This window comes from Solanum dulcamara, chromosome 1, assembly GCF_947179165.1.
Source record: "Solanum dulcamara chromosome 1, daSolDulc1.2, whole genome shotgun sequence".
Lineage (NCBI taxonomy): Eukaryota > Viridiplantae > Streptophyta > Magnoliopsida > Solanales > Solanaceae > Solanum > Solanum dulcamara.
The window spans coordinates 11,563,143-11,707,321 of record NC_077237.1 but is presented as its reverse complement, the minus strand read 5'-3'; the positions used below and the strand labels follow the sequence as shown (position 1 = coordinate 11,707,321).

At 33.7% G+C, this 144,179-nt stretch overlaps 8 protein-coding genes and 1 long non-coding RNA gene across 21 annotated transcripts; 5 read left to right on the top strand and 4 right to left on the bottom strand.

Annotated features, from left to right (window-relative positions):
- Nucleotides 1-19,807: 19,807 nt before the first annotated feature.
- On the top strand, nt 19,808-20,917 carry LOC129891529 (uncharacterized). The gene has a single exon (XM_055966921.1). The coding sequence runs from the start codon at nt 19,808-19,810 to the stop codon at nt 20,915-20,917; it is 1,110 nt and encodes a 369-aa protein (XP_055822896.1).
- Nucleotides 20,918-32,046: 11,129 nt separating this feature from the next.
- LOC129902101 (F-box/kelch-repeat protein SKIP6-like) lies at nt 32,047-39,235 on the top strand. Of its 4 annotated transcripts, none has more exons than XR_008770048.1 (3): nt 32,047-33,252; nt 35,870-35,927; nt 38,346-39,235. XR_008770048.1 is itself a non-coding variant. In XM_055977147.1 (2 exons), the coding sequence occupies exon 1, from the start codon at nt 32,162-32,164 to the stop codon at nt 33,233-33,235; it is 1,074 nt and encodes a 357-aa protein (XP_055833122.1). In that variant the 5' UTR covers nt 32,047-32,161; the 3' UTR covers nt 33,236-33,252; nt 38,346-39,235. The 4 variants fall into 4 exon arrangements, 2 of the variants coding, with proteins under 2 accessions (XP_055833122.1, XP_055833135.1); XR_008770049.1 differs by having other exon boundaries at nt 35,787-35,927; XM_055977147.1 differs by lacking the exon at nt 35,870-35,927.
- A 415-nt stretch (nt 39,236-39,650) lies between these two features.
- LOC129902089 (shikimate kinase, chloroplastic) lies at nt 39,651-47,699 on the bottom strand. 2 transcript variants are annotated; one of them, XM_055977136.1, is made up of 11 exons: nt 47,614-47,699; nt 45,796-46,108; nt 43,095-43,153; nt 42,595-42,649; nt 42,351-42,423; nt 42,032-42,119; nt 40,879-40,961; nt 40,643-40,772; nt 40,454-40,532; nt 40,247-40,308; nt 39,651-39,992 (listed from the first exon to the last, which is right to left on the bottom strand). In XM_055977136.1, the coding sequence occupies exons 2-11, from the start codon at nt 46,010-46,012 to the stop codon at nt 39,936-39,938; spliced, it is 903 nt and encodes a 300-aa protein (XP_055833111.1). In that variant the 5' UTR covers nt 46,013-46,108; nt 47,614-47,699; the 3' UTR covers nt 39,651-39,935. The 2 variants fall into 2 exon arrangements, with proteins under 2 accessions (XP_055833111.1, XP_055833102.1); XM_055977127.1 differs by having other exon boundaries at nt 45,796-46,105.
- A 4,321-nt stretch (nt 47,700-52,020) lies between these two features.
- LOC129902079 (protein YELLOW LEAF 1, choloroplastic-like) lies at nt 52,021-57,369 on the bottom strand. Its single transcript, XM_055977116.1, has 5 exons — nt 57,216-57,369; nt 55,026-55,123; nt 53,894-54,054; nt 52,561-52,636; nt 52,021-52,346 (listed from the first exon to the last, which is right to left on the bottom strand). Exons 2-5 carry the CDS (start codon nt 55,072-55,074, stop codon nt 52,150-52,152), a joined length of 483 nt encoding a protein of 160 aa, XP_055833091.1. The 5' UTR covers nt 55,075-55,123; nt 57,216-57,369; the 3' UTR covers nt 52,021-52,149.
- Nucleotides 57,370-60,805: 3,436 nt separating this feature from the next.
- LOC129902071 (developmentally-regulated G-protein 3) lies at nt 60,806-73,862 on the top strand. Its single transcript, XM_055977105.1, has 10 exons — nt 60,806-60,966; nt 63,143-63,196; nt 64,949-65,122; nt 67,170-67,241; nt 69,045-69,104; nt 70,209-70,318; nt 70,408-70,707; nt 71,979-72,170; nt 73,391-73,442; nt 73,547-73,862. Exons 1-10 carry the CDS (start codon nt 60,925-60,927, stop codon nt 73,595-73,597), a joined length of 1,107 nt encoding a protein of 368 aa, XP_055833080.1. The 5' UTR covers nt 60,806-60,924; the 3' UTR covers nt 73,598-73,862.
- Nucleotides 73,863-75,760: 1,898 nt separating this feature from the next.
- LOC129902033 (uncharacterized) lies at nt 75,761-83,482 on the bottom strand. Of its 4 annotated transcripts, none has more exons than XM_055977067.1 (3): nt 81,505-81,557; nt 79,620-79,850; nt 75,761-75,938 (listed from the first exon to the last, which is right to left on the bottom strand). In XM_055977067.1, exons 1-3 carry the CDS (start codon nt 81,520-81,522, stop codon nt 75,891-75,893), a joined length of 297 nt encoding a protein of 98 aa, XP_055833042.1. In that variant the 5' UTR covers nt 81,523-81,557; the 3' UTR covers nt 75,761-75,890. The 4 variants fall into 4 exon arrangements, 3 of the variants coding, with proteins under 3 accessions (XP_055833042.1, XP_055833029.1, XP_055833036.1); XM_055977054.1 differs by lacking the exons at nt 75,761-75,938; nt 81,505-81,557 and adding exons at nt 76,210-77,355; nt 81,600-81,747; XM_055977061.1 differs by lacking the exons at nt 75,761-75,938; nt 81,505-81,557 and adding an exon at nt 76,210-77,350 and having other exon boundaries at nt 79,620-79,708.
- Nucleotides 83,483-83,509: 27 nt separating this feature from the next.
- LOC129902055 (uncharacterized) lies at nt 83,510-94,275 on the top strand. Of its 6 annotated transcripts, XR_008770041.1 has the most exons (4): nt 83,510-83,942; nt 84,083-84,302; nt 85,646-85,782; nt 93,587-94,275. It is a non-coding gene; the product is annotated as an uncharacterized LOC129902055 (long non-coding RNA). The 6 variants fall into 6 exon arrangements; XR_008770036.1 differs by having other exon boundaries at nt 83,510-84,302; nt 93,587-94,273; XR_008770040.1 differs by lacking the exon at nt 93,587-94,275 and adding an exon at nt 90,351-90,985 and having other exon boundaries at nt 83,510-84,302.
- A 4,793-nt stretch (nt 94,276-99,068) lies between these two features.
- Nucleotides 99,069-103,059, bottom strand: LOC129902019 (uncharacterized). Its single transcript, XM_055977043.1, has 3 exons — nt 102,895-103,059; nt 100,916-101,146; nt 99,069-99,237 (listed from the first exon to the last, which is right to left on the bottom strand). Exons 1-3 carry the CDS (start codon nt 102,910-102,912, stop codon nt 99,190-99,192), a joined length of 297 nt encoding a protein of 98 aa, XP_055833018.1. The 5' UTR covers nt 102,913-103,059; the 3' UTR covers nt 99,069-99,189.
- A 20,817-nt stretch (nt 103,060-123,876) lies between these two features.
- On the top strand, nt 123,877-129,135 carry LOC129902003 (ABC transporter F family member 5). Its single transcript, XM_055977041.1, has 9 exons — nt 123,877-124,926; nt 125,409-125,750; nt 126,230-126,370; nt 126,497-126,676; nt 126,792-126,947; nt 127,839-127,940; nt 128,047-128,175; nt 128,520-128,624; nt 128,785-129,135. Exons 1-9 carry the CDS (start codon nt 124,072-124,074, stop codon nt 128,878-128,880), a joined length of 2,106 nt encoding a protein of 701 aa, XP_055833016.1. The 5' UTR covers nt 123,877-124,071; the 3' UTR covers nt 128,881-129,135.
- Nucleotides 129,136-144,179: the final 15,044 nt, after the last annotated feature.

Below are 144,179 nucleotides of genomic sequence, written 5' to 3'. Positions count from 1 at the left end.
CATATAAAATGGAGGAAGGATGTACAAAATGACAATTCTTTTGCTGCATTAAGAGAAGAGGAAGAACGGCATGAAGAAACTGATAATACAAATAAGTTTATCGGAAGAACGAAAGAATGGGTGACAAAGAATTTTGGGAGACAAGAAGAGGGGCAACAAGTGATAATTGTAAAAGAACAATATGAAAGGGAGGCAAACTGAGACACAACCAGAAAACCAAAATAACAAAGAGATATTTGCAGAGGAACAAAAGGAAAGGGAAGTTGATGCAAAATAAAATAATGAAGAACAAGATGTCAAAGAGAGACAAAACAATGAAGAAGAGGAAAAGGCTGGAACCATGGTGATTTATGAACAAAGTAATAAGGAAGTAATGCCCTACCAATCCAGAAAGATAATCAGAAGGGACGTATTGAATCAACAGAGTTGAATAATGAAAAGGAAGATATGGCACAAACCATAGACAAGGTAGCTATAGAAGGGGATTTATCCCTTAAATAGATAAATAGGCTAAAAGGATCACATACCAAGCCAAAGAAGCATGGGGGAGGAGAACTCAATACGGCACAAGCTTCTTCAAGGTCTAAGAGAAAGATTATCAAAAATACTAAATATCAATGAGAGCTCTAATTTGGAATATTAGATCAGTAAAATCTCAAAAGGCGTTTACTATGCTTATTAATCTTCATAAAATAAACCAACTTTACTTTGTCGGTCTTTCAGAACCGTTTAAAGAGAAGCAAGAACTAGAGGTTTTCGAAAGGAAGCTAGGGATGAAACATGCAATGACAAATATGAATGGAAAAATTTGGGCATTCATTGATAAAGCACTGGAATACTCTATAGAAGGAGATGAAGAGCAGATGTTAACACCCAAACTTCAGAATCAAGGGTTGGGCACCGAAGTAGTGGTATCAATTGTATATGCTAAATGTATGCAAGGTGAAAGACAAAGGCTATGGAAATCCATGGAGGAGTTGACAGATAGTATCAATGCCCCTTGGCTGATAGGGGGAGATTTTAATGTAATAAGCAATGCAGAGGAGAAGTTAGGGGGTCTACCAGTTTTTGAAAAGGAAGTCAGGGACTTCAATCATTGTATATTTAATATGTATAATCTGGAGGATAAGGGATTTAAATGAGGTAAATACACTTGGTGGAATGGTAGAACAGATGCAGAGTGCATTTTTAAAAGGATAGATAGGGTGATGGGCAATGACAAATTACAAGATCTCTTCCCAGTACTGGAGGTGGAGCACTTAGTGAGAAACGAATGAAATCATACACCTCTTCTAATTATCCTCAAAACCACTGAGGAGATAATAGTGAGACCGTTTAAATTTCTTAATTTCTGGTTAAGAGAAAGTTCTTTTAAGAAGGTGGTAAAGCAACACTAGAAAGCAGATTTTGAAGGGGATCATTTTATCTTATTCCATCATAAAAAGATTAAAGAAAGCTTTGGCCAAATAGAGTAAAGATACTTTTGGGAATATATTTTAGGAGATAATCACTTTGGAGGAAGTCATAAAGTTTAGAAAACTCAATTTGAGATAGACCCATCAGAAGACAACAGGTAAAAGCTTCACAAAACTCTAGAAGAACTTAAAAATAACTTTCTAGGGAGGAGGAATTCTGTAAACAGAAAGCAGAGATGGAATGGTTCAAGAACGAGGAGAGAAATACAAATTCTTCCATACAACAGTCAAGGGGAGAAGGAACAGACTTAGAGTGAATACAATCCAAAATGATGATGGGGAATAGTTAGAGGATCAAGAAGATATTGCAAAGGAAGCTGAAAAGTTGTACATAAAGCAATTTACAAAACAAGCAGATAGGGATGAATTTGAAATGCTGAATGAACTACCAGTCGTGATTAGTGAGGAAGAAAAAGAGCAATTTGAAATGCTGAATGAACTATCAGTCGTGATTAGTGAAGAAGAAAAAGAGCAACTTTAGGGAATACCTTCAGTAGACGAAGTCAAAAAGGCAATCATGGAACTAAATAAGGATAGTGCAGGAGGGACAGATGGAATAACAGAAGCTTTCTATCAGCAAACATGGGACATCACTGAAGAGGATATTTACAGTATGGTTAGAGCTTTCTTTGGAAGGACAGAGCTGTCGAGGTTTATAACCCATACGAATTTAGTGCTCATTCTTAAGAAAGTTAATGTGAATACTTTCTCAGATCTTAGACCTATCTCTTTAAGTAATTTCGTGAATAAAATCTTTTTAAGAATTATTCATGAACTACTTAAGGCAGTGTTACTTAAGATTATTTCTCCGAAACAAGCAGGATTTGTGCAAGAAAGGAGTATAGCTGAGAATGTGCTATTAGTGCAAAAAATCATTGTTGAAATCAGAAAAAGAGGAAAGCCACCAAAAATAGTTATAAAACTCGATATGATGAAAGCTTATGACAGGGTAGAATTGATATTCATGACTAAGGTATTAAGAAGAATAGGTTTTGGGGAAAAGGTTATTGATATGGTGTTCAGACTAATCAATAAAAACTGGTACTTGATTTTACTAAATGGACAACCAAAGGGATTCTTTAAATCATCTAGAGGACTTAAACAGGGTGATCCTCTCTCACCTACCTTGTTTATATTGGCAACAGAAGTTATGTCTAGATTTCTAAATGTTCTTATGGAGAAGAAAGACTTTAAGAGGTTTGGAATGCCAAGAGGTAGTCTCAAAGTGAATCATTTAGCATTTGCAGATTATATGTTTATAATGTGCAAGGCAGAAGTGAGAACAATACAAATGATTACAGATACTTTGAAGAGATATGAAGATACTTCTGGGCAGAAAATAAACAAGGAGTAAAGTGCTATTTATATGCATCATTCTGTAGCAAGAGGAGAATCATTGATAGCTGAGGTAGCAACAGGAATCCTAAGAAAGGAATTCCCTTTCATTTACTTGGGATGCCCCATATTCTATAAAAGGAAGCAGAAAGCATATTATCAGCAGATTTTATAAAGAATTGGTTCTAAAATTCAGGCATGGAAAGAAAAATTACTATCCTATGGAGGAAGAGCTATTCTAATAAAACATGTGCTTCAAAGCACTCCTATTCATTGCCTGTCAGTCATGAATCCTCCCATGAATGTACTGAATCAAGCTCAAAAAATGATGGCACAATTTTTTTGGAGTAGCTGTGTTGGAAGGAGAGGAAGACATTGGACAAAGTGGAGCAATTTATGCTTGCCTAAGAAGGAAGGGGGACTAGGATTCAGACTAATGGAAGATGTATCAATGGCCCTATTTTGCAAACTATGGTGGACTTTTCGAACAAAGCCATCACTATGGAGTGAGTATATGAGGAATAAGCATTGTCGAAAGGAGCATGCAAATGAAGTGGTGTGGAGAATAGGAAATGAAGGATCACAAGTGTGGAAGAAAATGTTATAGGCCAGAGATCTTATTGAGCATCAAATCTTTTGGCTACTAAGAAAGGGATCAGCATCAGTGTGGCATGATAACTGGACGGAAATGAGAAACTTGTATACCATTACAGGAGAAGACTATGAATGGGAAGACAATTATAAAAGAGTTGATGAATTAGTAAAGAGGAAAAATGGGACATAGAAGTTTTGAATGATATACTACCACAGGAGCTAGTAGAGCATATCAATCATAATATTAAACCTCCTGGATAAATGATTGAGTCAGATAAGCAGTATGAATGATGGACAATAAATGAACCTTTTCTATGAAATCGGCTTAGTAGTATATAAGGCATAAAAAAGGAGAAAATAAAATTTATAAGTGTATCTGGACAAAAGGCATCCCTTTTAAAGTGACATTTATAATGTGGAGATTATGAAAATTCAAACTACCTGTAGATGACAGAGTGAGAAGATGGGGACTGGAAGGCCCATCTAGGTGCTGGTGTTGTGAAAAACCTACTCAGGAGACACTTGCTCATGTGTTCCTGAGATCGTTTTTAGCTAATAGGACTTGGTCCTATTTTTGTTCTTTTGCAGGTTTTATCATTGAAGGACTGCACTTAAGGGAAGTGATAATGCTATGGTGGGAGACAGATGTTAAAAAGGAATGAGACCATACTATAGAGTTATTCCTAGCTTTATAATATGGGAACTTTGGAGAAGGAGGAATAGAATGAAGAATGAGGGAAAGAAGACATCAATTCAGAGAGTCATTCATAATATTACCAAGAATATTTTTATGATGATACAAATGAGGAAGCCTAATATGAAATGTCCTAGTAATTGGTCAGATATGATTAAAGAATTGGAAGGTTACAGTCCCAAGATGAAGGTAACAAGAGTATTGTGGATTTTCCACCTGTAGGCTGGCTAAAATACAATACAGATGGGGCTTTGAGGGGAAATTCAGGTATAAGCTCTTATGCCCTTTTTTGAGGAATGAAAGGGGGGATTTATTGTATGCAGAGAGAGCTACTATTGAAAACACCACTAACACTATAGCAGAGACGAAGACGATTCTAGAAGCATGTAAACATAGCAGGCAGGAACAACACAATAATATAATCATTCAAACAGACTATATGTTATTTGTACAAGATTCTAGAATAAAAATTATCATGTCTCCGGATAATCACAGAGATGGTGAAAGAAATTAAAATATCCTTACAGGACAAACAACATACATTCCAACACATTCTTAGGGAAGGAAATTAACTAGTAGATTACTTGACAAATATTGCAATTGATAAAGGAGGGTACAACTATCAAGATTTCAGCATTTTGAAAATAGCAGGAAGAAAGATCATTAACAGTGATAAACTGAAATGTCTCTAATTGAAAGTAACTTTAGCAAAGGGATAGAAGGACAGGGAGATTCAAAGTGTTATGTATATTGTTTTTAGTTGTTTGTTTATTTCTTCAATGGTATTTTATACTCACTAATTCATCCATAAAATACCAAAATTTAACAAAAAAAAAATCAATAATATCAACAAAAACAAAACCACACTTGTATGATCTCCTCCTCCACCATTACCATCACCGCCATTACTTTCGCCGGCACGGCAGTTCTATTTTGAATGGAGTAAATTGGGATCCTATAAATTTCATTTCAAAAATCAAAATTGAACTGCACTTTTGTAGAGATGTTTGGACTTGGTAAAAATGGTGGAGAAAGATATTTCCTTTCCATATATGGCATCAAATTCGAACACTTTTGTTCCTCCACAACTGCACCCAATTTAATGCCAGAATTTTTGATGAATTAACTTGGGTTCTCCACAGAAAAAGCCATTGCTGCTAGCTCCAAGGTAACTTACTTGAAACCCAAAAACAACAAGCCTAATTTAGTTCTCAATTTCTTCAAACAAATCGGTTTAGACAACACCCAGATAAAAATCTTGGTCTCTGCGTCACCCACATTGTTGTTTGCTGATATCGGAAAAACCCTTGAACCCAAAGTTAAGTTTCTTCAAGAAATTGGCTTATCTGGGTCGGATTTAGTTAGGGTTATTTCAAACAGTGGGCCTTTTCTTAAAACAGGTCTTGATACTGGCATTCGACCTAGTCTTAAATATCTTAGGAACTTATTGGGTAATGATGAAAATGTAGCTAAAGCTCTTAAGAAATCTCCTGTATTGCTTCATAATCGTCTTGATAGAGTAATGGCACCTAACATATTATTTCTGCTAAATCGTGGATGGTCGAGTTTGGATATTAAAAAGCTTATTCTTAGGAATCCGAGAATTTTTATTCAAAAGCTCGAGTGGCTGGAGGATAAAGTGCTAAGAGTTGAAAAGGATTTTTGCATTCGTAGCGATTCCGGGATGTTTTTATATGGAGTGGAAATGCTTTCCTCGCTTAGTAAGTCGAGTTTAGAAATGAAACTTGGTATTTTCAGGAGTTTTGGTTGGTCTGATTCTGATATTATTACAATGGTGCAAAGGCTTTCTTTATGTTTGACTGCATCTGAGGTTAAGCTGAGAAATGTATTGAAGTTTTTCATGGGGGAGCTTGGGTGTGAATCTAGTTATGTAGCGTGTCATCCCACACTTATAATGTTCAGTTTGGAGAAGCGGGTGTTACCCAGGATTAAAATCTGGGAACTTCTGAAGGAGAAACAGGTGATGGAGAGAGTGCCATGTTTTTATACAGTTATCAAGTGTTCTGAGCGGGAATTTTTGGAAAAATATATCCTTCTCTTAAGGGAAGAGATGCCTGAGGTATATGAGTTTTACATCAAAAGTGGAAACTAAGATGTGAACAAGTTTAATCGTTCGATGCTCATCAGATCCTGGAATCATGCGATCTTAATTCACAGTTTTGATGTGAAGATGGACTAGGCTGTCTCCTAAATAATCACAGTAATTATCATATTCGTTTTGTGCCTGAACCATTAACGATGAGTGCTTAGTTTAATTATGTGTTGCATTAGTTACAGAGCTAGTTTTCCCCCACGAAGCAAGATTTTGGTGGCGTTTTCAGGCCAGTGCATATGTTGAGGCATTTGTGCGGAAGTTTCCAAAGTTTGATCAACAGTTGGTTAAGCAAGGGCAAGAGTTTGAAGATGTTGAGGAAAAAACAGAAGTTTCTTAGGAATAAAAACAGAAAACCATTTTCGTGTGGAAAGGTATCATGCTCTCTAACTTTCGCAATACACTTTTGCAGGGGCCATTTTCTTATTTGTACCAAGTTAAACAACATTTTATAAAATATTTTTCTACTAAAAGTTACTGCATTGGGAATATGCTTTTTCAATTAGAATTTTAATAGCAGAAGTACCATATATGTGTCATAGTATGTAGAGCTGTGTGCTTTATCATGATTTGATCCGATCTTTGAGGGAGAAAAATGAGAAGGAAAGAAGTCTGTCTGGAGGTTTTATAGATGCTAACCTCTTCCAAGCTTCTCTACTCTTCTTTTTACTTATTAGTTATGAACTTATGATATCAAGTCTTCCTATGTACAATAAAGGATCAACTTCCATTTACATTGTCCAAAATTGCTAACTTTTTTGGACTTCAATACCTTCTGCTATTATTCCCTTTACTTAGCAGATCACTTGATTCCCTTATGTGATAATGGGATGTCTGGATGACCTGGGAACTTGCATTATACTCCCTTCCAAATTGTTATACAGAATACTCCGATTATTTGGAATGCGATACAGAATTATCCAACCATTCAGAATGTGAAACGAGATCTATTATTCATTTATTCTTGGTACCTCTTTCTAGCTCATGTTGTGAAAAACGAGGAATAACAAAAAAATATTCAGTCCAAATAATGGGGATAAAAGGGCAGCCCGGTGCACTTAAGCTCCCGCTATGCGCAGGGTCCGGGGAAGGGCCCGACCACAAGGGTCTGTTGTACGCAGCCACTGTCATTTTATTTGTGAGAAGATTCAGAAAAAAATGATTTTCGCTGTTTACGTGAAGACTAAGAGAGAAATTAGCTGATTTGTTCATGCCAATATCATACTTAAGCCATTCCATATTTCAAAACTTGCTGACTCAAGCTGAAGAAGAGTTTGATTTTGATCATCCAATCATTGGGTGGTCTCACATTACCTTGCAAAGAGATGTGTTCATTGATCTTACTTCCCGCTTAAGGAAATTATTGAAATCTGATTCATGAACTGTTAATTGATGTTGAGTTGGCATGATGACATGGCTGCTGATGTGTTTTTTCTTTCCAGAAGATAGATGTTTTTTTGTTTTAGTTATCAGTTGAAAGTTTCCTAGTCTGTAGGCATGTAGCTGTTGGTAGAATTAGATCCTAGTTATTAGGAAGTTTCTGTTTTTGTATTACTGCATTATTTACTGCAGATGTGTTAGGATTTCCATTATTTAAATATCTCTTCTTTCAGCTTAATAAAATAACTCTGCATTTTCTTCCTTTTTGTCGTACATTTTTCTTTGTTAACACCAACATATTGTTATCATAGCTTTTCTTCTTAAGGGCCTTGTGGGTGACTTGTGAGTGTAGTCTGAGTGATCCATCAACAAAGTTCCTACCTGTTGCCTGAAAAGCCATCAGAACACATGGAAACAGAAAATTCTTCTGGTTCTTATGCTACTTCTCCACCAGTGTTTGATGGAGAGAACTACCAGGTATGGGCTATCAAGATGCAAACTCATAGGAGGCATGTGATCTCTGGGAGGCAGTAAAGGAGGATTACGAAGTTCCTGCTTTACCTGGCAATCCAACAATGGCTCAGATCAAGCTTCACAAGGAAAGGAAGACGAGAAAATTCAAGGCGAAATCTTGCTTATATGCTGCAATTTCACCCATAATTTTTTCCAGGATCATGGCGCCGGAATTGGCAAAAGAAATATGGGATTTTCTCAAAGAAGAATATCAAGGAGATGAGCGAATTAAAGGTATGAAAGTTCTGAATCTCATCAGAGAATTTGAAATACAAAGAATGAAAGATTCTGAAACTGTCAAAGAATACTCAGCTAGGCTTCTTAGCATAGTGAACAAGGTAAGAATGTTGGGCTATAAGCTTCTTGATAACAGAGTTGTTGAGCTCTTGTTACATTATCTGAGAAGTTTGAACCAACCATTGCTTCCTTAGAAAATACTAAGGATCTGTCAAAGATCACTTTGGCAGAACTACTTAATGCATTGCAGGCACAAGAGCAAAGAAGTTTAATGAGACAGGAAGGGTCGATAGAAGGGACACTACAGGCCAAGTTGCAAAACTATGCCGGAAGCAAATACAAGAAAACAAAAGGGAAGAAGAACTATGCTGAAAATAATCAAGTTTCTGCTGGTAATGGAAGTAGTCACAACTCAGGCAGTAACAGAGGTGACAAATTCCCTTCGTGTCAGTATTGTGGAAGGAAGAATCATCCTCACTTCAAATGTTGGAGAAAGCCGGATATGTCAAAAACCTGGGCATGCTGATATCATCTGCAAGGAGAAAGGACAGCAACCACAGGGAGACGCTCAAGTTGCAAATCAACAGGAGGAAGAACAACTTTTTGTTGCATCATGTTTTACATCTAGTATTTCAAGTGACAGCTGGCTTATTGATAGTGATTGTATGAACCACATGAGTAGTGATGAAAAGCTTTTCAAAAAGCTTGATGGAACAACAACATCAAGAGTCGAGATTGGAAATGGAGAATACCTCCCTACAAAAGGAAAGGGGACTGTAGCTATTGACAGTTATACAGTTACAAAACTTATTCTGAAGTTTTGTTTGTTCCTGAACTTGATCAGAATTTATTAAGTGTTGGACAACTTCTTGAAAATGGATTCAAACTATTTTTTGAAGATAAGTCGTGCCTGATCATTGATCCAAGTGGTCAGGAGCTATTTAGAATTAAAATCCAGGGTAAAAGCTTTTCTTTGAATCCAATAGAGGAAGAATAGATGGCTTTTCCAAGTCAGTCTACTATTGCAGAGACTTGGCACAAACGGTTGGGTCACTTCCACCACAGGGCTCACTTGTATGTGCAGAAAAAAGGGTTGGCAAAAGGTTTACCTCCACTTGAAGAGGAACTCCTAAGTTGCGAGGCATGTCAATTTGGTAAGCAAACAAGGCTGTCATTCAAAAAATCAACTTGAAGAGCAACTCAAAAATTACAACTGATTCATACAGATCTTGGAGGTCCCCAAAGAACTCCATCGTTGAAAGGAAGCATGTATTACATAATTTTTATTGATGATCTAACAAGGATGTGTTGGATATATTTCTTAAGATTCAAATCAGAGGTTACTGAAGTTTTTTTGAAATTTAAAGCCTTCGTAGAAAATCAAAGCGGCTGCAAAATATAAGTGCATAGATCAGATAATTGGACTGAGTACACTTCAGATCAGTTCAAAAACTATTGTGAATTTGCTTGAATAGAGCATCAACTTACTACTCCATATATTCCACAGCAAAATGGAGTAAGTGAAAGGAAGAATAGGACTATAATGGAGATGTCAAGATGTATGTTGCACGAGAAAGAGCTTCCCAAAAATTTTTGGGCAGAGACAACCAATATTGCTGTATTTTTGTTGAATAGGCTGCCTACAAAGGCAGTGAATGGTCAAACACCTTTTGAAGCTTGAAATGGCTACAAACCTTTACTGAAGAACCTCAAGATTTTGGTTGCTTATGTTTTTCTCACATACCTCAGCCGAAGAGGGATAAACTTGACAAGAAGGCAGAACCTGGAATTTTCATTGGATATAGCTTGCAGTCAAAAGCTTACAGAATTTTCCACAACCTCAAAGTGGAAAATTTTTGGTAAGCAGAGATGTGGAATTTATTGAACAAAAGCAATGGAATTGGGATGGAGAAAAACAAGAAAGGGAAGCTAATGAGTTGCATATTTTTGAGGAACGAGTTGATCATCTTCCAGTTCAAGGAACCAGATCACTTTCAGATGTCTATCAAAGATGCACTGTAGCCGTATTTGAACCTGTTGAATATGCAGAAGCTGAAAGAGACAAGAAATGGATAGTTGCAATGCAGGAGGAGCTAACCATGATCGAGAAAAATGACACATGGGAGCTGGTTGAAAGAACTCAAGACAGAAAGATTATTGGTGTTAAATGGGTTTACATAACTTAGCTAAATGCATATGGTTCGGTGAGCAAACACAAAGCTAGGCTTGTGGTGAAGAATTATGCTCAGATTTTTGTTGTAGATTTTTCTGAAACATTTGCACCTATCGCAAGACTTGACATAATCAGGCTTCTTCTGGCAATTGCAGCACAAAAGGGATGGAAAATCTACCAATTAGATGTTAAATCAACTTTTTTGAATGGTTTCTTACAAGAAGAAATCTATGTTGAGCAGCCTGAAGGGTTTGCTGTGGAAGGACAGGAAGACAAAGTCTACTTGCTGAAAAAGGCCCTCTATGGATTAAAGCAAGCTCCAAGGGCTTGGTACAGTAGAATCAATGATCATCTTTCTGACTTAAGTTTTCAAAAAAGCCCAAGTGAATCAACTCTTTACATAAAGCATATTAACTCTAACATTATTATGATTTCTCTGTATGTTGATGATCTTTTAGTAACAGGAAGTAATGTTATGCTCATAAAAGAGTTTTAAAAGGAGATGATGAAAGTCTTTGAAATGACGTATCTCGGATAGATGGCTTTCTTTCTTGGAATGGAGATTTAAAAAATCCAAGATCAAATATTCATTTGTTAGAAGTAGTATGCAAAAGAAATTCTGAGGAAATTTAGAATGGACGATTGCAAAAGTATGAGCACGCCTATGTGTCAAAAGAAGAAGCTAATGAAGGATGATGGTGATGAACAAGTACATGAAGGAGGCTATAGAAGCTTGATAGGATGTATGATGTATCTTACAGCAACAAGACCAAATATATTGTATGTTGTAAGTGTACTATCCCGATTTTTGAATTCTCCTAGTGAATATGAAAGCTGCAAAAAGAGTACTCAGATATGTCAAAGGCACAATTGACTATGGAGTCAAATTTAGCAAGTGCCAGAATTTCAAACTTCAAGGATTTTCTAACAGTGATTGGGGAGGTTCTGCTAAAGATATGAAAAGTACTTTAGGGTACTGTTTTATTTTTGGTGCTGGATGCTTTTCTTGGTGTTCGAAAAAATAAGAGATTGTTGCTCAATCAACTACAAAGGCAGAATTCATTGTTGTTACCGCTGCAGTCAATCAAGCTTTATGGTTAAAGAAAATCTTTTGTGATCTTGGCTTGGAGATGAAGGACAGCACTGAGATATTTGTGGACAACCAAGCTGCCATTGTTATTTCTCACAATCCAGTATTTCATAAAAAGACCAAGCATTTCAATGTGAAGCTATATTTTCTTAGAGAAGTGCAAAAAGATGGTCTAGTGAATCTGGTATATTGCAGGACCGAAGAGCAGCTGGCTGATATTTTTACAAAAGCTCTTCCGACAAGTAAATTTGAGTACTTGAGAAAGGAACTTGGAATTTGCAGCTCTTGATGTAAGGAGGAGTGTTGAAATATGCTTCATGAGCTGTTAATTGATGTTTAGTTGGCATGATGACATGACTGGTGATGTGTTTTTCTTTCCAGAAGATAGATGTTTTTCTGTTTTAGTTTTCAGTTGAAAGTTTCCTAGTCTTTAGGCATGTAGTTGTTGGTAGACTTAGTTCCTAGTTATTCGGAAGTTTCTATTTTTGAATTACTGCATTATTTACTGTAGATCTGTTAGGATTTCCATTATTTAAATATCTCTTCTTTCAACTTAATAAAATAACTCTCCTTTTTCTTTCTTTTTGTCGTACATTTTTCTCTGTTAACACCAACAGAAATCATGAGTAGTGTTATGTGACGCCTTATTGAAGTGCCTTAGAATGGCATGTTAGCCAAAGCAATCGAAATCAGTAGTTACTTTCTGTCAATGATGCTCAATATGCGAGGCTAGACTGTCAGTGCCAAGTCGGTTGTGTCAATAGGAATATAGGATCATGGTGCAAATTTTTTTGCCCATGAGATTGCTAGACAATTCTCTTATTGTTGTCGTTTGGTTGAGAACAAGCTATTCCGGGATAAGTTGTCCTGGGATATGTTATTCAACCATGTATATAGGATAACTTATTCCATCACCAAGGTATAAATGGTGGGATAACTAATTTCAAGACTGCCTAATACTTCCAACCAAACGCAGGATAAAATAGACCTGCATTTTATCTTTGAGATTATTATACCTTATACCTCACACCAAATTATTACTGTTGAACTAGTATTTAAGCACCTGCTTTCTTTAGCTGTACTAGTGTGGAGGAGACTAATGCATTAGAGAATGTCATTTATCGGATAAAGAATAAGTCGAACCAAAATGAAAAAATTAACAAGGTTTTTTGTATGTTCAACATTTGTCATGAATCAGAATCATCTAAAGATTCTGGAAGATCCGCAGATATACGCCATCCAACATTCACAACTAGCTTAGGCCATTTGTGATGCTAGTAACTTTAGTTGTTGTAGCCAACATTGGGCTATATAGACAAGTACATCAGAAATGAAGCCAAGTTAAAATAAAAATAGTAGACTTTAAAATGCAAATAGTTGAAAAGATTATCTCTAAAGATTGTTCTTTTTTCAATCTTTAAGTTCGGAAAGAAATGTCCAAATCGTCATTCTGAATACTTTTCTATTATTTCATTGGTTACTAAATATTCTCATTGCTAGTGGAGTTTAGATTTGAATCCATAGGATTACTAGAACACAGCTGAAAGAAATCAGATTCACCTCAATAATCACTGAATTAAACATTTTGTTGACAAGAAACAGGAATATTGATTAATAATAAGATGTTGATATTATGTACACTTGTTGAGTATCATGCATCAATTACAAAATTTGTCACAATTAGTTTAAAAAGCTAGCAACCGCTGACTTTCTTTGTTCTTGAAGGTATGAATCTGATGAGCATCGGTTGTAAGTGATTGCTACAAGCAAAATATTCTGAAGATCTGTGGTAACACCTCTGCTGATGAGTGATCGCAAGGTAATGTGATAGGACCATCACTTGGAAGTCCAAACTCTTCTTCAGACATGTGCAATTTGTCTGATAACCTCGTGTTGAAGATAATGGTGTTGTTCGATAAATTTATGATCTTAATACTTTGACACACAACACAGTAGGCAAAATTATGTGAAACTTCATGTGCTTATGCCTCTCAGATCTACACATTTGTATAAAACTTGAGGCTGATTTACTCTTCATTTCCATCTAAGTATATAGTGGACCATGGTCTTGTCGTTCTACGAAAATGCACTATTCAAAGTCTTGTTGATTCATTACAACTTACTAAACCACTTATTCTCGACAGTGTGTCCTGATATCATGACTTATTTATGTCCGAGTTATAAGCTAATTAAAATTAGCCATGTAAATGTATTTGTGGTCATTGTTGCATCTACAATCTTAATGATCAGTATGAAATTTAACTGCAGTGAAAGAAGGAATGCTTTATGATATCAAGTTTGTCACGATCTGAGACTATTCCCTAGCTAGTCGCGACACGGTGCTTAGAGACACAAGTGACTCCAAGCTAACCTCATGGCATGATACTAAAATAAATAAATCAACAACTGAAAAAGCAGAAGATACAAGAATAGTCTAATAAAATTCTAAAATCAAAATAGACAATATGTGAGCGACGCATAAGTGCATTCTCAACTGACTGTCTGAAAAGCCTCTACTAATATGAGTTGTTAGGACAAGCCCCTAGCGAACTCTAACGGTTTGAAACTGAAAGTAAAATACTGAAAATAAACATAAGGTTTGACCTCGGGGAGACGAGGACTCCTCAACACTGTTGCTAGCTGATTAGAGATAACACTAACAGCGCACTGGATATAGAGCGTCAAAATCGATATTATAACATAATATATGCAAAACGTATGTGGTCACTACTTTGAATGTACTAAGTATGAGGGGTATGCATAATAAGTATGATATTTAAATGTATTGAATCTATAAAACATATTGATGCAATGATCAAGTAAGTAACATGAAAGTTGAATAAACTGAACTAAAATATGTGAATACTTGATCATGCAATACTGAAAAGACTGACGGACTGTGGGAGATACTAAAATCGACATAAACTATGTGAGCTACTATATGGAGTTCAGTCTCCCACACCGAAAAGAGGGTGACCAATACTTGCCAAGGTAAAGGACCACAGCTGAGCTAAATGTGGATCCACTAAGCTAGTGTCTATCTAGGACTTAGGGATTCACGGAGCCCTTCATAGGTCGTGAAGAGCCATCGTGGTCCTACCTCTGCACAAGTGGATCAGGGATGAAGTCCACGAGAGGTACCACAGGACGTGGTGGGCACCACAAAGGACCTGAGCTGAGCTAATGTGGATCCACTAAGCTAGTGTCTATCTGAGACAAATCCTACAATGGCACATAGTTCTAGGACTTAGGGATTGCTATTAAAGATCCACGGATGCTGATCGAAATCCTTCATTTCTAAATTTGCTTGGTGCTAAGTATTACTCCCATGAAAACATGTAATGTAAGATACCGAAAGTTAGAAAGTCAAAAAAATAAAGACTCTAAGAAGAGTTCCCAGAAAAATGCAGTTTTTGGCACCAGGTGGCCTTCACAGAGCTCTCCACGGGTCGTGAAGTGGACCACGCACCGTGAAGATCCACCGTGGTCCAGCCTTTGCACAAGTGAATTAGGGGTGAAGTCCACGAGAGGCACCATGGGTCATGGTGGACACCCCCTTCAGACCCCAAGACAGCCTCCTCACCACTCCCCTCACCACGGGTCGTGGTGACCTTCACGGACCATGGTGGTTTCCGTGGAGTAACCCCTTCCAAACCCAATGTCCCAAAAGTCCAATTCCACCAACACAACCACCACTACGGGCCGTGGTGAGTTTCACGGACCGTGGTGGATCCTCCATCCAGGTGCAAATTCAGTTAAAGTTCAGGGATTTTTTAGTCTTTTCCTATGTTTTCATTAATGAATGTGGACGATTTTAGGGGTTTTTTCTAACCTATTAACTACCCTAAGCCCTCCTAACCCTCTCATTCTCACCCAAACACTCAAAATCAAAACCCTCTCTCTAAAAGTGTTCTCTCAAGAGTCTTCTTCTCCCTCAAGCAATCCAAAGGATTTCTTCAAGGACAAGGCTTCGATTCTCTGAAATTTAGGGCTCCTAAGATCAAAGGTATGTGAGAATTAATTCATGGGCCCTTTCGCCCACGGAATCCCAAGTTTTCTCTCAAAATCCTTTATGAATTGTTCTTCTAAATGCCCTAATTTCATGATTTTACATTGGGACATCTTACTCATGATATATCTTATGATTATTGATTAAATTATTCATAATTCCTATCACATTGCATGATTTCAAAATGAATTTTAATGATCCATGTTATATGCTAGTTTAAATATATTTCAATAAATCATGATCATGAATTTCAAGAGATTTCAATGAAAGTTTTATGAATGATATCCAAGGTTTATGAATGGCCCATAAAATACTATAAATAATGTTTCAATGATGCTTTAAGCAAGAGATTTTAGTGCGATAAGGAAAATTCTCTCACAATAATTTAAAGAGGTGAAAGGACAATTTTCACCAACTCATGAATTCTTATGAATCAAACATGTTAATGAGCTATTCTATAATTTTCTTGTGATGATGGATTGGTATCTATTATATCCTTTTTATTGATGTTAATGACTATGTTTTCATGAAGTTCCGTTGGGATAATGACTAAGCACCGAGAGAACTTTAAGGTGGGGTTCGGTCTGGTAGCCATTGTAGCTACACAAGAAAATCGTAGTAGCAACCTTTAGTCCCTAATTACGTTGTCCGCGTAGGTTTAAAGTTCCAATATGGCGTAACTATTGGACCCACATATAGCATAAGGTTAGAGAAAGTACCATCAAGAATTCTACCTTGGCAAAGTAGCCTTCCCATTCTCGATGTGGGGATCATCAGATTCCATGTTATACCTTGTATGGTCTTATTTGTCAGTTAAAGGTCGGTCTTATATGTCATTTAAAGGTTTTATTCCACATCAAAGTAAAAAAAAAGGTATAAAGTTCTCATGATGATATTTTGATGCATTGACCAATGATAATGATGTTTTTAAGGTTTTCATGGATTTACTCATGTTTTAAGATGTTGGTCCTGCATCTCATCATTCATATTGATTATGTCATATGTTTGTTGTTCATCCATATTCTCACATACTTAGTGCATTTCATGTAATAACGCATACTTTTGCTTACATTGTATCATAATGTAGGGTCACACATCTCCCACTCGTGGCTAGAGTTGAGCTTTACTTTTCCATCATTGGTGAGTCCTCATGCTTTGAGGACAAGACTATTATATTTTCATCATTTTATGGCTTTTCTTATGTTGTCATGGGTGAACTATAAGCTTGTCTTATGCCCCCATCTAGTTAGTAGAGGCATGTTGGATGTTGGTTGAGTCTATGTTGTCTTTTATTGGAGTTTGAGATTTATTCTCCTTTATCGACTTTACTTCCGCATCTATGTTGTTTCTTAATTGTTTTACTTATCTTATGTATGCTCATGTATGATATGCTAAGAGGCTTAATTGAGGTTCTCTGGGATTCCGATCGCTATGACACACCTTGGGTCTAGCTTGGATCGTGACATGTAATTAACTGGAGACAGTAATAACTTGATAATACCGAATCATATTGATAATCTGATAAAATACTGAGTATCTTATAAATCATGATAACTGATAATATACTGAATGATACTTTATCTAAAAGCATCAAAATCATGATAATTTGAAAATATGCTTCTGAAAGAACATAATTCTAAATCATGAAAATATTTGAATGTTATGGGTTCATGAAATTACCCTTGAAAACATGGAATTACAATTGAAATCATGCAATTGAAGGCTAATCATGTAGACAAAATGGATTTCATCTAGAACCCGTGAAATTCTAGAAATCCTAAGTTTGGAAAATTCATAAATTTGAAAATCTAAGGTTTCTTTGGGATTCAATGGGTGAAGGAATACCCATTGATGAAATCTCACATACCTAATACGAAAATCACTAGCTTGAATCTTGGAATGGAGACTTGAAGCTTGGAACTCTAACTTGTGCTTCAGAGGAGACTTGAGAGAAAACAAATCTATTTATTGAGAATTTATGATTCAATGAGAGGTTTAGGTGGATAAAAATCACTTAATCCGACTTAGAATAATTCAAAACGATGCAGTATAGGGATTAAAAAAATAAAAAAAGACCAAAACACCTTTGATTAAAATTGTCAAAAGGCAATTACGACCTACGGGAGTCATCTATGAACCGTAGATCCACCTACCCGTCGTAGATCCTGGTCCGTAGAAATCAAAGAAGATTTATGGGTTTCTGAAGTTTCAACCACGAACCCAATCTACAATCTGTAGTCCACTTTACGACCCATCATGTCTGTTCGTGAAAAAATCATACTGGAATACATTATCTCTAAGGTTTGATCTACAAGGCCCTTTCTATGGACCACGTGCAGATTATGACTCGTAGATATGCTTCATAGAACTCAGGGACATGTTTGAGTTCTGAAGTTTAAGGTCTTTAGTTTATGAGACTTTTCTACGATCCGTAAAACCATCTATGACCCGTGATTCCCAATGGCCCTATTCAAGTCAAATTCTCAAATTTCTGAAGTCGATCAACGAATCCTTCCTACGATCCTTAAAAGGTTTACGAGCCGTAGGCGGCTCATAATATTTCAGACCCAAATTTTTGATTTCTAAATTTCATATACGGATGGCTTATACAAGCCGTACTTCCATTAATGACTCGTAAAGACTCATTATACTTTTCAAAATTATTCAGGCTTTATTTTTTCTGAATTGATCAAAGTTTGCTTTGGACTAGGGATTTTTGGGTGTTACACCAATAAGCCAATAAATTAATTTTGCAATTGCTTTATCAATCGTGGTTCAATTTTGAACGACCCTAGAAATGTTAATGACACTTTTGGGGTATTACACCAATAAATCAATGTGCAATTTCGTGATTAACTTAGAGATTACGGTTCAATTTTGAACGGCTATAAAAAAAATTATGACACTAATTTTAAAGGAAAAAGGCATAAATTTCCTCCTAAAGTTGTATCGAAAAATCAGATACACAATTAAACTATCATGGCGATCTATTACACACCTAAACTACCTAAAAGTGAAAATATTAAACCCCCCCCCCAAAACTGACGTGGCAAAAAAAAAAAGTAGCGCGTCAGATTCTATAAAGTAAAAAAAAATTAAAAAACCAAAATCAGCCACCCCCACATCCTTTCTTCTTCACACCCACCTACTCTCTTCTTCTTCACACCCACCATTATTTACTCCTATTTTGAATCTTGATTTTTTTCTTTCAAAACCATTAAAGTAAAAAAAAATACAAAAAAATCACCCCACCCCACGTCCTTTCTTCTTCACACCCACCTACTATCTTCTTCTTTACGCCCACCTCTATTTACTCCCCATTTTGAATCTTAATTTTTTTTTCTTTCAAAACTCATTAAGAAGAAGAATTTTTCTCCCTATTTTGGTGGAGAAGACGATTGGAGTTTTGGGGGAGGGTCAGATGGATGGTTAATAATTAATTAGGAGTTAATTAGTATAAAATATAGTTAATAAAAGAAAAGTTAATTAATAAATAAAAGAAAAGAAAAAAATGTAAGAAAATCGGATGGATAGTTAATAATTAATTAGGAGTTAATTAGTTTATAAAATATAGTTAATTAATAAAGAAACGAAAAGAAAAAAATATAAAAAATTGGATGGATGGTTAATAATTGATGGGTAGTTAATAATTAATTAGGATTTAATTAGTATAAACATTGTTGATAAAAGAAAAGCTAATAAATAAGAAAAAAAAATAAAAAAATTGGATGGATAGTTAACAATTAATTATGAGTTAATTAGTATAAAATATAGTTAATAAAAAAAGTTAATTATTAAAGGAAAGAAAAAATATAAAAAATTATAATTTCTGAGGTGACAATGACGTGACGCCATGTGGCAGCGAGTGTAATACACCATATACTATTAGAGTGGTGTTATGCATTTAGGTGTGTAATAATTTACTTTTAAATAATTTAAATATGTAATAAGTCATCATAATTTAATTGTGTAACTGACTTTTCAGTATCTATTTTTCTAATTTTAAAAGACATCAAATTTTATTAATTCATACAAAGCACATATCTCCCTCTCCCCGTCCTTAACCCTCACCCCTTCCAACCACCATCATGACTTTCGCCGGCACGGCAGTTCATTTTCAAATGGAGTAAATTGGGATCCTATAAATTGCATTTCAAAAATCAAAAATCAAAATTGAACTGCACTTTTGTAGTGATGTTTGGACTTGGTAAAAATGGTGGGAAAAGGCATTTCCTTTCTCTGTATTGCATCAAACTGGAACTCTTTTGTTCCTCCACAGCTACACCCAATTTAATGCCGGGATTTCTGGTGAAGTCACTTGGCTTCTCCACAGAGAAAGCCATTTCTGCTAGCTCCAAAGTAACTTGCTTGAAATCCGGAAACAACAAGCCTAATTTAGTTCTCAATTTCTTCAAACAAATCGGTTTAGACAACAACCAGATAAAAATCTTGGTCTCTGCGTCACCCAGATTGTTGTTTGCTGATATCGGAAAAACCCTTGAACCCAAAGTTAAGTTTCTTCAAGAAATTGGCTTATCTGGGTCGGATTTAGTTAGGGTTATTTCAAAAAGTGGGCCTTTTCTTAGAACAGGTCTTGATACTGGCATTCGACCTAGTCTTGAATATCTTAGGAAGTTATTGGGTAATGATGAGAATGTAGCTAAAGCTCTTAAGAGATCTCCTGCATTGCTTCGTCATCGTCTTGATAGAGTAATGGCACCTAACATATTATTTCTGCTAAATCATGGATGTTCGAGTTTGGCTATTAAAAAGCTTATTCTTAGGAATCCGAGAATTTTTATTCAAAAGCTCGAGTGGCTGGAGGATAAAGTGCTAAGAGTTGAAAAGGATTTTTGCATTCGTAGCAATTCCGGGATGTTTTTATATGGAGTGGAAATGCTTTCCTCGCTTTCTAAGTCGAGTTTAGAAATGAAACTTGGAATTTTCAGGAGTTTTGGTTGGTCTGATTCTGATATTATTACAATGGTGCAAAGGCTTCCTTTATGTTTGACTGTATCTGAGGTTAAGCTGAGAAATGTATTGAAGTTTTTCATGGGGGAGCTTGGGTGTGGATCTAGTTACGTAGCGTGTCATCCCACACTTATAATGTTCAGTTTGGAGAAGCGGGTGTTACCCAGGATTAAAATCTGGGAACTTCTGAAGGAGAAACAGGTGATGGAGAGAGTGCCATGTTTTTATACAGTTATCAAGTGTTCTGAGCGGGAGTTTTTGGAAAAATATATCCTTCTCTTAAGGGAAGAGATGCCTGAGATATATGAGTTTTACATCAGAAGTGGAAAGTAAGATAGTAAGTTTATTGTTTTCTTTCATACAGGGATTTTTGATTTACGAATAGTATTCACTGAATGTTTTCCATGCTACCTGGCCAGACCATTGCTGTTAGTTTTAATTGTATTTTTGGTTGCTATTGTGCCAACATTTTACATTCATTGTTGAAACAGGTAATTGAGGACATTATCTTTCCGAAATCGTGTCTTCTTTTTTTGGTTTGACAACAGAAAATGGGATAATTCTTTTGATGTTTGGAACATCAATGATGTGATTGCTTGTCTGAATGAGGGCGCGTCTTGTTTATTACTGATAATGAGCTATAATTGCTCCTTAAGACACTAATACATGAACCGGAGGAGTTGAGCAAATACTTCAGGTTAGATTGTTATAATCTCTTACCTTAGTCTGTTTAAGATTGGATCTCGAGATAAATTATCTCCTTATCTAAAGGAGAAAAAGGGGGAGAAAAGCTTGGATGTCAAGATGATTAATATAGGACAGCCATGTCACTTTTTTCCCTGCATTTCACAATGTTTAAATACTCTCCTATTTGGTGCCTGTTTGTCATGGATTTGATGTAATAGGAGAGAGAACTGTGAGAGATATAGAACAAAAAAAATCATTGAATTGTGTCTCTACATTATTTCATTGATTAGACACTATATTAGACTCCTTTTCCAACTAGAACACTACAATACAATCCTTTTCTAAGTAGGATTCTATATACTATTTCTATCCCTATTCCTATTCTAAGTAGGATTGTATATATTATTCTTATTCCTATTCATATTCTAACACTCCCCTTCAAGCTGGTGCATACAAGTCATATGTACATAGCTTATTACAAATTACAAATGTAATTAATACGAGGACCGATGAGGGGCTTGGTGAGATATTTCCAAGTTGATCACTCGACTTCATAAAATTGACAGTCAATCTCAATGTGCTTAGTCTTCTCATGAAATATTGGATTTGTTGCATAATGTCGATAAAACACTGAGTGATAAATTCATGAATTATAGTGTTGAACTTCCCAAACCAAGCTTGAGAATACTGTTTCAGACCATAGAGTGACTTACGTAATCGACATACAAGGCTACTAAACTCCCTCTAAGCTACAAAATTATGTGGTTGCTCCATATAGACTTCTTTACAGTGCAACAGTCACCCGAAAAGTGCTCAAAATTTGATATAAAATATATGGATCGTTTTGGAATCCATAGATGAGTCGATATTAAACAAGAAAGTCATTGAAAAACTGGTCAGAACATGCTCATGCGTCGGAGTATTAGATTTGATGGCTGAAAGTGGTCACAATCTGAGAAATAAAATTATGTGGTAGGGTCAGAATGATGGCACAAGCCTACTGAGAAAGAAAATTATATGGGTAGGGTCGGAATGATGGCACGACCCTACACAAATAAGAAAATAGTTACCAAAAAGAACGATGCTACGCAAATTAGATATGAAAAAGTAGTCACTAAAAAGATGGCACGGTGCTACACAAATCGAATATGAGAAAGTAGTCACCGGAAAGATGGCACGGTGCTACACAAATAAGATGTTAGAAAGTAGTCACCGGAAGGATGGTACAGTGCTACACAAATTAGATATGAGAAAGTAGTCACCGAAAAAATGCACGATGCTACGCAAATCAAATATGAAAAAAGTAGTCACCGAAAAGATGGCACAGTGCTACACAAAACTGATGGATACGGGTTGACACAAAATAGTCTCAGAGAGTCATCGAAAATTGACACACGGTGACATGTTTGACTAAGTTTTCTTCCACTTAATGTTGGGTTCATGCATATATCATTGATCCTACTTTTGTTAACATAACCATTGGCCAGACAGGCAGCATATATGGGTTATAGCCACCCCCGACAGCGGAAGATCTTTGATTCTCTACCAGGATCGTAGAAGCTCTGATACCATGTGAGAAATATAGGAGAAAAATATTATTGAATTGTGTCTCTACATTATTACATTGAGATCCTATTTAGAGACACTATATTAGACTCCTTTTCCAACTAGGACACTACAATACAATCCTTTTCTAAGTAGGATTCTATATACTATTTCTATCCCTATTCCTATTCTAAGTAGGATTGTATATTCTAACAAGAACCACAATCACAGAAGGGCATAATGGATGCAAGACACCTTAAATTGGGTTAACCCCTAGTACCTGAGGGAGAGTGAGAGGAAAAAATGAGAGCAGTTACGTTTAGCTACAACAGTGTCAACAAGATGAGATTTACTTTCCTCCTCATTGTGACAGCACTTGTTTCCAAAACATCTTTCTTAACTTTCTGAGTTCACAATCTCTGATGAACCTGGAGAGCATCTACTATGTTGAGAAAACTGCACGTAATTTCTTTCACCTTTCTGTCTTTTTCTTGGTTAAATACCATCGCATAAACTGACACTGGATATGCACGGTACAGTTCAGTCATTAGTTAACCGTAGAAATGGCAAAGCACCATATCGATTGGAAGATTGTGTTTATCTACCTGATATAAAAAGCGAGTGCACTCCTTCTCTGTCACAGAAAGAGTTTATTGAACAACTTATTTCTTATGACAAAATAAAACGTTTCTATATTTATTCTATGAGGCCTCAGAGTAGAGCTTTCATTCACCTTCAGAAACAAAAAGTGATCAACTGATTTTAAAAATGTTTCCTTTTCATATATAATTCTGAAGCTGCTTAAAGTATTTCCATGAATCTATGATAAGATGGAAATTATTTCTCTAAATATTGGGTTAGTCACTTTATTAGCTCTTTGTTATTTTGGTTCAATCCCAACGCCCTATTATGATAGTTTGTTTGTTTTCTCCTTATAAGGTACAAGTACAAATACCAATAAGGAAAAAACATCGTAGTTACTGCAGAACTGCAACTCAATTGACTTAAGAATTGGATCTCCATCTCTTCTAATGTCATCACACATAAAACTCGTCATCTTTTAATCTGTTATAAGGTTAGCAATCATTCCTAAAATATAACAGTCATGGATTATATTATTTGTTATTTTGCCCCAGAAGTTTGTTTCTGTGTTTGCTTCTCCAATTATTACTTAAATAGCTATCTTGTGCTTATGTTAGATTATGCATGATTCATATCAGCCAAGTACCATCTCATAATTTTCCTTATTTCATTATAGGGAATTTTTTTTATCACTATATTCCCTCATGATGCAGTTGACCCTGTGTGTAGTAGGTTCTAAAGACTCCTCAGGACCTTCATTTTCTTGGGTAGCATCAGTATTGTATTCATTTCATTATTAGAAGACTTATTCTTTTCATATGCATAAAGATACCATTATGATGGTAACCATAATTTTCCATCGGCATTAGGCATTTCTCGGTTACTGGATAGTTCTGTTTTGTGGGGCTTGAGTCAAGATTACTCATAATGGATTGATTTGTTCACTTCCTGAAATCTTTGCTCAAGAGTTTTGAAGATGAGGTAAGGCCCATGGCAAAGGCATATTTGGTTGATTACAAATTTTCTTTCAACATGTGTTGATCATATTGGTGTGCTGGAACAACTGTATTTTGGTTGATTGATTTAAACGTGCTGAATTCGTGGCTATTAATACAATTTGGTAGAAACCTTAAAGGTTCGGAACTAGAATTCAAACTTGGAAAACAAATCACTCTCTTTCGTCTCTTGTCCCCCTATGGCGGAGGTGAATGCTTGTTAGTGTACAGGAAATACTGGTGGTATGGTCTTTGTACGTCGTAACACCAAGGATCGTACACATAGCTGAAGTTGAGGTGGGTTAAGAAATGAAAGTAACTGCTTAAAATAAATGTAGAAAATATGTGTGTGAAGTTTATTTTGTAAATGTTTTGAGAAACAGGTCACTGTGGGTTGAGATTTGGCCATGGTCGAGGTACTCCATAGCCTCCAAATCTCTTCCATGTTCTATACTGTCTGGCTTACTTCTCCCAATCAATTCTAGTGCACTGGCTTCAGTTCCGTGAGGGGCCACTCAAGCAAGGGGTGGATTCACGGTGTTGGGTGGGGGTTCCCCGAACCCAGTAACTTTTGCACGGATCCTGTATTTGTATTGAGAAATCCAGTAAATATATAAGATTTTCCGAGTTGGGAACTCATAAGCAAAGTGTATTGTTGATCTATTGGCAGAAAAGGTACTTGTTAAGCTCTACGGCCCTCTTGGTTGAGGTTAGAATCCCCTTGCTCACCATGTAGGCTTTTGTTGCCTCCTTTTATTTTGTAAATTTGATACTGGTAGAAACCTACAAACTAAAAATCCTGGACCCGCCTCTGCTTAGTCAAGGCAATCAATACAGAAGCAAGCATATACTTGTAGATTGGGCTAAATGTCTAATAGATAGGTAGGCTAAACTAATGTTGAGGTTCTGGAAAACGCTAAACTAAGCCGCGCCCTCTGTCTCACCACTCTTTTATTCCTTCCCAAGTGAAGTGATGATATTGTCTGTTTATCACTTTAGGAGTTGTGTTCTCAACAGTTTTGCAGGTTGGCTTTGAGTTCTTCGAGGGACAGACGGGGGCAATGAGGTCTTCTTTCCAAATAAATTCACTTGAATGAAGGCATAAGTGATCTCAGTGAACTTATTAGAGTGGCATCTTTTTTAATCTATGTAACTTGTTGAGTCCTAGTATTGTTGCACAAGATATATATATATATATATAATCTGTGATTAAAGCTTGTGACCTGGAGTGGGAGAATCGGTTTTGTAGGCTACATACAAATTATTTTTAATCGTATATGTTTTTTTACAAGAGTTTCATTTTTACGCATAAGAGATCTGCAGATCATTGTTTCTGTTTATTTTGTAAGTGGTCAATCGATCTTAATTCCGGAGCAGTTTTAGAACAGCCTCTGTTGCTGCACTAGTTTTCCTTGTGTGAAGGAGATTTAACAATTTAATGTAAACAACAAAGGAAATTCAATTGAACTCGCTACAGGTAGTTTTCCCCTTGTTTGTGTGGGGGATATTTGTTTCTTTGAGCTTGCTTTTAGTGCAGCGACAAAGGTGGTTCCAAAACTGCTACGGAATTAAAGATCAATTGATCACTTACAAAACGAATAGAAAAAAATGATATTATGTTGTTGATATTAATCTTTAAAATCCGAAAGAATTTTTGGCAACACACAAAGGACTACTCTATCATTTGTAGGATTACAAAGAAATTGAAAGAGAGCATGTTATTTTTGTTGGTACATAATGTTATGTTGTGATACTGATTTTTGAAACACGAAAGAAATTTTTAGCTCTATACGATGGACTATACTGTCATTTATAAAATTACAGAGGAAGTGAAAGAGAGTTTCGAAATGTTAAAAAATTGTTTAATTTTAGACATTCATCTATGAGCAATGAGATTGGAGAAACTTCTGAAGCTTGAAAAAATAAATTCAAAATAATGAAATAAGGCATGAATCATTTTGACATTGACACACAAGTAATAATTGTCATAACTTGTGCAGTCTTATATGAAATATTTACGAAATACAAATATGATAATATAGTTATAAATGTTATTAACGAATAAACAGCTCAAAGTAACAATGTTGATTCGTCTTTTTATTCATCTGATCAAGAAATACATGTTAAGTATTAAGAGACTGTATATATTATATGAGAGGTATATATTAAAGAAAAGTATATTTTATTTTATTTTTTATTGAACCAAAGTGTTATGAAATGAGATTAACTTAACAATTTATGTAAGAAAATAGAGTAAGAGAAAAGAGAGAACTGGAGAATATATTTTTGCTGCTTGTTGTTGTGTTTTCGTTTATGTAAATAAAGGCTAATTATAGCCTAAGAAATGAAGGGATAAGGGAGAGTATGTAATATTTTTCTCCTCAAGTGGTTTGTCCACTTATCTTCCAAATGGGTGGGTCCCACATGGAAGAGGACATCCATACATAATACTCTCCCTTGGATGTTCATTTATAATGTGTCTTCCTAAAAATTCTATAAGAAATAATATACATAGTTATTTTCAATATCCATAGATGTTGTGTCTACATATCTGATAATACACCTTGATTGCTGGCTCATTAAAAACCTTATCAGAAAAATCCAGTGGGACAAAACCTTGGTTAAGGAAAAAAGAGTGCAGCGCATATTTTACTCCCCCTGATGAAAGCTTCATTTGATATTTTGGAGACGGCGCATTCCAACTTTATATCTTAATTTCTCAAAAGTTGATGTTGGTAATGCCTTTGTGAATAAATCTGCAAGATTATCACTTGAACGAACTTGTTGTACATCAATTTCACCATTCTTCTGAAGATCGTGTGTGAAAAATAATTTTGGTGAAATATGTTTCGTTCTGTCTCCTTTTATGAAGTCACCTTTCAATTGAGCTATGCACGCGGTATTATCTTCGAATATAACTGTGGATACTTTAACATCATTTTCCAGACCACATCTTTCTTTGATGAACTGTATCATCGATCTCAACCACACACATTCTCTACTTGCTTCATGAATTGCTATTATTTCAGCATGATTTGAAGAAGTAGCAACTATAGACTGCTTTGTAGATCGCCATGATATAGCAGTTCCTCCGTGTGTAAACAGATAGCCTGTCTGAGATCGGGCTTTATGTGGGTCTGATAAATAACCTGCATCTGCATAACCAATAAGGTCTGCGTAACCTTTGTTAGTATAAAACAAACCTATATCAATAGTACCCTTCAGGTATCGCAAAATATGTTTGATACCATTCCAATGCCTTCGCGTTGGGGATGAACTATACCTTGCTAGCAAATTAACAGAAAATGTTATATCAGGTCTAGTTGCGTTAGCAAGATACATAAGTGCACCAATAGCACTGAGATATGGTACTTCAGGACCAAGAATTTCTTCATCCTCTTCTGGAGGTCGAAATTGATCTTTTTCCACTTTAAGTGATCGAACAACCATTGGAGTACTTAATGGATGTGCTTTGTCCATGTAAAATCTTTTTAAGATTTTCTAAGTGTAGGCAGATTGATGGACAAAAACTCCGTCTGCTAAATGTTCAATTTGTAGACCTAGACAAAGTTTTGTCTTTCCAAGATCTTTCATTTCAAATTCTTTCTTTAGATATTCAATTGTCTTTTGGACCTCTTCAGGGGTTCCAATGAAATTTATATCATCAACATAAACGGCGAGTATAACAAATTATGATTTCGTTTTCTTAATAAAAACACATGGACAAATGACATCATTTATATAACCTTCATTTATTAAGTACTCACTAAGGCAATTATACCACATACGCCCTGATTGTTTCAAACCATATAATGATCTTTGCAGTTTTATTGAGTACATCTCCCGAGACTTATTACATGCTTCAGGCAATTTTAATCCTTCTGAAATTTTCATGTAAATTTCATTATCAAGTGAACCATAAAGGTAAGCTGTAACCACATCCATTAGATGTATATTAAGATTTTTATGTACAGCTAAACTGATGAGATATCGAAATGTTATTCCATCCATAACAGGTGAATATGTTTCTTCATAGTTGACTCCGGGTCTTTGAGAGAATTCTTGTGCAACAAGGCGTGCCTTATATCTTACAATTTTATTTCTCTCATTTCGTTTTCTAATTAAAACCCATTTATAGCCAACTGGTTTTACACCTTCAGGGGTTTGGACTACAGGTCCAAAAATCTCACGTTTAGCAAGTGAGTCTAATTTTGATTGAATTGTCTTTTGTCATTCTGGCCAATCACATCTACGTCGAAATTCTTCGACGGATTTAGGCTCAAGACTTTCACTATCTTGCATGAGATTAAGTGCAACATTATATGCAAAAACATTATCAACCGTGATTTTAGATCGATCTAAATTTATCTCATCATCAAAAGAATTTATTGAAAGTTCTTCATTTACTTGAGTCTCGGGTTCACTGATTTCTTCAGGAATATCAGGATTACTCAAATCTTGACCTTCTTCAGGAGGTTCTATTGTAGTATCATCTTTATTATTTCTCACGCTTCTCTTTCTAGGATTTTTATCCTTTGAACCCAACGGTCTACCACGCTTCTGGCGTGTTTGGGATTCAGAAGCTATGATACTTGTAGATGGTCCTTTTGGGACATCAATCCGGATAGGTATATTCACTGCAGGGATATGTGACTTAGTTATCCGTTTCAAATCAGTAAATGCATCTGGCATTTGATTTGCTATTTTCAGCAAGTGGATGATCTTCTAGACCTCCTGTTCACATGTGCGGGTACATGGATCAAAATGTGATAGTGATGAAACTTTCCACGCAATTTCTTTTTCTTTTTCGGGTTCCTTTTTCTCTCCCCCTAATGGCGGGAAAATTGTTTCATCAAACCGACAATCTGGAAATCGAGTAGTGAATAAGTCTCCAGTCAACGGTTCAAGGTATCGAATTATGGAGGGTGAGTCAAACCCAACATATATGCCTAACTTTCGTTGAGGGCCCATTTTTGTACGTTGTGGTGGTGCTACAGGCACGTATACCGCACAACCAAAAATTCTTAAATGGGCTATATTTGGTTCATGACCAAATATTAATTGCGACGGAGAGTATTTATTATAATGTGTCAGTCTGAGACGTACAAGTGCTGCTGCATGTAAGATAGCATGACCCCAAACAGTAATTGGCAATTTTGTTTTCATTAGTAGAGGTCTTGCTATCAATTGTAGGCGCTTTATAAATGACTCTGCAAGGCCATTTTGAGTATGAACATGAGCAACACGATGTTCAATTTTTATCCCAATTGATAAGCAATAATCATTAAATGCTTGGGATGTAAATTCTCCAGCATTATCAAGGCGAATGGCCTTAATTGGATAATCTGGGAATTGCGCTCTCAATCTTATTATTTGTGATAATAACTTCGCAAACGCCAGGTTGCGAGATGATAACAGACACACATGAGACCATCTAGATGATGCATCTATTAGGACCATAAAATATCTAAACAACCCACTAGGTGGATGAATAGGGCCACATATATCCCCATGTATACGCTCTAAAAATCCAGGAGATTCGATGCCGACCTTCAGGGTCGATGGTCTCGCAATTCATTTGCATTGATAACAAGCAGCACATGAAAATTCATCATTTGTAAGAATCTTCTGGTTCTTTAACGGATGTCCAGTTGAATTTTCAAGAATTCGTTTCATCATTATTGATCCAGGATGACCTATTCGATCATGCCATAGCACAAATATATTTGGATCAATAAACTTCTGGTTTACGATCATATTTGCTTCAATTGCACTAATTTTTGCATAATATAGGCCAGATGACAGAGTTGGTAATTTTTCTAAAATATATTTCTGGCATGAGACACTCTTGGTTATACCAAGATATTCAATATTCATTTCATTTAATGTCTCAACATGATATTCATTTCTGCGGATATCTTTAAAACTTAACAAGTTTCTTGGAGATTTAGAAGAAAATAGTGCATCTTCTATAACAATTTTTGTCCCCTTAGGCAGAATTATAGTAGCTCTTTCGGAGCCTTCTATCATTTTTGAATTACCAGAAATTGTAGTAACATTAGCTTTTCTTCTAAGTAAATTGGAAAAATATTTCTGTTCTTTAAATATAGCATGGGTTGTTCCACTATCAATTACACAAATATCCTCGTGATTTATCATTGATCCAAACAAGATTTGAGGCATTTTCATATTTTCTTCAATAAGAAATAAAATACGTATTAACACGTGGTATATTACACAAATTTTTATTTATTTGCATTGATTAGAAAAATACAAACATCATATTTAATACAGATAAAAAAATTACATATTATTAGTCCTGTCAATATTCATATTTTCGTCTGGAAATTAAAAAAATCAGCTACATCCAGATGCATAGGCTCAATTTTATCTTCAGAGATAAAATTTGTCTCTCGATTATTTTCTGCCTTTTTTAATGATGTCTGATATAGCTGAACCAAACGTTTTGACGACCGGCAAATCCGCGATCAGTGCCCCACACCTCCACATCTATGACATATTGTTTCTGAATTATTCTTCGGTAAAGCTTCTGGCTTTCTATCCTGCCTTTTATATTGCTGGTTATTTCTCGGTGCCATCCGAGCATCATGATTAAAATTTCTTCTTTGACTACGACCACGACTGGGGCCATGGCCTCTTTCTCGTTGGTTAAAATTTGTCTGATTCACTTCAGGGAGTGGCAAAGAACCAACTGGCCGACTATCATGATTTTTCATTAATAGTTCATTATGTCTTTCAACAATAAGAAGGTGAGAAAGTAATTCAGAATATTTTTTTAAATTCATTTTCACAATATTGCTGCTGCAGGAGCATATTCGCGGGTGGAAATGTGGAGTATGTCTTTTCAAGTTTATCTTGCTTAGTGATCTCTTCTCCGCATAAATTTAACTGAGATATAATTCTAAATAAAGCAGAATTATATTCAGTTATATTTTTGAAATTCATTAATCTCAGATTTAGCCAATCATGACGAGCTTGTGAAAGCATGACCAACTTCAGGTGGTCATATCTTTCTTTTAAATTTTTCCACAATTTAAGGGGGTTTTTAATGTAAGATATTGTAATTTTAGCCCCTCGTCAAGATGGTGACGGAGAAATATCATGGTTTTAGCACGGTCTTGATTGGATGTCATATTGTCATCTTTAATGGTGTCTGTCAGACCCATTGATTCTAAATGAATTTCAACATCAAGTGCCCATGATGAGTAGCCTTTTTCAGAGATATCAAGAGCAGTAAATTCAATTTTGGAAATATTTGTCATTTTATAAAAATAAAATTAAATAAAACTCTTACCACTTTTGTTATCTTGAAAAATTAGCCGGAGCCTCGTGCTGATAACGTGTTATGAAATAAGATTAACTTAACAATTTATGTAAGAAAATAGAGTAAGAGAAAAGAGAGAACTGGAGAATATATTTTTGCTGCTTGTTGTTGTGTTTTCGTTTATATAAATAAAGGCTATTTATAGCTTAAGAAATAAAGGAATAAGGGGAAATATGTAATATTTTTCTCCTCAAATAGTTTGTCCACTTATCTTCCAAATGGGTGGGTCCACATGGAATAGGACATCCATACATAATACAAAGTTCAATGTATAAATATTTTATTATTTTTACAATAGGTTTGTGACTGCGTGCTTGTACATGTGTCAGGATTGAACAATCTCTCTTTCTCCTTCCTAAACAAAACCCTTTCCATATTGAGATTGACCTCCATTGAAGAATCCACAACTTCTCTTTCATAAAAATGGCGGAGCTTGGCACACAATCTCAGCTCATCCCGAACCTCCCAGATGACATAGCCTTACAGTGTCTAGCTAGAGTCCCACGTTCCCATTACCCCATTCTCTCCCTCGTTTCCAAATCTTGGCGTTGCACCGTAAACTCTACTGCACTCTATACCACCCGATCAATTCTCCGTACTACCGAAACTTTCCTCTACTTCAATATCCGGGTAAACTCCACTTTCCACTGGTACATTCTCTCCCACAACCCTATTTTCACAAACCCAGAGAAACCCAGAAAGCTTTTTCCCCTTTCTTCAATACCCACTAAGCCGATTGGACCGGCATTTGCAGTTTTGGGCTCAAAAATCTATGTGATTGGTGGGTCTATTGGTGAAATTCCTTCGAATAATGTATGGGTTTTTGATTGTAGGTTTAATTGTTGGGAAATGGGTCCAAGAATGAGAATTGGTAGAGAGTTTGCAGCAGCTGGTGTTGTGAATGGGAGGATTTATGTAATGGGTGGGTGTGTTGTTGATAATTGGGCGAGGTCGATGAATTGGGCTGAGGTTTTTGATCCGACGACGGGGTTGTGGACTGCGCTGCCGAGTCCGATTGAAGTTAGGGATAAATGGATGCATGCTAGTGCAGTTGTGGGTGATAAAATGTATGCAATGGCGGATAGGGGAGGTGTGGTGTATGATGTTGGGGGATGTGAATGGGGGAGTGTGTCGAAAAGGCTTGATTTGGGTTGGAGGGGACGAGCTGCGGTGGTGGGAGGGGTGTTGTATTGTTATGATTATTTGGGTAAGATTAGAGGATATGATGTGAAGGAAGATGTGTGGAAGGAATTGAAAGGGGTGGATAAGGGGTTGCATAAGTTTCTGTGCGGTGCCACGATGGTGAATTTTCATGACAGGTTGTGTGTTGTGTGGGAAGGCAAGGGGAGAGGAAAGGAGGTTGACATTTTGTGTGCGGAGATCCAAGTTTGGAAGGATGAAGATGGAGGGTTGAGTGGGAACATTTTGTGGTCGGATATGATTCTTGTTGTTCCTAATGGTGCCTCAATTGTGCATTGCTTGGCAGTTAGCTTGTGATGATTATTACAAACAAGGTGCGGTCATTCTCAAGCTTTTGTTAAGCATTTTTATTGAATTAGCATTCGATCAATGATAATCTGACTGTTTGCTGTTGTCATTTCATTTATTTTCTTTATCCTTTTCAGTATTTGGTGTTTTTAATAGTTACTCAGAAGCTAATGCTTCTGATATACAAGCTCGTATTTGAGTTGGGCCAGGTGGCGCGTAACACAGCACTGTAAATTCACAATGTTGTGAATAATTTGGGATTATTCTTTATCATGTAGCGCTTTCTGTACGTGTATTCTGTTTGAAAGTAGGATATATTAGATGGAATCTACAATTAACTTACTAATATGTAGTCTGTGGATTGTAGCTGTGTATAGTGTGTGGTAGATGTGCTTATGGTGTTCGTAGCTGCTAGTGATTGCTCTGTCTGTTTCGGTAGTTTCTAATTTTATGGACACTAGAGGAAGAAGTGTGTATTAAATCCCCAAGAGTAAGGAAGACGTACAGTGGTCTGGGAGCGTAACACTAAAATACTGTAGTCTTAGATTTGGGGGGATCCAACGTGTGTGAAAGAGGATCTTTATTACTTATCAAATAAAGTGTGTGAAAGAGGAATTACTGTCAATTGCAACAGTGAGCAAAATCACTTGTTTTTATATGCAATAAGATGGATAAATCAAGAACTGATATAGCTTAGCATGTTTTTCCCTGACACTTTCATGTGCTAAACATTGGCTTTCCTCTTTCATAAGTACCTTATTCCTCTGATTTTTTTTTGATAATTAGTTTTGTCAACAGATTTTCCATTAGAAGTTTGGCTTAAAGTGATGGTAGCATCAGTGGTTCTGGACAAGAGATAGATATGTTAGTTGTAAATTTGGCATTAATTTGAATCTTGTTAATCAAGCATGTATGGCAACTTCATTTTATAAGAAATTTTAATGACTTGGAGGTGGAAGCATTAGTGTTTTGCTCAAAATTTGCAGCGTGTGGTACTAGACGACAACGGGAGAGACTCTCAAATCTGTAAACTTTTCTGTCCGTAGTTGTTACAAAAAAAATTTGAAGCAAGTAGGAAGATGGGAGGAAAGAATGGCCATAGAAAATTTTTGTTACCTTCAAAATAAAAAAAGAATGACCATGAAAAATGATTTGGAAGGCAGTGGTTTGGAAAACTGTGGGAAAGTTTTTCAACATTTTTGGGAGAAACTTTTAAACTCTTGGTTTTTGAAAATGAAGATATGTTTGGATAAACAAATCTTGCAAAAATCTTTTGGATGGAGATGCTCGCTTGATATCACCCTTTTAAAGATATAGAACACAATTTTTTACCCCAATATTTTTAAGAACTATCGATTATTCTCAATATTTTCTATATTCATCTTAGAATTATTAAAATACACAACTATGGAGTAGGATAAACAAAAACTGCAATTATAATGATTTGAGAAAAGCAAAAAACCAATCAATTCTGTGATGGATACACATGGTTAGCTATAATATACACATGGTGATTATGGCTATGAAGGAACAAGAAAAATAAAGGAATGAATGCACATGGTGATTCAAGCTTAGAGAAACAAACTAGGAAACAATCACAACTTTGGAGAAACCAACCACTTTTCAGTTTGGACCTCCAAGCATATACCTCACTAGCTTAGAGAACTTGACGAAAACCTTATGGCAAACAGAAAATGATGCAGCAGTTCTTCATTAAAGTACTTTAAGTGACATAATAATGAATAGAAATAACCCACACCCTCTATTTCAATTTATATGACATAGTTTGACTTGGCACGGAGTTGAACGAATTCATGTTCATCAACCAAGTATCACAATGATACTAACTTAATCAACTAAGCGTCCAACAATTATGCATGATTCTCAAGGATATATATATATATTCCCATTGAAGTTGATTCTCGATTTTTTACTCCAATTTATTCATTATATGAGTTATGCAGTCTAGTCACTTCATTAGAAACTCCAATCGACATTGGTCCAACAAACCCGACATTATTCATCTTCTTCCTCAGTTTAACCATAGCTTAAAAATAAGTCACTTCAAGGCTTTGCTTCGAACTTCAAGTTTTGAATCTAACTATGGGTTGAGTATTTGGAAGGCGTGGTGAAGCAAGCAGTTGACAATTTCTTTCTTGAAAGTGAAATCAAAAAGACATGGGAAAACCCTGATATATTTGATCTTGTTAAGGATTATCTTGACAGTAGTAATTAAATTATAAATTTGTTCTTCACTTGACTAATGTCTTGAATGTGCATGTAATAGCCAATCTGTAATTCTTGTAACATTAACAGAGTTTGAGGATGATCGAACATGGCATCTCCGGCATCGTTGCCGCTTCCCCGACGCTCTGGATCCTTTAACTTTAAATTTCTCATTTTGCCCTAAATGTGATGATTTATAGTCTCACAAATATTTACGGTTTGTTTAAACCACAAGTTTCAAAAGTCCTTTTTTATGTGTGGTTCATTTTAATGTATTTTTCACAATCCTCATTTGTAGTTTATGCTTAATTTGTTAGTGTGTAAACTATTTTAGAAAATTCAGGGGCTTACGTCCCATTTGTGCTCACGCTTTTACAAAGGAATGCGATTCTTGGATATACTGTTGTTGATTTTCAGCTCAAAGAGAACATGATCCTAAATAGGAGAGCACGGAGGTCAAGAATTGGGGTGGAAGGTTAGTAGGTAGTTGAATGATTTCTCTCTTTTACGTGGGAGAGCGTGCTTCTAGTTTAGAACACCTTCTATCATTATCTTATTGGTCGATTTTATTATTATTTTTGTTTCTTTTACGTTGGTTGTCTTTATGCTGAACTGGAAGAGAAAGGTGGGGACAGAAAATTATTCAGGCTAGCCAGGGCCCGGGAGAGAAGGGCACGCGATGTGGATCAAGTGAAGTGCATTAAAGACGAAGACGGAAAAGTATTGGTAGAGGAGACCCTTATCAAACAAAGATGGCAGTCATACTTCCATAAACTTTTGAATGACAAAGGGGACAGAGAAATTATGTTGGGAGATTTGGAACATACAGGAAGGAGTCACGATTTTGGGGGTTGTAGGAGTATTACGGTCGATGAGGTTAAGGATACTGTTCGTAGGATGCGCTGGGGAAGAGCGACCGGACCTGACGAGATCCCTGGAGAATTTTGGAAGAGTGCGGGCTCGGTAGGTTTGGAATGGCTGACTAGGTTATTTAATGTCATCTTTACGACGGCAACGATGCCCGTAGAATGGAGATCGAGCATCATGATCCCGCTTTACAAAAATAAATGGGATAGCCAGAGCTGTGACAACTATAGAGGTATTAAGCTTCTAAGCCATACTATGAAAGTGTGGGAAAGAGTGGTAGAGATGAGAGTGAGGAGAGGCGTGTCTATTTCAGAGAACCAGTTCGGATTTATGCTGGGACGCTCAACTACAGAAGCCATCCACCTTATGAGGAGACTAATGGAGCAATATAGGGAGAGGAAGAGAGACTTGCATATGGTGTTCATCGACTTGGAAAAGGCTTACGATAAAGTCCCACGAGAGATACTATGGAGATGTTTGGAGGCTAAAGGTGTACCTGTAGCGTACATAAGGGTGATCAAGGACATGTACGAGGGTGCCAAAACTAGGGTAAGGACAGTAGGAGGGGACTCAGAACACTTTCCAGTTATGATGGGGTTGCATCAAGGATCAGCTCTTAGCCCGTTCCTATTTGCCTTGGTGATGGATGGATTGACGCGATAAATTCAAGGTGAGGTGCCATGGTGTATGCTTTTTGCGGACGACATAGTCCTCATCGATGAGACTCGTAGCGGAGTTAACGCTAAGCTGGAAGATTGGAGACGCACCTTGGAGTCTAAGGGGTTTAAGCTGAGTAGGACCAAGACAGAGTACCTAGAGTGCAAGTTCAGTGAGACACCTCAAGAGGTTGGCGCGGAAGTTAGGCTCGGGGACCAAGCCATTCAAAAGAGAAGTAGTTTTAAGTACCTTGGTTCTATCATGCAAGACAGCGGAGAGATCGACGAGGATGTCACACACCGTATTGGGGCAGGATGGATGAAATGGAGGCTCCCCTCCGGTGTGTTATGTGACAAGAAGGTGCCACCACAACTTAAGGGCAAGTTCTACAAAGTGGTCGTTAGACCAGCTATGTTGTACGGGGCGGAGTGTTGGCCAGTTAAGGTCTCCCACGTGCAAAAGATGAAGGTTGCCGAGATGAGAATGTTGAGATGGATGTGTGGGCATATCAGGAGTGACAAGATTAGAAATGAGGCTATTCGAGAAAAGGTAGGAGTGGCCTCGGTGGAAGACAAGATGCGGGAAACGCGACTGAGATGGTTTGGACATGTGAAGAGGAGAGTCCCAGATGCACCAGTGCGGAGATGTGAGAGGCTGGCCATGGATGGTTTCAGAAGAGGTAGGGCTAGGCCGAAGAAATATTGGGGAGAGGTGATCAGACAGGACATGGCGCATTTACGACTTACCGAGGACATGACCCTAGATAGGAGGGTGTGGAGGACACACATTAGGGTAGAAGGCTAGTACATAGTGGTTTTATTCTCCCTTATTCGTAGGCGTATTAACGCACTATGATTTCTTGTACTCTGATGTATGTTATTTATGGTATTTATGTTATTATCCAATAATAATATCTACTGTTTTTTTTGTGCTTTGATTATACTATTGTTTGGACCGTTTTCGTCATCTACTTATTTACTCTAATATTCTTCTCTGACCTTTTTCTATGCTTTTATTGAGCCGAGTGTCTTTCGGAAACAGCCGTCCTACATTGGTAGGAGTCAGGTCTGCGTACACTCTACCCTCCCCAGACCCCACGATGTGGGATTTCACTGGGTTGTTGTTGTTGTTGTTGTTGTTGTTGTCTTTATTATTTTTGTTGTCAACACTTTTCTTTTCATCATAGCTTTTTTACTCTTGTGTTTCTCAAACCTGTTTTGAAAAAACACTTTTTCTTGAGCCTGATGTTTATCTAAAACAGCCTCTCTACGCCATAAAGATAGGGGTAAGATTTGTGTACACCCCATAACTTTAAATTTCTCATTTTGCTGAATCTCTTTGAATCGAAGGCTGATAAGTTTCTATGCAGATTGAAGGTGCTGGTCATGCTTGTAATGAGCTTTCTTCTCAGATGCCCGCTTGTTTGGTTTGCATCATTATGCTGCGTTTTGTCTCTGAGAGTTCAATAGATGACTGCACAAGTTCAGATACCGGCATGTGGCCTCAAGTCTGAACCCTCAAGAATCAATATTCCCAAGATGTTGAATGTTTCATAGGCCATTTTCCAGATAAAGGTAAGTGCTTCTGGTTCAAGTTTGAACCAGATTGAGCAGTTGTAGATTGTGAGTTGTGTTTCAAACACATTTCTGGAAAACTGCTGCATAAATTCTTGGAATAAATTCTAGCATAACAAAGACAGTGAGCAGAAGTTTGTATATGTCGTTGAACTCTGTTAGAAAAGGATCAACAAACTTTTCGACAAGAACTGAACCCCATCGCTGCTTGAGTTTCAAACATTTCAACAACTCTCTGCAATTGGGCTGAGCTTATAAAACAAGCCTTGGTCGTCTACTTGTCAGGATTCCAACTAAGATTTTTGCAGATTCTAGTGCATTTCAAACCTACTATATATTTGTAACATCAACACTGTTGAATATTGTGGACTTCCAAGCTCCAATCATTTCTCTAACGTCGATGGATTCAGACATGTTCGCAATACTCAGTAATTATCAAACGACTACAAGTAGACCTCAATCGCAAGTTAATTGGGGATCAATCGGCTATATGATTCCTCACTTCACACATCATTTTGTTTATCCTTCCTCTATACAAAATAGTCTCGTGTTCAAAATGGGAAAATACTACTGGATCTGAATTGTACGAGTCTCCTGTATTATAAAAATGTCAAGGAACAAAACTGTAGAAAAAACATGTTTGCGTGGGATTAATGCAGACTTCAAGGTCTACTTTGGTAGTTCACTTTGGCATTGTAATTCCAATACGAGTTTTCCATTCTTTACTTGCATATTTTCTTGTGAGATGAATTAATTGCATAATTTCGTTCCCTACTTGGTTTATCATCCTAAACTAGGCATTAAACAACTATATCAGTTAGACTCTTCAAAAATATTGTTGGACGTGTGCTGGATCCTCAAAAAATGTATAGCTTTTATGATTTGGTATACCAACTTCCCCTTTCCCAATATTCTTACCATGTGGTTTTATTGCCGTCTAGAAATGAATTAGTTTCCATGTATTCTTATTTCATAAGATGAATAATATTAACATAGTAGGCATAAAATATCACTTCCTTTCCACTGCCATGGCTTGAACTAAAATGTAAAACAGCTGATCTGTGTGATCTAAATGAGAGCTTGAAACCTGATTTTCTATATATTGGAAATTTGGTGATTTATTTCTGTCACAAACTTTGAAACAACGAAATAATTAATGGGTTTGCATTCTTTAATTAGTATACAACAATTGGACGTTTAGGATACACTACAGTTCCAAAAATGGTTTTGATTATGTACAATTACATATCCAGTGCATAACAGAAAAACAAAACCTCTGAGTGTCTTGAACACCTAAAATCGTACCCTTGTCCCCTTGTCAAGAAAGCAAAGATCAAGTAGAGCACCAAACCACGCACCTCCACACGACTGGCAGCAAAAAAATCTTATAGCACAACTATGCTCTTTTGTGTCTTTAAGAAGTTCTCAATTTGTATAAGAACCTGCACACAATGGATGTAGCTCAGCCAGAAGTATATTGAATTTGGCCCAACACTTGAGGTCTATTGGCATTGTATATGAAGCAATGAGCACAGAGTATCACTGAAAGAGGGTCAAGAAATGCACAGATGCACGTGCACACGCAGATGGAATTCAAACGAGAGAATCCTTTCAGGATGTCAAGAAATATGTATGAGCAATAACACGCATGCATGCAAAGAAGTGCAGAAGCTGAGAGCCAAGAGAGGGTACGGACCTCTAAAGTAATTTCAGTAGGTGTAATATGGCAGACATCTTTTTCCCTTTTCACTGCAATATCTGTAAAAAAGAAACAACTATACATCAAACATACAGGCCACAAAAAGTAGCATTCTGAAGAAGAAAGTGTGATGCTTCGTTCAGAAAAATTAGTTCTCAAAAAGTAAATATTATGGTGGAGAAGAAAAGCACGAGAAATGCATACTTTCTAGTGAAACCCTGGCACTTGCATTGGCATAATTTTCACCTCTCTTCTCCATTAAAGTAGTTAACCGCTTCAAAGTCTAACCAAAGCCAAGAGGAATCAACAGGAAGAATGCAATATATCTGCTTTAGTGCAAGACATACAAACCAAAACAGGAAATTCCAACTGCCTATTGCAAGGAAAAACTACCTTATCATAAACGTCTCCTGATTCTTCATGTAAAAGGGGGCGAGATTTAGTTCCTTCAGCAGTAATTCTCTTGGCCAAAGCTTCTAAAGGAACATCTAACCAAACACTAATACCCTTGTGCATATGTCTCCTGAGAAGAGCAGTAATAGCAGCCAAATAAGCATATGTCATCAGAAAGCCACAGCACAGGATCAAGGAGATACAAAAACTTCATTACTGTAATCTGACTCAAGTACCAATTAATGGGACGAACAACTGCACCTCCACCCGTTGAAACAACAAGCCGATGCATCAAAGATAGCTTGTGCAATACCTCCGTCTAAACAAAACATATAGAATGAAAGACCATTTAATATCAGGAATGGAAGGGAAACAAACAATCAACTCAATGGTAAAAACAATAAAAATTGTTCACGACATGGAGTAACATTTGACATTTAGATATATTTGGCTATTATAAATAAAAATTACCCAAAAAAAGGCCATGAATGATATAATGAAGAGATGGAAGCGTTGGCTGAAGGAATGTAAGATGGAATATATTGAGAAATGGCAAAAATCAAAAAGTCCCCAACTTCATCTTTTAATTTCTCATATTCCAAGTTACAAGAGCTGTTAACATTCCAAATTCCTAGTTGGAATTTACAAAATTTATTGAAGTTATGTCCCCAACAAAATATAATTAATAGTAGTTTTTTTTTGTTATTATAAAATAATAAATACATCAGTATTTGAGCAAGGTTGTTCAGAGGTAATTTACAAAGAGTGTACCGTTATAACATATAAGGATGGATGTTGCTTTTATAAGTAAAAGAATGTTACAGAAGAAAAATATAACATAAAAAATATGTTATTCATCAGATAAAAAAAAGCTAACCACAAAAATCATGAGATGGAAAAAACTTGGTTTTGGTTAGCAATTTTCAATTTCATACTTCAAAACAGAAAGTATACAACAACATACGTTTGCTTTTATACAAAGCATCACAAAAAGTATGACACACTTATTTGGCCAGAAAGCTACTATGAGAGTTTACATGTTCAGTTCCACCTGACATGCCAAAGATGGAAACTCATTCATCACTTAGTTCAATCTGGTCAAAGTTTCAATTCCAATTCCCATATTCAAAACACGCCATACTTAAGTTTTAAGGTAGTGATTTCCAAAACTTCAATCTGTACTGAATGGGCATGTTGCTAGACTGAAAATAATGGCTATAAAAAACCTCCAACTTATTAACACAATTGTCGTACCTCGCTATGAAAAACCTCCAACTTATTAACACAATTGAAGTACCTTGTTCCATTAATCAAGCACTCAGCACAGTTGCTTCAATATGTGGCAGCAAGAACAAGATAAAGCAAAAGAAGAAATTTGCAGCTCCTAACCTCATTATCCCTGAAAAAGTTCTCTCCACGAAGCTCAAATATTTCAGCTACAGTAGTTCCACCAACAGCCTGCTCTATCAGCCTGTCACTGAAGGAAGTAAAAAAGAGAATGACTCACTCTTATGAGAAGAAACAACCACCGCAAACTGGAGTAGAGGGTGTCAAAGGATTGTTAATGACAAGATGGAAGCTAGGTACTCGAGCTTCACTAGTCATGTCATTACTTAGATAGCCCTAACAAACAGTTGAAATGACATTTCTCATGAAGCTACCATTTCCAGAGAACAGAATCCAAAAAATATGTGCTATTTAAGCTTACCAGTCAAAAAAGGAATATCCCAGTGTTTCTGCCAAAATCCGACCCACAGTTGTTTTTCCGGAGCCCATCATTCCTGTATTTAGGAAAAAGTGTCTTATCTAACAGGATACCAAAAGTGGATAAGCATTTACATAATAGGCTCGTAAATATAAACAAGATCTAACAGTATTAGCATGACCCATGATCTATTTAGAAGAAAATTCATACGTATCTATTTAAGCAGAAAAGTCGTAAGTGAACTGACCAACGAGGTATACACATCGTCCATCTAGATACTCTTCAACCTCTTCTGCTTTATTCTGGAATTAAAATGAAACTGAAGCTATCAGAAGCCAGTACAATACAGAAAGAGATATCTTACTTATCCTAGACAGTTTTCTTTGAAAACAGAAGGGAGGGAAAAGGAGGCAACTATATTTTTTTCCTTCGCTTCTTTCGTTAAAGTCAAAGGGAAAGATGATAGAGGAAAGTGAATTCAGTAACTTAATTGTTCTCATTCTTTATAGAAACTAAATGATAAGTTCTCTCCAACTGTCACGTAGTGTTCTCTGTAAATACGCTTTCCTTATTTTTCTTTCATTTCTTTTCGTTTTTGCAAGTTTCCAACCAAGGTAGGTCTCCTATTGACAGAGAGATTGAATAGAGAGGCAACATGAAAAATATATGAAAAGACAGGAGAGTCTGATACAATGTTAGATTAGCTGAGTGAAAAAGGTAAGGAGGCAAAAGGACATATTACTATACCTTCAATGTCTCAATTTCATCAATTGATGCAGATAAACATCCCGATTCCAGAACTGAAGCTATAAAACAAACATTACAGTTCAATAAGAAATCGATTAACATATTATGTTTTAGTGCTGAATTTTCTTATCCTGCTCCTATATTTTTGTGTGAATTTTCTTTCACTTGCCAGCTATTAGGTAGTTTTAGGTGCTTCCAGAAAACACCCATGCATGAAAGGTATAACAATGGACATATAAATAAACAGAATGTAACCCCCCCCCCCCCTCCAACCCCCTCCTCCTCCCCATCTCTATTCTCTTGGTAGTTAACATTTATCATGGAAGAAAACAAAACGTAAAATGTGCTGACTGCTTTGGTAGACAGGGAAGTACTGCAATTTGCTGAACAACTATATAGGAAAAACAGAACTAACCACAGGTTTAAGTATGTCATGGCAGGCATCTGGAAGTCTACTCACCTGCTCTTGGAGCCATATAATACAATTTAAGTTCAGAAACCCATCGAAAGTATGAGATTGAATTTCATGGCCCTTTTTAAAAATAATTGCAAGCATGCTTGAAGAGATAAAATCATCCTTGGTGAAATATTTGCTACCTGAGAGGACACTGGAACTTCACAGATATAAAATTATAGAAAAAATAACTCATACTTTATTGACCAGGGGAAAAACAAACAAAACCTAATTGTGAGATTAGCTCCTAATTAAGGCACTAACTAGGTCTGAAATTTATAGCTGACGAAACTTGAAAGGTAATATGAAGCTCCCAAAAATTGGAATCGATACTGGGAAACATGCTTGGCTTCTGATTCAAATATGTAAACCTCATGCAGTGTTCTGCTTTCAGGTGGATCAAATATCAAGTGAAATTGCTAAACATCCATTCTAGGTGCATCGATTTTGAAAAGAAGTATTTGCACTTTTGTCATTGTTTCATTGTGATGCCAGAAGGAATAAAGGGCACACCTCACATAGAGTATCATAAATAAACAGCAATACTAAGTTATTCAACATTCTCCCAAAGAATGTCCGCAGGTTGACGTCTAATTTAAAGTTGTAACCTTTGGGTTCATAAAAACTTGTTGACAAACTTTTATTGAGGACTACTGTGTTCTAATTTACTAACAATCTACCACCTCGTCATCTGACAACTGAAGTAGACTTAACTGGGTATTAATTTATTCCTCTGAGTTAAGCATTGGTAGAATTGGTGCAAAGCAACGTTGCTTTCACTCAGATGTCAGTAAAATTAAGGTCAAGGCGCTTAATAAGTTTTGGGAGAATTAAAAAACTTGATGTGCATCACGATTAATAATCCAAAAAGAGATGGAAACCACCAACAAATCAGAGTGTCAGGGAGGTGGCAGCACATGAAACCAAAGAAGAAAATGAACTGCAAAAAAAAAAAAAATTACAGCCGAAAAAGCCAAGCTTAGTTTCAACGCTCCGTCTGAAAGTACACGACTTGCCCTATGTGTGGAGAACAGAAGAAAGTGTTGCACCAATCAAGCTGGCTGCACCTTTTCAAGATGCATGCACTCCACAAATCCACTTAAGTCTGTTACGGTCAAAAGTTCTCTTCCAATTGTAGGAGAGTTTTCAAATAAAATCAGTTGATGCCTTTTGTTGTACTTGCATATAAGTAATCAACATGATCAGCAACTTGGAGCAAACACCAACATCTTTTTTATATCAATGGTTTTTAACACTAACAAGTATGTAATTTTAATTTGTCACCTTCTTGGCTTAAGGAGTTGCTGACAGATTTAAATTATTGATTAATCCAGGCAACTTTCCTAAAGTTCCTAAGGATGCAAAGTTCAATTAGGAATATTAGAAGGTACAGGGAATGAGAAGGAAAGACATGTTCATGATTACCCCTCCAAAATTCTAACCAGAGGCATTTTAATTTTAAACAAAAGAAGGGATGACAGATAAGTTCAACATTTTCCCACGTGAAGTCAGTTTTATGTTTCCCTCATTTTCTTTGGACTAAGAAATTACCAAAAGAAATAGGTTGACCATGCCATCTTCTCATGTATCTACATTTTTAGCATGAAAGGAAGAAAAGGTCAAACAAATCTACGAATGAGTTGCACATGGTTGCAGAAAGGGGAATATCATCAGTAACAAAGAGCTAGATGTTCAACCGTGTGGAATATAGCTGTTCAAGGGGAAGTCCTAGTTGTAATGAAAGGTTATTTTAGTTAGCAGATCAACCATCACCCTCATCCAAAGAATAAAACTAAAAATAAAAGAAACAAACAAAGGGAGATGGGAGCTTAGGATTTCACCAGAAATTTGGTACCGAGTAAACTAGTGTTCTCAAATATTTCAGCCACTATTCAAACACATAGGTACAACAAGGCATAGGCTCACCAACACATTATCCACAAAACTAAAAACTACTCAAAGCAACAATCAATTGCATGATTCAAGCATACTACACAGTACGCACAACTAAAACAACTACTACCACTACTACTATGCGTTAGTCCCAAGCTAGTTATGGTTGGTTATATGAACCCTCTACATCCATTTCACACCATTTGATCCCACTTCATTCAACTGTATATGTGTATGTGTGTGTTTATATACGCACATCTGAATATTTCAAGCATACAATGCACAAATACAATGTCTTGTACTGAATTAAATCATGAATATTTATGGACTATGGGACTGCAAACTAGTACATACCCTGAACATTTTGAGAAGAACATGAAACTTTCAACTGTACTTGTCTATCAGAACGTGCAGCTTTTCTAGGCTGTAAATGGCAGGATACGACTATCCGATGCATTGGTTTTTCATTCCACTTCTCAGAGAAACGCAACAAACCACTCTGTTTCTTTACTACCTTATCTGAATTTATCCATGAGGACAACTGAAGGCTCTGCGAAACTCTAGCCTCCATAGTCTCTACTCCACCAACAAACAAGAAAATGTATCTTTTAAAATCAGAAAGAGCTGAACAGTGCACTCTATATTGTCACCAAGATTCTGCTGCCTGCTAAATCCAGATATTGCAAAAACCCACAATTAATTACCTCAAAATCTACCCCCAAAATAGCAATATTAAAACTTTTAAAAGAAAAAAAAACAGTCAAGATTTTGTTCGCCCAATTTCTGATAGGCAAAGAAGAGTAAAAATAACAAACGAAAAAACGGAAAATATGAAAGTCTATTTTTTGTTATATTTTTTTAAAAATAAATAAATAAATAAATAAAAAATAAAAAATACTTGGTCCAAGGATTTTTCTATCACTATTCCACTATAGTTCCTCTTTACTTGTTTCTAGTTCTCTAATACTTCTATGCCCCATCTGGCCTCATTCAGCTGTTGTTCCTTTATGGCTATTCCCTTATTGGTGTAGGTGGCTTCATGTCTGCCACATTTGTTACTCATAATCTGAAACACTACATAGCATCAGATAGCAAAAGGTGGTTCTTCATTGTGGTTGCTATCTTTCTGTTTCACCACTTACTCTTGCTTTGGTACCGAGGGTTTACTTATTCAACAACACAGTACAGCTAAGAAACTATTGAAATGTGTTTAGGGTCAGTTTGAACATGCCATATTAATTACAGAGAAAGGACAATGTTCTTCATATCAACTTGACTGCAAGTGTGTTTGGTCATTGAAACGGAACTGTATTCATTCATTTTTGACGATATACAATACTCCCTCTGTCCCAATTTAAACAAGAAAATCTTTGAACGCAATTTATTTGAGTGCACTTTAAATTGTTAATTCTTGCAACTCATAGTACTTTTTATGTAGTGAGAGCCCGTTTGGATTGGCTTTAAGTTGGTCAAACCTTTTTAGCTTTTGGACATGTACGTGTTTGCCTAATGCTGACTTTAAGCCATAAAGTTCTCAAACTACTTTTTTTATTCTTTTAACCCTAAAATTCACATTATAAGCACTTTTATCCAAACACTCAACTTCTTATTTATAAAAATAACTTTCTGCACTTCAAAGTTCTAAAAGCACTTCATACATAAAAGCTATTTTTTTTAAGCCCATCCAAACGGGCTCTGAGTTATGTAAATTATTTTTCAAAAACCTTAACGATTGTATGCCCGAATGCATAGTCAAAATAAAGAAGTAATATAGTTTCACTTTCTTCCTTGTCTCTACTTTTTGGACAATTAAACAACTGAAACAGTTCAATAATCTAAATCAAACATATAGACCCAATGCATCAAAATTTGGGAAATTTCTTGATTTCTTCTACAACTCAAATATTGACTTCTTAAACAGAAAAAGCTTAATCCAAATAATAGAACTCACACTAATTACCCAAATTCAGCCTCTTTTAACAACCATTTAAGCCCAAAACAAGAACCAAAAAAATCGATTAAATTCTACATCTTAAAAGAAAAAGTAGTGGAATTAACAAAACCCCACACTATTTTCTTAAAAAATAATTTCTTCTACAACTCAAAACAGAGCACAGAAAAAAAATCACAAATAAATCAATCTGTGAATTGAAGGATTAAAAAATAACATACCTTATTGAGCAGAAGAACAATGAAATTTAGAACAACAAGATGGAAAAAATAAATTGGGAATTTTTTTGTGAGATTAGGTAGGTGAAGTGTTTGTTTTAAAATGAGTTATATATATATATATATATATATATATAAGGAGCCATGTGTTAGGTGAGGTGGATAATAATTTTGTGACAAAAAAAAAATATATATCACTAAAAAGGAACAAAATGTTAGATTTCACTAAAGACTCTTTATTAATCTTTGCATTATAAATTATTGGTAAGACTTTTATTTAAGTGGTTTAAAATATAAATAAGTAAACATACGAAGAAATTGAAGGAAGTTCAATGTTTAATATTTGCTATATTTACTTTAAAATAATTTGAAATATATATAAACAATATAATTCAGTTTCGTTTCAAAAAGCATGCTTACACTATATTTTTTCTTGGATTTTATTTTATGGATTATATTTATATTAGGTATGTTATTATACAAATTGGTATAGCATTTGCATAAAGTTAACAATGTCAACTTGGGCAGGTAAGTAAAGGTCAAATTCAAAATTAGTTTTTTTGAGTCAATTTTAGTTAACAAAACGAAAAAAAGTTAAGCTTTAAGCGAAACAATTTAGGGATATTATATACATATGCTCATCTGGTTTATTGTAACAAAAATAAAATAATCTCAATATAAAAATTTGCATAAATTATAAGTAGTACCATGTTTGGTTGGTCGCATTATAATATAATCTTTGGTTTTTCAACTACTTTTTATTTAATTATGTTGATAGTTTCAGAATTATGTAAATTATTAAAGATAAGTGTCAAAAACACATTTTAACTATCCTTTTTTTTAGTTTCATACCTAAACTATTAGAAGTATGAATTTCAAACTTAAACTATCACTTATTAGTTTGAGAAACACATCTCAGTAGTGTGTGTAATACACTATTTTTACTCTCCCTATTTCTTACAAAAATCTTGCCACATAGCATACCACGTGGATAAAATATTCCACCTCACAAAAATTAAATAAATTATTAATATTAATTAAAAGATAAAGACTAAAGCCCTTTTTAGAAAAATAAATTATTTTTAAAAAAAAAATTAAAATATTTTTCTCTCCCACTCCACCCCCTCCACTCTCCCACCACCCCCACCCCCGACAATCACCGTCCTTTTTAAAAAAATTCTTTTATAAAATATTTTTTAAAAAAATCATATTTTATCCCCTCTCCCACTCCCTCCTAAATTTTTTATTTATTTTTATTTTCTTAAAAAAAATAAAATTATACTCACCCCATCTAACCCTCCACTTTTAATTTTTTTTTACATTTTTCTCGTTTTGAGTTAGATATGTATATATATTTTTAGGAAAATATTTTTTTACTTGCGTAACAAATATAACAGAAATAAAGATTTTATTTTTAAAAAAAGTCTTTCGGCAAGTTAAAAGTATTTTTCTAAAATCATATGTATATATCTGACACAAAATAAGATGGAAGCCCGGGGTTAGGCGGGGGCAAGGTAGAATTTTTTAAAAAAAAATTAAAATAATATCTAAATTATTATTTGAGGAGGAGATAGAGTAAGAATTTTTTAAAAAACTTTTATAAAAGAAATTTAAAAATTAAAAATAAAACTAAAAAATGGGGGGGGGGAGAGGTTATGGTGAGAAAAAGTGGTGGAGCAGGATAAGAAAAATATTTTATATTTTATTTTATAATTATTTTTTGGGGGCATGGGGTGAGGGGTTAGTAATACTTTAATCTTTAATTTTAACTTCTAATAATTTATTTAATTTATGTCAAGATGGAATATTTTGTCCATGCAGAGTGTGATGTAACAAATTTTTTTAAATGAAAGAGAGAGTGTAGTACACCCACCATGATGAGATTGGAATAAAAGAGAGAGGTGCGTTTCTTAAACTAATAAGTGATAGTTTAGTTATAAAACTCACACTTCCAATAGTTTAGGTATGAAACTCAAAAAAAAAAAATAGTTTAGATGCGTTTTTGACACTTATCTCAAACTATTAATATACATTAGTACAAACTAACAATCGATTAAAAATAAATTACTATCACAATTAGTTTAATACATAAAGTGTTTTGTGTTCATGTAAAATACAGAGAAAGACCGCACCTCAAAATGTGATGTAGACAAAACTCCTAATATTTCTATTCACTTGAGAGTATATAGCTTGGCTTATAATAATCAAATCAATAGCAACTTGCTTTTCCTCCAATGTTTTATTAAATTTGCAGTCATTTTCCTTACCAACTTCACAATTCACATAATAATGGGTTGGTGATAATTTTGGGTGGTTGTTGAGTTTGCTTCTGACCTTCGTAGAAATTGAATAATGTCAAAAAAAAATAAAAATTGAATGATGTTCCAAAAATACAAAAAAGTTGAATGGTGTTGTTGACCATTCATACGTGTATTCTGAGGACTTTTATTCAAAGATGTTGAATTCAAACTCTTCGTGATTTGGATTTAATTGGGTTTCCAATGCCGATTCTGAACATCGGATAGAAAATCAAAAAAAAGTCATGTCATTTTTTCCACAGACTCTCATTCCATTTCGTTGACCACTAGAGGATGGATTTTTAACAAGGTACAAAATATATCATCAAATATTTAATATGATTCTATAAGATCTCGTTTCGTTCAAGTAACGGATTCTGGCCAACTAAAAGAATCTATTCATCAATCCAGAGATCATTTGGATTCCATTAATAATGAGGATTTGAAATATAACACATTGATTAATCAAAGAGAAATTTAACAACGAAAAGAAAGATTGATTCTTTGGGTTCTCCTTCCTTTCTTCAAATGAAACGAAAAGAGATAGACTCAGACTGATTTTCAAAATGCACTTCTAGATATTCCTTAATGTCCCAATAATTCACGAAACGTTAGAAGCAGATGATTAATCATACGTTTATGAATAAAATTAAAGAATTTCTTGAAAATTCTATAAGATTCGTTCGTTCTTTTTTCTCTGATAGATGGTCAAAACTTCACCTGGATTTGAATCATATTAAAAGGTCCACTAGAGATCAGAAATTTTGAAGAAAAAATGAGATCTTTCTTTTGTCCTTCCAATGCAAACACCCAATATATTTAAAAGAACAATTTTCTTCTTTCTAAAAAAATCCAACTTTCATATTATGCATGCAAAACTAGGATGGTTCAAAATCAAATCGAAATCGATAAATGAACCGAAAAAGAGTTATTGATTTATCGATGATGGATTATTGTTTTAGTAATTTCAATAATGATTTTAATTTTTTTATTATCGAGTTATCAGTTCTTAACGGTTTAATATTTTTTTAGCAGGTTAATCGATAACCCGATAGCAACTTAATAATTTGTCTTTATTATCATTCGGTATATAAAGTTCTTCACTTAGAATTTAATTTTCATACTTTTATTTTTTGTTATCTCAAACTCTTGGTTATTATATAATGTTTTTACATTTGCTTTTGAGTAAGACGTAATTTATCAACTCATGTATATTATTCATTTTGTTTTTCACCTTGTTTTTAAGTGATTTTCAATAAAAAAAAATTGTATCAAATCTTAACAGTTAAACTGATAATGATCAATATCCGATACGCTAATATCTTAATGGTTCTATAACGATTTAGCATGTCCATAAACCGATAACCAATAAGTCAAACAAATAAACTTCAAAACCGAACCGACCAATATACAACCCTATTCAAAACACACAACTTTTTTTGTCTTAAATATTTCTGAGATGTTACCTGATAACTGTGTAATTAGGAGCCCGTTTGGATAGGCTTAAAAAAATAACTTTTATGTATGAAGTGCTTTTAAAACTTTGAAGTGCAGAAAGTTATTTTTATAAATAAACAGTTGAGTGTTTGAATAAAAGTACTTATGTTGAAAATAAGTATTTGAATTTTAGGGTTAAAAGAACAAAAAGGATAGTTTGAAAATTTAGTTAAAGTATAAGGGATATAAAAGTAATTTTCATGGTCAAACAAAATGGCTTTAACTACTTAGAAAAAAAAGTTAGAAATCCTAACTTTTCATTTTTGACTGACTTTAAGAACTTTATGACTTAAAGTTAACATTAGGCCAACACGTCCAAAAGCTAAAAAGGGGCTTATAGGTTGGTTTGACCAACTTAAAACCCATCCAAACGGGCTCTAGATCACATTCCACAACGTTCTAATCCCTTCCCCACCCCCAAGAAAAAGGAACAAAAAGGAACCAGAAGTAGGACATTATACAACAAATTAAAGCTATGATAGCAACTTATCCAACCATCCAGGGTATAGGAAGAGTTGAAAAGAATGTCCATTTCTAAGAACATAGAAATGAGTTATAAGTAATGCTACATTCAAATACATAACCAATAGAAGGTTATCGCCCCCCGCCCCCCGCCCCCCGCCCCCCGCCCCCCACATGTTGCTCGAAGCCATGACTGGAGAACAATGAGGGAAGACCATTACGACTCCCGGACTTCCAAACTTCTTTAATTTCTATGTAGATATATATCTTATTCTGGTTTTCTTCATCTTCTGCGTTGGTCTCGGTAGGGTCCCTCATCCTCCTGGTCTTTCAAGAGGCCAAGGAAAGCAAGAAACCCGAAAAAGAAGAACCCACCTTTCCAATTGCCTCCACCACCCCCACCTCCACCTCCACCTCCATCATCATCACGAGGAGGAAACCCAGTCCCACCATCATCCAGGTCAGGAGATTTCTCCTTTCCTGCATTCAGCCCAGACATATCAGCATTCAAATGATACTTTTTTACACTGGATCTTTATAAAGTACAAAAATAGCTGTTGATAAATCATACTGAACATCATTAGTTAAGTACAGCTAAACTGATTCTATGATCTTTTTACAGCAGCAGGACGGAGTACAGAACATGAAAACAACTAAGTTTCTACCAGTTGTTACTAAGAGCATGAAAGATTACCTTGAACTGGTGCAACTGTAATGGTTGATGATTCCCGTGTAACCGTCTGTGTCTGTCCTTCAGCACATCTCGCATTCTGCATAGATGCAAGTACAAAGGGTCAAACAGAAATGACTAATAGTTTACTTGAATGATGAAGGAAACGGAAAACCAAATGCTGAATGCACGATTGCAAGTAGTAGTTGTTGTAGCAACAGCATCAAGAACAACAATATACATATTAGTAATCAGTCATTTTGCCTGTAACTTGAATTGTTAGAAAAAAGAACAAAAAGGGTTAAAAAGATTGGTATGTGCATAAAAAACATATGTGCAATACAAATTCGATCCAACCAAGCTCCCAATCAAGCAGAACTTGCCTATGGCGTGCAAACCTCTTTCACGGAGGGTTATTCTTAAAAATTGTATTTTCATCTCTGAGCCTCGAAAGAAAGAAAAATTGTTCTTTGTTTTCACTTCGATGAAAACAATTCAGATATTCGACGGAAAATACCATCTACGGGGATTGCATAACGCTTACTCCTAGTACTATTTAAGCGCAAAATTTATTGAAGATCAAGAGACATTTCAAATAAAAGAAGACCATGTTTATCTATTATCCTTTATCTAGAATTCTTTGTTCTTTAAATTTTTATAAAAAATGGATTTTTCTGAACCAATACATGATTGATAAATCCATGATTTTCTTTTAGTTCCTGTTTGGCATAACTTATTTTAAGCAGCTTATAGTTTAGATAAGCTAAGCCAAACAGACCCAATTATTTTTTGGGGCTTATTTTAAGCACAAAATGGTTTTAAGTTGGCTAGTCAAACACTCAAAAAAGCTGAAAACAGCTTATAAGTCTAATCCAAACGGGCTCTTAGCCTTTCTAGGATTGGGCTTATATTAATGGGTCTAACCATTTTCAGGTAATAAACAAACATATATCTCCAGATGTAACCTTCCCAAAAGATATATCTCCAGACTCTAAATGTTATAGATTCATATATCTATACATAATAACTAGTAAATAGAGAGGTTAATAAACTTGATTTTCGGGTACTTGTTTTAGCAAATGCAGTTGATTTCAATATGGTGACTGCAGAACCTGCTAGGCATGCAGAACTATATATACAGAGACATAGTCCAATATGATGACTTATGCCACAACCAGCTACTTGAAGTAGCATTCTGAAATTCCAAAGCTTCTCACAATGAAAGTTGCCCAAGATTAATATAAAAGGCATGACAAGTACGACTGACCCTCTAGGATTGCTAGAGGTATGTAATTAGCTAAACAAGGCACTGAAAGCAAATATAATTTTTTTAAAAAAGTACTCAAGAGACTGATACCAGAGCAGAAGAACATATTATTGAAGCACGCTTTTGTTGAACAGAACATATCAAGCGTCTTCTGTTGTTAATGAGTTGAGACTGCATGCCAAGCGGATGGAGGCCAGCAGGAACTACTGCTATTGGCTTGAATTGCTTCCGGCATTGATCTCCTGCTCTCACTGTGACAACAACATCCAATGACTAACAACATAGATAACATGAGCTACAGGTTGAGCAGCAAATCTTCAAAAGGATTTTGCTAACACTGGATTTTAAAGTATCAAATGTCTTCATGACATTGTTGTCACACCTTAAAAGTAACGTTCAATTTGATTATCAAAATATGTAAATATTCAATCAGATTACTTCAAAACCTAAACACCATCATATCAAGTAAACTAGAAAATCAAAGAGAAGAACACTTATTTTCCTTTTTTTCCTTTTTATCCATAGAGTTAAATAGCACCAAAATTTGAGCAAGCTAGACAATAGATCATAAACAAAAATTTAAACTTCTACCGATCTGCAGTATGAAGGTATTATATATTTGACATGAGCAAAAAATGGAGTAACATGGGCAATGAGAATTCATATAGTTGACCTCAACTTGTTTAGGATTAAGGAACAATTGTTTTTGTAGTTATTATTGTGTGAGGTGTATAATTGACAGTTAGCAGGTGAACGCCTATACACATTTTCATATAGAGATAAACGAAAGCTAAACAGTTTAATAGTATATGCAGAACAGCAACTAAAATATAACAAGAGGATCATTAATTAATGTGATTGTCTTAACTCACAGGCTACAGCACTTATGCAGCAATTCAAATACTCTTACATCTAATGTGGCAAAGGTTTCTCAGTCTAAAAGCAAGAGATGCTGATCTATTAATGTTTAACGTGATCAAGAATATGACAGTTTTCACTATGTGATCCTAATTGAATGGAAACATCAATGCTAGCATCCCTCTTTTCTGAGAAGGTAACATGTATATTCATCGCATCAAGTTAGTACTTGTATCCGATATTTACAATTACAACAGGCCTTGTTCATCTTACAAGGATTCAAAACAGCAATTCTAACATTCCTTCATAAGACATGTGGATGTACCAATTGAAAATAACCAATCAGGGATATACGCCCACATACCTATTGGCAAAGTAGCTGCATTAATGGTGGTGCTGGCAGTTAATGACATCTCTTAGCAATAATCTGAGTCTCCCTGGGATTGAACTCCTATTAGAATCCTGAAATCAAAGGGAAGATAGATTCAACATGCAATTCATACAGGATAATAATTGCACATGCAAGACAGTACCATCAAAGAAATTGTTTTTTCACGAATATGGAAAACCTTCCTCGCCTTTGGCACACTACAAGTGTTCTCGGTTGGCAAAATGAAACTACCAATGAAAGGATGGTAGAGTCCACTTCAAACTATGACTTCATTCAGTTATTTGAGTCATGTCTTTGAAAACAAGTGAAGCTTATGCATATATGGAGAATCATCCAATATTTTTACCGCAAACTGTTATTCTTGAAAAGGTACAGCTAATGCTCTGTGAGGCAACTAAATTTCTCCATTTTCATTCTAAAGGTAACAAAAATACCACTAAATTAGGGAATGGACATAGAGGGCCAACTCCATCTCAACTGCCCACGGCAAACCACATTTTCTCATGTTTCCTTTCTCTATCCATCCCGCTCTCTTTATAAGACATTACAAAGTTCAGTTTGGACCCAACGAGAAAGTTGACAAGGCAGAATTAGATGCATATGAAGGAAAAATTAGAAAACAACTTGTTTTTCCTAGGCCTTTTTCTAACTTGGTCCATAGAAACAACCACCATTCAACCTAAATCCTAAACTTTGGATGGAAACAAATCAAAGTCTAGTTGAAAACCTGAGACAGAGGATCCCTTTTATTCACCAAAGGGTTAATCTCAAGGAGAAATGTGCATTTCACTAAGGTACGCTACCATCCAGACATTAGCAGGCTCCATAGCTCCAAGCCTCCACCTTGGAGGAAATAGTTATGCATTTCAAGGTCATTATCTCCAAAAATAGTACTACTATAGTCAAGTAAAATCTTCTCAAAAAAAAAAGTCAAGTAAACTAACAACTTAATAACAAGTTATGTTGCAATCCCATAAAATTGTAAATAAACCGTCTCTTAGATCAGATGTCACATGTATTCTATTGCATAACCAAATAGATACCACCCAAGTATTCCTTCTTAAAAGGAGGCTCATAATGGCTCCTATTAGACGAGAGTGTGCTGTGTTAACTAATCTAGACGCTAGCAGCTTAAACAGGATTTTACATAAGCAGTGTCTATAGTTCGGCTTGTAAGTGAGTTTGGGTCTAAGATTTTGTTGGTACTTGGTATTAACGTTTTACTTTCTGTTTCAAATCAATAAGCAGTGAAAGCTTATTGTAAGTACACATGACATTTTTATAAAAAAGTATGCTTACAAACGCATATATAAGAAAATTTTCTGCAATAATGTATCAGATGACACCCTTTTCTGGAGGGTGTCGTCGCCCTGCTAGATGTTAGACAGCGCAACCTGCACTTGTTTTGAGATATTCCCAAATAGACATATGCCTCTAGTTTAAGCTTCAGTCACATTACTTTTCATCTGCCTTGACGTATTCATGTGAAATGATCTTACTTAGCTGTGTACTTCCAACAGATTTCTTAAAAAATATACATTTTCCTTTTGATAACCATGGTATCCGGGCCAGCTTGCGCGCACCTCGACTAATTCCACGGGATACTTACCACCTCCCACCAGAACAGGTACTGGATAACTATGTCCGCCAAGGCTATAACAAATGGAAAAAAATCACCTAGTGTTTTTGTCACTACTCGCATTTGAACATGCTCAACCACTTTAGTGACCACCAAGCCACACCCTCCTTGGTTTTAGCACTTATAAACCTCTAGTTTGTGCTAAAATATTCCGATAGTTTCACCCCCATAGCATATCAGGAACAAACTTGTTCTTCTACCACTCTCCTTATATTGCAAAACAATGAAAGTGGCTATACATACATACCAACAAAGGGTCTACTTCCTGCAAGGGCATAGCACTGCCAAAAAAAAAAAACATGTCCTCCAAGAAACTCTTAACTAGAATACACATCACCTTTTTCCTATCTCCTCTAAATAAAGTTGCAATTACTCCCAGCAAAAATAAAGACAGACCAATATCACTAAAACCCCAAAAAAAAAATCGCTTATATCAATGGGAAAATCCAATCTTTTCACAAAACAAGGTACAACTCAAATGATAATTCACAGGAAAAACCGTAAAAACGAGTAGAAGCACGAACCTTTTTCAAATACCCAATAGAAGGAGAGCGAAATCTGACTCTGTCAGTAGCCCAATAATGAAGAAAAATGATACAAAGAAGGGAAAATCCTTTGCTTTTCGTTAGGTTTCTGGAAGGAGAATGAAGAGAAACTTTGAAGCTTTGGATGAAGTTTATCCTTTGAAGAGGATTTGATCCGTCGTTTCGGACTTTCGGGTTAACCCAGACCCGTTTTACCGAGTTTAGGCTTTAGGGGTTTTTGGTACGTGGTGCGGTGGTGGTATTTGATTTCGACGATATTTGGTGTGAGATATAATTGAGATATTAAGGTATAATAATTTCAAAATAAAATGTAGGATATTTAGTATTTGGTTAAAGGTATTAACTAGTTATTGAATTATTTATTCCATCATTTTTATCACATTGATAGGATAATTATCTCATATACAATTCCAGAATAACTTGTTCTCAAAAAATCAACTCCTACTAGTTAATTTTTAAATTATTTTATCCTATTATTTATATTAAAATTGTGAAACTACTATCTTATATAAAAGGTCGATAAAATATAATTATAACGAAGCCTGACTAGGATACAATGTATGTAAATTTTACTTCAACCTCTTGAAGGTAGAGATCATGGGCTCTCAAATAAAATAAATCAAAGTAGTAATAAAACAAAGAAATAATAATTAAAAAAAAGATATAATATTTAGAATATACTTGCTTATTTCACCCCATGTATCAAACAAATCATATTTTTTTTAGTTGAAGAAATAACAATTCTATTTTTGTGCTATTGATTAATTTCAGTTTTGAACTTTATAATATTTGATTTAATAAATTTAATTTTTAATTACATAAAATGAATTATTATAGTCTTGTACTTATAAAACCTTAAGACTTACATATTTGTTTTCATCCAGGTTAATTTAAATATTAAGTATTAAACATCTTAATATGATCGAATATTTATATATTAAGATATTGTTAAAATCTGAATATAAGTAATAAAGATTATCTATTTTCTCAACATCTTTATTACATGAAGTATAAAACTCATCTCTTTAAGAAAATTAATAAATAAATATCAAATTAATATAACATTATATTATTCAAAATAATTTTTAAATTTTATTGAAGTTAATGGTAGGGTTGTTCAAAACTGAACTGAAATTAATAAATCGAACCAATTTTTTTTTATTGGTTTATCTATACTGGGTTATTGATTTAGTGATTTCGATAATGGTTTTAATTTTTTTTATTATCGGATTATTGGTTCTTAACAGTTTAAGATTTTTTTTAACGGGTTAACCAATAACTCGATAGTAACTTAATAATTTATATTTATTACCATTCGATATATAAACTCCTTCACTTAGGGTTTAGTTTTCCTATTTTTATTTCTTGTTGTCTCAAACTCTTGGTTATTATACAATGTTTTACATTTGCTTTTGAGCAAGACACAATTTATTAACTCATATGCATGGTTCATTGGTTTGTCACCTTGTGTCTAATAAGTGATTTTCAATAAGTTTTTTTGTATCAATTCTTAATTGTTAAATCGATAATCGAACTGATAATGATTAATAACTGATAAATCGATAACCGATAAGCCAATATTTCAATGGTTCTATAACGGTTTGGCATGTCTATAAACTGATAATCGATAAGTCAAACCGATAAATTTCAAAACCGAATCGAACCGATCGATGCAGCCTAGTTAATAGCGATTTCATTTAAGTGATAAAGTGCTTCTTGCTGAGAGTTATTGTTTAAATATTTTCAATTCCTCCAAAAGATATAGAATATATAATTTGGGGTCATTACAAATTGAGTCATCCTTTATTATTAAGCTAAATTGTGAATAATAAGAATATTTGATGGTTCAAACTTTTCTTGTTTTGAAGTAATTATTAGAAAACTAGTACATTTTAAATTTATTTTGTTAGTCGAAAGGTACTTTCAAGTCAAAAATATAAGAGAGAAATATTGAAAATATTTTAAAATTTGGCGCGTATTATTAATTTCGTCTCTAATCTAATTGACTGTCTTAAAAACGTTTCTCTATTTGATTAACTGAATTTAAATACACCTCTCATGTCATATACATAAACGTGTTATTCACGCGCGTACACATAAAATTTTCTATTGATGTGGCATATAAATAGATATATTGTATAACACAAAAGGAGTGTTTTAAAAGTTAGTTAGTCAAGTAAAATAGTATTTTTAAGACTGTCAATAAATTCGGGGACAAAACTAATAATTTTTGTCAAGTTTAAGAACGAAACTAACAATTATCTTTATTTTAATTTTAAAATATTATTTGTTACTTGTCATTTTCTTATTGATTTAAATAAAAAGGCCACGTTCGTTAGATTTTTTCTTTATAACCTACCTCCGTAAGATTTTTTCTTTTATTTTATCTAATTTGAAATAACGTATCGACCTCATGACCCTTTTTTTATTTTTGCAAAAACAATAAATAAAAAAAATTAAAAATGTCAAAGACACTGAATATAACTTATTTTTAAATTATTTACTTTGGTATAAATACGCAAAGACCAACAATTGGTCTTTTATATCAATTTTTTCGTTAGTTTTCTAATTTATGGATCATTCACCTTCTTCTAAAGTATGTGTCTTGATAATGAGATGTTTTTAAAGGAATTGAATGAGTCTAATTAGTTAATTTTTATTTAAGGAGTGTCTTACAATATTCGGTCTCAAGGGCCAAGAATTAGTGTATGTTTGATTTAACTTATTTTAAGCAACTTATAAGTTAAAACAACATATAAGTCAATTTTTCTTTAGATAAGCTAAGGCAACCAGACTTAATTATTTTTTGGACTTATTTTAAGCATAAAATAATTTTAAGTTGGCCAACCAAACATTCAAAAAAGCTGAAAATAGTTTATAAGCAACTTATAAGTCAATCCAAATGGACTCTTAGTTCAATTATATTTTCTATACATTCTTTAATTTAATACAATTTTTTTTCTTAATCATGCGCCAATTATTTCTACTAATTATTACAAATATTCATCATAAGAATTATAATTACGTGATTATTTTTTTTATTTTTTTTGGATCATAGTGCAGGTATATTATTTTAGGTGAAAAAATTATCGAGAATTTCTTTGATAGGGTGGAGTTTTTATTTCACCCATGTAGGAAGATCGAGGGTGTATTTAAGGTAGCTAGTCAAGTACAAAGATGCTTTTAAGACTGTTAATAGTTTATGGACGAAATTAATAATTCTCCTAAAATACAGCGGTGTTTCCAATATTTTTTTCAATTTTTTATTAAGAATTTCATGCTCTTACAAGAGTTTGAGACCACTTGTTGTTCTATATGGCAGATCAGTGTAGTATTTAAGTTCAGTTAGTAAAGTAAAGTAATGTTTTAAAACTGTCAATAATTCAGGGCCGAAACTAATAGTTCGCGTCAAGTTTAATGATGTTTTTCTCTCAAAATATAGTGATAAGTCAATAAAGATATTTTTGAGCTAATGAATAATTAAATTGACCCATTTTAAATAGTTCAAGAATATATTTGATTTTTTTTTCCTGACAAAATAAACAAAATAAATTAAAAATAAAAGAAAAACTAAGAAGCAGCATCGCAAAACCTCAAAAACACATTCGAGAAAACTCCAAATTCTCAGCGCTGTCTTTACAGTCCCTCTTTCTTCCGGCGAAACTCTCCGGCGTTCGAATCAGCAACAATGGCGACCGTCATGCAGAAAATCAAAGATATCGAAGATGAGGTACCATAAATACACCAGATTTATTGCTTTGTTTCATCGAAATACCCAAAAAAAAAGAGGAAAAATTAGTATTCGATTACTCAGATGTTTGGATGTTAGTCTTCAAAATTGATAAGATACTTATTTCAGTCTTCAAAAAATTAACCTTTTTAAATTTTATTTATTTTAGCTATAGAGCTTTATGATAGTAAAAAAAAGATGTTTTTTTTTGTGAATCCGTCTATATTTGAAACTCTGTTGAAGAATGAATGTACAGTTGAAGTTTTAAAGTAGAGTGTCTAGGCTTGTTATATCTGTCTGAATAACTTAAATCTTATGTAAAAAAAAGAGTTGAAATGAAATTTAACTGGTTGCCTGAGTGATATCAGAGAGAGTATTACTTGATTGTGAATTGAGAAATGGGAAGGACAGAATGAGAAAATTAGTTTCCATTTAATCTTCTGTATTGAGCATTCTTTTCCTTCAAAAATCCTCTGATGCCTTTCCTTCCAGATATTCCACTAGATACAACCAGGTACTGTCCTCCACCACTTCTTTTGGCTCTTGCTGCCTCCCCCTTCTGATCCAACAACTCAATAAGTCTATTGTGTGTTCTGGTATACATCAGTTTAGGCTAGCTAAATTGAAGAATAAAGCCCATACTTGTGTTGTTACTTGGCAATGCAAAAATAAGTGTTTGTTGGTTTCCAGTGTCTCTTTGCATAGTAAGCATCTAGAGGCTATGTTGATGCCCCTTTTCTGTAATGCTTCATGAGTCGAACAGGCTCTCCTAGCTACCAACCGGACAAAACACTTCACTTTAGTGGGAGCCACACTCTTCCAAACAGTACTCCATGGCCTTGGTATCCTTCCTCCATTTATGGATAGACCCCACTTATACAATCTGTTGACAGAGAATCTTCCATCTGGGTGTTGTCTCCATAATAGTCCGTCTGTTTCCAAGTTAGTGCCTGGAAAGCCTTCTATCATATTCAGTAGTTCAATTACCCCTTCTATCTCCAGTCATTTAACAACCTTCGAAATACCAAATTCCATCCTTGTTGAGACCACAATTCATTGATGTTGCTATCCCAATGCGCACTGATAAAATAAAGTCGAGGAAACAAACTTTGAAGAGATCCTTGACCAGTCCAGTCTTCTTTCCAGAGTAAAACCTTATCCCGCCTCCCAACTTTAACTTTTGTATTAACTTCTAGAGCCGGCCAAAAGCTTCTGATAGTCCTCCAAACTCCAACCCATAAGTGGTTGTATACTTTTCTGTAATGGAATTTCAGAAATAAAGGAAAATGGTCAGGAAAAGATCTCAGTTTGGTTAAACTTACGGCTTAGTATGAGTTTTTGTCTCATTTAGTTCCAGTTTCGAGATAATTTTTCAAATTGGTAGTTTATTATGCTGCGTAAAGCGTATTGGATACTTCAAATGATGGATAACCAAGTTTTAGGTGTCCAGGTGAAACCCAATAAGTTTAAAACCTTAGAAGTAGTTTGGAGATTTTTTTATGTCCACCTGTAGATGGAGCTAGCGTAACATATCTTTGGGGGGTCTAAATCCATTTGTCCACACTCTGATATGCTTACTAACCTGAAAATAAATTTAGCCGTTGTAAGTGGCTTTCTTGACCAATTATTAGCTTTGCTTAATTTTTCTTTATTATCAAGAATTAAACATGTTGTGTAGAGTGTAAATAGTTCAATTGAACAACACTTATTTTTGCATGAATCCTTATTATCAAGAATTAAACATGCTGTCAAAGAAGAAAAAATTGTATAAATAGTTCAATTCAATTCTGCTTCTATGAATCTATGTATTTGAATCATGTCTATTAGAGCCCTTTCTTTAAATTTCTCTGTTCAGTTTGTATTCACTCAATTATGCCTTTCGCAGAGAGTGCCCCCAGGGCTTTGGTCTAGTGGTAGGATCGTAGCATGTTATCTGTGAGTTAGGCACATGTCATGAGTATTAACTCTGCCACAGACAAAAGTCGGGTATCTACGCGGAGGAGGGTAAAAGGGGGTGGGGGTGTTATTCACAAAGTTCTAAACTTGCATCATTGGCCTTCGGGGATTTCCCGGTTATAAAATAATATGCCTGTAGCAGTATGACACCCTTTATTTCTGTGTGCTGAATATTTATTACTGTTGACTAGAAAATGTGAATTTTTCTCTTTGATTGCAGATGGCTAAGACCCAAAAGAACAAAGCTACTGCTCATCATCTCGGTTTGTTAAAGGTAGTACATTCACAAGCATTTTCCTGGTTAATTTATGAGGTTACACGAAATTTATTTTGCCAGGTCATTGATATGCAATTGGCTTTCTTATGTTCTACAGTCGTATATTGTAGACAATATCACTCTAAAGTTATACTTGACTTTGGAGGTTATTTTTTTTAAAAAAGCAATCAGCTATTCAGCTTTATATTCAAGAATCTTAACCATTGACAGTTTATTTTTATTTTTTAATCACAAACAGGTTTATAATCAAGACTCTTTAAGTCTTAACCATACACAAGACATAACCAACAGCTGACAAATCTTTTGTTACCAAAATTTAATTTATTCTTTTGCTTGACATGCTTTCTAGTTCAATTTGATACTATATTGCGATGCTACTGAAAATCCCCCACCCCCCAAAAAAACACAGGTTTGACAAGACACTATACCTATGAAATCTTCCAATGCTTTGAGTTGTTTTTCTCTAGTATAGATATTGGTTAATCTGAGAAATATCTGTTTTATATACTTATCAGAAGAAAAAGAAATATCCTGTTATAGGTGATTTTGACTTCTTTAAAACATTTAAGGAGATATTTAGGTAAAGTGTGAAAATTAACGCTAGTTAGATCTTAACTTCTTGAATTATTTTCCGCATTTTTCATACCTCTTTCATTTACTGCAATGTGAGATGCTTTGAGGGGACCTACTATCCTAATCTTGAAGGCTAGATTTCAAACCTTTTTCCTTGGTGTGAAAACTGAAATGCAAATGATATTTATCAGTTTTGGATTTCCTTTGCTTCCTAAGTTTTGTATAGAATCCATACTTTTGCTAAATTGGTTCTTCTGGATATTATTAATAATATAACCATTATTTCATAAAATGAACTCTTCTATTAGTCTTTTCCATCTATTAGAAAATTTTCCATTTACTGTTTTCACCGAATTAGGTTTTAATTCGTTACTCCTTTTGCTCTTATTGCTTGAATAGTTCATTTTATTTCCATTAGCCGTGGCATTTTCCATCCGGAGCCTCGAATTAGCATAGAATAATAGTGTTGTATATAACTGATGATGTGGTTTGACATCATTGTAACACTTCTTAAACTCCAAAAACTTGATTTTCTTTATGATCTCCATTTTGTATAGTATCAGAATTTCTGCTATTAGTTTTTTAGTGGTCACAGTCTCTGTGACTTTTTAACATGCTAAAAAACCAACTAGGTGAATTCAGTTTCTACGGTTATTTTATTGAACAATTAGTTTTTCATACTACAAAGTAATAGTCTTGTGTGGTTGTCAAAGAAACAAAGTAATAGTCTTGTGATGCAATACATGGTTAGGCAAAACTGGCAAAACTTTGAAAGGAGCTGTAATACCTTCTCAATTTAGCATAGGATAATACTGTTATGTAAAACTGTTGGTGTGGTTTCCCATCATTATAACACATTTCTTACTTCCAAAACCCGATTTTTTAAATCCTTTTCCAGAACTCTAGTTGGTATAGTATCAGAATTTCTGCATTAGTTTTTGTTAGTCATAGATGCAGTAACGTGGGATAAAACGAATATCCAGTCTCTCACACTCATTCATCTCTGATTTTGTATCTAGTTTTTCACACTCATTCTTCTTTGAAATCTGAAAATGTATAAAGTTAACTAGGTAAATCTACAATCTATTTGAAGAGATTTCACTTGCTATGGTTTTCATTGTACAGTTTGTTTTTCATATTACAAACTAATATTCTTGTGATGCAATGTATGGTTAGGCAAAACTAGCAAAACTCCGAAGGGAGCTTCTTACACCTACGTCAAAAGGTGGCGGTGGAGCTGGAGAAGGTTTTGATGTTACAAAAAGTGGTGATGCAAGAGTTGGTTTAGTGGGCTTTCCTTCAGTTGGAAAATCGACACTCTTGAACAAACTGACAGGAACTTTTTCTGAGGTGTGTAACCATAGAGTGATATATAAGTTCGTTATCTATGATTGTCTTAGGGGTATTGTATTTTTGACTAGTGCAGGTGTTTCATAAGAGGTTAAGTTTTCACTTTTTTAATTATATGAGAAAGGGTCTTGCATTAGCTTTTCAGAAGTTTGATTTTTGAGTATCAAATAGCATAAGAAAAACTTTTCAGCTGAAAGTCAGCTTTTCTTAAGAATAATTTGAAGGAAATGATGACAACTCTTTTCTAGTAGAGGAAGTACCATGAAGAAAAACCCACCCTGGATATATTTCAGAGGTATCATGCACCAGATGAAGTTTTTTATGAGAAGCATGCGTAAAGTATATTTAAATGACATTCTAATTATAATTTGGCCTGGATTCTGACGCGATAGGGTTGTTCAAGTGAAAGAGACCTTCCCCTCGAACCATGAAGCTGGATGTCCAACTTAATAAGGAGAAAAGCTGGACAAAGCCACTGTTGGCCCATTGTTTGGGGGTGGTGGTGGTCAGTGGGTGTTTCCATATTTAAAAAAGCTTAGATTTTATGAATTCTGTAGGATGTGCCCTTTTTAAGAGTTGTATTTTGAGTCAGCCCCCTTTTAAAGGAAATGAGTTTGATCTCCCTGGCTCCTATGCTGTGTAAGAGTATAATTATTGCCAGATACAATTTCAAATGCTTTTGGATTGAAAGTTCATATGCTTTTGGAAGGAAGACAGATTTCTTATGGTCTATAAGTAATGAACTTTACATTGATCAGAAAGCAGTACAATGATGCAAAATGAAGTTTGTCTTTCAGATAAGGAGTTGTACTCTCACAAATGGTTAACCTGACTGCAGAATGCAATTAAGAGAAAAAAAAAAGAGGAGAAAATATATAGTTCTTCTAGGAAATGCGGTTTCTTTACGAAGTACATCTTTCAGATTAGGAGTTGTACTCTTCACAAATGGTTAACCTGACTGCAGAATGGAAGTAAGAGCAAAAAATATAGGAGAAAATATATAATTCTTCTAGGAAATGCAGTTTCTTTATGAAGTACATGAAATGTAGTCTCTGACTGTAACTGAAAAATTTAATGATGAATGTATTAGGGAAAAACTGAAATTCATCTAGAATAGGAGAAGCATGAGGACAACAAATTAAACACTTCAGCTCGACAGATGTACGAAGATGCTTTCTTGAATTCTTCTTTCTTTTTAGCATTTGCGACTGATAACATTCAACAGCAAAGAATTGGCTTAAAGTCTTTCTCGGTAGGTTAAGCTGTTGTGGATGATGGATAAATTTCCTACCTGCAAATATATAATTGCCAGATCTGGATCTTCTTGACAATTTACTGCAGTAGGGTTGCCATGACTATACTCTCTATTTTGGAAGTTTAGATCTAATTTCTTATCACAAGGTTTAGTTGGTAATTGATTCTTTTCAATCACACTTGATTTTGATTCTTTTCAGTCAAAAAATACACCAATCACTAATTTCTCGGAGTTTGTTTTTTCTGTTGTAACTTTTGAGGACCACCAAAAGAACTTTAAAAGTAGTGTCAAGAAAAGGTATGGGTGGTTGTTGATCATGAATTGGGTCCATATCTTTAAACCAAAATAAACTCTTTTCTAAGTAAGAGGCTGTTTGGATGAACTTATTTTAAGTAGCTTATAAGTTAAAAAAAAAGTAGGTGCAGCCCAACTTTTTTTTTTTGACTTATAAGCCGTTTTCAACTTATAAGCTGCTTAAAATAAGTCTATCCAAACAAATCCAATTATTTATTGGGGTTTATTTTAAGCACAAAATGACTTTAAGTTGGCCAGCCAAACACTCAAAAAAGCTGAAATCAACTTATAAGTAACTTATAAGCCAATCCAAATGAGCTCTAAGAATGGCCTATGATTATGAGTCATGCATGCAACTAAAATCTGTTCTCCTAGAAAATGTAATCTATTTTGTTAGGTTTTGCTCGCCACTTCTAGGAACAATATGATCAAACTTCATGGTGCAGTAAGGTTTCCGAACCTTTTTCCCCCTAACAGCCCCTCTTATGTGGTTGACAGGTTGCTTCATACGAATTTACCACTTTAACTTGCATTCCTGGTGTCATCATGTATCGAGGAGCTAAAATTCAGGTATCCGACACCTTTATGATTTTTTAGAACCTGGCACTTGAGGACTCTTCAGATAAAGTTTGCTACCTGTGCAAATAATACTGTCAACTTGAAAAAGTACTGCTCTTTCAAGGAATACAAGAATTGATCTCTTTGTATATGAATACTTATCCTATCCACCTGTTTCCAGAAATATTTGAAAACAGATTCTTGTAAAAGTTAACTTTGCCAAAAAAAATAAAGATTCTTGTAAAAGTAAAAAAGGAAAATCTGAAAACAGCTTAAACTACTTACTCTGCAATAATATTTCTTCCTTGAAATGTGGTTCTAGATTAATTAGCTACTCCTAATTTCTTCGCTTCAATTATATAATCCAGATAATCAGAGGCAAGTGAACTCTGAAAGGCGGTCACCTAACTTTTTGGTCTCTTGAAGTGCACCTTTTCTCAGTTTCAAGAGAGAGTATGTTCAATGATGTTTATGTTGATATCACACTACATATAAGACAATGGTTTCACTTATCAAAATATAGGAAATAGAAAAGATGTTGCGGTTTCATCTTTATATTATTTTTTCTTATATGTCAGATTCACTTGTTAAATGTTGCGACTGTTTCCTTTTATAAGTTAAAAACAATTATTTGCTATTCTCTGTTAGGGTGAGTATTATAAATTTGTCTAGAAGAATCCGTACTGCTTGAAATTTTATTCGTGACATCCCATATTACAATAGCTTTTCCCCCACTAATATTCTTTTATCGGTCATTTGTTCACGGACTAATTTTGCAGAGATTATAATGCAAGTATTTTTTTATAATGTAAGAATTGATTACTTTAAGGGATTTCTTATTTTTATTTATTCTTATCCATGTACGTATTTTGATTCAACATTCTATCTTGCATAAAAGAATAGATAGGTTCTCGCATAACTTATGCATGTGTTAACGATGCGACATTTAATACCACCAACCAAATGCTTAATTGAGTTATGCAGCATTTATTTTTTCTTGTTCAACCGAGATATTACTTTAGTAGAATCTTATGCTGAGGTTCTCTGATTAGTGAGGTAAACCAACTGAGGCCTTAGTTATAGTATTATTGGAGCCAAGTGAGCTAAGCTGGCCTGGATGTTGAAGCTCTTGCCTTGAGAAGGAAAATGGTCAAAGACAAGTGGACGTGGAATGTTTGATTTCTCTTTAAAATGCAGGGCATAAAGGTATCTATTCATAGGATTGGGCTAGCTCCTTGTCTTTAGTATAATGTCTGTAATGGAGCTTCTTAGTTATTTTTGCTACTACTCGTTTGTAACTCGTATGCATCTGCTTGATGCCAGCACTGGGAACCTTTACTTCATCAAAAAAAAAAATACCTAGCTATCGTTAATCTATTCTTCATTTCCCCCCTTGTCTTTTCTTTAAATTTTAAATTTTATAAGAGAGAGCTCCCTGCCTGGTGGCAAAGGTGTGTTACAGTGCAGGCAGTCAAAATAAGCACTAATCCTCAAACAAGATATCAGTAATTGGGAGGATGTAAATACAACTAAAATTGCAGATGCCAGTCAGTGAAGTAGTATTAAGTTTTCCTAATTCACAGAACTCTTTTTATCTGCATTTTATTATTGTCAATAAGTAGGATACACGGTGAACAGTGGGAAAGACCATTTGGCTTTTTTATACTTGATATATTTTTTTTGTTCCTTTTTGTTTGATATGTGTGGTTGATATCATAAGAGATTGTCCATCTCACAATCATCATAATGTTAATTCTAGAGTTTTGCTTAATTTAAAACTCTCTTGCTCATCCCTTTTGCTAATTTGTTTGTCAGTTGTTGGACCTTCCAGGAATTATTGAGGGTGCTAAGGATGGAAAAGGTAGAGGAAGGCAGGTAAAGTATTGTGTTTGCAACTTCGCTATCTTGTGATTTCTTTAGCACCATATATTTTATCATAAGAAAAGGGAGATTTAATTCATAAGGAATCTGTATCCAAGACGACGAGTAGATACATTTGAAACCTAAGAAAATGGTACCTAAAATGAATTGCTCTCCAGTCATGATGAGAAGATACCAGAAAGTATCTTTGTATCTTCTCCACATTGAGTACACCCTCTGTTTTTCCTTTTTTTTTGTTATCCCAAAATGAGTATGACATTCCTATATTTAGGGGGGCAGCCCGGTGCATTAAAGCTCCCGCTATGCGCAAGGTCCGGGGAAGGGCCTGACCATAAGGGTCTACGCAGCCTTACCTTGCATTTCTGCCAAAGGCTCTTTCCAAGGCTTGAACCCGTGATCTCATGGTCACATGGTAGCAACTTTACTAGTTAAACTGTACATTCCGAATTTCCATTGACATGAGTTGTTGTACACCCCACTGAATATAGAAACAAACATCAAAGGGTAGTTTGGTAACTAATGCATATTAAGCTTATTTATCAAGAGTCTTTCTTAAAATTCATGTCCAATCTATTAGTTCCAAATAATTTGGAACAGAGGGGATGCACTGATAAAAAAATGGAATGAAGTATATGAAACCACTAAAGCACACCTCTTAAAGCAAATACACCACACTGATGCTAAGGCCAGCCACAGTCACATCCTGCTTTACATCTGCCATTACCTTTCTAACTGTACTTTTAATGAATGACTATGCTTTATGCTACAGATCATTCTGGCTATATTAGGGAAAACAAGGACCCAAGCATTTTAGCTATATTGAAGACGTGAAAACTATTGTAAAATTACTGAAAGAAAGGGGAATGTTTTGGTGTTACATCCCAACTAAATACACCATATCAAGGCCAACAAAGTCCCATTCCCTCAAATCCCTCTGCTCCTCCTTACTCTTGTACGTAGGTCTAAATGAAATGCTGTGTGATCATGACTATTGCTGTATGACCTAAAACCTTGTGTTTTTCACCTTCATCTCTTATCTTATTAAGAACTAGTTGGTGAGCTTATTATGGTTTACCTTGTGATTGATGATAAATACAGGTTATCAGTACTGCCAGAACATGCAATTGTATACTTATTGTCCTCGATGCAATAAAACCAATCACTCACAAACGTCTCATAGAGAAGGAGCTCGAGGGATTTGGCATTAGGTAATAGACTGTTATGTTTGTGTACGCCTTGTGTAGTCTGCTTTTCCCTCCCAATCGATCATGATTCTTGGTGATCTTCCCTTTATTAGGTTGAACAAGGAACCACCTAATATGACATTCAGAAAGAAAGAGAAGGGTGGGATTAATTTGACGTCAACAGTGACCAATACCCATTTGGACCTCGACACTGTGAAGGCGATATGCAGCGAATACAGAATACATAATGCTGATGTTCATCTTAGGTATGATGCAACTGCTGATGACCTTATTGATGTCATTGAAGGCAGTAGAGTATACACGCCTTGCATCTATGTTGTGAACAAAATTGATCAAATCACAATGGAAGAGCTGGAGATTCTGGATAAACTTCCTCACTATTGTCCAATCAGGTAGTTATCCATTCCTTTAAATTTCTTTTTTCCCCCTTTCATCCATTATTTACAGAAAGTTTCATGGCTAACAACATATAGAGATCATGACTTCCTAATAGGCTAATACAAAATGTGCACTTCAATATTTTTCGATGAATTCTATCAGAAATATGCTTTTCTTTAATAAAACTTAAAGATTCTTGAAGACAAACATACATCAGTGATCAGACTCTGTTATGTTGGTAAAATCCTTATTAGTGCTGTGTATACCACTTTATTCCTTCCATTAATTAGCATTTGAGCTGCACATGGTTTTTCCTATTTCCCTATTTCAAGTCAATTTCTGTTCTTTTCAAGTTTCCAGTATGGGCAGACTTAGATTTTGTTTGGTTGGCAAACATCATGTTGCTATCAGGAGTATCCAATAAGAGAACACATTATTGGAGTGGTGTGTAGTTGAACCAGTTTTTCTACTAAACATCGGTTCAACTGCACTGTCTGGTAAAGAGGCAAGTAGGTGTTTAGCTGGCTAGATCTTTTCAGGAGATTGGATTGGTTCAATCACACGATGTAGGCTTGGTGATCGAACCTCATCAATTCAGGGTTAAAGATTGCTTACACAAGTTCTGGATTCGTATGAGTGCCCTATACATTTCCTGCTTGTGTTTCACAGCCATCTCTCTTTTTTACATTTACGTTTATGTGAGGTTACTCTGACTTTCTGTCATCATATCTGTGGAAATTCAGAAGGTTTAGTGGACTTATTTTTAGATTTACGACATATCTAGATTCTTTGAACTTTAGTAAGAGAATAATAGATTATATTATTTTGTATTTTTCCAGTAGAAGATAACTTGATTACACTGAGTATGTTGTTGTTGTAGTAGTAGAAGATTACTTACTCTGGTAGTAAAGCACAACTAATTACCATATTATATATATAACTAAGACTCTCATATAAGAAGCTGTCATTATATATTGCTACAAGTTACACTCAATTCAAAATAAGTCCTGTGACTTTTTTTTACATGGTATCCGAGGTTCTATGGTCTTAGTAGAAATCTAATTTTCTTTCACTTACTCGCAAGTGATATAATGCTGCTTTTCTAGCCATGGCTGTTCCAACAACATTGTTTCTTTCTGGCTTAAAGACACGGAAATTTAAGATTCTACTCAAATTGCTTGGGTTTAGAATGTAGTATCTACTGGAATCATTTTAGTTCATGTCTTCTCTTTTCCCTTAAGAATATACCGATATTATTGTAAAATGCTTTTTTTATGATTTCCAGTGCTCATTTGGAATGGAATCTTGATGGCCTGCTGGAGAAGATTTGGGAATATCTTAGTCTAACCCGCATATACACAAAGCCGAAGGGAATGAATCCAGACTATGAGGATCCAGTTATTTTATCATCAAAGAGGAGGACAGTGGAGGACTTCTGTGACAGAATCCACAAGGATATGGTTAAACAATTCAAATAGTATGCTTTCCTTGCAACTCATCTACAATTTGCTCATAATGGAATGAAAAGTACCTTTCATATGTGTTGTCAAGAGGATGGGTTTAAGCGGTGTGTGTGTGTGTGTGAATTTATAGGCAAAAATTGGGGCACGTGAACCCATGGTCTCTCTGTAAAGTAGGTATTTATGTACATATTTTCTAAAATTAGTATAATACCCATGCTACAAGAACACTAAATGGTGCACTTGGTTGAAGGGTGAGTTATTTACCTGGAGGACTAGGGATCAATTCGCATTGAATAACATCTTTTCCTTCTTTCTTCTTTTAGTGCACCATGTTTTAGAAATCCTAGATTCGCCACCGGATTTAAGTATGGCATCCTTCTTCACAAAGAAAGGAAAGGGCCTCCTAAGCGAGACATGAGGAGGGCATAGTAAGTATGTCAAGGAACAATTGTGCATTAATTTGAGGAGAAAGTGTGTGAGCTTTCATTTGTGAACCACCACCTTGAGTGATAAGGACCTTCTCTCCCATGGCCCAAAGATGATGATGAAATGGAGAACAGAGTGTGACGGGGGACGGGGAGGGTGCTTGGAATTCCATGTAGTTACTGAAACAACAAAGGAACATGATATTGCAAACTCTTGCCTTGGTTAACATTCTTTAAAAAACTGAATTCAAAATACTGCTAAAATGTATTGTTACCATTCTCAAAAAAAAACAAAAAAAACAAACTAAAATGCTTCTTAGACTCGGAACAGGATATTGCTAACCAGATAAATGCTTATTGAGCTTGTGGGCTGTAATTCTCATTTCCATTCCCCTTCTGTGTTTGGTTTTCTTTAATGACGAGAAACAGGACTACATCTATCAAGTATTAGTGAAGCATAATTGATATTTCCTCGAAGTTTGTTTTCAGATTTAGCAATAATTGGATGAAGGTTAAATCAGAAAGAATTACAGACATGAGTTCTAAAATAGCTTGTGTGTGCTCTCTTGGTCCATTTGGTTGAAGCTTTTATCGTCAGTGTCTGTACCTGGGAGCTTGGAATCAGCATTTGAGCTTTAGTGTTATACTAACTTGCATGCTTAATGTGCTTCGTCTTTGAGGACTTTTTTCCATTGCCTTCACATCATTGATTTCATTAAGTTTGTCATAGAATATGAACTTTTGGGTTTGGTAGCGTTTGGTTGGTATTATCCGTCTCCTTTAACAAACATTTGCCTTGGTTGCTGCAGTGCCCTGGTTTGGGGTTCAAGTGCGAAACACAAACCTCAGAGGGTGGGCAAGGTAAATTCTTCCGAACTGCTTGAATTATACATTTTATCCACTGGATTTTTTGTCCCTTTGTTTTCTGCACTAGTATGCCGGTCTTTACTCCTGCACTGTACCAGGAACATGAACTAGAAGATGAAGATGTCGTCCAAATCATCAAGAAGGTGTGATTGCAGAAATTGTATCTTGATTGCTGCAGTTGATGGATATCTCTAGCACTATAAAGGTTTTCATCACATGTTGAGGTTTGTCCTAGTTTGCAGAGCATGGTTTTGTTGTTCTTTTTTCCGGTAGGTAGAACTAGTTTGAACAAAGTACAGCTTGATGTGAAAGTTATCATGGTCAAGCTATATTGAGTATCTGGCTAATCATCCTATGTATCATCTAAACAAATTCCATGAGAACTTAATAGTGTTTTTTGGGGATTGTGTTGAATCTCTCTTCAAAATCTGCATTGCATAAACTAGGACTTTCCATACATTTTCTTATTTGGTGCAACCTGGATCAAATTTTCCTCAAATTTCAGAATATGCTACGTAAGTAAATAAGTACAAAATTTCAATCCACCAGAACTCCTTATGACTGTCAAATCTTCCCAGATCTACTTCCACTTCAATTATGACCTTTTTTTTTTAAAAAAAAAACTTATACCATCTTAAAAAATAATTTTTCTTGAAAAAGAAACCCATAGTCCCACAAATACTTGACTCTTGAGAAGTTTTTTGGGAGGTGATGGGGTTTACTAATGTAGTAAAAAGAAAAGAGTTTATGTGCCTTTGAATTCTCTAACTTTCCTCTCCAGATTTTGAACACACATAAACTCTTTACTTTTTACTTTTACTTTTACTTTTACTGCAGCTGTATACCCATTCCAAAAAGCTTCTCAAGAGTTGAGTCTCTGGATTATTTTTTGTCAAGACAATTCTTTTTTTTTTAAAAAGAATTTAGATCTACTATTTGGGATACTAATCTATTGGGAATTATCCTTGAAGTGAAAAGGAGAGTGACACTCAAAATAAAATTTCTCTTTTTCTTTTTTAGATTTTAATATGCTCTTTAAGAATATTTATTTAAATTTTATCTTTTATCTCACTAATTTGAACAGAAAGTGAATTGGAGCAAAAAAAAAATAGCAAATATTTCTTGTTTCTTCTTAAACAAATATTTTGGAAACAACTTAATTTTGTTTTAAAAAAACGATTAATATTTGGAAGGAGCACGCAATTGTTCAGAATGACTTATCATAAATGAAGAACCTGCATATGTAATTGTGTTATTTGGAGAGCAAGTTATTTCAAAATTATTATATGAGAATGCGGAATAATAATAAAATTATAATTTCGAGATAAGTAATTTCGAATTAAGTTAACTCGCAAATGGAAAAAAAAAGCAGTCTGTATAATGGATTAAATCCAAAAATTGGACAATCAATTGTAATTGTCAGCTCACTTTGCCCCTCGTTTTTTGTGATCATTGGATGTCCCGTGATCCATTTTTAACTTTTTTTTTTTAAAAAAATATTTTAAAATAAATATCATTCTAAAATTAATGTCAAAATTGATAAAAATTTTAATTTTAATTTGTTTGTTCTATTATAGAGAGTTAAAGATATTAAAGTAGATTTTTATTTTGTAATCATAAATTAAAGATATGTTTGTTTATTTTTTTAAAATTAAAGATATATAGAATATACCAAAATGTCTTTAAATTTTGTGATTTTGAAAATATCACGCAAAAAATTGAAATTAAAGAATTGCTAAAAAAATATATTTTTTGTATGAATTAAAAAAAAGAACAAATAAATTTAAACGGAGGAAGTAATTATTTTCAACAATAGCTACAACATTAAAGTAATCATTTTTAACATTGCTTAATTTTCAAAAAAAATTAATAAATAGAGATATGTTCATGTCTTTCAAACAATAAAGGAACAAATCAGGTTTTTTTTTGGCAATTAGATACAGTGCTTTTGAGTTTTTTTTTTCCACAATCGAAGTTCATAATATGTAAAACTCTTATCATTTAAAATACTTTGTAAGGACAATTTCAAGATCAAGTGAACTTTATTAGTGAGGTACGATATTGATTTGAGTTTTCTATCTAATATATAAAAATTAGAAGATATTCATATTTAACAATTATGTGTTATGTTTTTTTCAAAGAAAACAATTTGGGGTAGGATGAAGAAAATGAAGGAAGGAATTACAAGATTGGGTAGTCGAACTGTCACCAAAAAGTGAAAGTTTAAGCCGTCAATCATGATGGGACTAAAAAAAACATGTTTTGACACCAAGTTTCTGTTCTAAAAGCGATGATATTAGAAATTGCAAAAGTTTCTTCTGGTGAGAATTTTATGGCTTGTAATGCACTCGCAATTCTGAGAAGAGTTCCATACACCTTGAAACATTATCATTACAGAAAAGTTGGAAAAAAATACAAAAGAATCAATCCATCCCATCAACTTCAAGCTTTCACACAGCAGTTGAAGTAGCTGAAGATACTTCTTCTTGTCTGTCAAACAAAAACAAAAAATAAAATTAAAAAAATGCAATGAATATCTTAAATAACACTAGTGCAAAATTTACGATTTGCTAAAAAGCTTACAATACATGAAGAAGCACAAACCACCAAAATACTTCACTTCAACTAAGAGACATTATAGATGACTGTGAACCCAGGATTTGAAGATAGGGAGGCACCACTATTTTTCACATACAATTCTCTTAAACTCAAAAAATGCAAAAAATTATGGATAAAGTATAAATTTCAAAATGAATGAAAGTCATTAATTTAGCACTAATATAATAAAAGTAAATTATCTATTCATACTTGACATCGACGCATTTTCATATTCTGAAAATGGTCAGTGATAGCATCATTACTTATATTTACAAATATTTCCTTTTCGGTATAACAAACTAAACAATCATTTAAAAATTCATCACCAATACTACTACGTAGTTATTCTTGATATGCTTCATGGCTGAGAATGCTCTCTCCACAGTTGCAGTAACGACAAGTAAAATTAATGTCAACTTCACAAGTATACAAGAGAATTAAGTCTCCACAAGATTTGCATTAACCAATGCTTCTGCCAAATCACCAATTCCTTTCAAATCAGAGAATGTAGGATCACCACGCCGCATGTGTATTATGAAAGTATCAAGTTGATAACTAAGATCTCGAAGCTTTAGTTCACCAAACTCATCTGGATAACGCTTGGCCAAAGTCATTATTTTTTCCTTATCAAAATTAGCAAAAGCAGGAGCCGGATTCAGGCTTGCCATACCAAGAAGCAAGTTACCACTCACAACATCAAAAAGATTATTAAGCTCTTGAAGTTGCAGGTCAATTATAGCATAGAAGAGCTCAACACGCAAGTGGTGCGAATAAGTAACACTAGAAGGCCTACGTTTTGACTTTCCAAGAATATAAAATTCCTCCATCTTAGGTACCGAAATTTCATGTTTATCACAAAATGAAGAAACTTCAGTCATCATAGATTCCCATCCATCATCTTTCAAGAATTGCAATCTTTATTTAGTGATGTCAAGAAATACCATGCATTGACAATATCTTGCTCCTTCCTCTGTAATGCGGCACTCAACTCATTTGGCATCACCAATATTTTCAACATCAAGTGAAGTAAGAAAACAAATTCAAATTCATTGATCATATCCAAAAAAGCTCCTGCTTGCAATCTATCACTTAGTTTAGAACCTCCACATTTAATTGCATCCAGCACATGAGTTATAGATGAAAATAAAATAGCAAAGTTATCCAATGTTTTAAAATGAGATCCCCAATGAGTGTCACTTGGCCTTTGAAGCCCTCGTTCTTGATTTAAACCTTTTCCACTTTGAATCTCACCGCTTTCTAGTAATTGCTCCAACATTTCTGCTTGATGGTCCCGAAGTTGATCTCTAAGCTTAAATGATGCTCCAACCACATTCAACACATTAAGAATAATAGCAAAGAAATTATCCACAAACAAATGTTTTTTGGCAACAACTACAAGTGTCAATTGTAATGGTGAGCAAAGCAATGAATGCAATATGCCGATGGAGTTTCCTGTAAAATCAAAGCTTTAAGACCATTCATTTCTCCATGCATGTTACTAGCCCCATCATAGCCTTATCCACGTATTTTAGATGTACTCAAAGAGTGTCTCAAAAGCAAAGAGCATATTGTTTCCTTCAATGACTGTGCAAATGTATCACCAACACGAACAATAGCAATAACTCGCCCATTCACTTTGCCTTTTTTGTTAACATACTGCAATGCAAGGGGCATTTGTTCATAGTGTGATATGTCCTTGATTCATCAACTAATATCCCAAAAAAACACCATCCAAGTCATTAATTATAGCTTTTACGGTTTCTTGTGCACAAGCACTCACAATCTCCTTTTGAATTTTTGGAGAAATCATCATAGCATTTTTTGGAGCATGTTTTAAAATAACATTATTCACATCCGGAACCATTTTTCCTAGCCATTCCAAAAGACCTAGAAAAAGGCCTTTATTTTTTGACCAGTGCACCCAAAGGCATTTTGAGAATAAGGGTGCATAATTAAATATATGATCCTTGTTTGGTTTAACTATACATATATACGCAAAAATATTTAAAAAGTTACCGGGTGCACGTGCACCCTCATTGGACCATGTGGGTCCGCCTCTGAGCAATACAACGATTTTTCAAGGCGTTCAGATATCTTTTTTCCGATCCTTTCCACCATATTTGTCGAGGGTATTTTTTTCATATTTTCAAGGTGTTGAGACTTTGCTATGCTTTTTCAATTTAACAAGGGTCCACAGGAAAATTGGAGTTATAGGAGACTCAAGAATGGTTATGACCAAATATGATTTCTAGAACACATTTTAAGATTTCTCATCTTTTTCGGTCACATGGTGGCCGAGGCAGGGTGAGGAGGAAGGGAATGGGGAGGCTGATGGTATTTGGTCCCTACACACCATGAGTATGGGCCGTTCCACCACCCAAGTCAAAGGCCTATTTACTAAGATGTGTAAAATCAAGATCACTAAAGAAAAGGTTCGTTTTTTGAAGACCAAATTTGTTCCACTAGGATGTTCGGAAGAGGTTGTATTCGAATATGAACAGAGTGTTTCCACCACAAGACCGGCATTGAAGACTTGCAACAGCCAAAAGCATTTTTCTGGACAAGAAAAATTGGTTACCCAATTAGGGAAACATCACTTTCTTGCAACTTGTTTACAGTTTTCATGTGATTTGGCCCTTTTGGGAGTACCACTTTCCATCACTCATAAATGAGTGGAACACCACATGGGAGCAACACTTGTGCCCAAACTACGACGACATACCAGTGTGATCCCACAAGTGGGATCTTGGAAGGATAAAATGTACATAGACCTTACCTCTACCTTTGAGGGGAAAAGAGGTTGTTTCCGATAGAACCCTCGGCTCAAAAAATGAGCCTTTCGCTTTCTACATCAACTAAGAGTTCAAGATGAGAACTTCTAATGCACCAAAAATCATATTCGAAATTGGTAAATGCATAGTGCATACACCCTATTAAATATAGCCTCAACTTTTCTTACACCAAGCCTTGCCAAAGGGAAAAAAAGGCAAAAGAAAAAGGCAACATTTCTATCCTTTTGAGCTGAGGGTCTATCAAAACCACCTCTCTACCACATAAAGATAAGGGTAAGGTCTGCATATATTATACATATGTTGTTGTATTCCTATGTTATAGCTCCATAAGATTACAAATAAATATTTGGTTGTACAATAATTTTCCATTCCATTGTCTGAAGATACTCATGAGCTGGTATTATTTTAGTAAATTACTTGTTAATAAGAAAATATAAGGTTGTCCATACTTCCACCTACTGATCAGTAACACAATGACCCCACCACATGTATCCAGCTAAATATTCTTTATTTAATAACTGCCAAGTACTTGTCTGATCCATGTATTCAATACAATATTTCCTCTGAAATTATCTGACACTTACCTATAACTCTAATCAGCATTTATACTAAATAGGAAAGACTGCCATTTTAAAAGCGAGAAGCTATGTTGTTCAGACTCATTCAAAAATGTTGCCAGGTGCATGTCGGATCCATCAAAAACAGTACATATTTGAAGGATGTGACACAGATGCGGCAACATTATTAGAGAGTCCGAGCAACATAGGCCAAAAGAACTTACAGTTGATGGGTGGTTTTGATGGAATTGGAGATCATCGCTTTGTGATGAGTGAACTGTATTTGACTTGCTATGGGTTGTGGAAATAAGTTCTTCCTCATTTCCAAGACTGGCTCTTGATTTGTTCTGTTTCCTATTCTCTCTTATCTTTGAGAAATCCATTGAGTAGTCTGGCATCACACCTTTTTGGTCCCAGTCTCCAAATTGTGGCACTGATAGCCATGGTGCAGTTTTCTGTTAATGAAGAAAAAGATTCACAGTCAATTCAATAATAACAATATGTATCTAAAAATTCTCCTAATTTTTCCTTTACTTGGTATGTTCAAGAACTTAGTTTTTGGCAACCCCACTTAACAAACATTAGACATCGTCAAGAAGACAAAAAGAATCATTATCCTGTAAAACTTTCAGACAGTTACAAGTTTAGTCCTCATAAATGCAACTACTAATTTGAAATCATTTTTTAAAATCAAATTGTTTTGAACTTGAATTTTTGTTTGACCATGCAATTTGAATTTCTTAAGTTGTATTTTTTCTCATAAACATGAAACCTCACAAGTTGTGAAAACCTATTAAAATTTCCTCAATTCTTATAGAATCTTACCAAATGAGCAAACCATAATTCATCTTAAGGCGCCACACTAATAAATCGCATATCTCCATGTTCCTTTTATAAATAAATGTTTGTGATATACAAACTTGCAAATACACATAATTTTTTATAAAGATTCATTAATCAACAATATTAGTAACTAGTTATTCTTTAATATAATCCTTCCACATGGTACATACAATCTATTCACGATTTAGAATCCCAAAATTATGGTTTTTTTGAGAATTTGAGATTTGAAATCGTGACTCCAAATCTCATGTCAAAACGCTAATTTTAAATCATAATTTCACATCGCATGTCCAAACGCCTACTAAGTACTAACTTAAACACAATCTTGACTATTTACTGAGATCTTCCATTTATTATGCTTATCTAAGAGGAAGTGATTTCATATTCAACTAAGGCATTCAAATTTATTTCCACAAACAGAGACAACAGAACATTGATTAAGTCACTCACATTCCTTCAACCAGGTGCTCATGTATACAGGTCCACAAAATAGACTACCTAACTTAAAAATAAACACTTAACATAAATAAAAATCCATAAACTGGACCAACTAAAAGATATCAACTGTTAGGAAGACAATTAATTTGGCTTCTACTGACCTAACATTTTTAAACAACTGGTGCTCAACAATGAAAGCTGAAAATTCATAAAGATTAGCTAATTTTAAAGTTCAAAAAATAGTTCCACCAATCATGACACCCAAAGAATAGTAGTATGAAGGAAGAATAATTGAGAATTTTGACTAATTGCCCAACATCTTTTACCCAATTACTATATTTTAGTTAAGATGATTAAAGTTGACCAAAATGATAAATTCTTGACCACAAGAGTAAAACTGTTCAAAAAGTTGAATTCACCAAGAGATAGATATTCAAGCAGACTTATATATTCAAGATTCAAAAAGACACACACTTTGACAACAACAATCCAACCAAACTGCAAAATCTACAGATTCATGCATTTATATAGACCAATAAAGAAGCAGAAGCTCAAACTTCAGATTCATATACTTAATACTCCCAAAAGGGTATCCAAAAAGAATGAAAAAAATACAGTTCAGAACCCCCCACCCCCACCCCCACCACCCCAAAAAGTAAAGCTTTGAACTTTACAAAGGGGTTTGCCTTGTTTCATGTAAAATGCAAAATATGGAAACAAAGATCATATTTTGAACTTCAAGAAACTGTTTCCCAATTCTCAAGAAAATCAAGAAAGTAAAATCAGCAAGAAAAGTGAGTAAAGATTTAAACTTTTTTGTTCCTTTACGTCCTTGCGATCATCCATTATGCAGAAACTGAAGAGTAAGCAAAATTTTGTCAAAAATATTTGGATTATTTTGGAGATACTAGAAAGGCCATTACCTGGGTGCCTGCTCCTTTTCGTTTCACTCAAAGTTAACACATTTAGAACTGGTACTCATCTTAACTTAAGCAGGAGACTGCGCTTTAAAGAGACTTCAAGCTTTAGACTTTCCGTTGCCAATGCAACCAGACGGAACGACTCAGGATATCTCACTTAATCAGGATATATCTCTCTTTTCAGATCTTGCCAGACTTCAAGGCCTTTAGGGTGAGGACTTACATAAGTCTTCATGAATAATTTCTCTGAGGAAGCTAAGATAGTGCTCAAAGCCAATGTTGCATCCACTTTTCCTTGATCTTTGAGCCAATTATACATTGAAATCCTAAGCATGATTCTTTGAATTGTGTAGTTTAGGTAAGATGGAAACGAAATTAGAGTAGACACTGGATGACCCAATATATTCAATAGAAAATCAATCTTTGTCTCAAGTACTTCTTTCCTTTGATTGAGTACTTGCGGATATATTTTCAGCATTGAAGCAACATGCTTTCGATCCAAACCAGCATTTACCAAACAATCAAACCTCTCTTGGAGCTCCACCCCTTTTCCTCTAAATACTTTGAGAGCTTTCTCCATTTCGCTCGAGTTCTCAGCAAAACCCAAATCCAAAAGGAACTTAGTTTTCATCATTTTGGATCTTAGCTCCTCCTCATCTATTGGTAACTGTTCAACTTTGGCTCCACGAACCAAATTCCTCAAAAATTCTGGATTCTCCTTGATCACACTACAAAGCCGCTTCTTCCCCGTATTCAGGATAGTTAGCAAGCTTGTAGCTTTCTTCAAAACACATGAGCCTAGCAATGTAGGGTATGAACGAACGATATTTCCAATGTCTAGGACAGGCATCTCGATCTCAATCAAGAACTGATAGCATTGCCTCATATTGAAAACAAATGTGGTTATTGGAATTTGTGGTAAGCGTAGAAATACATCAAGTAATTCAGGCTTCTCAAAACCAAATTTCAACCAGAATCCAATTAGCAAAAATGTAGTGCGTCCGGAGCAATCAAGGAGAAGACCAGGAACTCGACAAATCAATTTTCCTAATTGTTGATCAGTGAAGCCCAAGCCTTTCAAGAAGCATATGAGCTCGAATAACTGGCTCCAATTGATAGAATTTCCATTCAATTGCTCCTCAATCCAACTGTATTCAACTCCTATTTTCTTTAATTCCTCAACAACTTGAAAAAATTCCTTGTGTACATTCCCAATCAAAAGATGAGGACTTGCACTAACAAGCTTAATGACAGTAGACTGATCTAGCCCAGCCCCGTGAAAAGAAGCAAGTTTCAAGTCCAAAACTCCAGGATCATATCTAAAAACTTCTGGAGCTTCAGCAAAGATTCTTCCTATCTTATTTCTTGAAATACCATAATTACACAAGATGTGATAGGTATGGAGCAACCTTTGATCATCATTTAAAAACATGAGATCTCTGGGAAGAAATGACAAGTAGTGACAATGTTTCAGACCAATGCTCTCAAAGAATGGTTCGAATTCATTGATTGGATGATATCGCAAGAATCGAGTTAGAGAACGTCGAATATCAGTTTCATTATCAATTCTTTGTAATAATTTGGAAAGAAAAAAGGGTGAGTTTTTACTCATATGTTCAGCATCCATAAACTGCAAACTTCTAGTGGAATGCAAGTAGTCTAGCAAAGCAGCTTGAGCTTCTTTCCTCACTGCACGAGGTATATGACATTCTTCTTCTTTCAATTTACCAATCTTTTTAGTTGCATAAAACCTAACCCCAAAAATGGGTTTACAATTCGTAAAAACATAACCCCATTTCAGAATTAATGGAGTTGTCACTTTCATAACGCAATCCACAGAGAAGAGGAGAAATCTATGAATTCAAGAAATGACTTACACTTTGTATTGTAAGAGCTCTTGTTTTTGTGTCCCCCCAAAAAAAAATCAAAAGGGTTTTGGTGCTGAATTAGGGCAGCGCAATCATATGGAATAGGGCATGTAGTTGTATTTAACTACGGAATTGCCATCAGGCTTTTGCTAACTAGATAGATGCTTATTGAGCTTGTGGGCTGTAACTTTCTTATTTCCATTCCCCTCCTTTTTGTGTTTGGTTTTCTTTAATGATGAGAAACAGGATTACATCTGTCAAATATTAGTCTTTCAGGCATAGCATGTGTACCAAATAGATGGAAAGAATTACAGTCGTGAGTTCATTTGTATTATTAAAAAAAATTCCATGACAACTTAATGGTGTTTTTTGGGGATTTTATGTTGAATCTTTCTTCAAAATCTGCATTGCATAAACTAGGACTTTCCATACATTTTCTTATTTGGTGCAACCTGGATCAAATTTCAGAATATGATACGTAAGTAAATAAGTACAAGATTTCAATCCACCAGAACTCCTTATGACTGTCAATCTGCCCAGAAATACTTCCATTTCAATTATAAAAACTTATAATTTTAACTGCCATAAATTATGACCTGCGATTCACAATTTTTTCAGCTCTTTCCAATCCTTGCCGTTTTGTTGATGAAGAAAAAGTATGGAAGAGGTAAAACAGAGAGTAGGCTGCATACTTCAAAATCTCTAACTCCTATACTTCAAAATCAATTTTGGGGTTCTTCTTGTTTTACAGCAGTTTTGGCCATAACGAGATTCACGACAATTTACTGCCATAAATCTTACGAAAAGCTTGAGACCAAGTACTTTTTCTTTGTTTGAGGTATGTGAAAGTCATGATATGAATCTTTTTGTTACTGGTTAATGCATAGTGATGTCACTGCAAAGAAGCTTAACAATCTTTAGGTTCTTATAAAACATTGGATTTTTTGTGATTTCTTTTCCTTTACTTTTCTTTCATTTTTGAAAGTAATTAGATTAATAGTTTTCAGTATATATATATACACGAGAACAGTAAGTTGGGAACCAATAGAGTTTATCCAGTGCTTATAGATAAATAAGGAATGTTTTATTTGTTGATGTCAATATATTTTTCATTCTCTTTTCCATCTTGAGGAGGGATAGGGAAAATGATTAAAAGAGTCTGGAGTGCTGAATAGAGAATTAAAGCTCCTAGAGCAGCTTAGATGTTGTGTTGGTGAGCTTAACCAAGTGAGTTTGAAGTTACAATATCTGTGAAGTTTATACAGAGCTGGCAAAAGGCTCTCTCTGTACTGGTAGTTGATAAAATAAATTAGGTGCCAGGGCACGTGTTTGTCATCTTTGGTTTGTATACATTGCAGTAGTTTTCGTTTAGTACTTGTTTAGTTGTGGTGTGCTATCATATGAAGGCCATAAGGTCCTTATGATTATACTGATGTCTTGCTTCTACTATGTTGGAAATGAGACATAGTTACTTTGGTTTGTACACCTGATTTGAAATCCTCTGCTGATTAATTTTTTTATTCACTTCAATAGTACTTCGTCCCAAGCTTTTCGTAAGGAAGTAAGGGTTATCTTTCGTGTTTTTCTTAAAATTATTATGGATAGCATTTTTGCTTTCGTGTGTGACTACTAGATGTGAAAATTGACTATGTTGGCTTGAGCTATTTAGTGTTAAATTGAGTGAGTACATTAACTAAAAACTTACAGATAGTTCGGGTTAGAATAGTGTTAAGGCATAAAAAGAGAAATAGGAGAATATTTGAGTGAATTAAAAACTTACTCAAGTTACAATCTTGGTTCCATGATTTGGGATGGCTTGGTAAGTGATTCATATTTCTTTTGATTCAATTAAATAATAATAGTCATTTCTTTTAATAGCACAATGGCCAAAGAGTAAGTTGCAGCCTGTAATTTAGTTGCACTCTATTTTGCTGTTGCTTCTTGTCTTTAGATCACTACTATGAATGATCATTAGCCTTAAATAATTTGGTTATGTGTTTGTTTTAGCTGATACAAAAAAATAACTCTATTATATTTTCAGGATTTAGTTTTCTTGACTTTGATTTGGTTATTTTCAAAGAAAATTCAACTTTACTAAAAATATTAAGATCAACAGTAAACGCCAAAGAAATTGATAAAGCAAACATATGTTTATTTTAATGAATTATTTATTTTGCGTAGGTGCGTTATGTTCATTCGATGGTTGATAAAGCAAAATCACTCGGTGATCAGAGGATTTTTACATATTTCGTTCAATGGTGCAGAGTGAAGGAGAAAGATGCTTGACATATGTGTACGAGGCTGATATTATGGTCAAGGTAAGTTATTTATGGGAGCTCCTTGTACATCTTTTAAATTATCCAAGGACTGTCTGTTTGTGTGTGTATCTTCACTAGAGCTCACTGGATTTCTTCTTGTATTGGTTCCACGATAAGAACCTCAAGATCCTTAAATGGTGACTACTAGTTCAAGGATTGACTGCAAATTGCTTATTAGAGACGTTATATTTTCTGTAGTGCAACTAATATATTTTGTCTGCTTTCTGATTCTATCATTATAACATTTACTCGGAGGTAGTAGTTATCTTACCTGATAAAAAAAAAAGGAATAGAATTTATCAAAGGTACTTAATTGAGGATGCTGTGATATACTGAGAGGTATGAAGCAGTGAGGTTATTCTAATACACCCATGGACTTTCCTCTTTCCAATTGATAATTTTATACTTTTATGTTCATAATGAAAAGACTTGTAAATTGATGATGTCAGTAGGTAGCTTCATCTCTCAATTAAGCTCATCAATCATGTCAAAACGGTTTATTAGTAAAACCTCATCTGCAAATTAGTAGTATTAAAATAGGGCCTATATGTGCGGAACACTGCAAGTAAAGTAGTTCTCACAAACTTTGTAGTGCAAGCACGTACACGCTTGGTCATCTCTGATTTAGTCAAGTCCATGAGCCAAATCATAAAGAATCTAATGTTTTTGTTTTGATGGTTGAGTTTGTTGACAAATTCAACACTGCATACGACAGGCATAGTAGGAGGGGCGGCCGAACTGCTTTTATTTGAAAGTTGATGTATTGCCGAGATTGCTTTTTTGCTCTTATTGAATCACATGTATGGAATATAGGAATCGAAGTGGTAACTTTATTTTTTTCTTTTGCCTTGTTTACAGTATGCCATTAGAGCCATGCATAGAGACATGGAGGTTTCTTCTTTTTTCATCTCACTTCTTTTAAATTAGTCACCTGCGAACACTTCATTATTTGGTTTGATTTGTATGTTGTACTTTTCATCTTTCTAAATGAATGTATTCAATTGTGGAGGAGTAATCATAGGTGTAGAAGAATTTAAACTCGGAGATTTATGCAGAATAATACATACCTTCTTCACTAGGTTCGATGTGTTATCACCACCAATTGCTTTGGCGGTTTCTTACAAGATTACTATAGAGTTTTGTATTGATTTTCATAACAGCTACACTCTTTTGTCTAACGAACTCTCTCAATGTGTTTTGTGTTTTCTTTGGATGAGCTCAAGTCCTCCCTTTTATAGGATAATGTTGAGACTAGTAACTCTTGTTCATTAAAGAGTTACATCACCCCTTATTCCATAACTCTCACTTCATTCATGAAACATAACTCTTCCTCTTTTACTATAGGGAGTTATTTAGGAAGTTTGTAACTTTATGAATGAAGCAAGTTACTAGCCAATCCATCAATGGGTGTATCTATTTCCAACATCTCTCACTCACACATGATGGGATGAATCACATAGACTATTGAAAAGTAAATTTTCTTTTAGACATTCATACTGAGTGTGTTGTCGTGACCGCTTAGGCACTAAGTTTGGGAGCTCTTATACTAGAAATCTTTTCCTGGATCAGCATAAGACTACTACCCTTTATGATCATTTATGATATCATGTTATATAAAGTGCCTTAGATGCCCTAGACATGTCTATATACACATATGGCTTCTTTAACCCTCTTGCCATCTACAATTTTAATATGTCTTGTGTCCACACTTATGATGCCAACTAAAATAGGCTTCATAAAGGACTGGTCTCAGACACAAGCATAATGTGTATATATTTGACATGATCTTCCTTTCGCCCACATATCACTAGGATCAAGATTGATTGTTTTCCTAGTATTACTTCTTCAGGTTGCATTTTCATAACCTTTAGTTTCATACTAAAGTAGCATACACTAACCCATCACCTCGTGATATTGTCAAAGTCATAAGGGCACTATAGAAAAAAAAATATTTTTTTTCTTTTCAAGGTATCACACAGAAGTGAAGTAGGGTCTATTCACTTACCTTTTAATTTGCGGTAAAGAAGCACATGCAGTATGAAAGGCATGTTACGGTGTGTCTCTGATTCCATCAGAGTGTACGTCGATTTTTATTTCGTTACACCGTACAGATCTTGGTCCAAGTAAATCATTTACTTGACCTGAGTTCTACTACTCTTCTAGATTTTTAGAGGAGATCTCACATCTTGCTACAAGTATTATGGATAGTGGAAATCCATAATTTTGATCCTTTTTTTCTTTTGGATCTCATCCTAATCTTTTACTAGGGCGACATTAAATGATATGTTCTTACTCGAAGGTGCCCTATTTATTAGCTATTCTTTTAGCGCTAAGAAACAATGTTTCATCTTGGCTCACTTTCCATAAGCACCCAAGGTGGTTTCTCGTGTGAGAAAGCCAACCTAATTAACTTGTACGACATACTCTAGTATTATGTTTGTGTTAATCAATAATAATGTATGAAATAATCATGAAAAAAAATTTGTGCATTGTTGTAAAAATAAATATCCATACATTATGATCAAGATTTTTAATAAGGAAATATATCGTTTTACATCCCATACAAGCGTAGAGATTTCACATGTTTAACAAACACATCTTTAGATATTGGCTTTGTTAAGGGATCCACTATCATCTTGTGCGTAGAAATGTACTGTAAAGTGATTTTCTTATGTGCTATGATATCTCTAACAAAGTTATACTTTGTATCGATGTGCTTGGTCTTACTATGATACTTAGGGTCTTTAGTATAAGCAGTGCTACTTGGCTATCACAAAATATTTGCACTGGATCCATCGGCTTACCAATGATCCCTAAGCGTTTCATGAACCTCTTAGCCACACAGCTTTTTGTACTACTGCAGAGCATACAATGAACTCTGCTTCCATAGTTGATAAAGCTATGCATGTTTGTTTCTTGCTACTCCATGAAATAGTACCATTATTAAGGAAAAAAAACATAACCAGAGGTGGACTTTCTTTCATCCAAGTCTCCACCCCAATCATCATCAGAGTAACCCACCAATTGTAAGTCACTCTCTTGATAACATAATTTGTAATCAGCAGTGCCCCTTAAGTATCTCAAGATTCTCTTAACAAATTTTCAATGTGTTTGCCTCGGATTGGACTAATAACGATTTACAAGACCCACTGCATAGCAAATGTCGGGACGCGTACACAACATTGCGTACATTAAACTCCCAATTGCACTTGAATATGGGACCCTCTTCATGGCATCTTTTTCACTTTGAGCTTCGGGGCATGTTTTAAGGCTCAAATTTTCACCTTTGGCTACAAGAGTGTCTATTGATTTACAATCTTTCATCCTAAATTGTTCAAGACTTCGTTTAATATATGATTTTTGTGATAGAGCTAATAAATTCTTAGAACGATCTCTATGAATTTTAACTCCAAGGATGTATTCTGCTTCTCCCATGTCCTTCATTTCAAAATTGAGGGACAATCAACTTTTTATAGCCTTTACAAAAGTAAGACTATTTCCAGCTAATAGTATATCATCCACATAAAGGGACAATATCACAAAATCAGTTTCAGACCTCTTCATATACACACAATGGTCTTCATCGATCATATTAAAGTCATAAGACGCAGTAGCTCGATGAAATCGTAAGTGCCATTGCTTAGATGATTGTTTAAGTCCATAAATAGACCTTTTGAACTTGCAAACTTTGCGCTCTTGACCATTTTGGATGAAACCTAATCTCCTTTGAGAAATGCAGTCTTTACATCCATTTTGTGTAACTCTAAGTTCATACTTGCAACTATAGCTAGAATTAGTCTAATAAAGCTAAATCTCGCATCTGGAGAGAAAGTATTTTCATAATCAATACCCTTTTGTTGTGTGTATCCCTTAGCCACCAAACAGGCTTTGTAGTGTTCAATTAAACCATCTTCCTTTCTTTTAATTTTGAGAACCCATTTATTCCCAATTGCCTTTCGGCTTGGCGGAAGATCAACCAAATCCCAAACATGATTTGTCCTCATGGACTCCATTTCCTCTTCCATTGCTTTCATCCATTTATCCTTAGTAGGGATTAATAGAGCCTCTTGAACTGAATTAGGCTCTTCATTATCTTGTGGAGTAACTATTAATGCTTCCCCTTCGATATTAAATCGACGTCGGGGAACAGTTCCTCCTGTACTCCTCTGCACCTGTGTCTCTTGTGGAATATCCTCTAAATGAGTGATTCTCCCACTTGGATCAACAAGAGAAGGTACAACTACTTATTTCTCACTCCTTTGATCTTGAAGATTCTCTTATTGGTCCACAACGTCATAAAATGACACAGTTCTATCAATATCACCTTTACTAGGAAATTCTGTCTCTGTAAATGTACATCTCGTGACTCAACTTCTGTTATACTTCCATCTTCATTTTCTCCTATGAAGATATAACCCTTTGATTGCTTTGAATAGCCAATGAAGATGCATTTCTTGCCCTTAGGGCTTAACCTTCCATATTTATGAGAAGAATCATATACGTATGCTACAGACCCCCAAGGTCACAATATATTTAAGCCAGGTTTTCTACTTGTCCATAATTCATAGGGTGTGGAAGCAACAGACTTAGAAGGCGCACGGGTAAGCACAAAAGCTGCAGACATCAATGCATCACCCCAAAGGAAATTGGCAAGTTAGCCTGCGCCATCATAGACCTAACTATTTCAAGCAAAGTTCTATTTTTGCTCTCGGCTACTTCATTTTGTTGAGTAGTATATGGAATTATTAACTGTCTTACAATTCCTTTTTCATCACATAGATCCTTAAATTGATTTGATAGATACTCACGTCCACTATCAGTTCTTAAAGCTTTTATCCTTAAGTTTAAGTGATTCTCTACCAAATTCATAAATTGTCTAAAGCATTCCAATGCTTTCGACTTATGGGAGATCAAACAAATATGACCATGACGAGTATAATCATCTATAAATGTGATGAAATATGAGGCTTCATGCCTCCCCTCATACATATATTCGAATGGATGAGTTGCAATGGAAACTCAGCTCTAGTTCCCTTTCCAAATGGTTTTCTAGTTGTTTTTCCTGCTAAACTGTATTCACAGATTGACATTTCACTTTTAATTAAGGGCCCCAACAATCCTTCTTTTGTCAATCTATTCATTCTTTCAAAGCCTATTTGTCCAAGTCTATCATGTCAAGTATTTATATCTAAAATAGGAGTTGTTACAGCAAAACAACCATGATTATTAGATATATAATTAAAATCACAAATTGTGTCCAACATAATAAAACCATCAAAAAAGTAATCAGAACCATAATATTCAGTGCCATGAATAATGTCAACAGAATTATTGTGAAAATTAACACTGAAATTTAATTTAAGAAGAGAAACAACTGAAACTAAATTTCGTTGAATGTTGGAACATATAGGACATCATGTGGGAGAAAGATTCGTCTGTCATGCAACTCTAGTTTGCATGTTCCGATCCCTTTCACTTCAATTGATGCATTGTTGCATACATAAAGTCATCTGCTCCTGGAAGACAACCGACGGTATTCAAGAAATGATCCTCTGTATTTTGCTATGTGGTCGGTGGCACATGAGTCTACAGTCCACAAAGTATTAGCATCTGCCATTAATGCAGTACTAGAGACATAAGCAAAATGAGGAGTTTCAGTGCATGATGTTGTCTTATTCTGCTCTGGGTAATCCCGCACAAAATAACCCATCTTGTGGCAAGAATAACACTCCATTTTAGCCATATCAATCTTTTTAACACCACATTTTCCTCTCTTAAATTGAGATTTACCCTTTTGATTTGACTATCAGATTCCTTGTTCTTTTGCTTAGGATTAGAAGTCCCAACAGATTCAGCTAGAAAAGCATAATCAGTTATTTTAGAAGCGTCACAACGCTCATCTTCAAGAACAAGATGTTGTTTAATGTCTTCAAAAGAGTTGATACTTTCATTGTGGGTCATATGAATTTTCATATATTCCCAACTAGCAGAAAGAGATCTTATAACAGCTTGCACTTGCTGTTCGTCAGAAAGATTATGACCAACTGATTTTAGTTCTCGTATCATGTTTGACATCTCTCTTAAGTGCTGCCTTATCGATGAATTGGGGCGCAATCTATAAATGTCAAACTTGATGGTCAACCTCCTAAGTTTTTGTAGCAGAAGTGCCACCAAATTTATCTTTCAGTGCAATTCACATGGCTTGGGCCGTTGGATAAGATTCGAACTCACACATGAGATCATCATCCATACTTCTCAGCAACGTTATGCGAGCAATACTGTTTTTTTTCTTCCAAACTTGAAAAGTTTCAAGATATCTCTCATGTTGTTGGATGTCTTTCTCCATCGGCTCAACCATCACATGGTTTAGGGTCTCTAAAATCTCTTGCTCTTCAAGGATATATTGAATTTTATGGTGCCAAATGTCATAATTATCACCATTCAATTTTCACCCTTATTCAATTCAACGACGATAGTCTTTGAAGCCATTTTATAAACTTATCTACGCACATAGAAGACATAGCATAAATAAGCACAAACACAATACTTTTATTTGCTGCAAAATCGCATCTAAACTAATATTGTTTTGCTAGAGGCACAAGTTTGAAATTCTATGTTTGTCTTACTTTCATCACATGTAACCTTAAGTACACCAATATTATTAAATTAATTTTGCGCTAATAAATTATAATATATCTAAATAAAAAATTGTCTATCAGTAAGAACTCCCACTCAAAAATAATATATTAGAATTCAGAATTTTAAGTTTGCAATGTGTATCAAAATGCACATAAATATATCAAAGAAAACTCATCAAATGTCCTTCAAAACGATACATAAACTATTTTAAAATAACAAAATTTGGTCAGTCATTCCTTTTTCATTGAAATCTGTCTAGAAAACTTTCAGAATATAAAATTTTAAGATTATGTTTTCAAGCAATCTTTTTACACTCATATCTTCTTTATTCAATATCACAAAATTACAAATAATATATAGTCGAAGCATTTGAAAATATCTTTGCAGTAATATTTCGCTTGCACATATCGAAAGCCTAAAGAGGGAGAAAATGAGCTTGAAAGTTTGGGCAGTCATGCTGAAATTTTCAGTTTTCTTTCTTTGACAGCCAACTTTCAATACTCATATCTCCTTCATCCGATATCGAAATTTCTCAAATAATAAATCGATGGAAAGCTATTGAAAACATGTTTCCATTGATGTATGATTCATTCAGTTTGGTAGTACACACTCGAAGATAAATTAGCTGAAAAGTCAGTATGTTTATCAAGAAAAATTTAAAAACTTTTAGAAATGCTATAAATTCTAAAAATTAATCTTTCACTAAATTTTAATCATGCAATGGTGAAAGATAAATACATCTAACAAAACTGGCTTTGATACCAACGTAGGAGAATTTAAACTCGGAGATTTATGCAGAATAATACATACCTTCTTCACTAGGATCGATGCGTTATTACCACCAATTGCCTTAGCGGTTTCTTACAAGATCACTATGGAGTCTTGTATTGTTTTTCACAACAACTACATTCTTTTGTCTAACAAACTCTCTCAATGTGTTTTGTGTTTTCTTTAAATGAGCTCAAGTCCTCTCGTTTAGAGGACAATGTTGAGACTTGTAACTCTTGTTCATTAAAGAGTTACATCACCCCTTATCCCATAACTCCCACTTCATTCATGAAACATAACTCTTCCTCTTTTACTATAGGGAGTTATTTAGTGAAGTTTGTAACTTCCTTTATGAATGAAGCAAGTTACTAGTTAACTAATATTTTTTTTTCCACAGAGATAATGAGACCAACGTTATCTGTATAATGATGTAAATGCTGAAATTAGTGATGAAAGTTCAGAGGAAGATGAACCCTCAAAAGATGATGATGAGAGTGAACCTGATGAAGATATCGATGATACTAGTGTAAGTCTTCATAACCACATGAACAGGGTGTGTCTGAAATGCAAAATTATGATATAACATTGGAGAATGAGGAAGACATTTTCATGTCTACATGTGAATCTGAGATGGAATATGGTTCTGTTTGGTCTAAGGAAGCCGCAAAAGACTTGAAAAAAGCTATGTTTTTTAGTAGTAAAGAAAAGTTGAAAGAAATGGGCTATAACGATTTGGAGTTTGCATAAGAATAAAGAATTCAAGGTGGTAACATCAACCAAGAGTCTATAGGCTGTGAGATGCAAATTTTATAATTTATTGGGTTGCTTGTGGTTTCTTCGAGACCAAAAGGTTGGAGATAACATTTGGAAGATAGGAGGACGAAAGGTTGGGGATAACAATGAATTGAGGTATGTTGTATTTTTGTATGTTGACTCTTAGATTTCCGTTGGTAAATTTGCTAACTACAATTCAGTTGGTATTCTATTACAGACTGTACTAACCAATAGATTTATTAACTTATTTTCTATCGCAAATTTTTGAGGCATGAAAAAGAATTGTAACAAAGATTGGTCATTTTCAATTTTAAACTCAATGAACCTTGTAATGTTACCTTGAGTTGAACATGTATATTTTCCAAAAATATCCATTTGAATATTTTCACTATTTGTTCCCATTTTCTCATGCAACATCCAACCAATTCAACATAGTTAGTTGAGGTAGACATGCTAATGACCGTTCTAGCACATTCAGTATACCTGAATCCGTTCATGCCAGTAATTATTTCACCACCCCAATACAAAGCAACCATCACATTATGTTCAAAGTTCGTCATCTTTGTCCTACACATAAAAATAATACATTTTTTTAATAATTAACAAATCAAAAAAATAATTTTAGAGCAATAATAAAATCTTAACAACATACGATATATCAACTTGACTTATTTAATGCAGACCTAATGAAGTTTTGTGAATATTATTTAAACAATGGGCCACACAAGTAAAAACTTTGTTGAATAATGTTGGAATATGCAGAATATTCCTTCCTACAAAATTTATTTTATAATCATGCCTGGAAAATGGGGGAATATGACTTTAACAGAGAGTCGTAACTAGCAGACAGTAACGTTTTATAGTCAAATTTGCAAGATTCGATTCCATATTTGCAAGATGCAAGATTTGATAGCCTGTGGTTGGATTCTTAATAAATGTTACTGTGAGTAACATTTTAGGGGTAAAACGTGTTTTAAAGTAACTTTTTATAAAAACGTTACTGTGAGTAACATATTATGCTTAAAACGTTACTGTAAGTGACGTTTTTTTACTTAACGTCGTCAACTCGCTATATTTACACAGGTGAATATTTTTGAATAATATATTACCTAAAATGTTACTGAGAAATACTTTTATAATGATTTTATAAAATTTCAAAAATATGTATTTGTTTGGTGAATTAGTTTTAAAAATTGTTTACTTTGATAAAAAATATTCTTTACTATTGTAGTAAAAAAAAAAAAAGATTTTATGTGGTGTCTTTGAAATCTCTAACTTCCCTCTCAAGATTTCGAAGACACATAAACTCTTTACTTTTACTGCAGTTGTAAACCCTATCGCCTTCCAAAAAGCTTCTCAAGAGTCGAGTATCTGTGCAGGGCTATTCAAAATCGAGCCAAAATCAATAAATCGAATTGAAAAACAAAGTTATTGATTTATCGGTAATGGGTTATTGGTTTAGTTATTTCGGTAATGGTTTTAATTTTTTTTTATTATCGGGTTATCGGTTTTTAACGGTTTAAGATTTTTTCTCAATGGGTTAACCAATAACCCGATAGTAATTTAATAATTTATATTTATTACCATTCGGTATATAAAATCCTTCGCTTAGGATTTAGTTTTCATACTTTTATTTCTTGTTGTCTCAAACTCTTGGTTATTATATAATGTTTTACATTTTCTTTTGAGCAAGACGCAATTTATCAACTAGTGTGCATGGTTCATTTGATTTGTCACATTGTTTCTAAGTGATTTTCAATGATTTTTTTTGTATCAAATTTTAACAGTTAAACCGATAATCGGACTGATAATAATCAATAATCGATAAGCCAATATCTTAATGGTTCTATAATGATTTGACATGTTTATAAATCGATAACCGATAAATCAAATCGATAAACTTCAAAATCGAACCGAACCGACCGATACAGTCCTATATCTGTGGATTATTTTTTGTCGAGAGTTCTTTTTACAAAAGAATTTAGATCTACTATTTAGGATACTAATCTAGTGGGAATTGTCCTTGTAGTGAAAAGGAGAGTGACACTAAAAATAAAATTTCTTCTTTTTTTAGATTTTAATATGCTTCTTTAGAAATTTATCAGCCTTAAGAATATTTATTTAAATTTATCTTTTATTTCACTAATTTGAACAGAAAGTGAATTGGAGCAACAAAAAAAAATTAGCAAATATTTCAGAACGACCTATCATAAATGAGGAACATGCATGTATGCTTGTGTTGGCTTAGGTCTTTCCTCAATCTCATTTGGTTGGAGAACAAGTCATTTCAAAATTGTTATATCATTCATGAAATAAAATTAAAATTTTGAGATAAGTAAATTCGAGTTAAATTATCAAAAAAAGAACAAAAGGTCAAAATATTGACATCCACTATAATTGTAGTCCAAAAATTGGACAATCAATTGTAAATTTGTAATTGTCAGCTCCTCCTCGTTTTTTTGATCATTGGATGTTATTCCCTCTGTCCAGTGATCCATTTTTAACTGACGTTTTAACTTTTTTAAAAAAATATTTTAAATAAATATCATTCTAAAATTAATATCAAAATTGATATAGTTGTCGTTTTAATTTAATTATCCTATTTTGATATGATACAGAGTTTAAAAAATTAAAGTAGATTTTTCAATTTTGTGATCATAAATTAAGATATGTTTGTTTGTTTTTAAAAATTAAAGATATATATAATATATCAAAATGTCTTTAGATTTTGTGGCTTGAAAATATAATGTGAAAAGTTGAAATTAAAGAATTGCTAAAAAAAATACATTTTTCAAATAAATCTTTTTTAAAAAAAAGAATAAACAAATTAAACTAGAGAAAGTAATTATTTTCAACAATAGCTATAACATTAAAGTAATCATTTCTAATATTGCTAAATTTTCAAAAAACATTTAATAAATACAGATATGTTCATGTCTTTCAAACAGTAAAGGAACAAATCAGGTTGTTTTTTTTGGCAATTAGCACAGTGCTTTTGAGTTATTTTTTCCACAATAAAAAAAAAAGGGCAGCCCGGTGCACTTAAGCTCCCGCTATGCGCAGGGTCCGGGGAAGGACCCGACCACAAGGGTCTGTTGTACGCAGCCTTACCTTGCATTTCTGCCAGAGGCTGTTTCCAAGGCTTGAACCCGTGACCTCCTGGTCACATGGCAGCAACTTTTACCAGTTACTCCAAGGCTCCCCTTCTTTTTTTTTTTTTTTTTTTCCACAATCGAAGTTCATAATATGTAAAACTCTTATCATTTAAAATTTTTAAATAATCTACATTATCTCTTTGTCCCAATTTAAGTGGAGCATATAGAATTTCAAGAATCAACAAAATTTGGGCGAAAATTACTTTTAAAATCAACCCCCCCCCTCAACGTTGAACAATAATCAAACTCCCCCATTTATCTCATGCATTGTCCATTTTATTCTTCTATTTAATATCTCTTTATATTATATATAATTTTACTTTTTAACATAGATATTTATAATTTTTTTCTTTAAGATCTTTAACATTATAAGTAGAATAATGTATTTAAGATTTATCACAAAATTTAATATTATTCTTATGACCATTATTTCAATACAATATGCATTAAGTGTGTGTATATGTATGTATACGTATATTTTTTCTTTTCTCCATTATTTTACTCCATGCGTTTTATATTACTTGACTCTTCTTGATATATATGTCATCTCTTAAAAAAATTAATTAGAGGTGTATTTTACTTAACTAACATTGTTAATAATATTTTCACCCATCAAATTTTTATGTCTTTTAAATATTTTAAGTTGTTAATTATTGTGATTTTTTAATGTAATTTGTAAATAATATATCCAATTTTATATGGCATTGATTAAATTTTGTGAGTCAACCAAATTTTGTTTGTCTTTTAAATATTTAAAGTTGTTAATTATTGTGATTTATAATATATTTTTACGTAATTTTCAAATATGTAACAAACCAAAAAGAAAAATAAGACAAACAAATGAAAATGAAGAAAGTAAAAAATTGTACGTCGACGAAGAGATATCTATTTCTGGCCCGAATTTATGTGATTTAGTTTGATTTGGCATGAAGTTTTAAAAAATAGGAATTTTTGAAATTTGTGGTTTAAAATAAATTATAAATATTTGTGTTGCTATAAATTATTTTATTATGAATAAAATGAATATTTTAAAATTAAATTATTATAAAATATAAAAATATAATATTTTTTTAGACTGATTAAAAAAAATGTGAGTAGTATAAATTGAAATCGAAGAATGATAAAGCTGAAAATCGATAATGTAAAAAGCTATTAAGTGGGCCATTAAACTATGAAAAGGGGAAAAGGTAGTATACATATTGAAATTTGAAGTTAAGTAAGCACACAGGAGGACTCCAAGCTCCTTTGCTGTAGGTTTCTAAGAGGATAATTATGTCTTCAAAATAAAAATAAAAAAGTTAACCTTGAAATGGAATTAGAACCAATGCGTTACACTGAATTATTAATAAAAACAAATGAAAAAAAAATGAAATTACAGAAATATTCTATAATTGACATTAAATGCTACCCCTTTTATAAGATGGTAAAATTAAAATTATCAATTATCAAATATATAACAATTAAAAAAATAAAGCATGACAAATAAATTAAATCAGAAAATTTTCAAAAACTTTGCTTCTAGCAATAATTTGTCATTTCTAAAAATTTGTTTGAATTTAGTCAACAAATTATTTATTTAATATTGAGAATAGTGTTAAATTCTTTAAGAAATATATAAGGAAGAAATAGTGAGAATGGTTTTGGGCTATTGTGTGTTGGAAGAGTGATAATGAGGTGACATATGCAGAGGACACTTTAGTCCACACACTCAAAAATAAAATTTTCTTAGGTCCAATTAAATTGCTTTAATTTAAGTGAAATGACTGAAATACTCCTTACAAGCCAAACAGCCATGTTGACAAGGTGTGTGCTTATTCTCATTTATAAGATAGTAGAAAATTAGAAGATTTTCATATTTAACAATTATGTGTAATGTCTTTTTTAAAAGAAAAATTTTTTACCATAGGAAAGGAGTTGCCAATAAAGTGAAAGTTAAGTAGTGAACCAATATTTTACGGCTTGTAATAATGCACTTGCAATTCTTAGAAGAGTTCCATACACCTTGAAACATTAATCATTACAGAGAAGTTGGAAAAAATAAATACACAAAAATCAATCCATCCCATCAACTTCAAGCTTTCACACAGCAGTTGAAGTAGCTGAAGATGCTTCTTCTTGTCTGTCAAACAAAATAAAAAATAAAATTAAAAAAATGCAATGAATATCTTAAATAACACTTGTGCAAAATTTACCATTTGCTAAAAAGCTTACAATACATGAAGAAGCACAAACCACAAAAATACTACACTTCAACTAAGAGACATTATATCAGCAATACGATGACTTTTCAAGGCATTCAGATATCATTTTCCCATCATTTCCACCATATTTGTAGAGGGTATTTTTTTTCATATTTTCAAGCTGTCGAGACTTTGCTATGCTTTTTCAATTTAACAAGGGTCCACAGGAAAATTGGAGTTATAAGAGACTCGAGAATGGTTGACCAAATATGATTTCTAGAACACATGTAAGATTTCTCATCTTTTTCGGTCACATGGTGGCCGAGGCAGGGTGAGGAGGAAGGGAATGGGGAGGCTGGTGGTATTTGGTCCCTACACGCCATGAGTATGGGCCGTTCCACCACCCACGTCAAAGACCTATTTACTAAGATGTGTAAAATCAAGATCACTAAAAGAAAAGGTTCGTTTTTTGAAGACCAAATTTGTTCCACTAGGATGTTCGGAAGAGGTTGTATTCGAATATGAAACTCTGTTTCCACCACAAGACCGGCATTCGAAGACTAGCAACAGCCAAATGCATTTTTGTGGACAAGAAAAATTGGTTACCCAATTAGGAAAACATCACTTTCTTGCAACTTGTTTACAGTTTTCATGTGATTTGGCCCTTTTAGGAGGACCACTTTCCATCACTCATTAATGAGTGGAACACCACAGGGGAACAACACTTGTGCCCAATCTACAACAACAACGATAATCCCACAAGTGAGGTCTGGGAAGGGTAAGATATACATAGACCTTACATCTACCTTTGTGGGGCAAAGAGGTTGTTTCCGATAATACCCTCGGCTCAAATAATGAGCCTTTCACTTTCTCCATCAACTAAGAGTTCGAGATGAGAACTTCTAATGCATCATCATATTCGAAATTGGTTAATGCATAGTGCATACACCCTATTAAATATAGCCTCAACTTTTCTTACACCAAGCCTTGCCAAAGGGAAAAAAAGGCAAAACAAAAAGGGCAACATTTCTATCCTTTTGAGTTGAGGGTCTATCAAAAACCACCTCTCTACCCATAAAGGTAGGTGCAAGGTCTGCATACATTATTTATACGTATGTTGTTGTTCTTGTATTCCCTATGTTATAGCTCCATAAGAATTACAAATAAATATTTGGTTGTACAATAATTGTCCATTCCATTGTCTGAAGATACTCATGAGCTGGTATTATTTTGAGTAAATTACTTGTTAATAAGAGAATATAAGGTTGACCATACTTCCCCCCTACTGATCAGTAACACAATGACCCCACCACATGTATCCAACTAAATATTATTTGTCGCACCCTTTATTTAATAACTGCCAAGTACTTGTCTGATCCATGTACTCAATACAATATTTCCTCATTATCTGACACTTACCTGTAACTCTAATCAGCATTTAAACTAAAATAGGAAAGACTGGCATTTTAAAAGCGAAAAGCTATGTTGTTCGGACTCATTCAAAAATGTTGTCAGGTGCATGTCGGATCCATCAAAAGAAGTACATATTTGAAGGATGTGACACAGGTGCAGCAACATTATTGGAGAGTCCGAGCAACATAGGCCAAAAGAACTTACAGTTGATGGGTGGTTTTGATGGAATTGGAGATCATCACTGTGGGCTGAGTGAACTGTATTTGATTTGCTATTGGTTGTGGAAATAAGTTCTTCCTCATTTCCAAGACTGGCTCTTGATTTGTTCTGTTTCCTATTCTCTCTTATCTTTGAGAAATCCATTGAGTAGTCTGGCATCACACCTTTTTGGTCCCAGTCTCCAAATTGTGGCACTGATAGCCATGGTGCAGTTTTCTGTTAATGAAGAAAAAGATTCACAGTCAATTCAATAATATAACAATATGTATCTAAAATTTCTCCTAATTTTCCTTTACTTGGTAAGTTCAAGAACATAGTTTTTGGCAACCCCACTTAACAAACATTAGACATTGTCAAGAAGACAAAAAGAATCATTATCCTGTAAAACTTTCAGATAGTTACAAGTTTAGTCCTCATAAATGCAACTACTAATTTGAAATCATGATTTAAACTCAAATTGGTTTGAAGTTGAAGTTTTGTTTGGATATGCAATTTGAATTTTTTAAGTTGTATCTTTTCTCATAAACATGAAAGCCCCATAAGTTGTGAAAACTATTAAAATTTCTCCAATTCTTATAACAATCTTATCAAGTGAGCAAACCATAGTTCATAAGTAAGATATTAGAATATCTAAAGGCGCCGCACTGATAAATCGCTTATCTCCATGTTCCTTTTATAAATAAATATTTACGATTCACAAACTTTCAAATACACATAATTTTATAAAGATTCATTAATCAATAATAATACTAACTAATTATTCTTTAATATAATCCTTCCACATGATACATACAATCTATTCACATTTAGAATCCCAAAATCATGCTTTTTGGAGAATTTGAGATTTGAAATCATGACTCCAAATCTCATGTCAAAACACATATTTTAGATTCATATCACATGTCCAAACGCCATCTAAGTACTAACTTAAACACAATCTTGACTATTTACCGAGATCTTCCATGTATTAAGCTTATCTAAGAGGAAGTGACTTCATATTCAACTAAGGCATTCAAATTTATTTCCACAAACAGGGACAACAGAACTTTGATTAAGTCACTCACATTCCTTCAACCAGGTACATATGTATATAGATCCATAAAATAGACTACCTAACTTAAAAATAAACACTTCGCATAAATAAAAATCCATAGACTGGACCAACTAGAAGATATCAACTGTTAGGTAAACAATTATTTTGGCTTCTACTGACCTAACATATTTAAACAACTGATGCTCAACAATAAAAGGTCCGCCCGTGCATTAAACCTCCCGCTATGCGCAGGAAGTCGGAGAAGAGCCCAACCACAAGGTCTATTGTGCGCATCGCTGTAATGACAGCTGAAAATTCATAAAGATTAACTAATCTTTAAAGTTCAAAAAATAGTTCCACCAATCATGACACCCAAAGAATAGTAGTATGAAGGAAGAATAATTGAGAATTTTGACTAATTGCCCAACATCTTTTACCCAATTACTATATTTTAGTTAAGATGATTAAAGTTGACCAAAATGATAAATTCTTGACCACAAGAGTAAAACTGTTCAAAAAGTTGAATTCACCAAGAGATATATATTCAAGCAGTCTTATACATTCAAGATTCAAAAGGACACACACTTTGACAACAACAATCCAACCAAACTGCAAAATCTACAGATTCATGCATTTATATAATCCAATAAAGAAGAAGAAGCTCAAACTTCAGATTCATATACTTTAACTCCCAAAAAGGTATCCAAAAAAAATGAAAAAAGACAGTTCAGAACCCCCCACCCCCCACTACTCCAAAAAGTAAAGCTTTGAACTTTACAAAGGGGTTTGCCTTGTTTCATGTAAAATGCAAAATATGGAAGCAAAGATCATATTTTGAACTTCAAGAAACTGTTTCCCAATTCTCAAGAAAATCAAGAAAGTAAAATCAGCAAGAAAAGTGAGTAAAGATTTAAACTTTTTGTTTCTTTACCTCCTTGCGATCATCCATTATGCAGAAACTGAAGAGTAGGCAAAAAATTGTCAAAAAAAATTGGATTTTTTGGAGATAAGAAGCTAATGGGTAGGAGGAAGTTTGGGAGTGAAAAGAGAAATTTTGCAAGAATTGAAGGGCTTTTATATGTGTATTGTATAGTTTAGCTTCATTGGAAAAAAATACTAGTGCAGTATATAAAGAGATTTTAGGAAACAAATAGGGCCTGTAGTTGTATATAACTACGGAATTGCCATCGGGCTTTTCACACGGTTCTTACACTTTTTTAAAAAAGAAACTTTCCATACTGTCTTTGCAAAGCTCAATGCTAGCTGTGAATACTTGACACGTTTTCTTAAGTTCTGCATCTTTCATAATTATTTTTATTTAGTAATTATCTTTTTAAAATTAAATGTAAAAGAATATAGTGGATAAGAGATGACTAATTTAGAAAATAATTTTATGATGAATTTATTTCACAATTGGTTGGAGTAATTTATTGTCCAACATAATGAGTCCTAAGGAAATAGTTGGAAGAACATACTAATTTTTGTTTTGAATTTGTAAGGTGACATTTATTTTGAGATGAATGAAGTATTTTTTATTGATATAATAACAAGGATCAATTGATAGCTAGTAAAAAGATAACTTATTTATGTATTACTTTTTGTATAAGTTATATGATATTTGATAGTTAGTTAGAAAGTAAGTTATTCATGTATAAAATTATCACGATTCAAAAAGCACAAATCGTGATGACACATATGTTCCAAATTGATAGGTAAGCCAACTCAATAAGTTTACCAATTCAACTTAATAGATAAAATAGAAAGGTATGTAACAAGCAAAATATCCCAAGTATAAGTCTCTTAAAATGAAATGCGAAAAAGGTGAAATATTACTCAAGATTTTGTGTCATGAGTACAAGAGCTTTTAAAATAAGATGCAAATCTAAAACTAAAATAACCAGTCTAGAGGTAAAAAGTATCCTGTCTGAATACTAAAACAACTAAATAAATAAAAAATAGAGGAAGGTGTGGCCCGCAGAACAACCAAGCAACTCACCACAACTCCAAGATAATCCAAGCTCGGACTCAAAAGCTCAATAACATGAGTTCGTATTCAAAATTGAATTTGCACCACAAAAGAGTGCGACAAGTTTAGTATGAGTATGAAATCACACGTACCTATTATGTCTGATTGACTCATAACAAAAAAATAGTTACAAGAGTATATAAGAAATTATTCTTCAATTTTACAAGTCTACATTATACTTATCAGTCAAATTTCATCAAATGGGGATAATTAAGTGTCACATAATGTCCAAACACCAATGAAGCACACAATCAAACAAAAATGAAGGATATGATGAGATGCAGTGCTACATCATGAGATGATATGCCTCAAATGCCAAGTAATTTCTCAACTGTATATATACAATATTTCTCAAAAATTCTTCGAGAGTTTGTGAGGGGAACTCACGAGGTCCACATACCGACATGAACGATCACTATGTGCCTATGCGAACGATCTGAATGCACTATCATAAAATCAAATCATCTTCAGCACGGACGATCTCCACGTGTCCAACTCATAATTATAATACGATATCAACACGGACGATCTCCACGTGTCAGACTCTTACTTATATTGAATCTCATGTCAACACATGTGCATAATATATTATAAACAAAATAGGGGATGATGCATCTCAATATATCATTCAAATATCGATATGACATGTAATCACCTTAACTATCACGAATATACTAGTGCAGTAAATTACAAACACACAAGCAATCAAATCAATATTACATCAGTTAATGCCCATGTGCTTTGGCATTCTTAAATTACAATCCATCATTTCATAGTAATAAACTTTCTCGCTTATAGAAGTGGAAATTCGACCTATATTTATTTCCAACTAAAGGTAAAGACGATTTTCGCTTCATCGAAATTTGATTCAATGGTTGTTTACTCAAATAGTTCTTATCAAAGAGGAATTCGTTTCAGGCAAAATCAAATCAGAAGCTATTTTTATTCTACTGTGAATTGTGTAACACCGATACTTATACCAATGCCCATCACAGTATTGATATGAGACCATCTTTCGCCCTTATCCATTGTCTATTTCATTTTAATCTTTAATTGAAAAAAGTCCTTCAACAAAGTCTAGAAAGTCCTAACATACTTCAAATGTCGAACACGTATTGCGAATCCTTAAAAAAAATCTTTTCCCGTCGTAAAGCTTCAAACGTTCTCAATCTATCATATGTGCATTATTTGTAAGTAAACGAATTCGTAGAAACTCACCTAACTAATATATGTATAAAATATGAAAAAATTCATGTATTATTTTATGTAAAATAAAAAATAAAATAACTAATATTTATATAATTGTAATCCCTTATTAAACGACCCATAACTTTTTCTATTAAGATTTAAACAGATAAAAAGAAATTAGCTAGCATTTTCTTTTGTCGTTGCTGCTTTGATTTCTTTTTGTTGTTCAAATCTTTTTAGGGGGTGAAGTTGAACTATTGAATAGTAGGAAAAAAATTAGCCTTTATTTTTACTTAAAAAGATGTACAGTGTAGTGGTAACCAATTAAAATAATTGTTTTAATACTCCAGAGCAATTAGTATTTTGCATATTTATTTAGGTTTTAACAATTATTTAGGTTATTCAATGGGGATTTTATTTGGTTGAATAAAAACAATATGCAATATAGTGCTTACTAAGGTGATTATATTTAAAAGCATAATAAAGAAGATTACGAGATACTTTGAATAAAATAAACTTTCTCTTACCTTTGAAAATGAAAATCTGAATTTTCACAAAAATCAACATTTAATTTAACCTATATGAAAATTTAAACAATTAACTTTGGCTTAGAATATAACGTTTGACTAATTCTTGCATTTGAATCTGCTTGTATATACAATTTATATCGTAATCCCATTCAACAAATTATCATATCTTAGTATTATTTAGATGGATAACCAGATCGTTTAGTTTGTTGTTGCTATTGTTTTTTTATTATTATTATTATTTTATATAATTTTTTATTATTATGTTTTTTATAATTTTTATGTGCTTTATTTGAATCGAAGGTCTATTATAAATATTTTTTTTATTTTCACAAAATAAAGATAAAAAAAAATTTAGTCAAATATTAATTATATTTGTCATATACTATCAGATGATATATACATGGGTCCACAATATATTGTCATTAGAAATCAAGACATTGTTTGTAAGTGAAATACATATCACTTTTTTTAGATTTTACTTATAAAATTATACCAAAATATATATTATTATTATCGTAGATGAATTACCTTTAGAAGCAAAGAATCAAATATGTCGTTGAAAAATATCGTACAAATACTTGATATAGAGGAGGCAAAAGAAAAAGGGCTTTAAAGAGAAATTATCATAAATGGAGAGAGAATTTTGTTTGTGATAAAATAACATAAAGATAATGATTAAAATAATCAAAGTAAGAGGAAGCTAATTATGATCGATATTCCATGGTTTTTTTATTTATAATCGTGGTGTCCTGGTATCCGGACTAGTTTTTACACATTTTAACATAATCCTAATGATATTTGTCATCTTCCACTATCAATATGTATTAAGTAATTCTATTCACCAATGCTTAGACCTAATATAATATGCGAAGAGAGACAGACAATATGCTTTTTTTTTTTAATATTCGTATTTGGGTTTAATTAAATTCGTATTCAGATAATGCATGATCTATTTTTGGGAGTGACACTCCCAATGTTAATTTTTTTTTTTATTTTCAAGATCTCGAATTCAAAATTTTTAATTAAGAGTAGAAAAATCTCAATCATTCAATCACAATTCATACTGATTTGGCAGAAGTTGTTATTAGCTGTAAAATTCTGGGGTAGTTCATATAGATTTAAAATATTTTTGTTCATTATTATAGAGAATGTTGAAGAATAATAAACAAACCTAAACATAACTAGAATACATGTCAGCAATATTTTAATTTTACATCTTAAGAGCATAATAATCTTTGGACCACCAAAACGTTGTAACTTAATCAAATGGGCAAATTATTGATTTCGACTGTTGCAATTAAATAATTAATTATTCTTAGAACGAACATTCCCCAAAATATTAAATTAAGAATTCCTCACTATTCACTAATTATAGATTTAGTTAATCCCAAAGTTACATGGTACTCTACAAGTTCTATACAATATTTTTTATTTTAAAAAAAGAAAGATAAGTGGGCATAATTTTTTGGATCTAACAACACTTGTAAACAAAGCTTCCTTTGACTGCCTTTTTTTAATTTTTTTTAAGGCGAAATCCATCGGTGGCCCTTAAAATTGGCATCAAATTCATTTAGACACTTCAACTAAGCTTTGTTTATTTTAGACACTTCAAATAAGGCTTCGATGTGTCATTTGTGATTTTGTGTAGTGGATGCCACGTGTAAGCCGAGCAAGAATTTTTATTTATTGATTTTCAATTATAACTTTTTATATAATTTAAGTTTTAGACCAATTATTTATATATATTAAACATTTTTTTAATGTAAATTAAAAATTTTAAATTATGTTGAACTCATAATTATAAAGATGACTTTCCCCTGATGCCAAATGCATGGGATAATACAAATTATGCAAAAGCTCCTCTACAAACATTGACACTAATTTTAAAGAGAACCAGTGTATCACAAAGTGATTTACGTTTGCCATATTTTTATTTTTAAATAATTTTTTACTTTATTTAAAAATTAAAATTTGATCATAAAAATTCAAATTCAATTTAAAGTTATATTTTAAATTAGGAAAATAGCTCAACTTGTTTTTCAATTTATTTTTTACTTTTTGAAATGTATTTAAGCAGTGGCGGAGCCACATATATTTAGAAGGGTGTTGACCCTTCGTTGGAAATATACACCGCGTAGCTAGGTAAAAAGATAACACACACACACACACATATATATATATATATATTCGTGACTTCTACGCGATTTTACTTTTTTATATTTTGGCATCCTTTAGTCAAAATTCTGGCTCCACTACTATATATAAGTATAATCAAATATAAATATAATTTTAAATACTCTGTATAAAAATATAATCAAACATAACTTTATTTTTTATGAAATAAATAAAAAATATTTTAAATCTATACCCAAACACCCTCATAATGTTGTTGGAGAAATGAAAAGTGACTATCAGTGACATTGAATTGTAGGGTGGATATTGGGCAGGCAGATCCACTTTACAGTCGTTTGAATTCTTTCATGACATTAGAAAGTATTCTATATGGTACTATAGTATACTAGTACTCATTCTATCTTATTTTATATGGTCATACTAATTTTAGAAATAGAATCGGTTAAATAGAACATGTTCTAAAATAAGGATAAATTTATTAAATCATAATTAATTTATATTTATTTTATATAAATTTAAAAAATAATTATAAAAAAATCAAAATAAGGAAGGTAAGAGCAAAATCTGAAGAAAAATTTCTGAAATTATCTTTTTTTATGTTTTAAAAAAAAAAAGTCAATTGTTTTGACAATTCCTACAACATTTACTCCTATATTTATTGGAGTGGAATTAATGGGTTCTAGTGGACCTATTCCATCCCCAACCCTAAATTTGACTAGTGTTTGAACTTAAATTTTTAAATATTTTTGACGAGTTATTTTTTGGTGAAATTTTGGTAAAATTTCACTATACGTTTGATTATAAATTTTTCAAGAATATTTGATTATTTCAAAATATATGATTTATATTCGTAGGTTCTAAAAATTATTTAAAATACCTATAAGTTTGTATTATCATTTTATGATAAAAATGTTCCGTTAAAAAATAACCTTATAACATAATGGATAACAATCAACAACAACAAAATTAGAATATGGACAAGAGCAATACATTAATCGCATACTCAAACTTGTCACTGATTCAGTCGGATTTATAATTCATTAAAAACAAATTATTCTTTTTTTTTCAATCTTGTCACTCAAATTATAACTCAAAATTTTTCGAAGGAGGTAGATAAATATTAGTTGAAAAAAATAAATAATGGTTATTTTTTTATAAAATATAAATGTTTTGGGTAATTTTTAAATATTTATAACTTTTTCAAATAGTAGAACTTGGCCCAAATACTAATTTTTTTAGTATTCGAAAACTTGGGAGATTGTCAAATATATTTGCTAAGTTGTATGACCAAATACCAATTTTCAAATTTTTTTCCAAAAATATATGTGACCAAACAGGTCCTTGGTCACAACAACAAAAAGAATTCGGTATGATAACAAAAAAATAATTGTATGGCAAATCTCAACATTTTATGCCCCAATAGTCCATCTATCTATACTATATTAAAAGCATGAAAACTCTTAAAATATTGATTGAATTTTTGGCTTTCATTAAAGGATTTCGCATTAGATAAAATCGTCTTTTCACCACTTTTCTTCCATTATTATTTATGCATTTGAGTTGGATAAATTGTAAACAATAATAATGTTGCGTTTTTTTTAAGGCTCTCTTTTGTTTAGGTTTAGCCATTAAGGTATAGGATTCACTTTAAATTTAGAATTCTTTTAGGTACAAAGAATAACTACTGTGAAATTATGAAACATTCTATTGAGAACAAATATTAGTTTATTTTTTAAATAATTATCATTTAATTATTATCTTGATATTTAGGACTTTAAATTAATTGAATTTATAATTATTAGATCTTTACTTATTTTCAATAGGTAAAAGCTCCTAATACTTAATAATTTAAAATTGACTATAATTTTACTTCTTAAATTTTTTTCCTTAATTGAATTATTAGATAGAAGTCCCAATTGAATGTACGACCAAATATAAGAATCCTAATTAATAAAATAATTTCTTATTGAATCAACAAAATTTAGCACTTTTTCAAAAGAAAATTCGTGAACTTCTACCTTTTAACAACTTTCAATGTTTTAGCTGTTTTAGAATTATATCCTATTAATGTGGAAGTTTTAAGGCGGCTATATCAATTCTAAGAGAAGCTTTACGTATGGTAATATCTTTAAAATATATTATGCTAATTTTAAATTTGACATATTGTATTCAAACCTCTATTTGAAGTCTAAAGATTATATCAATTTTAAAAAAATAACAAGACTATTTTGATATCTATACATCAAAAATCAAATTGATGAACACGAAAATTTCTACAAAAATAATTTAGGTCATGTATTTTTTCCTTTATAATTTTCTCCTTTTCATAAGTCTTTCACCTTATTTTAATTCTCAATAATTGATGTAATTGTATTATAGTTTATGCAGATAGATATAATATTTGCAATTATCATTGGTTCTAACTACATTATGTTGCATTGTGGGAGGATAAATGTAGTTTTAGTCTTTTTTTTCTTTTTTTATGTAATAATATACTTTACATATGGTGATTTCTCTTATTTTGTAGTGAAATATGAGAAATTTCAGTTGAATGAGCATATAGCTTCATTATTACGAGATTTGCAAATTATACAAATTTAATTTGTAGTGTTAAACTGATAATTGGATTACATTGAGTGTTTTAGAATTAGTTAGGAAGTCTTATTTCTCACCAAATAGGAGTAGAACTTTATATAAAACAACAACAAGAATTTCTCACTTAATATACCGTTACAGTCTATGAGATATTGATATTAATTAATTTATGTTAATATTTTCATTACATTTTTTTGTTTGCTAATTTTTCCTATGTATACAGACACATTGTTGTTTGGTAGATACTGAGTATTGTGTATAGTAATCCAGAGATTAGTTTGGCAAATATTATTATTCCTTATTCACTTTTTGATTTGGTGTATTAAGATTAATATTATCTTTAATCATGCTTATCAGTGTATGTATAAATTTAGGTTGCTAATTTTTATAGCGATCGATTAAATCTATTTTTATCATGCCTAAATTAAATGTGATTGAAATTTGTATTGAGGAAAAGGAAGAGTCACACACTTTTTTAAGTGAAAGGGATGCAAAAATTTTAGTCAATTTTAAGGTTCTATGTTGGATTAACTCAATAAAATAAAAGGATTTAAGAAAATGGCCCACTGTACAAATTTATTTTTAATTTAACTCTTATGTCAATGTAATAATATTTACTTTTTCCATTTAAATGGATATTGAATCCACATTGAAGTCAAAGTGTTATTAAACTTGATTTAGTATTATTTTATATTCTTTGAATTTATTTTTGATAGACACTAAATTCATGTGCAACGCACCTAGCCTAAACTAATCTAACAAAAAAGTATTTGTTTACACTTTACACTGTATTTTTAAATATATGTATTGCTAAGTAATTTGATTCCAGATTAACTGAGAGAAACTCATGTTTGAATAATTTTGTGAAGAGTGATAACCTTAGTTGAATATTAATTTTCACGTTGAAAAAGTGTAATATGAAATTAAAAGGCAATTACTATGTGAGGAGTAATGCACCACAGCTATGTTTATGATTCTGCCATTCCTTTTAGCAAATTCAAAATTAGAAGTTTATAGATTTGTATAATGATATTTTTAATTTAATATATACTAATAACTGAGTTTATAATAAAATATTATTGAAATCTCGTAAGAACACGTATAATATTCACTAAATCCACCATTGACTATTTTAAAATAAGGAAAAATTATGTTCCAAATTTATCATTTATTACGCTTTTGGTCCATTCTGTTATTAAATAAATAATGGTGGATGTTCACCATTTGTAATTGCTCATTATCAAATTCTATCACTATTAATTGTCTCATCTTATCATCCCTCAATTTGCCTATAAATAAGGCAATGCAGAGAATGAAAGACCGCAGAAAATATCAATACAAATACAGTTCTAAATTTGTCTTCCTCCTCTCTTCTTATTATTAATTTACTTTCTGCCTTGCTTACTTTTTTAATGTAATTACTTTATAACACGTTATCAGCACGAGACTTCATCACTTTGAGCTATTTTAAACAGGTAACAAAATGGTAAGAATTTTATTTTTCTTAAAATGTCTAATATCTCTAAACTTGAATTTGTTGTTCTTGATATATCTAAAAAAACTATTCATCATGGGCAATAGATGTCGAAATACACCGAGAATTGATGGGTCTGGCAAACACCATCAAAGATGACAATAAGGCATCTAGTCAAGATCGTGTCAAAACCATGATATTTCTCCGCCACCATCTTGATGAGGGGTTAAAATTACATTACCTCACATTAAAAAACTTTCTTAAACTGTGGAAGATTCTAAAAGAAAGATATGACCACCTGAAGTTGGTCATCCTTCCACAGTCACGTCATTATTGGCTTAATTTGAGATTAATGGATTTTAAAAATATAATTAGATATAATTCTGTCTTGTTTAGAATTATAGCACAGTTAAATTTATGCTGAGAAGAAATCACTGAGCAAGACAAACTTGAAAAAATATACTACACATTTCCACCCGCGAATATGCTCCTACAGCAGCAATATCGCGAAAAGGGTTTTAAAAATTATTCTGAATTACTTTCTCACCTTCTTATTGCTGAACAACATAACGAACTGTTAATGAAAAATCATGATAGTCGGTCCGTTGGTTCTTTGTCACTCCCTGAAGTGAATCAGGCAAATTATAACCAACGAGAAAGAGGTCATGACCCTAGTCGTGGTCGTGGTCGTGGTCGAAGAAGAAATTATAATCATGATGCTCGTCTGGCACCGAAAAATGATCAGCAATACAAAAAGAAGAGTGAAAAGCAAGAAGCTATACCAAAGAAAAAATCAAAAAGTATATGTCATAGATATGGAGGTATGGGGCAATGGTAACAGACCAGCCGGTCATCAAAACGTCTGGTTCAGCTATATCATGCATTTTTGAAGAGAGCAAAAAATAATCAGAGAGAAACTTTATCTCTGAAGACAACATTGAGCCTATGCATTTGGATGTAGCTTATTTCTTCAATTACAGAAGGAAATATGAATATTGATAAGCCTGATAATATTTAAATAAAAAAAATTTAACTTGTCTGTACTAAATAATATGTTTATATTTTTCTAATCCATGTAAATAAATAAAATTTGTATAATGAGTCATGTTTTAATTATAATATTTACTTTATTTCTTTTTTTTAAAAAAAATAATATGCCTCAAATTTTGTTTGGATCAATAATTAATCACGAGGATATTTGTGTAATTGATAGTGGAACGACTTATGTCATTTTTAAAGACGAGAAATATTTTTCCTACTTGCTTAGAAGAAAAGCAAATGTTACTACAATTTTTGGTAATTTAAAAATGATTGAAGGCTCCAGAAGAGCTACTATATTTCTACCTAAGGGGACAAACATTGTTATAGAAGATGCATTGTTTTCTTCTAAATTCCCAAAAAACTTGTTAAGTTTTAAAGATATCCGTAGAAATGGATATCATGTTGAGACACTAAATGAAAAGAATATTGAATACCTTGGTATATCAAGAGTGTCTCAGGCCAAAAATATATTTTGAAAAAATTACCAACTTTTTTGTCTAGTCTATATTATGCAGAAATTAGTGCAATTGAAACACATTTGATCGTAAATTAGAAGTTTACTGATCTAAATATATTTGTGTTATGGTATGATCGAATAGGTCATTCTGGATTAATAATGATGAGACGAATTCTTGAAAATTCAAATGGACATCCGTTAAAGAACCTGAAGATTCTTACGAATGATGAATTTTCATGTGCTGCTTGTTATCAAGGCAAATTAATTGCGAGACCATCAACCCTGAAGGTTGACATCGAATCTTCTGCTTTTTAGAGCGTATAAATGGGGATATATGTGGACCTATTCATCCACCTAGTAGATTGTTTAGATATTTTATGATCCTAATAGATGCATCATCAAGATGGTCTCATGTGTACATCTTATCATCTCGCAACCTAGCGTCTGCGAAGTTATTAGCACAAATAATAAGATTAAGGGCCAAATTTCTAGATTATCCAATTAAAGCTATTCGCCTTGATAATGCTGGAGAATTTATATCTCAAGCTTTTGATGATTATTGCTTATCAATTGGGATAAAAATTGAACATCATGTTGTTCATGTTCGTACTCAAAATGGCCTTACATAATCATTTATTAAGCGCTTACAATTGATAGCAAGACCTCAACTTATGAAAACAAAATTGTCAATTACTGTTTGAGGTCATGCTATCTTACATGCAGCAGCACTTGTACGTCTCAGACCGACAAATTATAATAAATACTCTCCGTCACAATTAGTATTTGGTCATGAACCAAATATAGCCATCTATGAATTTTTGGTTATGCGGATACGTACCTGTAGCACCATACAACGTACAAAGATGGGCTCTCAATGAAGGTTGGGCATATATGTTGGGTTTGACTCACCCTTCATAATTCGCTACCATGAACCGTTGACAGAAGACTTATTTACTGCTTCGATTTATAGATTTTCAATTTGATGAAACAACTTTTCTGTAATTAGGGAGAGAGAAAAAAGAACCCAAAAGAGAAAAAAAAATGCGTGAAAAATTTCATCACTATCTCATTTTGATCCACGTACCCTCACATGAAAGCAGGCTGTTCAGAAGATCATCCATTTACAGAAAATAGCAAATCAAATGTTAGATGCATTTACTGATCTGAAACGGATAACTAAGTCACATATCCCTGCAATGAATGCGCCTATCCGAATTGATGTCCCTAAAGGATCATCTACTAGTATCATAACTTCTAAATCCCAAACACGCCTGAAGAATGGTAGACTATTGGGTTCAAAGGATAAAAATCCTAGAAATAGAAGTGTGAGAAATAATAAAGATGATACTACAAAAAACCTTCTGAAGAAGGTCAAGAATTGAGTAACTCTGATATTCCTGAAGAAATCAGTGAACCGGAGACTCAAGTGAATGAAGAACTTTAAATTAGTTCTACCGGTGATGAGATAAATTTAGATCGCCCGAAAATTACCATGGATAATGTTTTTGCATATAATGTTGCACTTAATTTCATGCAAGATAGTGAAAGTCTTGAGCCTAAATCCGTCGAAGAATGTCGACGTAGATGTGATTAGCCAAAATGGCAAAAGGCAATTCAATCAGAATTAAGCCCACTTACTAAACGTGAGGTTTTTAGACCTGTAGTCCAAACTCCTGAAGGTGTAAAATCAGTTGGCTATAAATGGGTTTCTGTGTGAGATAGAAATACGAGAAATGAAATTGTAAGATACAAGACACGCATTGTTGCACAAAGATTCTCTCAAAGACCCGGGGTCAAATATGAAGAAACATATTCACCTATTATGGATGGAATAATTTTTTGATATCTCATTAATTTAGCTGTACATAAAAATCTTGAAATACATCTAATGAATGTAGTTACATCTTACCTTTATGGTTCACTTGATAATGAAATTTGCATAAAAACTATAGAAGGATTAAAATTACTTGAAGTATGTACTAAGTCTCGAGAGATGTACTCAATCAAATTACAAAGATCATTATATTGTCTGAAACAATCATGGCGTATGTGATATAATCGCCTTAGTGAGTACTTGATAAATGAATGTTATATAAAAAATGTCATTTATTCATATGTTTTTATTAAAAAAATAGAATCAGAGTTTATTATACACACCATTTATATTGATGACATAAATCTCATTGAAACCCTTGAAAAGGTTCAAAGGGGATTGAATATCTAAAGAAAGAATTTGAGATAAAAGATCTTGGAAAGACAAAATTTTGTCTGGGTCTGCAAATTGAACATTTAGCAGACGGGGTCTTTGTCCACCAATCTGCATACACTAAGAAAATCTTTAAACGATTTTACATGAATAAAGCACATCCATTAAGTACTCTAATGATTGTTCGATCACTTGAAGTATCTAGAAGAGAATGAAATCTGACCCAAAATCCTTTCTCATTGGCCTATCCATAACGATGGAAACAGATCGTTACAAAAAATAGGTTAGCATTTCTATTTATCTAGGTGAATTGCTATTCATTAAGTGTCTAATTTGCATATTAATATATTTATTTGGTTTGAGTGGTATCATATCAAAAGTTATTAAATTTCATAGAAGCTTTATGTCTAACAAAATTCTTTTCTTGTTCAGTTGTATTCAAGAATATTTGCATGACAGTGATTTCATATTGAAATCATACTATCAAATATTTTCTGTAGTCAAACTTAATAAGTATTATTACGATTTTTATTTTTTTTGTTTTGTGGATTTGAGACTTTGGCTACAAATCATAACACCATGTAACATTATTTTGTTAATATTTATATTAACACTTTAAAATTAAAATTTTAAATTTGTAAAATTACATAATAAATATATATATATATATGTTTTTAAGAAAGTGGGTTGACGCAATCTACACAGTAATGAATTGGGCCACTATTGAACGCCTATCAAAATGATAGGCCAATCCTTGCATAGATTAGTACGTCCGAATAAATTGAACCGATTCGTATTGACAATCTATTAAAATGGAATAGAAAGAGTACTAATTAGGATAAAACCATGATAATATAACTAACTCATTGTATCCATATGTTGCATGATCAAACTATGACCTAAAATTAAGAGCATCTTTATTAAACAAAATTGTGAAATTAGACGAACAATCAGTGGAATTAATTTTGCACCGCTTCATTCATTAATTATTAATTAATTAATCAATCAATCATGAATTATTTTAGCTTATTAATGCATGCATGGAATAGTAGAAGAAATCAAAGCATGCCAACAATGCACAAAATTAAAATATCTGATAATTGTTTAATGTCAATGAAGAAATCATACTCATCTTAATTAATTGAATTATTAATGAAGTGTTGTTTTATTGTTGTCTTCATCTTTATTGTGTCACGTCCTACAATTTACGAAATCATTTGAAGTTGCGTAAAGAAATATAACTTGTCTTTTGTTTTATTTTAGTACTCTCTTTGTTTTTTTTAGTAGTTGTAGTTTTGTTTTTGAGAGTCAAATAAAATAAATTTTGATTATAGCATTTTAAGATGTATTTTTTGATCATCTTGATTTGAAAAAAAAGTTACAATTTATAGTATTTTTTGTATAGTTTTTTAACAGTAAAATTTTTGTTTTAAAATATTGAATTAATGTGATCTAATTTAACTTTGAAATTTAGTTAAATTAACTTTTAAAAAGTACAACATAACAACTAAAAGAAAACAAAAGGAGTAATATTTTGTTATTTGAGAGAGAGAGAGAGAAGAGAAATCGAGGGAAAAAAGGGTAAAAAAGAAAGAATAACTCGTAATTTATAGTTGATGAACATACATATCTTCTGAACAGCTACATTATTATTTTAATAATAAATTTACATTATTATATCTAATTTCATATTTCACACATAATTAAAAATTGTATCTGATTTTTTTTAACACGAATTGTTTTCAATTTATTCTAATTCAAATAAGAGTTTTTTTAAAATTCGACATTCTTTGTGATTATCCATATCAGCTAAAGATTTTAATTCATGTTAAGTGTATCTACTTTCAATTCTTATTTTCTAAGCATAAATAATAACAACAACATACTCAGTAAAATTTCACAAGTGAGGTGTGGGGAAGGTAGGATGTACGCAGATCTTACCATTACCTCATTGAGATAGAAAGTTCTTTTCGAAAGACCCTCAGCTCAAAAGTATCAGCCCCAAATAAGAAAGAATATATATATATATATATATATATATATATATATATATATATATATATATATATATATATATATATATATATATATGGCACAATGGCTAAAGCGAAACGCGATGCAAATTTTACAAAATAAGAACAATACGATAGCAAAATAATGTGATAATCGAAAGGCAATAGCATCACAACTAAAAACACATGCCTAGACCTAAGACCAACCCTAAATTGTCACAAGGCAAGACAACATTCTACCCCTATTAGCCTTCTATAGTAATCCACGACCTCCACTCCTTTCTATCTAAGGTCATATCCTCAGTGATATGGAGTTGCGTCATATCCTGTCTAATTACCTCTCCCCAATACTTTTTTGGTCTACCCCTATCTCTCTGCATAACTCCCAAATCTAACTGCTCACACCTCCTAATTGAAGCGTCGACCTCCCTCCTCTGCACATATTCAAATCATCTCAATCTCGCTTCTCTCATCTCTAATGATCTGTGGCAGCTTTCATAGATTCTCTAACAATAGTGAATTCTAGTACCCCAAGAGGGTTACTTATGGTATACCCTTGAATCCACAGTCTAATGATGATCTTCTAATTTTCTAATTATCGATTCTTACACAAAAAATTGATTATGCAAGGGTGGCTGCATTAGAGGATATTAATACAAGTGTCGAAAAAATAAAAGTAAAGAAAATCATCAAGATACTTGTAAGATCAAACTACACACAAACCTACAACACTGATACATGATGTATATCATGATACCTTTTAGATATACGGTGTATACATTACAAATACAAAATGTATCATGATATCTTTTGGATACATGATGTATCATTAATATGTTTTGGATACATGATGACTCATAATACCTTCTGGATACATGATGCATCATCTTTTCAATACATGATGTATCATGATACCTTTTCAATACAATCTCATCAATAAAATTCTCGTAAGTTTTATAGTCTTTTATAACAATATCATCAATTACATAATCTATGTAATATTCTCTACGTTTTCGATCTCAGAATGTCGTATCAGAACTTGAATGGTTGACATAATTGATACACCACAACAATAGACTAACTTTGATACTTCAATCAATAACCCCTCAATAAACAAAAACACGACAAAGCAAATAGCAAAAGTCTCGCGTCAATTCTAAAGTAGTCAGATTTAGTTTTTGAATTTTTTTGGGATAAATTGTTATTGGTATGAAAGTTTACAATTCTACAACAAATCACTAATGTAAATTCTGTAAATCTATATAATTGGTTACATTGTTGCTCTAATTACTCGCGTCTGTTAAAGGAATTGCGCAAGTAATGACAACATTCAGAATTATATCTTTGATACAATAGTCCCACAACTCCGATACCAAAAAGGGAAAAAGTAACGATGCTATGTAAATAACAAAAGTCTCATTGAACGATATAATACCTTTTATTTAATTTTTTAGAACATAATTATTAATACTAAAAATAACCACTTTGAAAATTCAGAACGCATAAAATTAAAATTCTGACTCCATCTTTAGTTATTATTCTAACATTTTGATTGGAAACAAAGAGAAGAGTAATTCAAAATTTGACCACACTCACGCTAGGAGAATCGAAAAAAAGAAGAAGATCAAAAACCTAATTAAAACAAAAAGAGATATACAACTTTGGCCGATAACTATTGATGTTATAAGTTAAAGCATGACTAAATGTGCAAATAATCACTTTTTGAACCGCTAATTAAATTTTGGTCAATATTTTGTAATTAATACCTATTTTAAATTTTATGAAAAATTCTTGGAGTTTGAACTCCATGAATCATTCTTAAACTTTGAATTAATAAAAAAGTTGATTCCATGAAATGTTTATGGAGTTTGAAACTTTAAGAATTTTTTAAATTTCAGTACAATGTGTTGGAGTTGTTATGTGCTTTAGCTAGGTGTATTTTGTCCAAAATTTAATTTTGCATTAAAAAGTGATTACTAATTTCAAACTATAATTGAAACAGTGGCTAAAATTTAATTGTCTACTCAAAATCTGACTATCCTATCCAATATTTAAGGATATCAACACCTATATACAGTTTCAACTGAAATTGACATATTTTTTGGCAAAAAATATATTTAGCAACAAAGATTCAATTATTTTTGTTGTCATTTTATAGTTATATCCAACAAAACCAACTTGATAATTGGAGATTATGATAATTATTTTCCTAATTTCACGCTTGAAATATATCCTTTTCAAAAATTATTGTAACCATTTTTAACTTGGGTCATAGAAAACCAAAAGTAAAAATCAACAAAAGAAAAAGAAAAAGATAAATTCCAACCTCTCATCCTGCTATCATTTTTTGGATTAAACGACTATGAGGATATTCAATATAATGAGAGAGAGATTTGGGGAGAAGATTAGAGATATTTGGCTACCAAATGTCAACTTTTTAAATATGAAATGTGGGTGCCAATCCCAATAAGTTGAGCTATTTTATGCCAATTAGTGGGCCGAGTTGATATGTCAGTGCCAATTTCTCTAATATTGTATGTTAAAAGCCCAGCCTGAAATGTCAATGGGCTGTTTACATCTCCATTTAAGTTGGGCTCAAATTTGCTGTCTAGACCAATAAATATAAATGTTGCAAAACTTGTTTAACATACGTAAATTTTACCTAGATCTCATAGTGATTCGTCTCAATTACATTCTATTTATACTCTTTTAAAATTTACCCAAAATTTTATCTTTTTGGTGGAATTCGGATACATCACCTACGTCTTGATACATCACTTTACGTGATGTATCTGATCGATTCATCGCGTAAAATAATGTATCCGACATCCTAATACATCACGTAAATGATATATTCTATCGATATATCACGTAAGGTGATGTATTCGACTGATATATCACGTAAAATGATGTATCAGAGAATGGAAAATAGTAGAGATTTTTATATTTTTTTTAAATGGTAGGGAATTTTAGAGAATATAATAAAATAAGTTGTTTATTTAGGTAATTTTTCCTTTGAGGTAACTTACAGAAGTTCCATTAGTTTAGGAGCTAATTACTTAGATTCACGCTAGTTTATAATATTATGAATATTATCAGATTTTGAACTATAAATACATGTATTTGGCGTGTCCAGATACGTCTACATACATGTATCTGAGATATATGAAATCAAAATTAAGTGTAATTTGTTATAGATACACTGCATCCAAATGGATTCATATGTATCTGACTCTCTCGCTTGCCTCTCTTCTATCTCGCTCTCTACTCTCCTCTCCCTCTCACCTCTTTTCCTGTATCTGGTATCCCAGGTATATGTATCTACTATCCTATATACATGTAACTAGTGTGGTTCATATGTATCTGAGATACATAAATTATCTCGCTCGCCTCTCTCTATATTTTAGTGTCTCAAACTCTTGATTAATATACAATGTTTTATATTTTCTTTTGAACAATACGCAATTTATCAACTCATGTGAATGTTTTATTTGGTTTGTTACCTTGATTCTAAGTGATTTTCAATATTTTTTTCTTATCAAATCTTAACAGTCAAATAGATAATAATTAATAATCGATAACTAATAAGCTAATATTTCAATGATTTTATAACGATTTGACATATTTATAAATAAATAACTGATAAATCAAATTAATAAATTTCGAAATCTTTTAGGAGAGCAAGGAGAGATGCGAGTGAGATTTGAAAGAAAGAGAAAATTATGTATATGTGATTTGTATATCTTAGTTTCAATCAAAATACAAATTTTATTTGATATACAACATACTTGCTTCTCTCTACTCTCTCAATCTCGCTCATCTTTCTTCTTTATCTTGCTTGATTTCGCTCACTTTTTTCCCTCAAATTATTGCTATGAATTATAATTGGCAAAACCCATCGGTGACCCTCTAAAGTTGGCACCAACTTTCACTTAGACACCTCAACTAGGCTTTGTTCATTTTAGACACCTAAGTAAGGCTCTGATGTGTTATTTTGACAATCACCAAAATATATTAAGTGTGTGTAGTGCACTCGCCTGACGTGTCAAAAATATCAAATTAAATAAAGAAATGTGGCATATATATATATCAAAAATAATTATCAAATAATGATTTTTGAATAGAAAAATGATCAATAATTTGATAACACGTGACATTTTTTTTATCCAAATAATAATTTTTTTTAAAAATAAAAATTAACAACTATTAACCCACCCACTCCGCCGTCATCTTCTCCAACCCTACCCATTCCAACCCCACCAAATCTTCTTCTCCTCCAACACCCACCTAACACTATCCATATCATCTAAAGAGGAAAAAATGGAGCTATAATGACAAACAAAAATATAAATCAAATTGGATAAAAAAATCCGACGAACCTTCATTTTTTCCGGCAAGATTAATACAAATCTAAAATTATTTTCTTTGAAATTGTTAAAGAATTCAAACCTTAACGAATCCACAACAAAATTCGAAATTCAATAAAAAACAAATGGGTTATTTTCCAATTTCTCAGATTTCTAAGAACAACTTCAACAATACAAGTAGTAATCTTTGAACCCAACTCATCAAATTCTTATTTTTTTGATGAATCAAGAAGCTTAGTGAATATGTGAACAAGTCTATCAACGATTCTTGAATCGTCTGGAGAGATTGGGGGAGAGAAATTTATGATTTTTGGGCAAATGAATGTTGAAGAAAATGGAGAAAGATTGTGTTTTGTAAAAGGAATTTGTAAAAGAAGAACACACAATGAAGAGGAAAAAGAAATGAAGAAGAAAAAGAAGAAGAAATGATGACAGAAATGAAGAAGAAATGATGACAGAAATGAAGAAGAACAACAACAACAACAAAAAAGATAATAAAAAAATATTTTTAAAGGAAAAAACATTTTTCAAGCGCTTAAAATGGGTGCAACACACGTAATGTGCCAAGTCAGCACAACGTGTCAAAATGACACATCGAAGCCTTACTTGAGATGTCTAAAATGAACAAAGCATAGTTAAGATGTCTGAGTAAAAGTTGATGCCAATTTTAGAGGACCACCGATAAATTTCGCTATTATAATTAAATAAATTATTATTATTATTCATAATTATGATTCAAACTATAGTCATTTATAAAAATTCCTCCTGCTCTACTTACTTTGGATAAACTTTGGTGAGAAAGACAATATTGGCCTTTGTTTGACTTATTATATTAGCCCAAACAATGAGCCAATGTGAGAAAATGTTAAATGACCATGAGCCGCACACTTGTGATGTTCTCATTCTCATGTGTTGGCCAAAAAATTTCATGTCTTCATAGTCATATCTATAACTGCGTGGTTGATGCACCATCTTGCATTTCCCCACCACGTGGCACAAAATGACAGGATGGAATCATTGTCTTTGGCTTTGGAGAATAGTCTCTCTGTGTTTATGTACCACAAATTCCTTTCCTCCAAATTATCTCATTAAATACCATATATATATTTTTTGTATATAAAAAATTATTCAATTTGTGCCCCTTTCGTGTTCCAATTTTTCTTAGTTTAGAAAAAAAAAAAATCTTTTAATATTTGGTAAAATTTTTAAAGTCTATTTGAATGAGCTAATTTATGATTTCAATAAAAAATATCATTTAATATTAATCTTTTTTTATATTAATGAAAAATCTAATTTTGGGTTGGCTTCTCTTTGTTTGGATGATCTAACTTATAAGTTATAGCATTAATCTTTTTTTATTTTTTGTATTTGATGAAAAAAGTTAACAAAACTTGTTTAAGAAGTAGATATTATTCATTCCAATGATACATCTCAGAAATTTTCTCAAAGGAGAAGAAAAGTTCAAATTCTAATCACACAAAAAATGAAGATAAGGTTAGTAATAGGCAAACTTAAAATTTCATCCATTTGAATGGTAATTTTTTTTTTAATAATAAAGAACCTTAAGTTGTTATTCTTCGGATGCACAAGCTCAACACGACAAACTCGATCAAGAAAAATTATATAATAATTTTAAATTTTAGATCTATAATTTTAAGTTTTTTCTGCGTGAACTTGATTCTTGAGAAAGCGTTTTCTCTCAGAATTTTTTTTATATTTTGAGTTCAAATTCAAAATCTTTAATTAAAAAAAACCATCATCATCATCACATCTTTTGGTGATAAACAAGAATATTACTTTTTTTTAAAAAAAAAATACACTCAAGAAGGAAAAAATTATTTTTGTTAAATTTTATTTAAATATCCTCTCCATTAACACTATTTGTTCTTCCTCTTCTTACTCAAAGGTGGTTTTCTACACAGTGAAGAGAGTCTCTCTTCTCTTCCCCCATTTTCTTCACACTTTTGTATAGAAGAGAAACTCTTTCACCCACAAACCTCCTCTACCCAAATTCTTCATAAACAACCCTAAAGTTTTCTTTTTTTTTTCTTCTTCAAATTTTCTTGAATTATCCTAACAATGGACCTTGCTACAAAGCTCCAAGTAATCGACTTTCGTTCCACTTTCCTCACTGGCAGAGCAAATATTCTTTGCCCTCGTGGTGTTATTCCCCCAATACCCTCTAATACCGCTGTGAATACGGTTTTCAATAACCCCAGAAGAAGAAAAGCTCTTAGAATTTCATCAAAATTGAAAGCTGTGGCTGTTGAAACTGCTGAAACAGAGGTAAAAGAAGATATAGAGTCGTTGTTTTCTAGTAATTCTAGTGATGAATTTGATTATTCCAGAAGGGGTAATAAGCAATCAGGTAATGGGGCTTCGAGTATTTCATCTGGGGTTAGGCTAGAGAATGTTAGCAAGAGTTATAAAGGTGTTACGGTGTTGAAAGATGTGAGTTGGGAAGTGAAAAAAGGTGAAAAAGTAGGTTTAGTAGGTGTAAATGGTGCAGGGAAAACGACCCAATTGAGGATTATATCTGGTTTGGAAGAACCAGATTCTGGCAATGTGATTAAGGCAAAACCCAATATGAAGATTGCATTTTTAAGCCAAGAATTTGAGGTTGAGTCGACAAGAACTGTGAAGGAAGAGTTTATGAGTGCATTTAAGGAGGAAATGGAAGTTGCTGAGAGACTTGAGAAGGTTCAGAAGGCAATTGAGAAATCTGTTGATGATTTGGAGCTGATGGGGAGGCTATTGGATGAGTTTGATTTGCTGCAGAGGAGGGCACAAGCTGTGGATTTGGATGTGGTGGATGTTAAGATTAACAAGATGATGCCGGAGTTAGGATTTGCTCAAGAGGATGCAGATAGGCTTGTGGCATCATTTAGTGGTGGCTGGCAAATGAGGATGTCTCTGGGCAAGATCTTGCTGCAGGTAGGAGATGCTAGATTTTTTCCTGAATTTTTCGTTTAATGTGTGGTTAATGCTGTCGGGCAAGTAATTCATACGGAAATGATATCTTGCATTATGTTTTGTGCATGTTTCTCTTGGAATTGTAATGCTCTAACATACCTACTTTAATAGTGTATTGTGATTAATGAGTCAAAGATCATGTTTAGTGTCTACAAGCAAAGAATAGGGTGTGGGGAATGATCGATTGTAGATCTTGAGTAATTTACTTTCTACGATGGGTGATATTTTGATTTTTGGTAGCGACTGCAGAACCTAATTTATTTGATGAATCAAGGACACATATATCCTCAAACTTTCGACTTGATTACATGGTGCATATTGCTCTTCAAAGCATATTAGTCCACTTATCCAATGCTACATCTTTGGTTGATTGGTCTTAGACTTTGCATGTATTTTGCATAGTTGTTATTTTTGCTTGGGAATAACATATTCGATTTTTGCAGGACCCGGATCTGTTATTACTGGATGAACCGACCAATCATCTTGACCTTGATACGATTGAGTGGCTTGAGGGTTATCTGAATAAGCAAGACGTTCCGATGGTCATTATATCCCATGACCGAGCTTTCCTTGATCAGTTGTGTACAAAAATTGTGGAGACTGATATGGGTGTATCTAGGACATATGAAGGAAATTACTCGGATTATATTATTTCAAGGGCTGAATGGATTGAAACACAGAATGCTGCATGGGAAAAGCAACAGAAGGAAATTGAGCAAACAAGAGATTTGATAAGTAGGTTAAGTGCAGGAGCAAACTCAGGTCGTGCATCTACAGCTGAAAAGGTAAATAAAGATGTCTCCATTATTGATCTGTAACTGCAGTATGTTGACTTTTGCACATGATGAGTGCATCATTTTGTGTGTGTTTGTGGAGAAAAACGTCGCTCTTGTGCTGAATGATATAGGTGTGATAACTTGAGCAAATCCTACTGGATAGCTGATGAATACATAGTGTAATTTTTATCATCTTACTGTCTAAGCTCATAGGTGCTTAAAGGACATATCTCATTCTTGGTGCCAAGGTATGTTGGCAGGTGGCAGCATGGCAAATCACTCTACCTCTTTTATTGTGTTAGTTGTTCTGAAATGATTAGGATCCTCACATGGGACTATTAAGCTAGTGAGATTTAAGAAAAAGGAGGCGCACACCTGATCAATTTGGCCAACTTTTGTCATATACATATTTGTAACTATGTTGCATCTTTTCTTTCAGACTTTGGGATACTGATTTCGTTCTCCTCCTTTCTTTTTGGTGATAACAGAAGCTGGAGAAACTTCAGGAGCAGGAACAAGTTGATAAGCCATTCATTAGGAAACAAATGAAGATTAGGTTCCCAGAACGTGAAAGAAGTGGGAGAACAGTTGTGAATGTTAAAAATCTGGAATTTTCCTTCGAGGATAAGGTCAAACACAAAACATTGATGCTGAGATTTCAATTTGCTTCTTGTGGATATGTTGATGATAACTAGTATTGTTGCTTCTTATACTTCTGGGTTTGCTTTTATCTTACATGCCTGTTTTACTGGCAGGTTCTTTTCAAGAATGCAAACTTGACAATTGAGAGAGGAGAGAAAATTGCCATTATTGGTCCTAATGGGTGTGGAAAGAGCACCTTTCTTAAACTGATTATGGGCTTACTGAAGCCAACACAAGGTGAAGTTGTGCTTGGGGAGCACAACGTATTACCAAATTATTTTGAGCAGAATCAGGTGTGTCAATCTTTTTCGTTTTCTTTTGATCTTTGCCGGCTGTTTTTATCCTGTTTTCCTTGTGCTAACATGACCAAGATTTTGTTAATCTGTGTTTGTTTTTCTTTTGATTAAGGCTGAGGCACTCGATTTGGAAAAAACTGTCCTTGAAACTGTAGCAGAAGCTGCTGAGGATTGGAGACTAGATGATATAAAAGGACTCCTTGGACGTTGTAATTTTAAAGCTGACATGCTTGATAGGAAGGTTTCCTTTTTGAGTGGCGGTGAGAAGGTAAGAAGATATACACAGATCATGTATTCATAGTGGTGAGAAAGATGGTGTTTCTCCTTTGTCTGTTTATGTGGGTTTTCTTGGTTATATGACTGTCGTGCTTGTCTTGGACCTGACCGTGCCCTTCTGGGCTGGTAAGGCTCATGCGACGCCGACGTCATTGAGGAATGCCACGACCCCAACTGGCGGTTTACACCGGGTTTTTTGTTGTTTTATATAATCGTTATCCTTTGACTGTAATAATTGCTTTTTCTACTATACCTTTCTCAATTTAAAGGCATATGATCATTACCGTTTCACAGATTACCATTTTCATCTATAAACTTGTTTCTGTAAATTGGTTTAGCTGTAAACATGACCTGGCATCAATACAGGCAATATCTGCTGTTGCTAATTTAGCTTTATGCCTTTCTTACCTATGAGCTATCTCACTCAAGTCACAATTGCATGTGATTACCTTATGATTGTACGTTCAAGCTTATTTTGGTTTTGTGAGCTTTAGTTTGAAATGTATAATCATGGTGTTTAACTGTTTGTACTTCCAAGATTACTTTTAACTTTTGACCGTGTGGGGAAGAAATAGTCTTTTCATTTTTTGAGGTGTCTGAATAAGAATCTTAACTGATAATTTATCTAGGCATCTGATAAGAGTGTCTGTTAGTTGTGGTCTTTCACCATCTGAAAAGTAGCCATTCTAACTTTCATTGTTCGTGTAATTTTATGTGTACTAAATTAATATATAAATGTTTTGTCTCAATTGTGATGGTATTATTTCTCACTAAGATTCTCACTCAATTATCCTCTGCATAAGGCTTACTACTACTCCTTTTGTGCCTGTCTTGGATTATTCTCTTCTTGTTTTGAACTCATGCGTCAACCTTATTTGTTTAGGCACGTCTGTCCTTCTGTAAGTTCATGGTGACCCCTTCAACTTTGCTAGTACTGGACGAGCCAACCAATCATTTGGACATTCCAACGAAAGAGATGCTTGAGGTACTTTTTTTTCTCATCAGTTCCTACCAGTATTTCATGTTACTGTATACATGTTTGTTTGTGGTGAACTTATTTACCCTCAAGTTTCTTTCTAATTTTTCTGTAGGAGGCAATTACGGAGTATAAAGGCACTGTGATAACTGTTTCTCATGATCGGTACTTCATAAAACAAATTGTTAACAGAGTATTGGAAGTAAAAGATGGCACTTTACATGATTATGAAGGAGATTACGAAGTAAGTTCTTAAAGCTGGCATCTTATGACCATTATTATCCTTTATCCTGAAGTGCTGTGATCACGATTGAAATTTTCATAAACATTGATTAATGTTTGGTGAAATAGTCACTGTAACAAACATAGATTGTTTGTTTTGTAAGTTGCATATATCGTTTACACATCTAATTTTGAAGTTTCAAACGAAAAGCTTGTCTCTGCTTTTAATATTTACTTTTGTGGAAATATCTTCTTGGGGGTCTGATTGTGAAAAAATGATTAACTAAGTAATTAGCAGTACATTAAACGTTTATTATTTTCTGATTCTGTTTATTCGAAGAAGTGATTCATTTACATGTTGTACAGTATTATTTGGAGAAAAACCTTGAGGCCAGGGAAAGAGAGCTTGAACGAGAGGCAGAGATCGAGGATAAGTCTCCAAAAGCTAAAGCCAAATCCAAGATGTCAAAGGTAACAATCGGATTTCCTCTGCTAGATCACTCAAAACTTATAGCACGAAATATAGATTTAGGGAGCTTTAACGTTCTGCTGCCCAATTGATGAAATGTAAATTATCAATTAGAAATACTCTGAGAATGATAAACCTATATATTGTTGTTGTGACTGGCAGGCGGAAAAGGAAGCTCGGAAGAAACAGAAAATGCAGGCATTCCAAGCAGCAAAACAGAAGTCGAAGAAATCGAAGAACTCCAAGAGGTGGAACTGAAATGGTTTTTTTAGATGCTCCCATTCAGCTCCTTTGCTCTCTGTACAAAGCTTCAGTGAGCTACATTATCCATCTTCATATTGTATATAATAAGAAATAGATTAAATATAGTACTAGTTGATTATTCCTGTCAAACATGCAGTCTAATTCATAGTCTCATGATCTATCCTATTTTCTGGAAAATCAGAGATTATTCTTGTCAAACATGCAGTCTTATTCATAGTCTCATGATCTATCCTATTTTCTGGAAATTCAGACTTCGAGTAATTTATGTTGTTTTTCTTCTGTTTTGGGCCTAAAGTTGATATTAGGAAAGGGAAAATTACTTAAAAGAGCAGACATATGCCCTGTATTTATCTGAAATAGCGAGAGTTCAAAAAAATTACAATCAATTAAAGTACAATACATAATGAGAGTGTTGTCTGTTCCGCTCTATAACTTTTCGTTTGGAGTTGTATTGATTCGCTTTGTGTTTGTTGTATATGTTTGTTATATCCTATATTCAGTATAGTAAATCAGAAAACTATTAAGATGAAAAGAAATGGAACTATCCGAGTTCACAAAAATTATTGTGTTCTTAAGGAATTTATTTCTCACTATATTTGATTTATGGATTATTTTCTTTCAGGATAAAATGGATAAACTATTAAAGAAAGCCGGTACCTCAAATTTCAATAACTTTAGCCAACTCAAAAGTCAGCAACAAAATCACGCAAAAACTCTGTTTTGTTTGTAAGAAAATATATGCAAAAGGAGGAAATTTGATGCGGAAAACTGAGAGGAAGCCTTTCTATTTATAACCAATAATGGGTGCGATTTCACCTATTCTAAAAAGACATGGTGTGTTTTTGAAAAAGAAATGTTTGATCGGAAGGAACAAGACCTTTTCAAAACAGTTCTGCAAATTTAGATAGTCAATTCCGTTACGCGATAGTTCGATGAATTAATATTAAGAAAAAGGAAATTAATTAATGAATTGATAAAGAAATTTAGTCTAAAAAATTATCAATCAATCACATGCCGAAGTTGAACCTGAGGCCAAGCTGGGCGAGCGAAGACGACGGCGGCGGCTCGAGGGGGCACGCTCTACTTGACCCTTTAAGAGCTAGAGAAAGTGTTTTCTAATATAAAGACAAAACTTTTCCTCTCTTCTACCAATGAGAGAGAAATGACTCTTCATTTATCTTCACTTGGTTCCCCCAAATTTTTCAATTCTCATTTCCCAACTCACACCTTTCTTAAACCCAATAATCCCCACATGAATGAGGTACGTCTATTGTTTAAAACATATGCATGAAAAATTGTGTGATTCATAAGTAAGAATTAAATGCATCTGGATAAGTAGGTTTTCCTTTGAACTTTTTATAATGAACGTATATCAGATATACTCAGTCAATCGGTAGATTTGATATCTTTAAACAATCGAGCTTTGATGTATACTTAGACAATATAAGTCACATAATTAATCCTTTAACTATTTTTGGTTCTCATTGTTTTGTTCGTTTCAGCCATGAACACTTCCTGGTTCTTAAGTTCGTAGAGAACTGGCCTTTTCGGATTTTTCTTGAAGCAACTTACACTTTACACTTACATATGTGATTTCTAAATGAGTTATTCCGTAGATATACTATTTGATATACCCTGTATCAAGCTTAGAAATTATTAAAAGGTCCAAATGCCTTATCAATGTTACCGAACATTGTCTCATCATGAGAATGGACCATAAAAAAATTATTTTGGCAGTGTTGAATCGTCATTAGTAACTTTGCTTGATCTCCTTGAACCTAGATCTTGGGATCTCCAGTCTTCTAGGCAAAGTTATTTCCACGATGATTTGTCAACGACCATAGTCTCATTCCGTTGATGCTATCTCAACTCACTCTCTAGTTAGACCTTTTGTAAGTGGATCCGATACATTATCCTTTGACTTTATATAGTCAATTGTGATTATTCAACTAGAGAGTAGTTGTTTAACATTAATGTGTCTTCGTCATATGTGATGAGACTTACCATTATACATAATGCTCTCAACTATTGCATTCGAACTATCACAATGCATGTATATAGGAGTCATTGGTTTGGGCCAAAATGAAATATCTTCTAAGAAGTTTCGAAGCCATTCATCTTTTTTACTCGCCTTGTCTAAGGCTAGGAACTCAAACTCTATTATAGAGCGAGCTATACTTATTTGTTTGGATGATTTTCAAGATATTGCTCCTCCACCAATGGTGAAAACATATCCACTTATGGACTTAGTTTCAGTTGATTCAGTAATCTAATTTGCATCACTCTATTCTTCAGCAACCGCTGGATACTTGTTGTAATGCAAAGCAAAGTTTTGAGTGTGTTCTAAATACCCCAAAACTCGTTCCATTGCCATCCAATGATTTTAGATATGATTACTTTTGTATCGACTCAATTTACTTATAGCACAAGGTATGCATGATCGTGTACAGTTCATGATGTACATTAAACTTTCGAACATTCTGGTATAATCCAATTGAGATTGATTTTCACTTTTATTCTGAGCAAGATCAAGTTTCACATCAATTGGTGTTTTGCACTTTTGAAGTTTAAGTACTTGATTTTTTCAAGTACCATTTAAAATAATGAGATTGAGACAATGCTAGACCTTGAGGAGTTTTGTGAATCTTAATCCCCAATATCAAATCAGACACTCCTAGATCTTTCATATTAAACTTACTAGCAATTATACATTTAGTAGAATTTATGTTATCAATGTCGTTACTTATTATCAACAAATCAATCACATATAAAGAGACAATAACAACTTTATTTGGAGTATTCTTAATATAAACACATTTGTCACACTCATTAATTTTAAAATCATTTGACAATATTGTATGCTCAAATTTTGCATGTCATTGTTTGGGTGCTTGTTTCAGTACATAGAAGAACTTAACAAGTCGGACACCTTTTTTTATTTTCAGGAATCAGGAACCCTTTCGATTGTTCCATGTAGATTTCTTCTTTGAAGTCTCCATTTAAGAAGGCTATTTTAAAAGTCATTTGATGGATCTCTAGACCGTACACAGTGGCTAACGCTGTTAACACTAGGATTAATGTAATTTTAGTTACCATTGAGTACGTAGCAAAGTAATCAAGATCCTCACATTGTCTAAATCCTCTGACAACAAGTCTTGCTTTTATATTTATCAATAGTACTATCAACTTTCATTTTCCTTTAGAAAATTCATCTGGAACTTAAGGATTTATTTTCGGGAGGAAGATCAATCAATTTCGATGTATGATTATTCATTATGGATTCAATTTCACTATTGACTGTCTCTTTCCATATTGTGCTTCCGGAAGAAGTCATAGTTTCTTTGAAAGTTTGAGGCTCACTTTCTAATAAAAATGTTAGAAATTCTAGTCCAAAAGAAGTAGAGATCCTTTGATGTTTCCTGCGTCTTGGATTTTCCACATTATGATCATTTTTCTTTGTTTCTTTCTAAGATCGTTCATTAGATGATTCACATTCTCTTTTATATGGGTATATGGTTTCAAAGAATTCAACATTATCTGATTCAATTATCGTATTTATATGAATGTCGGAATTTTTTGATTTATAAACCAAATATCGATATGCCTTACTATGCGTAACATATCCTATGAACATATAATCAATCGTTTTTGGTCCTATTTTTACCCTTTTAGGTTTAGCAACTTGCACCTTAGCAAAACACCCCCACAAATTTAAGTATTCAAGGTTAGACTTTCTTTCTTTCCATTTTTCATATGGAATAATGTCACGCCTCGAGAGGGTACCCTAGGCTTGACCGACACTCAGAGACTATTTCTAGTCCCCAAGTGAACCACTTTGCGTGTTCATACATTCATTCAATAAACATTTTATCAGCGGAAGACTTAACTTATTAAGAAAATAACTCAACATGATAATCAAATAGATAACTTATAGAATAAGGCCAAAGCCAAAAATTTATCTAATCCAATCAACAAGACTAGTATGAATGAAACTATCCAAAAGACAGTATCCAATCAACACATCAACAATCTAGTCTATGAAGTCTATATCAATTATCTAAGTGGTGACAATAGTAGGTTCATGACTACCTCAAATTAGAATGAAAAGACTAAACTCAAAGTAGGAGTAGCATAAGTCATATCCTCTGAATGCAGGAGAGGACTCACTAATCAGCTGAATGTAAACAGTTCGTTAATGGTGTGCATGTTGAAGATCTATCGAACCCGTATCTGCATCATTAAACGATGCAGGTCCAAATGGACGTCAATACGTGGAATGTAAGAGAATGTAATATGGCCGAATGAAACATGCATCAAGGTAGTATAACATCAACTCTAGTAACTCAATCAAGAGTAAGGAACTCAATCAAGATGTCTTAAGTCTAAAGCAAGAGTAAGGTTTAGACAAAGACCAATCATGTACAATCCAATCTAATCCAATCAAATCAAAGTACTATCAAGACCTATATGGGAGTTTCTCTTATCCAACAACAATCACTTATAAGCCAGTGATCGTACAACAGTCTCGTTGCTGTTGCCACAACCATCCAATACCTTGCTAGAGTAAAGGACAAATCTATCAATCTTGAATCCAACAATCAATCAAGTCCTATCTTTTCAGGACCATAAAATTGGGAAACATCCGACTTTAATGGTTCAATCCTCTCTTATGTTTGGCCGCATAGTTATTGAGTTTGAGTTATTACTTACTCTTACCCAATTCGGTGCTCGATCCTCCTCCAAAGACTCAATGCTCATAAGACAATCAATCCCAATCAAACCAATCAACAAGTCTCATATGGACTTTTATCAATTCTTTAGTTCTATCCGATCAATTCTTTCAACTAATTAATTGTCCAATCATTCCCAATCATTTAAGAGTAGTTGAGATAATCATTTATGACAACATTCAGTTGAGACCATTCAATTGGGTTCAATAATGAAGATACAAAAGACTATCAAGTTTCATCATGACTATCATCATGCTCACATTCCAATCACAATAATGGATTCACAAGTTCAAAGTTCTAGACTCAATCCTTTCGCCTATACATCCAATATTAGTCAAAATATTATTAGGGTTTATAAAATAAGTAGTTTAAATTATTTGTTCAAGAAATAAATTTGTAGAAAAACATCAATTATGCAATATTATGTAAAATATGTTAAATTTAAGAAAATTCTCAAAAAACACAATAATGGGGACTCAAATCATTCTCAAATCAACATATCACAATCATGGGGCACATGAAAAAAAATGTCCATGCTTTATTTTAGCCTTACATATCTAGAATGAAGATAAGACAATCAATCTTGCAAGAAATTGCTTGAATCTTTTGAATCCTAGCCTTTTCTCCACTCCTTAGCCCTAGGTCTCTAATTAGAATGCGTAGAAGAGACTTAGGAATGTTTAAAAACTCCTTTAAGGTCGAACATGACCTATATCAGTCTTGGGTTAAGTATAGGAGGGGTGAGAAAAGATCGGAATGCCCCTCCTTAAGAATAACATCGGGTAAGAAAAATTAGCCTGTGGGAGAGTAGGTACGAAATGCGTACTGGTTCCCTCACAATGCATATTTTTTTGAAAAATCTTAGACGGTTAAAATTGGACTAAACTGGACCAAGTCCGTGATGCGGACTGGTTGCACACTTTTCTGGAAATGCAATCTTGCCTAAAAAATTTATCTTTTGATCCAGTTGGCCTAAATTCAACCGAGATAACTTTCCCACATGATTTTCCCTTGATAGATATTCCAACCTTGAGTTGGCCAAAAATTTAGGGATGATACATTTTGCGAGCGTGCTATCCTCTAGGGGTATTTTGGTAATTTTACCAGATGTAACAATATCTCCCCCTTGGAATTATTTATCTTTGAATAAAGAGAAACTAGAGTTGGACTTAAGGCATGAATAAAAATCAAGAGTATTAATCAAATAGATCAATAAATCAAATCAAACAATTTAGATAATCAACTATTCAGACTCAAGAATAGACAAATCAGTTCAAGTCAAGAGTAGGGACATTACCTTCAACATTCTCGTCATTGGGAACGAATAGATGCGGGTGTTTAGATTTCATATCATCCTCAGCTTTCCATGTGGCTTCCTCAACAAATTGATTTCTCCAGAGGACTTTGACTGAGGTAACCTCTTTGGTCCTCAACTTGGAACCTGACGTTCATTGATATAAACCAGAATCTCTTCGTATGACAGACTATCTTTTACTCCAATACTATCAATGGAAACTACCAATGAAGTATCTCTTAAGCACTTTTTTAACATCGAAACGTGAAATACTGGATGAATAACGACTAACTCAGAAGGTAACACCGGCTCATAAGTGATACTCCCAATTCTTCACATAATTTGGTAATGACCAATGTATTAGAGACTAAGCTTTCCCTTCTTCCTAAACCTTATGACACTCTTCATGGGTGACACTTTCAGGTACACCCAATCATTCACCTCAAACTCTAAGTCTCTTTTTCTCACATTAGTGTAGGATTTCTGGCGATTCTTTGCAGTCTTCAACCTCTCTCTAATAACCTTCACCCTCTTCATAGCTTGGTGAAAAAAATCAGTCCCAATAATATTAACTTTACCTAGGTGGTAGAGAATGCTTATGTCATAATTCTTGAGCAACTCTAGCTATCTCTTCTGCTTCAGATTGAGCTCTATATGACTAAAGACATATTTCAGGCTTTTGTGATAGGTGAACACATCAATATGTACTCCATACAAATAGTGGAGCCAAATCTTAAGAGCAAATACCATAACTGCCTTCTCAAGGTCATGAGTTGTATAATTTCTCTCATGAATCTTAAGCTGCCTCAAAGCATAAACTATCACTTTCCCCCTCTGCATCAACACACAACACAAATCAACTCTAGATACATAATAGTAGATTACAAAATCCTTTATTGCATTAGGCAAAGTCAAAATAGGAGCGGTGGTTAGTTTTATCTTCAATTTCTCAAAACTCTCTTCACAAGCATTGGATCATTGAAACTTAGACTTTTCTTTGAGCCAGCTTAGTAAATGGTGATGATATGGATGAGAATCCCTCTATAAACCTTCGGTAATAGCCAGCCAAACCCAAGAAGTTTCTTATATCAATTAGGGCTGTGGGTCTGGGCCAATTCTTCACTATCTCAATTTTCTGGTATCAACCTGAATACCATCTCCATATATAATGTGGCCCAGGAAAGTCGCTGATGTAAGCCAAAATTCACATATTGAGAACTTTGCATACAATTCCTTGTCTTTTAGAATCTGGAGGACAACTCTAATTTGGTAGACATGCTCTTCCTCATTCTTGGAGTAGACCAGAATATCATCAATGAAGACAATTACCATATCAAGATAAGGCTTAAACAACCGATTCATGAGATCCATAGAGGCTGTAGGTTCATTAGTCAACCCAAAGGACATGACAAAGAATTCAAAATGACTAAAACGGGTCCAAAAGGCTATTTTTGGAATATCACATTCTCTCACTTTCAACTGAGGGTAACTCAATCTGAGGTCTATTTTTGAAAAACAAGAGGCACCTTGAAATTGATCAAACAAATCATCTATCCTAGGGGGAGGATACTTATTCTTTACTGCAACCTTGTTCAGTTATCGGTAATCAATGCACATTCGAAGGGACCCATCTTTCTTTCACCCAATTAGGACAGGAGCGACCCAAGGTGAGACACTCGACCTGATGAAGCTCTTATCTAACAAATCTTTCAATTGCTCTTTTAATTCTTTCAACTCAGAAGGAGCTACTCTATAAGACGGAATAGAGATAGGCTGAGTATCGAGATGAACATCGATACCAAAGTCGATCTCCCTATCAGGAGGGACTCCAGGTAGATCCTTAAGAAATACTTCAGGAAACTTATTCACAATCAGAACTGAATTAAGAGTAGGAGACTTAACATTATTATCTTTCACTCAGACGATGTGATAAATACACCCTTTCGAGATTAACTTTCTGTCTATAAGGTAGGAAATAAATTTACCCTTAGGCACAACAAGACTACCCTTCCACTCTAAGACAAGCTCATTCGGGAATCTAAACTTAACAATCCGAGTCCTATAATCAATAGATGCATAATAGGCATAAAGTCAGTCCATGCGAGGAATCACATCAAAATCAACCATGTCCAATTCAACTAAGTCATCCATGATATCCCCGTGATAGATAGACACAGTACAATATCTGTAGATGCTCTTAACTAAGATAGACTCACCAACATGAGTAGACACACTAAAAGTCTTAAGAAGACACTTAGGGATTTTATCAAATCTACTAGCCACATAAGGAGATACAAATGATAAGATGACATTCAAATCCATCAAAACATAACAATCAAAAGTAATGACTTGAGTCATACCTGTCACAACGTTTGGAAAGTTCTCCTAATCTTAGTGACTACCTATGGAATATAAACGGTTTGTACCCCCGTTTGTCCCAGAAGTAACACCCTTCTGACTCCCTCGAACTGGTGGTGCTGGTATAGAAGATTGGGCTTTGCTGGCCTACCTCAGATAGTCTCTCTAAAAGTGACCCACTTGGCCACACTTGTAACACCCATCCCCCCTCATGACATTCTACCATGTGAAGTTTGTCGTACTTTCCACATGGTGGCTTACCTCTAGAACCTTGAGCCGCACTAGCTTGTGACTAGAAACTTTGGGCTCTAAAATTTTGGGACCCCTGTTCATTTTTGATCCTGGGTGTAGGCGTACTAGCAGATGATGGAGCTAGCCTAGATGGCCCTATCTGAAAATGGCTCCCATTTTTATTACCTCTCTTACCAACCTCATGGCTGGATGACTTAGCCCTCTTACTCCTAAATTCCTCCTTGTCTTGCAGCTTTTCCTCTTCTATCTGCTGCATATCAACCTACCAATATCCATGTCTCTAATTAGCATTTCTCCCCTTCTCTCTATCTTTGTCGAACAACCTAGTCCAGCCATATACAAACTCATCTTACTTCTCATATCACCCACCATCTCTGGAGCATAATGGGATATCTGTGTGAATTTGAGACTGTACTCCTACACATTCTTAGAGCCTATTTCAAATTCAAGAACTCTCTTACCTTAGCCTCTCTCAGCTCCCTCAGGAAGAAATATCCCAAGAAAACTTCCTCAAATACTACCCAAGTATGCACTGGTGCACCCTCTGCTCTATTTTTTCTCTACTGATCAAACCATAGTCAGGCGACACCTTTGAGTTGGTAGGCAGTCAACTCGACTCTTTCAACATCAACCATATGCATCACTTGAAACACTTTCTGTAACTCATTAATGTAGTTTTTTAGGTCCTTATCGGGTGTAGATCCTGTGAACTCTGGTGGGTTCATTCTCAGAAATTTACTGACCTTAGATGTGTCCGAAGCATCCTATTTACCTGATCCCTACCTAGATACTGGGTTGTCACTGCCTGTGCCTAGGTCTGAATGGCCTGGTGGAGCATAATGTTAGTGATATTAGCCTTTGGGAGCTGCGCTGCTGGCATAGGTCCTTCTTTTCCCTCTGGCATTTGCTTCTCAGGTTGATCAACATTCTGTCTAGTAGGGTGTCTTCTTCCCCTAACTTATCTGACGGATCTTCTTTGAGGCATGGTCTGAAACCAACACACGAACGCATGAATCAAAATATATTTCTTAGTGTTTTAAACTCTATCGCACGAACTTACATATTAAGAAATGGAATAATTCCTAATGTCCTATAGCCTCCTGATTATATTTGTGGTGCACAACACACCCATAAGCAAGACTCTACTAGACATGACTTAATAGACTCCCTATGACTCTTGAACTCTATGCTCTAAGAGGGTACCCTAGGTGTTGCCGACACTCAGAGAATATTGTTAGTCTCCAAGCGAACCACTTGTCCTGTTCACATATTCATTCAATCAATATTTTATCAGCGGAAGACTTAACTCATTAAGAAAATAACTTAACATGATAATCAAATAGATAACTTATAGAATAAGGCCAAAGGCCAAAAATCTATCTAATCCAATTAACAAGACTAGTATGAATGAAACTATCCAAAAGACAATATCCAATCAACACATCTACAATCTAGTCTATGAAGCCTCTATCAACTGTCTAAGTGGTGCCAATGACAGGTTCTTGGCTACCTCAAAATCAGAATGAAAGAACTAAACTCAAAGTAGGAGTAATATAAATGGTATCCTCCAAATGCAGTGGAGAACTCACTAATCAACTGAATGTGAACATGTCCTTAACGGTGTAGTTGTTCAAGATCTCTAGAACCGATCTCTGCATTATTAAATAATACAGGTCTAAATGGACGTCAGTACGTATAGTGTATGAGTATGTAATATGGCCGAATAAAACATGCATCAAGGTAGTATAACATCAACTCTAGTAACTCAATTAATAGTAAGGAACTCAATCAGGATGTCTTAAGTCTAAAGCAACAGTAAGGTTTAGACAGACACCAATAATGTACAATCCAATCCAATCAAATCAGAGTATTATTAATACCTAGAATGGAGTTTCTCTTATTCGATAATAATCACTTATGAGCCAGTGATCGTACAACAAGTTAGTTGCTATTGCCACAATAGTCCAATACCTTGACGATATAGTTATTGAGTTCGGGTTATTACTTACTCTTACCTAATTTGGTGCTCGATACTTATCCCAAAATTCAATGCTCATAAGACAATCAATCCCAATCAAACTAATCAACAAGTCTCATATGGACTTTTATCAGTTCTTCAGTTCTATCCAATCAATCCTTTTAACCAATCAATTATCCAATCATTTTCAATCATTTAAGAGTAGTTGTAACAATCATTTATGACAATATTCAGTTGAGACCATTCAACCGGGTTCAATAATGAAGATACAAAAGACTATCAAGTTTCATCAAGACTATCATCATGCTTACATTTTAATCACAATCATGCATTCACAATTTTAAAGTTCTAGAATCAATCCTTAGGCATATACATCAAATATTAGTCAAAATACTATTAGGATTTATGAAATAAGTAGTTTAAATCATTTGTTCAAGAAAAAAGTTTGTAGAAAAATATCAATTACGCAATATTATATAAAATATGTTAAATTTAAGGAAATTCTCAAGAAACACAATCACAGGGACTCAAATCAGCCTCTCACAATCATGGGGCACATAGAAGAACAAATTCCATGCTTTAGTTTATCCTTACATACCTGGGATGAAGACACAACAGTCAATCTTGCAAGAAATTGCTTGAATCTTTTGAAACCTAGCCTTTTCTCCACTACTTAGCCTTAGGTCTTTAGTTAGAATGCGTAAAAGGGATGTAGGATTGTTTAAAAACTCTTTTAAGGTAAAAATGACCTATATCAGTCGTGGGTTAAGTATAATAGGGGTGGGGAAAATACCCAAATGCTCCTCGCTAAGAATAACATCGGACAAGAAAAATTAGCTAGTAGGGGAGCAGGTCCGCGATGCGGACTAGTTCTTCACAGTGCAAATTTTTTCAAAAATCTTCGACAGCAAAAATTGAACTAAATTGGATCAAGTACGCGATGCGTACTTGTCGCACACTTTTCTGGAAATGCAATCTTGCCCTAAAAAATTATCGTTTGATTCTATTGGCCTAAAATTCAACCGAGATTACTTTCCCACATGATTTTCCCCTTGATCGATATTTTGGCCTCAAATTGGCCAAGATGTTAGGGGTGATAAGTTATGCGAGCGCGCTATCCTCTAGGGGTATTTTGGTAATTTTATTAGGTGTAACAATATCTCCCCTTTGAAATCATTCGTCCTTCATCCCAAACCTGATGACACCTTTCATGGGTGATACTTTCAGGTATACCCAATTATTCACCTCAAACTCTTAGTCTCTTCTTCTCACACTAGTGTAGGATTTCTAGGACTCTGTATAGTCTTCAACCTCTCTCTAATAACCTTCACCTTCTCCATATCTTGGTGAAAAAATCAGGCCCAATAAACTCACTTTCACCAATATCAAACCACTCAATTGGTGATCTACATCTTCTCTTATATAAAGCTTTATAGGGAGCCATCTGAATACTTATATGATAGTTATTGTTGTATGCAAAATAAATGAGAGGTAAGTGATAATCCCAATTACCTTTGAAATTAAGTACACATGCCCTCAACATATCCTCCAATGTCTGAATGGTGCGCTCTGCCTGGCCATCTGACTAGGGATGAAAGGGCGTACTAAGATTCACCTTTGTACCCAATCCTTTTTGAAAACATCTCCAAAATTCTGTTTGAGATGATAGACAAGGGAACTTTATGCAATAGGACAATCTCCCGGATTTACAATCTTGCGTAGTCCTCTACGGTGTTAGTAGTCTTAACTGCCAAGAAGTGGGCTAATTTAGTCATCCTATCTACAATCACCCAAATCAAATCATGCTACTTACTAGACCTTGAAAATCCTGTAATGAAGTTCATATTGATCATCTCCCACTTCCACTCTAGAATATCTATATTTTGAGCCAACCCATATGGCCTTTAATGCTCAACTTTAACCTGTTGGTAATTTGGGCACTTTGAAATAAATTCAACAATATCTCTTTTCATTCCACTCCACCAATAGACTTCTCTCAAGTCATGGTACATCTTTGTAGAAGCAGGATGAATAGACTGTCTATAACTATGTGCTTTGTCCATAATCCTTTCTCGGACATCATCAACATTCGAAACGCACAATATATTCTAGTACCTCAACACACCATCTCCCTATTTGGAGAAAATCATCACCTTCTATTTATGAACAACTTCCTTCAACTAAAGGAGGATGGGATCTTGGTCTTGCCTCCCTTTCACCTCTGCCACAAGGGATAATGCGGATCCATTCTGAATATTAACTCCATATTTATTATTCTTCTTAAGTTGAACTCCCAATCGAGCCAACCTGTGTACCTCTTTAGCCTATTCTTTCTCTCCTTTCTCGACATGGCAGTGCTACTCATAGAAAATCTGCTAAGAGCATCCACAACACTATTAGATTTACCTGGGTAGTAGAGAATGCTTATATCATAATCTTTGAGAACCTCTAACAATCTCTTCTGCCTCAGTTGAGCTCTTTATGACTAAAGACAAATTACAGTTTCTTATGATCGGTGAACACATTAACTTGTACTCCATACAAATAATGATGCCAAATCTTAAGAGCAAATACCATAGCTGCGTGCTTAAGGTCATAAGTTGGGTAATTTCTCTCATGAATCTTAATCTACCTCGAAGTATAAGCTATCACTTTCCCCCTTCTGTATTAAGACACAAGTCAAACGAACTCTATACGCATCATAATAGATTACAAAATCCTTTATTCTATTGGGCAAATTCAAAATAGGAGCGGTGGTCAGTTTGGTCTTCAATTAAGTTCTGTTATTTCAGGACTATAAAATAGGGAAACATTCGACTTTAACGGTTGGCCTGTGTGAGGAGAAGGTCTGCGATGCGGACTGGTTCCCTCATAGTGTAAATTTTCTTTAAAAATCTTCGACGGTGAAAATTGAAATAAACTGGACCAAATCCGCGACCACCTATGGCTTTAGCGACACCCTCCCATCAGGGACTGGTCGCTAAAGCGACTGTCTCTTAAGCAACCAAGGATTGCAAAAGTGATGGCACTAGATATAGCTGGTGCAAAATAAACTTTGGCATATCGAAGTCTTTGATGAGGTGCTCAAAATTCATTCAAAACCCCGTGCGTGCAAACTAGATATGCTACCCCTTCAAATTTGATGTTATAAACTCAATAGCATATTCAAAATTCTCATACGAGGTCATTTCAATGAAAAGTGGGTTCCACACCAAAGTGTCATTTTCAGACAAATTCCTTAACGGAAATCGGAAGCCTCGAGAAGTGCATGAAGGGTCATTCTAGACCAAATTCAATATTTCAGAGCTAATCATGCTGACATAATTTTCATCCAAGAATATTTTCTAAGAATGTTGACAAAAGTCAATCTTAGGCCAAATTTCAAAAGTTAAAGCATCAAATGGCTTCAAACTCGCACTAATTGCCTCGATACTCATATCGATCATGCTACTAGCCTAATTTGGTCATTTTGGAGCAGATGAAATTATCCAAATTCAATTTTAAGGTTGTTTACCTAAAATAATGACCAAAATTAACTTTTTAAGTTATAAAGGCTCCAAAATAGAGAAATGGGCCTAAATCCCAAATGAACGATTGGGTGACCGAACAGTCAGTGCCAACAAGTCATTAATGACTTGGGATGGCTACATGAATGTTCTAAATGATTAAAAGAAGGCATTAAGAAAAAAAATGTCCTGAAGGGTTATTACAACTAGGGCAACATCCAACTGGGTTAGTTGTGGAACATTATGAGCTCACATGGTGTATGTCAGTTATTAAGAAACTCCCCAATTATGCATTTTTATGATATACTTTCCACATATTATGGTTATTTTTACATATGCTATGTTATGTATATGTTTGTGCAAGATTTCTGAAATAGTATATGCTTTTGAAAGAAATTTTTTAGTGGTATTTAGATATGAAATCTAATTATTCCAATCAATAGATGGTGAGGCTTCATTATTTGAGGGGAAATCTATTCAGAGTCTATAGTTTATGTTATTCTTACCCATTATTTAGAGTAGCTTGGGAATTTACCTCAGCTACTCATTAATATTAGCAGAGGCTTCATAGATAGTCAGTCAACAGTTGTATTAACGTTTTAAATAAATGTATACCTTAGTCACAGTATTTTCTTAGTATTTATCTATGTTATATGAGTTCATCACATGTATTAGCTTCTTCACTTCATTCAGTTTGAGTTTGTATGTTCCGTTCTAGGCCAAGGGTTATCTTGGGGCCACTCGTGGTTCCAAATACCGTATTACGTCTAGGGTGTAGATTTTGGGTGTGAATAACTTTATATCAGAGCAACGAGTTCAAGTATTTTAGAAAGTCTATGAAGCCATGTCAGTAGGATCTTATTTATGGTTATGAGGGCCCCACTTTTATAAATGAGTGATTACATATATTTAAGAAAAGTTTTCTTTCTTTTAAATTCTAGATCGGGCAATAGAGTTGTTCTTTAAGAAACTTATTCAGATTCGCACGTTTCTCACATTCATTTGACTTTTCTTCATACTTAAGGTGGTCAAAACAGTAATGCTCAGATCTTTATTGATAAGTCACTCTCAGGTAAAGTCTTCAGAAAGTAAAGAGACTGCACCAGGCTTGATAGAAGTCGATTAGTGTGCTTAAGTATATCAATTTGAAAGAATGCACTCTTATTCATATGAAA

Bases quoted from the DNA above. Each gene is read 5' to 3' on its own strand.
- LOC129902079 (XM_055977116.1), bottom strand. From the start codon at position 55,074: ATGTCATTAACTGCCAGCACCACCATTAATGCAGCTACTTTGCCAATA. The intron at 54,055-55,025 runs GTATGTGGGCGT...TTGTTGTCACAG, and splicing joins TGCAGCTACTTTGCCAATAG to TGAGAGCAGGAGATCAATGC. The intron at 52,347-52,560 runs GTAATCTTTCAT...GGCTGAATGCAG, and splicing joins TACAGTTGCACCAGTTCAAG to GAAAGGAGAAATCTCCTGAC.
- LOC129902071 (XM_055977105.1), top strand. From the start codon at position 60,925: ATGGCGACCGTCATGCAGAAAATCAAAGATATCGAAGATGAG. The intron at 65,123-67,169 runs GTGTGTAACCAT...TGTGGTTGACAG, and splicing joins TGACAGGAACTTTTTCTGAG to GTTGCTTCATACGAATTTAC. The intron at 73,443-73,546 runs GTAAATTCTTCC...GCACTGTACCAG, and splicing joins AACCTCAGAGGGTGGGCAAG to GAACATGAACTAGAAGATGA.
- LOC129902033 (XM_055977054.1), bottom strand. From the start codon at position 79,793: ATGCCAGACTACTCAATGGATTTCTCAAAGATAAGAGAGAATAGGAAA. The intron at 77,356-79,619 runs GTAAGTTCTTTT...GCATCATTTAAG, and splicing joins ATCAAAACCACCCATCAACT to CTTAGAGATCAACTTCGGGA.
- LOC129902003 (XM_055977041.1), top strand. From the start codon at position 124,072: ATGGACCTTGCTACAAAGCTCCAAGTAATCGACTTTCGTTCCACTTTC. The intron at 126,371-126,496 runs GTCAAACACAAA...TTTTACTGGCAG, and splicing joins AATTTTCCTTCGAGGATAAG to GTTCTTTTCAAGAATGCAAA. The intron at 126,948-127,838 runs GTAAGAAGATAT...TTATTTGTTTAG, and splicing joins TTTTGAGTGGCGGTGAGAAG to GCACGTCTGTCCTTCTGTAA.
- LOC129902019 (XM_055977043.1), bottom strand. The intron at 99,238-100,915 runs GTAAGTTCTTTT...TTTGTTTGACAG, and splicing joins ATCAAAACCACCCATCAACT to ACAAGAAGAAGCATCTTCAG.
- LOC129902101 (XM_055977147.1), top strand. From the start codon at position 32,162: ATGGCGGAGCTTGGCACACAATCTCAGCTCATCCCGAACCTCCCAGAT.
- LOC129891529 (XM_055966921.1), top strand. From the start codon at position 19,808: ATGTTTGGACTTGGTAAAAATGGTGGGAAAAGGCATTTCCTTTCTCTG.
- LOC129902089 (XM_055977136.1), bottom strand. From the start codon at position 46,012: ATGGAGGCTAGAGTTTCGCAGAGCCTTCAGTTGTCCTCATGGATAAAT. The intron at 42,120-42,350 runs GTAAGCTTAAAT...TACTTCCTTCAG, and splicing joins GGATATTCCTTTTTTGACTG to TGACAGGCTGATAGAGCAGG. The intron at 40,533-40,642 runs GTAGTTTTTCCT...GGCTTTGGTTAG, and splicing joins CAGGAGACGTTTATGATAAG to ACTTTGAAGCGGTTAACTAC.